The 121,990-nt window shown below is 41.4% G+C and overlaps 1 protein-coding gene across 1 annotated transcript; it reads right to left on the bottom strand.

Moving 5' to 3' along the window:
* Positions 1–1,176: 1,176 nt before the first annotated feature.
* On the bottom strand, positions 1,177–86,859 carry LOC140737431 (calcium-activated chloride channel regulator 1-like). The gene is made up of 14 exons (XM_073063918.1): positions 86,701–86,859; positions 86,089–86,232; positions 82,059–82,209; positions 81,364–81,472; positions 72,422–72,587; positions 67,267–67,488; positions 56,909–57,133; positions 56,654–56,831; positions 49,430–49,536; positions 43,189–43,410; positions 37,943–38,204; positions 33,269–33,436; positions 14,592–14,816; positions 1,177–1,466 (listed from the first exon to the last, which is right to left on the bottom strand). The coding sequence occupies exons 1-14, from the start codon at positions 86,857–86,859 to the stop codon at positions 1,177–1,179; spliced, it is 2,628 nt and encodes an 875-aa protein (XP_072920019.1).
* Positions 86,860–121,990: the final 35,131 nt, after the last annotated feature.

Genomic DNA, 121,990 nt, shown 5'->3' with positions numbered 1-121,990 from the left:
ATCCCTCTTCTGTGTACCCGAATTCCTCAATCCATGTCAACATACTTCCACCAATACTTGAAAGTTTCTCTACACCAGACTTTTATATAGCATAAAATAGTTATGAATAATCAGTTTATTCACACAAGGGAGACAACATTTTCAATGGAAATATTTTATTAGTGCATAGCAAAAGGAAATGCTACAGAATTAGTCCATTTTACATATTGTCCATTTCACATACATGGTTGAGCGAGCTGGGGTTTTTCAATGTGAGGTGACTTGATGAAGCTGTGTAAGATTACAGCCACTTATAGAGTAGAGAGCTAGCACTTTTTTGTCCCCCAGGGCAGAAAAGCTAATCCAAGATGGCATAATTTTAAAGTGATTGGTGGAACGTATCGGGAATATGTCAGAAGTACTTTTTTTTACATAGAGAGTGTGTGTGTGTGTGTGTGTGTGTGTGTGTGTGTGTGTGTGTGTGTGTGTGTGTGTGTGTGTGTGTGTGTGTGTGTGTGTGTGTGTGTGTGTGTGGCATGGTGATAGAGACAGATATACATTAGGGCAGGGGTTCCCAGCCTGGGGTCCACAGATCCCACAGTTAATGGTCAAGGTCCATGGCATTAAAAAAGTTGGAAACATTTAAGAGACTCTTATATGAATAAATGAAACATGGAGGGCTTTGCGGGAGAGGTGTGTTAGATTAATTTTGGAGTAGGTTAAAAGGTCGTCTCAGATTTCTAGCTGAATGGCCTGTACTGTGCTGTACTGTTCTATGCTCTACATTCTATATCTGTATTGCATACATGAATTTGCTCAGATTCAAAGAGCTGGGAACCTTGGCTTAAGCACCCTGAAGTATAACCAGTACAAATCAGTGTAAAGCCTGGAGAATTAACAAATAGTCACTGAGGGTGAACTTTGCACAGTATTCCCCCAATTGCTATAATCCTAGAATATCGATCATATATTGGAAAACTGAATTTGGATCATAATCTAATTTTCCCCCTTCTAACCCAGTCCCTAAAATGAAACCCAGTTAAATGCTCAGATCTAGGCAATTTTAATTGCAAGCAACTTCATCATTCCCTTTTTAAAATTCCTGTGTATTTTCAAGATTCACTTATTTCCTTTTCCTTAGTTGACGCCTAATGCAAAGAATGAGACCAGTAATTTTACCCAGAGCAAGTACAGATATTATTGGAATCCAGCCTTTCCATAATGAAGTTCCTCAGCCGAAAACACAAAGGAAGATACCGTGGCTATGTTTGACAGCTCAGAAGATTGATTGCTCTGGTCATATGCACGCACAGCAAAGTAGATCACTGCCCCATTTCCCATGTTTGGCTTCTCAAAGTAAACAGTTAGTGTTTCATTGGAGCCGTAAGGTTGCGGAATCATGATAGTCGTGTTAACTAGTTGAGCTTTGGTAAAATTATCTCGTAGTTGTAGCAGTTTGTCACTCATTCTCACTTCATAACGAGATGCTAAAAAAGAAGAAGATTGATTTTAATGTTATTTTATATACTCAGTGACTACTTTATCAGGTATGGGGTATTCTTCATCAGCTAATCTGTACTCTTCATACAGCAACAACTTAATCCATAAAGGTATGCAAACATGGTCAATATGTTCCATTGTTCAGACTAAACATCAGAATTGGGAGGAAATGTGATCAAAGTGACTTTGATCGTAGAATGATTGTTAGTGCTAGACAGAGTGGTTTGTGTATCTCAAATACTGTAATTTCCTGCGATCTTCACACACAACAATCCCTAGAGTTTACAGAAAAACAAAAATTACTTTAAGTGAGTGGTACCTTTATGATGAGAAAGGTCAGAGAAGAAGGCCAGACTAGCTCAAGCTGACAGGAAGGCAACGGTAACACAAATAACCATGTGTTACAACAGTGGTGAGCATCTTTGAACACACAGCATGTTGATCTTGAAATGGATGGGCGATAACAGCAGAAGACCACAAATATACACTCAGTGGCCATTTTATTAGGTCCAGGAAGTAGAGTGGTTGTGGAGAGGATGTTTCCTGTGGTGGGGGAGTCTAACATCAGAGGACACAGCCTCAGAATAGAGGGGCGTCCTTTTAGAATGGAGAAGAGGTAGAATTTCTTTAGTTAGTGAGTGGTGAATCTGTGGAATTCATCACCACAGGCAGTTGTGAAGGCCAAGTCATTGGGTATTTTTTAAAGGTAGTGGTTGATAGATTCTTGTTTAGTCAGGGCGTGAAGGGATACGGGGAGAAGGCAAGAAATTAGGGCTGAGGGGGAAAATGGATCAACCATGATGAAATGGCGGAATTGAGAAATAAACCTGGTCAAGTGTCAGCTCTCTCAGTGGGAGTGCACTTTATACATAATGATCACAATTCTGTCTCCTTTACCACAGCATTGGGAAGTGATAGGAACAGAAAAGTTAGGAAAGCGGTTAATTGGAGTAAGGGGAAATATGAGGCTATCAGGGAGGAACTTGGAAGCATAAATTGGAAACAGATTTCTCAGGGAAATGTACAGAAGCAATGTGACAAATGTTTAGGGGATATTTGTGTGAAGTTCTGCATAGGTATGTTCCAATGAGACAGGGAAGTTATGGTAGGGTACAGGAACCCTGGTGTACAAAGGCTGTTGTAAATCCAGTCATGAAGAAAAGAAGAGCTTATGAAAGGTTCAGAAAACCAGGTCATAGAACAATAGAAACATAGAAAAATAGGCCCTTCATCCCTGCATGTTGTGTCAACCCAAATAATCCTTAAAAAAACTACTAAGCCCACACTACCCAATAACCCTCCATTTTTCTTTCATCCATGTGCCTGTCCAAGAGGCTCTTAATTACCCCTAATGTTTTAGCCTCCACCACCATCCCTGGCAAGTCATTCCAGGCACTCACAATCCTCTGTGTAAAAAACTTACCCCTGATGTCTCCCCTAAACTTCCCTCCCTTAATTTTGTACAAATGCCTTCTGGTGTTTGCTATTGGTGCCCTGGGAAACAGGTACTGACTATCCACCCTATCTATGCCTCTCATAATCTTGTAGACCTCTATCAAGTCCCCTCTCATTTTTCTATGCTCCAAAGAGAAAAGACCCAGCTCTGCTAACCTTGCTTCATATAACTTGTTCTCCAAACCAGGCAACATCCTGGTAAATCTCCTCTGCACCCTCTCCATAGCTTCCACATCCTTCCTATAATGAGGTGACCAGAATTGAACACAAAACTCTAAGTGTGGTCTCACCAGAGATTTGTAGAGTTGCAACATGACCTCTCTACTCTTGAACTCAATCTCCCTGTTAATGAAGCCTAGCATCCCATAGGCCTTCTTAACTACCCTATCAACCTGTGCAGCGACCTTGAGGGATGTATGGATTTAAACCCCAAGGTCCTTTTGTTCATCCACACTCTTAAGTAACTGACCATTAATCCTGTACTCAGTCTTCTGGTTTGTCCTTCCAAAATGCATCACCTCACACTTGTCTAGATTGAACTCCATCTGCCATTTTTCTGCTCCACTCTGCAGCCTGTCTATATCCTCTTGTAACATTCGACAACCTACAGCTCCATCCACAACCCTCCAATCTTCATGTCATCTGCAAACTTACTCACCTATCCTTCCACCTCTGCATCCAGGTCATTTATAAAAATCACAAATAGCCCTGCAGCACACCACTAGTCACCGACCTCCAGGCAGAGTACTTTCTTTCCACAACTACCCTCTGCTTTCTTCCTTTAAGTCATGATAGGAATCTAGAAGATTATAAGGCTAGCAGGAAGGAGGTTAAGAACAAAATTAGGAGAATCAGAAGGGACCCTGAGAAGGCCTTGGTGGACAGGATTAAGGAAAATCCCAAGGCATTCTACAAACATGTGAAGAGCAAGAGGATAAGACGTGAGAGAATAGGACCAACCAGGTGTGACAGGGGAAAAGTGTGTATGGAACTGGAGGCGAGAGCAGGGGTACTTAATGAATACTTTGCTTCAGTAGGATAGGATAGGATAGGATAGGCATCCATCAGTCTCAAGAGACCATGGAGTTGTGCCTTTGAAAAATCTAATCACGTTGGTCTTCAGCGTCGATTGTGACTGAAGAGGACCAGCAGGGAGTGACAGTCCTTGCCGCATATAGCGCGAGTGTGATGAGTGTACTGTAGGTCCACCACTTGACGTTTCTGCTTTCTGCATATGCCCCTCTCCTCAGCCATCCACCTCAGCTTCTCTTCACCTCTTTTGAGACCTTGGTGGAGTACCTGCCTCCATCTGCCGTGATATCTGCTAGGTCTTCCCAACTATCCACGCTGATCTCCAGGTCTTTCAGGTCTCTCTTGCATACATCCTTGATGCGCAGATGGGGCCGTCCAGTTGGTCGATTGCCAGAGGCCAACTCTCCATAAAGGATGTCTTTTGGTATTCTTCCATCCTCCATCCTGTGGGCATGCCCCAGCCACCACAGTCTACGCTGTCTCAGAAGTGTCTGCATGCTAGGCAGCACGACTTGTTCAAGGACACTGTTGTTGGTAACTTTGTCCCTCCATGAGATCCGGAGGATGCATCTGAGACAGTGCAGGTGAAAGGTGTTCAGCCTCTTTTCTTGCTGAGCATACAGGGTCCACGTCTCACTTCCATAGAGGAGGGTGCTGAGAACACAAGCTCTGTAGACCTGCATCTTGGTGTGCTTGAACAGCATGCTGTTGTTCCATACTCTCTTGGTGAGTCTAGACAGAGTGATGGCAGCTTTCCCTATCCTTTTGTTGAGTTCAGGCTCCAGAGACGGTGTCTGTGATGGTCAATCCCAGGTAAGTGAACTCATGAACAACCTCAAGGGTGTAGTTGTTGATGCTGATTGCCGGAGGGTGAGTGACATTCTGTCCTAGGACATTTATTTTCTTCAGGCTTATTGTGAGACCAAAGGCCTTGCTTGCCTGAGAGAAGCGGTCCATCAGTCTTTGGAGCTCTTCGTCTGAGTGAGTTGCCACAGCAACATCATCCGCAAACAGCATGTCACGGATTAGGCCTTTTCGCACCTTCGACTTGACCTTGAGTCTTGCGAGATTGAACAGTTTCCCGTCGGATCTTGTGTGCAGGTAAACTCCCTCTGTTGAATTCCCAAAGGCTTGTTTCAGGAGTACTGCAAAAAAGTTCCCGAAGAGAGTTGGGGCAAGTACATATCCTTGCTTGACTCCGCTTTTGATGCTGAAGGCCTCTGAAGTTGATCCATCAAACTGGACTGTGCCTTTCATGTCATCATGAAAGGATTGAATCAGCTTTAGCAGCCTCAGGGGACAGCCAATTTTGTGGAGGACCGGGAAGAGCCCGCTTCTGCTGACCATGTCAAACGCCTTGGTGAGGTCGATGAAGGCGACGTACAAGGGCTTCTTCTACTCTCTGCACTTTTCCTGATGCTGTCTCCAGGAGAAGATAATGTCGGTGGTTGATCTTTCAGCACGGAACCCACACTGTGATTCTGTGTAGATCCTCTTGCTGACCTCTTGAAACCTTCCTAGGATGAAACAAGCAAACAGTTTTCCAGTGATGTTAAGGAGTGAAATGCCACGGTAATTATTCCAGTCACTTCATTCTCTCTTGTTTTTGTACAGAGTTACAATGTTAGCATCTCGCATATCCTGTGGAACCTCTCCTTCCTGCCAGCACTGACAAAGTAGTCCGTGAAGGGGTTCCAAAAGTGTGCCCCTGGCGCACTTGATGACTTCTGATGGTATGCCGTCCTGACCTGGGGCTTTACCCACAGCAAGATTGTTGGTAGCATTCCTGAGCTCATCCACTGTGTTCTTCATCCAGCTCCTCCATGGCTGCCAGTTGCTCGATGGCATCGAGGGCAGTGTCTGCCAATGTGTTCTCGCGGGCATACAGTTCAGAGTAATGTTCCACCCAGCGCTCCATCTGTTTGGCCTTGTCTGTGATGATGTCACCTAACTTGGATTTCAGAGGAGTTGTCTTGTGCTGTGTGGGACCGATTGCTTTTTTGATGCCTTCATACGTTCCTCTGAGGTGACCTAAACTGGCGTGTGTTTGGATCTTGCTGCACAGGCGGAGCCAGTAATCATTAGCACATCCCCTGGCTGTTCACTGAACTTCAGCTCTGGCTGCTTTCAGCGCTTGCTTGGCGGTCTCACAGGGGGAGCGCTTGTATTCCACGAAGGCAGCACATTTCTTTTCAACAACCGGGATCATCACATCGGAGGGCTCCACAAACCAGTCATTTGTTTTTCCAGCCTTTCTCCTGAAAACTGACAATGCTGTATCATGTATTGTTTCCCTTAGGTGATGCCATGTGGAGGTAATGTCTGCTCCAGTAGGTCTGCTGTGAAGAGACCTTGGTTTGGTGTTGGGAAAATGAATGAAAATGGACAGCAAACACGAGGAAATCTGCAGATGCTGGAAATTCAAACAACACACACAAAATGCTGGTGGAACACAGCAGGCCTCCCAGAACTCTGCACTTACCACAACCCTGTGCATCACCAACACCTTCTTCCAAACAAAACCACAGCACAGAGTCTCTTGGAGACACCCACGCTCCAAGCACTGGCACCAGCTCGACTTGGTGGTCTCCAGACGAGAAAACCTAAATAACGTCCTCTTGACAGAGTGCTGATTGTGATACAGACCATTTACTCGTGTGCTCCAAAATCAAGCTGAGACCCAAAAAGCTTCATCACTCTAACCCTCCTGGGAAGCCCCACATCGATGGCAGCAAGGCAGTGCATTCACAAAAGACTGAGTTGTTTCGTGACTCCCTTGAGAAGTCTCTTCACAGCAAACCTACTGCAGCAGACATTACCTCCAGGCATCACCTTTGCTTCAATATTCACTGTGGAAAAGGATCTTGGTGATTGTACAGATGACTTACAGCTAATTGAAATGCTTGAGAAGATAGACATTAAGAAAGAGGATGTGTTGGAGCTTCTGGAAAGTATCAAGTTGCATGAAACACTAGGACTGGACAGGATGTACCCCAGGTTACTGTGGGAGGTAGAGTCTCAGCAAGATCATTGCTGAGATTCTGACAATGATCTTTGAATCATCAATGGGGACGGGAGAGGTTCCGGAGCATTGGAGAGTTGCGGATGTTGTTCCCTTATTCAAGAAAGGGTGTAGAGATAGCCAAGAAAATTATAGACCAGTGAGTCTTACTTTGGTGGTTGGTAAGTTGATGGAGAATATCCTGAGAGGCAGAATTTATGAACATTTGGAGAGGCATAATATGATTAGGAATTGTCAGCATGGCTTTGTCAAAGACAGGTCGTGTCTTACGAGTCTGATTGAATTTTTTGAGGATGTGACTAAACACATTGATGAAGGTAGAGCAATAGATGTGGTGTATATGAATTTCAGCAAGACCTCTGACAAGATACCCCGTGCAAGGCTTATTGAGAAGGTAAGGAGGCATGAAATCCAAGGGGACATTGCTTTGTGGATCCGGAACCGGCTTGCTCACAGAAGGCAAAGAGTGGTTGTAGACGGGTCATATTCTACATGGAGGCTGGTGACCAGTGGCTCAGGGATCTGTTCTGGAACCCCTACTCTTGGTGATTTTTATAAATGACCTGGATGAGGAAGTGGAGGGATGGATTAGTAAATTTGCTGATGACACAAAGGTTGAGGGTGTTGTGGATAGTGTGGAGGGCTGTCAGAGTTTACAGTGGGACATCGATAGGATGCAAAACTGGGCTGAGAAGTGGATGATGGAGTTATGATAGGATCCTATGATAGGATGAATTCCTGACCTTACAATCTACCTCATTATGTCCTTGCACCACATTGTCTACCTTACCTACTGCCTGTTATGCTGCTGTTTAGGGCAGCAATGAAGGTCCTCCATCTCTATCTGTATAGATGGATTCCTCATTGTTGTTTCTATAACAATTATTTTTTGACCAGTCAGAACCCCCAAACCTGGAGGACTGGTGGGGCACTCTTAGTCTGGCCTCTACATTTTGACCTGTTTGGCATGGATGACCTTACCAAGAGCTAAAGCACAAGGCCCTGACTCCAGCCAACATAGTGTTCCGGGTCGCTGAGGAACACAAGCATCCAAACACTACGATAAGGTCTTGGAGGATATTAGCTATCTGCACAGCACTTTCTCTGTAGCTGTAACACTTCATTCTGCATTCTATTATTGTTTTCCCTTGTACTACTTTTCAGAATTAGAATCTGGTTTTTATCACTGGCGTAGTATGCTATAAAATTTGTTGCCTTGTGGCAGCAGTACAGGGCAATACATAAAATATACTACAATTATGATAAGAAATAGAGCATATATAAAATAATTCAATAACCTTTGCAAAAAAGAGAACAAAAATAGTGAGGTGGTGTTCATATGTTCATTGTCCATTCAGAAATCTGATGGCCAAGGGAAGGAAACTTTCCTAATGCACTGAGTGTGGATTTTCAGGTTCCTGTACTTCCACTCTGATAGCAGTATTGAGAAGAGGACATGTCCTGGATGGTGGGGGTCCTTAATACCAGTGGTACTTTTCTTGCTTGTGTTAAATCTGCCTCATTCACCTGTAAAGTTATCCACCTTAAGGATGGTACAGCAGCATAGTGGTTAGTGCAGTCGTAATTATCAATCAGGGTCCAAATCGCATTGCTGTCTGTAAGGAGTTCGTATGTTTTCCCCATGACTGCAAGGTCCTATTCTAGTTGTGCCAAATTCCTCCCACGACAGTTAAATGTGAGAACCCCAAAATCCCCCCCAAGTTCCCTCCTCCCATGCGTAAGCAGCAGCAAGCAATGATTCCCCTCCCCCACACCAGCAAAAAAAGGCACATCGGTACCATCACCAAGCCCAAGCGTGTGGTAACTGATAGCAAAGAACAGGCAAAGTTACCCCAAATGCTTTGCATTTCATCTGACATTCGACAAACCACAGGTTCTCTCTTTTCCTGGCAAGGGGGAGGGAGAGTTGTGGGCATGTTTCTGGTATGTTGTTGCCAAAAGCATGGCCAACAAAAAGCGACACTTGCTGGTTGTTCCCAGCGCAATTTTCTGCTGTGTGTTGGTTGTTGATACAAAATGACTCGTTTCACTGTACGTTTCCATGTTTCAATGTACATGTGACAAATAAAGCTGATCTCTTTAATGCTAACTCATTCAAGGCAGAGCTTGTGAGGGATAATGGTGCCTAACGGCGACTCCTTTGCTTGCATCTTTGGAAACAGCTCTATTTCCACCTTTAATATCTTTATTTTTCCCTTTCAGTGTGCTTATGAAGACCCTGACCTGGAGTTACATGCAGGCTTTGGTTCTTTGCAGGAATGAGACCCATTCTTGGGGTTCCGCATGCCAAGGGTTTGGCCTGAGAGTCTCGATCGTGTCATTGGGGTTCTGGAGACGGGTGGATCGAGGGTTGGTGTCATGGTAGGAGACTCGTGTGTCATTGGGGAGGTTGGAAAATCTTTCACTGTGGGTCCGAAGACCCGAGGTCTTTGCGATCTTCAGACACAGAGCTCGAGAAAAGCGATGAAACGGACTTAACATCGTAAACCAGCGGGTTCTTGTTATGTCTCCCGCTCACTGTGAAAATGGGGAACACCTCCCTCTGCCTTGCAAGGAAAAGAAAGAACCTGTGGTTTATTGAATGTCAGATGAAATGCGAAGCCTTTGGGGTAACTTTGCCTGTTCTTTGCTATCAGTTAGCACACACTTGGGCTTGGTGATGGTACCGATGTCCCTTTTTTTGCTGGTGTGGGGGGGGGGGGAATCATTGCTTGCTGCTGCTTACGCACGGGAGGAGGGAACTTGGGGAGGATTTTGGAGTTCTCACATTTAACTGTCGTTCATTCTGTGGAGCACTTCTCTGCTTCAATTGCTGTTTGTGAAGAAAAAGCATTTCAGGATGTATATAGTATACATTTCTCTGACATTAAACTTGACCTTTGAACCTTTTCTCTTTCCACAGAACCTACCTGTTATTAGCCCTCAATCATCAGGCTTTTGAACCAGATGGTGTAGCTTCACTCATCTTTACTTGCTCCATCTCCAAACTGTTTTCACAACCTATGGACTCACTTTTATTTATTACTATTGTTTCTTTTTTTTCTAAACGCATCTCAAATCTCAATCTGACCAACAACTCTAACCCCAATTGTAATCCCAGCATCAACCCTAACCCTAATCCTAATCCTATCCCCAGTCCCAATCCTAACCTCAATACCAACCCTAACCTGAAATTTAACCATAGATTCTGATCTACCAAAGCAAAGGATAGGTTCAAACTTTAAAGGGTCTGAGAGAGGAAATGAGGAAGATACTGCTTATCATAATAAGAGTGTCAGTAACTGAAAGCTCAAGTTTAAATTAATTGACAAAAGACTTAGTAATGTGCAGGGTTAGTATTCTGATGGGATGTGAAGAGGAAGAACTATAATGGGCACTTATAAACACAAGAAAATCTGCAGAGGGTGGAAATCCAAGCAACATATACAAAATGCTGGGGAAATTCAGCAGGCCAGGCAGCATCTATGGAAATAAATAAACGGTCGACGTTTCAGGCTGAGACCCTTCATCATGACTTCCTTTCGAGTCCTGATGAAGGGTCTTGGCCCGAAACGTTGACTCTTTACTTTTTTCAATGGACGCTGCCCGGCTTGCTGAGTTCCTCCAGCAATTTGTGCGTGCTGATTATAAGGGGAACTGCTGAGATCTGAAGAGAAGGTGGAAGCAAGTTCAGCAGCAGCTTTCAAAAAGATTGGGACTGCAGAGCGATGAGAAAGATCAGAAACCAATAGGATGAATGGATAGTCCTTGTACAATACAGACCGACAAGGCCCAGCTGATTTTATATGTAGATTCACAGATTCAATGATAAAATGGGAAAGAAAGAAAGAAAGAAGATCTCATTATCTAAATAGTTAGCAATAGTTTCCAATGAAAGGTCAGATAAAACTGGCCAAAAATTCAATTTTAGTGGAATGTGCATTATTAAACACAATAATGTAAATCTTTCTATCTCACAAACTTCTTTATTATGTACTCCATTACATCTTCTTTGATCATAAAATTTTAGACATAGAAGCAGAATTAGGCCATTCAGCCCATCAAATCTGCTCCACCATTCCATCATGACCGCTTTATTATCCCTTTCAGTTCCATTCTCCTGCCTTCTCCCTGTAACCTTTCATGCCCTGACTAATCAATAACCCATCAACCTCTGCTTTATGTCTACCCGGTGATTTGGGCTCCACAGCCATTTGTGGCAATGAATTCCAGAGATTCACCACCTTCAAGTTAAAATAAGGCATGATGAAGACTTAGCATCAAATAACACTTAACAATGCTTATGCAAATGCTTATGCTTTATAGCTGCAGAGAAATGTGTGTACGTGTGTGTGTGCACACGCATTTGAATGTGCCTGTGCATATGTACATGCGTGTGTGTGTGTGTGTGTGTGTGTGCGCGTGTGTGTGTGTGTGTGTGTGTCTGCCTGTTTGTCTGTGAGTGATACCTGTAACCAAACCTAATCAAGAATGCAACTCCTTTAACCTAAGCCAGCATTAAACTCAACATTGACTAAAAATTGACTTGAAAAACAGTTTCGTCATGGGAACTTGAAAAACAAACTGTGATCAGAACATTCTGTGAAAGGAGTCCTTTAGAATCAGAATCAGGTTTACGTTCACTGACATATATCTTGAAATTTGTTGTTTTGCAGCAGCAATGCGGTGAATGGGGCCTCCAGGGAGGGGTAGCAGCTCAGGTGAAGGGGCTTGTCATATCCAGTCCAGGGCAGCTCAGTCACCTTTGGGTCCCACTGGACAGTGGCCACAGCTCGGTACACTACTTCAACAGGTGGGCTATACCAGGTGAGGGTAGCCAGCAGTCTCATACACTGGTGAGATAGGAACATGCCTGTCCTAGCATGCAAAGTCAGCTCCAGCGGACTGGGTGGATGAGACCTACAGTGAGATCCAATGGCCAGGAAGGTGCTACTGTAACACTCCACGGAGCGTGAACGGCCTGACAAAGCACAGAAGACATCATGGTCATCCTCTGCAACTACGGAAGACCCCAGTTTGTGACACTTGTTTGTACCACTGGACCTGGACTTCTGAGGTCGAGCGAGTGGAACTGTCCAAGTAGAACAGTTTTTTCACTTTAAAAATTCTCCCACACAGGTTTCCTGTCATCATTGGACACAATGGCCACCTACCGCAGTGCAATGCAATAAAATTACTATGAGCTACAAGATAAAGAAATAGTGCAGAAGGCCAGGTTCATGGGTCAATGGACCATTTAGGTATCTGATTCATACATATTGCAGACAGTTTACTTACCTGCTCTCTCCTCCCATCTTCTGTGTTATGTCTGCCCAAACAATTTTCAAGTCAACAGATGCATTTAAATGATCACTAAGGTAAAAAGTTCTTTAGATGCTGATGTGCTCAGTGATCTTCTCAAAACAATAAAATGAAAAAAAGCATGAATTTCAGTAGGGAATATCAAAGAAGATGGGTTTGCCAGCATTTGGTTTTTGGATATTATTATTTAGAAAATGGAACTAGATTAGATGGATCTTGGCTGGCATGGAGGAGAAGGGCAGAATGGCCTATCTCCCTGTTGTACTGCTCTGTGACTATCACTCTATAAAAAGGAATGTTTCAGAGCAACTTACAAGGGAACTGCAGACAGAACTGTTCACCTTTACGGATAGGAGCTGGCTATCCATGCAAGTGATCACAGGGTGATCTGTAATCAGAATTGGAGTTCAAGAAATATACATGTGTCATAACTCCAGTAACTGTTTAGATCTGAAGCTTTGTAAGATTGTCAGAATGCAGACGTTGTGTCAGTGTGTAGTATTTTGTATCATACACTCAATGGGCAGAATGTACACACTCAGTGAGCACTTCATTAGGAACAGCTGTACTCCTGCTCATTAATGCAAACATCTAATCAGTCAATTGTGTGGCAGCAAGTCAATGCATAAAAGCATGCAGATAGAGTTAAGAAGTTCAGTTGTCATTCAGACCAAACATCAGAATGGGGAGGAAATGTGATCTAAGTGATTTTCACCGTGGAATGATTATTAGTGCCAGATGGATGATTTGAGCATCTCAGAAACTGCTGATCTCCAGGATTTTCATGCAAAGCAGCCTCTAGAATTTATACAGACTGCACATAATTCAAAAAGAATGAGTGGCAACTCTGTGAACAGAGATGTCTTGTTAATGAGTGAGGTCAGATGAAACGGGCCAGACTAGTTCAAGCTGACAGTAGGTTAAATAATCACACGACAATAGTGATGAGCAGAAGAGCATCTCTGAACACACAACACATTGAACCTCGATGTGGATGGGCTACAGCAACAGAAGACCATGGACATGCACTCTATGGCCACTTTATTAGGTACAGGAAGTAACTTAATAAAGTGGCCACTTCATGTTTAATTCTTTTGTAACTTCTTTCAATAGTTTATTTAATATGTATTGCTTTAAGGTCCGTTAAGATTGTATAGCTAGGAATGGTCATGGGAACAAACTCCTGCTGCCTATTAAATGCTCCCAGTGGTGAGTGCCTCAAATAGTCTCTGACAACCAAGTCCAGCTTCTGGCCTTCATGTGTGGCTTAGCTACCAAGCCCAGCGGGAGCATTTCTACTGACAGAAGGGGCAAAGGCAGGTTATTAGTGCCTTAAAACCAGGGAAATGGGGCTTGTCAGCCACGGTTGACAGCTCTGCTAGAAGAAGGAAAACTCTGATCTCAAACTTCCGCTGCTTTGCAGCAATACCCACTCATGGGGAAGGCTTTGGGAGTAAACACTGAGGGAAAAATCCAGAACTGGAATCTCTAAGGCAGTCCTACATTGAGCTCAATACTGACTGGCGACTCCTGCAATGCTTCTGGTACTAAACTGTATCTGCCGTTCCTTTGTGTTTATCAGGTACATGGAGAGGGGGAGTTTCTTTTTATAGGCATCTGTTAGTTTAGAGAGACCATGGATTTGTGCCTTGGTAAGTTTCCAGGGCGCAGGCCTGGGCAGGGTTGTATGGGAGACTGGCAGTTGCCCAAGCTGCAAGTCTCCCCTCTCCACGCTACCGATGTTGTCCAAGGGAAGGGCAAGGGCCGACACAGCTCTGCACTGGTTTCATCGCACAGCAATGTGTGGTTAAGTGCCTTGCTCAAGGACACAACACGCTGCCTTAGCTGAGGCTCGAACTAGCGGCCTTTAGATCACTAGACCATCGCCTAAACCACTTGGCCACACACCAACACAGACGGGGAGTTTGTAACATGGGTAACAGCTTGTTCTCCATATTGTACTGTCCAGACTTGTGTATCTAAACCACTAAGATGCAATATCCATGGCCAACTCTGACTGACGGAGGCCCTCAGTCATAGTGCTTTATATTGTAATATTCATGTATTAACAATGCTTTATATTATATTAGTTTTAATAACCTTCTAAAAATAACTCTGCATTGTCCCTTTGTGTCTTGACTTGATTTAATCCACCCAGATGTTTTAGGATCAAATCAGGTATACAATATGTGACAGCTATCTGCATGTCCATGCAGGTTGTCAAAATTCAAACCCAGAAAGCAAAATTATTTTTAAGTAACTTCAGCCTGGCCAGTGTTACCTGATCCACGGTCATAGTCTCCTCCTGGTGCCGTCCATTCCAGTTGAATGTTATTCTCAAGTAATGTTCCTTGAAGGTCTGTGATTTTACTTGGTGGGAAGTCAATAATGGGTGCGACGGGAAGCGAAATTGATCCTCCTGCTTGAACCCTGTTGAAGTCTCCTATTTCGCTATCATAAACTTCTTCAGAAATGTCAGGTTCTAATGAATTCATTTCAATATTTCCTAAATGGAGAAAAGGATATGCATATTTATTTCCTGACCTAGTGGGTTTAAATGCCTCACAACATTAAATTTCTAGCTGTTGAAATTTCAGAGGACCTGTCCTGGGCCCAGCGTGTAAGTGCAATTACGAAGAAAGCATGGCACCGCCTCTACTCCCTTAGCCGTTTGTGGAAATTCCACATGACAGCTAAAGTCTGACAAACTTTGTAGGGCAGAGTATATTGACTGGTGGCATCACAGTCTGGTATGGAAACACCAGTGCCCTTGAATGGAAAATCCTACAAAGAGTGGTGGATATGGCCCAGTCCATCATGGGTAAATCCCTCCCAACCATTGAGCTCTGTTACATGAAACTCTGTAACAGGAAAGCAGCATCCATCATCAGGGACCCCCACCAGCCAGGACATTAGAAATAGAATCAGAATCAGGTTTAATATCATTAGCATATGTCATGAAATTTGTTAACTTCGTGGCAGCAGTACAATGCAATACATGATACTACAGAAAGATTGTGAAATACAGTATATGTATATGTATATATATATATATATATATAAATAGTTAAATTAAATAGATAGTACCAAAACAGAAATAAAAAAAGTAGTGAGATAGTGTTCATGGGTTCAATGTCCATTCAGAATTGGAAGACAGAAAAGAAGCTGTTCATGAATTGTTGAGTGTGTACCTTTAGGCTTCTGTCCCTTCTTCCAGATGGTAGTAATGAGAAGAGGGCGTGTCCTGGGTGGTGGAGGTCCTTAATGGTGGACTTCACCATCTTCGTGATGGACATACTCTCTTCTCACAGCTGCCATCAGAAAGAATGTACACGAGCCTCAGGACTCACACTATCAGATTCAGGAACAGTTATAACCCATCAACCATCAGGCTGTTGAACCAAAGGGGATAACTTCACTCAACTTCACTTTCCCACCATTGAAATATTCTCACAATCAATGGCCATACACAACGACTCTTCATCTCATGTTCTTGATAATTATTTTTTATCAATTAATGTATTATTTTTGTATTTGCAGAGTTTTTTGTCTTCTGCACTCTGGTTGTACTCCCTAGTTAGGCAGTGTTTCATTGATTCTGTGATGGTTTTATTCTCTAGATTTATTGAGTATACCCACAAGAAAATGAATCTCAGGATTGTATATGGTGATGTATACTTAAATAATAAAATTTACTTTGAACTTTGATAATTAGAATCAGAATCAGATTTAATATCATTGACTTACATGTTGAGAAATGAGTTGTGTTGCAGCAGCATAACAATGCAAAGGTGTAAATTTACTATAAATAACAAAAATAAATGTGGAAACCATAGAAAGGGTGCAGAGGAGATTTACAAGGATGTTGCCTGGATTGGCGAGCATGCCTTATGAGAATAGGTTGAGTGAACTCAACCTTTTTACCTTGGAGCGACGGAGGATGAGAGATGACCTGATAGAGGTGTATAAGATGATGAGAGGCATTGATCACGTGATAGTCAGACCAGGGCTGGAATGGCTAGTATTAGAGGACACAGTTTTAAGGTGCCCTCTAGTACTCTAGAGGAGAAGTTAGGGGTAAGATTTTTTACGCAGAGAGTGGTATGTGTGTGGAATGGGCTGCCGGCGGCAGCGGTGGTTACGATAGGGTCTTTTAAGAGACTCATGGACAGGTACATGGAGATCAGAAAAACAGAGGGCTATGGGTAACCCTGTGTAATTTCTAAGGTAAGGACATGTTTGGCACAGCTTTGTGGGCCGAAGGGCCTGTATTGTGCTGTAGGTTTTCTATGTTTCTATGTTTCTAAAGTAAAAATGCATAGAAACGGAATAATGAGGTAGTGTTCATGGACAGTTCAGAGATCTTATGACAGAGGGAAAGAAGCTTTTCCTCAATCATTGAGTGTGTATCTTCATGCTCCTATGCCTCCTCCCAGATGGTAATAACACGAAGAGAGCTTGTTCTGAATCATGTGGGTCCTTAATGATGGATACCACATCTTGAGGCAGCACCTCTAGAAGATGTACTGGTTAGTGGGGAGCATATGCCTAAGACAGAGCCGGCTGAGTCTACAACCCTTTGTAACCTCTTGCAATCTCATACATCATGATGCACCATCAATAACTCACGCCGAGACTTAGGAAGTGAGATATCGGCTTTTATTGACTGAAGAACAACACTACATCCTGGGGAAAATGAGGGAGAGCAGCAGGCCACAGTCGCCTTTATACAGGGGTCTGTGGGAGGAGCCACAGGGGCAGTCAGCAGGGTCTTGGGAGGAGCCACAGGAGCAGTCAGACAGGTATATCTAGTTCACCACACATCAGCAATGCAATTTCCATCCAGACAACTGATTGAGTAATTCTCTGAGAAAGCAAGCCAGGTATTGAGACCACAGAATTTCCTGGAGGCCAAACATTTTAATTCCCATTCTGACATTTCATTCCATGGCTTCCTATTGTGCCAAATGAGGCCATGCTCAGGGTGGAATAGCAACACCTTGTATTCCATCTGGGTACCCTCCAATCAGATGGGATGAATATCAATTTCTCCTAATTAAAAAAATCCCCCCCTTCTTTTATTCCCCTCTCTGTAATTTTACCTCTTTTTACCTACTTAATGCTTTCCCCTGGGTCCCCTCATCCTTCTCTTTCCCCTATGGTCCCTTTACACTCCTATCAGATTCCTTCTTCTCCAACCCTTTAACTTTCTTACCCACCTGGGTTCACCTACCATCATCGAGGATATTTCCTTCCATTCCCCTGCCTTTTTATTCTGGTGCCTTTTCATTCCCAGAGAAAGGTCTTGGCCAAAAATGTTGGCTTTTTATTCATTTCTATAAATGTTGCTTGACTGCTGAATTCTTCCAGCATTTGGTGTGTGTTGCTCTGGATTCCAGCATCTGCAGATTTTCTCATGTTTATGAATGTAATTAATTTTTATTATGTGTAACTCTCCTAGAGCCTGTCATAGAGTTATAGAGAAGTACAGCACAGAAAAGGGTCCTTCGACGCAATTAGTCCATGCCGAAAACCATTTAAACTGGCTACTCCCATTACGAATGAAGGGAGCAAAGTCGCCCCCCCCCTTTTTGAGAATCGAAAAATCGCTATTATTTCGGGTCTGATACCCAGGAAATGAGAGAGATACACATCATGTCAGTAATGAGAGAGAGAGAGAGAGACGTAGGATCACAGCAAAGGCAGTTGTTATAGACAACACAGAATACACAACAAGGTGGAATGTCTCCGATTGACAAAGAGAGGGATTACTGCTATTGTCTCTTGAAGGAGGAATTGGGTATTGAGTACTGTACTATTCATTGAAACCCCTCAGGGGACAACCAGAGTGGTCTGGTTGAGGGATTGCTTCATCCCAACCTGATTGACATCTGAGACCCCGTGAGTGAGGATAAAAGTCGGGTCTGGGAAACACCCCTCAGACACACCAGGAGAAACGTACGAGACCGGTGGGGGGCTTGTGTGTGTGTCCATCCTTGCCTGGGTGGCGAGTCCTCCACGGAACGGTCTAGCTAAAGGACGGATACGGATCAAGATCGTAACAAGGAAAGTCGGCAAGTTTTTCTCTTTCTCTCTCTCTCTCCAACAATTGCAACACAGCGATCAACAACGGCTGCAGCCTATATGAACTGAAATGAACTTTAGATTTCCATCGGACAATTCATGATCCCCTAGACAACGATAGAGCTTATTTCTTGTTGATTATTATTATACCCGCACTTTTAGGTTTAGTATTGATGACATATATTATCTGTATATTTGCATTGATATTATTTTTGTGTATTTTTACTAATAAATACTGTTAAAAATAGTATCATCAGACTTCAACGGCTACTCCTATCTTTGCTGGTAAGACTCCCAGTTACGGGGTTCATAACACTCCCAACAACCTACACCTACACAGCCCTCCATACCCCTGCTATCCATGTACTTACCCAAACTTTTCTTAAACATTGAAATCGATGTCACCTGGGCCACTTGTGCTGGCAGCTCAGTCTACGCCCTCACAACCCTCTGAGAGAAGAGGTTTCCCCTCATGTTCCACTTAAACTTCTTACCTTCCATCCTAAAGCCATGACCTCTGATTGTAGTTCCATGCAACCTCAGTGGAAAAAGCTTGTTTGTATTTACCTTATCTATACCCCTCATAATTATGTGTACCTCCTCTCCTTTCAGCCTTCTGTGTTCTAAAGAATAAAGTCCTAAACTATTCAATCTCTCCTTATAACTCAGGTCCTCAAGACCCGGCAACATCCTTTTAAAATTTCTCTGCACTCCTTCAACCTTGTTTATATCTTTCCTGGAAGTAGTGACCAAAACTGGACTCAATACTCCAAATTAGGCCTCACTTAATCTTAAATGACTTCAACATCGCATCTCACCTCCTGTACTCAAAGCATTGGCCTTCATAAATCAATGTGCCAAAAGCATTCTTTATGACCCTATCTACCTGTGACCTGTATTCCCACATTCCTTTGTTCTACCACACTCCTCAGTACACTACAGTTCACTGTGCTGATCTACTCTGGATGGTCCTACCAAAGTGTAAAACCTTGCACGCGTCTGCAGTAAATTCCATCTGCCATTTTTCAGCCCATTTTCCCAGCTGGTGCAGATCTCTCTGCAACCCATGATACCCTTCCTCACTGACCACTGCTCCCCCTATCTTGATGTCATGCACAAATTTCCTGATCCAGTTAGCCACATTATCATCCAGATCATTGGTATAGATAACAAACAACAAAGGAACCAACACCAATCCCTGTGGCACACCGCTAGTCACAGAACTCCAGTTAGAGAGGCAACCCTCTACTACCACTCTCTGGCTTCTCCCACAAAGCCAATGTCTGAATGTCAAGCGACTGAATGTTCTTGACCAGCCTCCTATGCGGGACCTTGTCAAATGCTTTTCTAAAGTCCATGTGGACACATCCACTGCCTTGCATTCATCCACTTCCCTGGTAACTTCCTCAAAAAACTCTATAAGATTGGTTAGAAATGACCTACCATTCACAAAACCATGCAAACTATCCTCAATCAGTTCACTTTTATCCAAATACTTTTATATCCAGTCCTTTAGAATACCCCCAATAACTTTCCCACAACTGATGTTAGACTCACTGGCCTATAACTTCCTGGTTTATGTTTAGAGACTTTAGTAAACAGTGGAACAACATTGGCTATCCTCCAATCTACTGATTCCTCTCCTGTAACTAAGGATTTTTTAAATACCTCTGCTAGGGCCCCAGCAATTTCTGCACACCTCCTGTTGGTTCCAAGGGAACTCCTTGTTAGGCCCTGGGGATTTATCCATCCTGATTTGCCTCAGGGTAGCAAACACATCCTCCTCAGTAGTCTATGCAGGGTCCATGAAGTTGATGCCACTTTGCTTCACTGCTTTGGACTCTGTATCCATAGAGGAGATGGGAACCAAGATGATGGAGCTGAGGATGAACCAGCATGTTTACAGGTAGATGATGGATGTAACATGAATGTAGGGAAGGAGAATCCAATGATTAGGTACAAATGCAGACAAAGCAAAGAGTTAAATTGTACCACAGAGGGATATTTCAAGAGGGCGAAGAATGTGCATAGCATTTGGAATAAGGTGGACGGGACGAGCCAGTGGTGCAATTAGAGACTGGCTGGCATGACGTTGTGTGCATCACTGAGTCGTGGCTGATAAAGGGAATAGTTAGAAGATTAACATCAAAAGATAGACTTTGTATTGAAAGGACAGGCAGGAAGGCATAGATGTTGCTATGGCTCTGTTGGTAAGAGTCGGAATTACATCTTTAGAAAGAGGTGACAGAGGGTCAGAGAATGTTGCACCTTTTTAGGTGGAGTTAAGAAACTGCAAAGATCAAAAATTCATTATGGGAATCATATAGGCCTCCGATTAGTAGCCAAGGTGTAGGGTTAAGATTGCAAAGGGAGCTCGAAAAGGCATATAATAAGGGCGATGAAACAATTGTAATGGGTGTCTTCAATATGCAGGGGGATTGGGAAAATCCGGTTGGTGTTGGATCGCAAGAGAGGGATCCTGTCGAATACCTATGAGATAGCTTTTTAGAATGGCTTGTTCTTGAGCCTACTGGGAGAAAAGCTATCTTAGATTGGGTGTTGTGTAATTACCTGGATCTTATTAGGGAGCTTAAAATAAAGGAACCCTTAGGAGATAGTGATCGTAATATGATTGAATTCATACTGCAAATTGAGAGGGAGAACCACACATCAGATGTATCCATATTGCAATGGAATAAAATAAATTACAGAGGCATGAGGGAGGAGCTTGCCCAGGTGGATTGGAGGAGGATACTGGTGGGGATGACAGCAGAGCAGAGATGGCTGATGCTTCTGAGAATAGTTCACAAGGCTGCTGAAGTTTCTGGGAATAGTTCACAAAGCGCTGGATGTGTCCCACAGAAGAAGTTGTTCTCAAATGGCAGGGCTAGGCAACCAGGGCTGACAAGAGAAGTTTAAGACTGCATCAAAACCAAGGAAAGGGCATATAAGGTTGCAAAATTGAGTGGGAAGTTGGATGATTGGGAATCTTTTCAAACCTAACAAAAGACAACTAAAAAAGTTGTAAGAAGGGAAAAGATGAAATTTGAGGGCAAGCCAGCCAATAATATAAAACAGAGTACTAAAAGTATTTCTGTTACATAAAGAGTAAAAGGGAGCTGAGAGTTGATATTGGACTACTGGGAAATAGTGCTGTTAAGTAGTAACGGGGGACAAAGAAACGGCAGATGAACTTCATAGCTACTTTGCATCACTCTTCATTGTGGAAGACACAAGCACTGTGCCAGTGGTCTATGAGTGTCAGGGAGCAGGAGTGAGTGCCATTGCTATTAGAAAGGAAGAAATTCAAGGCAACCTCAAAGTCTTAATGTGGATAAGTCACTTGGACCAGGTGGACTACAGCCCAGAGTCCTGAGAGAGGTTGCCGAAGAGATAACAGATGCATTGGTCATGATCTTTTAAGCATCATTTGATTCTGGCATGGTTCCAGAGGAGTGGAAGATTGTAAATGTCACTCCACTCTTTAAGAAAGGAGAATGGCAAAAGAAAGGAAATTATAGGCCAGTTACACTAACCTCAGTGGCTAGGAAAGTGTTGGGATCTATTACTAAGGATGAGGTTTCGGGTACTTGGAGACTATTGATAAAATAAGTCAAAGTTAGCATGGGTTCTGTAAAGGGAAATCATGTCTGACAAATCTGTTAGAGTTCTTTGACGAAGTAACAAGCAGGGTGAACAAAGGAGAGGCAGTGGATGTTACTTACTTGGACTTCCAGAAGGCATTTGATAAGATGCCACGCATGAGTCTACTTAACAAGATAAAATGCTATGGGATTACAGGAAAGATATTGGCATGAATAGAGGAATGGCTGACAGACAGGAGGCAGCGAGTGGGAATAAAGAGGGCCTTTTCTGGTTGGCTGCCAGTAGGTAGTGCTGTTCTTCAGAGGTTGGTATTGGGACTGCTACTTTTCACATTGTTTGTCAGTGATTTGGATAATGGAACTGATAACTTTGTGGCAAAGTTTGCAAATGAGCTGCCAGTTGAAGTGGTAAATGCGGGCTCACTTTTAACATTTAAGAAAAACTTGGATAGGTATATGGATGAGAGGTGTATGGAGGGATATGGTCCAGGTTCAGGTCAGTGGGACTAGGCAGAAAAATGATTCAGCACAGCCAAGAAGGGCCAAAAGGCCTTTTTCTGTGCTGTAATGTTCTTTGGTTCTATGGTTCTATGATATGAAGATAGGTGGAGGGGTATGTAGTGCTGAGTGCAATGTGATTTTCATCAGTACTTAGACAATTTGGAAGAATGGGCAAAAAGAGGCAGTTGGAAAATGTATAATAATGCATTTTGGTAAAAGGAGCAATAGTACGAACTATTATCTAAATGGGGAGAAGGTTCAAATATTAAAGGTGCAGAGGAACTTATGTGTCCTCATGCAAGACTCCCATACGGTCTGTGGTAAAGAAGGCAAATACAATGTTGGCATTTATTTCAAGAGGAATAGTATATAAAAAACAAGGAGATAATGCTGAGGCTTTATAAGACACTGGTCAGTTTGCAATTGGAGTATTTTCAACCGTTTTGTGCTCCATATCTCAGAAAGGATATGTTGTCATTGGAGGGAGCACAGAGGAGGTTCATGAGGATGATTCCGAGAATGAAGGGGTTAACATTCAAGGAGAGTTTGGCAACTTTGTGCCTGTGCTCACTGGAATATAGAAAAATGCAGGGCAAGCGCATTGAAATCGACTGAATGTTGAAAGGACTAGATAAAGTAGATGTGGAGAGGATGTTTCCTATGGTGGAGGTGTCCAGAACTAGAGGGCGCAGCCTCAAATTTGATGGGTGACCTTTTAGGACAGAGGAAAGGAGGATTTTCTTTTAGTCAGAGAGTGGTGAATATGTGGAATGCTCTGCCACAGAAGGCAGTGGGGGCCAAGTCTGTAGGTATATTTAAGGCAGAAGTTGATGTTCTTGTATTACTTCAAGAACATCAAATGTATGCTTTAAATTCAACTAGTTGGCTTTGTTGCTGCATTATAGACTGTCAGTCATGGGAAAACTGAAGTCAGTCTTGGTTAACTGGACCCAATTGCAATTTCCCATAGTGCATTTCTGAGCAGTTTTAGTAGAACAGCGAATCTATTGTGTGGAGTTCTAGTCCCTACCTACCGGAAAGATATCCATAAAATTGAAAGTGTACCAAGAAAACTTGCAAGGATATTTCCAGGAATTGAGGACGTGACTTATAGGGAAAGGTTGAATAGGTCATGACTTTTTTTTTCCCTGGAGTGTAGGAGAATGAGGGGAGATTTGATAGAGATATATAAAGTTATGAGAGGTTTAGACAGGGTAAATGATAAGTGTGATAGGTGAAATATTTTAGGGGAACCAGAGGGGGAACTTCTTCACTCAGACGTTACTGTGAGTGTGGAACAAACTGCCATGGGAAGTGGTGGAGGCGGATTTGAATGCAACATTTAAGAGAAGTTTGGATAAGTACATGGATGGGAAGGTTATGGAGGGTTACAGTTCAGTGAAAGTCGATGGGACTTGGCGGAATAACAGTTTCCTCTTGCTGAGGAAATTTCTCCTTATCTCAGTGTGGTGAACTGCATATACCTGTCTGGACACGCCCCTCTGCTGACTGCTCCTGTGGCTCCTCCCACAGACCCCGGTATAAAGGCGGTTGGAGGCACTGCTCCCCCCCCCCCTCAGTCTCCAGGATGTTGTGTGGTGGTTTCTTGCAGCTCATAAAAGCCTATCGTTCGCCTCCCGTCTCCGAGAGTTATTGATGTTGCATCACTCAGTTATAAAGGGATGTCCCTTTAGTCTATAGAAGAAGCAATGGGACTAAAAGCCAGAGTCCTCATGGATTGATGACCAATACAAGGGAATGAAAGTGAAGATAGTGGATACACTAGTTATTACTTTATAAACTCTGGATAGTGTGATGTACAGCATGGTATGAATAAAGGAATGAGAGATAAACATAACAAGATAACACAATAACTGTGAGAACAACACACACAAAATGCTGGAGGAACTTAGCAATTCTGACGGCATCCATGGAGGGGAATAAACAGTTGATGGTTTGAGCCGAGACCCTTCATCAAGACTGGAGAAAATGTCACCTCCCAGTATGTGTACTTTCCCTCCACTCCACCATCTTATTCTAGCTTCTGTCTACTTATTTTCCTGTCTTGATGAAGCGTCTTGGCCGGAATCATTGACTGTTTATTTGCCTTTGTAGATGCTGCCTGACCTGCTGAGTTCCTCCAGCATTTTGTGTGCATTGCTCAAGATTTCCAGCATCTGCAGAATCTCTTGCATTTACAATAACTGAGAGAGACTGTAATTGATATACATGCTGGGCAAATGAAATTTGTTGTAAAAATGCTAAAGATGAATTTTTAGAATGTATATAAGACGGATTTCTAGAACAGTCAATTGAGTATCTGGGGGGTTTGAAAAGACCATAATCTATTTTAGTTAAGTCATAAGACCATAAGATATAGGAGAAGAACCATTTGGCCCATCGAGTCTAATTTACTATTTCATTATGGCCGATCCAATTTCCCTCTCAGTCCCAATCTCCTCCCTTCTCCCCATTTGCCTTGACTAGTCAAGAATCTATCAACCTCTGTCTTAAATATACTAAATGACTTTGCTTCCACAGACGCCTATGCCAATGAATTCTGTAGTTTCACCACTCTTTGGCTAAAGAAATTGCTCCTTATGTCCATTCTATTAGGAGGTCACTCTGTTCTGTGGCTGTGTCTTCTGGTCTTAGACTTCCCCCACCATAGGAAACATCCTCTCCACATCCTCTCTATCGAGGCATTTCAACATTTCAACATTTGTTCTATTACTGCGCAATGAGAAAGTATTAATTAATAATCCTATAGTCAGAAAAACATGAAAGAGTGCATGCACTATGATATAGAAGTTTAAAAGTTATATGATTCAGCCTGAATCACATTCTTGTGAACCTCCTCTGGACCGTCTTCAATGCCAGCACATCCTTTCTTAAATAAGGCACCCAAAACTGCTCACAATCTTCCAAGTGTGGTCTTAGATTAATACTCTAAGAGCTTCAGGCCAGCTGCCAGGCAGATAAACTCTTCCTCAACAATAATAGGACAAAAGAGATGATTACTGACTTCAAGAAAACTCGCACCACCTACTTCCCTTGTTATATCAGTGGCACAGCAGTGGAATCTATGAGCAGTTTCAAATTCCTCGTAGTGCACATCTCACACAACCTCTCATGGTCCCAGAACACAACCTATACAATCAGGAAAGTTCATCAACACATCTCCTTTCTGAGAAGGCTTAAGAGTGCTGGACTTTGAAAATCAACACAGAAGTACAGTAGAGAGCATCCCAAGATAAGACCATAATCCATAAGATATAGGAGCAGAATGAGGTCATTTGGCCCATTGAGTCTGCTCCACCAGTTCATTATGGGTGATCCTCTCAGCCCAATCTCCTGTCTACAATAGGGTCTTTTATGATTCTCTTGGAACTTAAGTACATGGCTTAGAAAAATAGAGGGCAATGGGTATCCCTAGGTCATTTCTAAAGTAAGCACATGTTCAGCACAGCATCGTGGGCAAAAAGGGTCTGTATTGTGCTGTAGGTTTTCTATGTTTCTCCCATATCTCTTCATGACCGGACCTATCAAGGATCCATCAAACTCCGCCTTAAATATACATAAAGACTTGGCCTTCACAGTTACCTGTGGCAATGAATTCAACAGACTCACTACTCCCTGGCTAAAGCAATTCCTCCTCATCTCCGTTCTAAAAGGACGCTCCACTATTCTGAGGCTGTGTCCTCTGGTCTTAGACAATCCCACCATAGGAAACATCCTCTCTACATCCACTCCATCAAGGCCTTTTACCATTTGATAGGTTTCAAGCAGGTCACCCCTTATTCTACTGAATTGCAGTTAATACAGGCCCAGAGCCATCAAACGCTCTTCATATGAAAAGCCATTCAATCCTGGAATCATTTTTGTGAACCTCCATTAATTCCTCTCCAGTTTCAGCACATCCTTTCTAAGATAAGGGTTTGAAAACTGCCTACAATACTCCAAGTGAGGCCTCACTAGTGCTTTATAGAGTCTCAACATTACATCCTTGTTTTTATATTCTAGTCCTCTTGAAATGGATGCTAGCATTGCATTTGAATTCCTTACCACTGATACAACCTGCAAGTTAACCTTTAGAGAATCCTGCAATTGGACTCCCAAGTCCCTTTGCACCTCTGATTTCTGAATTTGCTCCCCTATTAAAAAAAATAGTCTGTACCTTTATTTCTTCTACCAAAGTGTATGGTTATACACTTTCCTACACTCTAATCCATCTGCCCTGCTATGTATTGTTGATAATTAAGTCCACGGGACTCACTGCCTTTTAGTTCCACTGACCTCTGGTGCTATATTTGTAGTCATATTCTTCAGCTGTTCAATCGTACTAGAAACTTGGTTCTCTAATATTCCGATCAGGCTAAATATTTTATGAAATAATACAGATTAGAAACAGATATACTTTCCCTTGTGCACCAAACCATAGCTGGAGTGGTTTTCTATTGTGAATTACAGGAAATATTAAAGATAGTTATTATAGGCTTATTAAATTGCTAGAAAAGGCAGAAACCTGAAGACTTTTAATACTCCAGAATTGAGCAAAGGATGACAAAATAAATTAATAATGAAAGAGAAAACTGAAGTTATAATAGCATAAAAACTAAATAGGTTCTCTTGGTATGTAAAATGGAAAAGGCTAGTATGAGTTAATTGGGTTCCTGGAGATGCAAGAGGCTGTAAATGCTGGGATTCGGAACAAAACACAAGAAATTCAAGAAACCCAGGGGGTCTGGCAACATCTACCTCGGGAGATTGGTGGTCAACGTTTTGGGTTGAGATCCTTTATCTGGAGTGAATTGGATCCCTTCCAGGCAGAGAAATTTATAAAGAAAAAGCAATGAAGTTAAACAAAAATTTACTGCTTCTGTTTTCTCAGAAAGCATATTAAATTACCCAGAACTATGAGGAAAGCAAGAGTACACTGGGAATGAGGAAATGAATAAACAATAGAAAATTGATACTGGAGAAGATAATTAATCTCCAAGTTGAAAAATTCCAAGGATATGATGATATATATTTCAGAGTGGATTTTAGTGGGTGCTGTGCTTATCATCTTCCTAGATCCTACTGATTTTGAAATGGTTTCTGCTGATGAGAGGGTAGCAAATGTGATGGTGTAATTAAGATAGAAGAGGGGGAGAGAGCCAGATCTCAGAACTGGAGTTAATGCTGAAATCTATTATTTTAGGTTCTGGTATCAAGACACTTAGAAAATTGTAATGAAATTGAACAGAATTAACATGAATTAAAGGAAGACAAATCATTTTTGGATAACCTTTTGGAATTATTTGAGGATGTATCTGAGTGAGGGAGTGGGTCAGTTAGAGATTTTTGGAATTATGTAAGGGTTTCATTAAGGTCTTACACAGGAGACAGGTGACAAAGTGAGTGCACATGGAACTGAAAACAGAATACTAGCATGAACTGGGAGTTGATTAACAGACAAACAAAGAAAGAGTTGGACAAAGCAAGCTATTCTCAGGTTGGCTGACTCTGACTAGTGATAGGGTACAGGGTTTGGAGCTGGGGGCCTAGATACTCAAAACCTTATTGCAATGATAAAAATAAAAAGATTAGCTTTGTTTGTCACATGTACATTGAAACATACAGTACAGTAGGTCTACAGCAGATGCAATGTCATTGGTTCTTCACACAGCCTTGGATCACCTGGACAACACTTATACTTCTGTCAGGCCATTGTTTATTGACTACAGCTCAGGATTTAACACAATAATTCTTACAGTTATGATCAGAAAGCTTCAAAACCGCTGTCTCTAACTGGATTCTCGACTTCCTCATCGGAAGAGCACAACCTGTGTGGATCAGAAATAACATCTCCACCTTGCTGATTATCAACGCTGGTGCACCTCAGGGATGCGTGCTTAGCCTACTGCTTACTTTCTCTACATCCATGACTGTGTGGCTAAGCACAGCACAAATGCCATCTTTAAATTTGCTGACAACATAACTATTGTAGGCAGAATGTCTCATGGTGGCGAGAAAGTGTACAGGAGTGAGATACATCAGCTAGTTGAGTGGTTTCACAGCAACAAACTTGCACTCAACGTCAGTAAGACCAAAGAACAGATTGTGGACTTCAGAATGGGTAAGACAAGGTAAGACACACCATAGAGGAATGGTCCCTCGTAGAGGGATCAGAAGTGGAAAGAGTGAACAATTTCAAGTTTCTGTGTGTCAATATCTCTGAGGATCTATCCTGGGCCCAACTATTGATGCAGTTACAAAAAAGGCACAGCAGTGGCTATATTTCATTAGGAGTCTGAAGAGATTTGACATATCACCAAAGACACTCGCAAATTTCTACAAATGTACCGTGGAGAACTTTCTAGTTGGCTGCATCACCGTCTAGTATGAGGGGGCCATTGCACAGGATTGACAGGAGCTGCAGAAAGGTGTGAACTCAGTTATCTCCATATGGCCACCAGCCTCCATAGCATCCAGGTCATCTTCCAAGAGCGATGCCTCAAAAAAGTGGCAATATATCTTTAAGGACCCCCATCACCCAGATCATGCTACCATCAGGGTGGAGGTACAGGGGTACAGAAGCCTGAAGGCACATACTCAGTGATTCAGGAACAGTTTCTTCCCCTCTGCCATCTGATTTCTGAATGGATCTTGAACCCAGAAACACCACTACTTTTTTGCACTAATTATTTAATTTAACTATTTTATTTATACTTATACTTACTGCAATTCACAGTTTTTATTATTATATATTACAATGTACTGTTACTGCATAACAACAAATTCCACGATATTGCTGCTGATATTAAACCTGACTCTGATTCTAAAATATTTTATTTTCATGCCACGTCATGAAACAGATTGACATTCGGAAGGAAATGGTGATGAGAAGACTGATGGGACTGAAGGCTGACAAATCCCCAGGTCCAGATGGTCTGCACCCTAGGGTACTAAAGGAGGTGGCCCTGGAAATTGCGGATGCATTGGTAATCATTTTCCAATGTTCCTTAGATTCAGGATCAATCCCCGAGGATTGGAGAATGGCTAATGTTATCCCACTTTTTAAGAAAGGAGGGAGGGAGAAAACAGAGAACTATCGACCTGTCAGCCTGACATCGGTGGTGGGAAAGATGCTAGAGTCCATTATTAAGGATGAAATAGTGGCATATCTAGATAGCAGTGATAGGATTGGGCCAAGCCAGCACAGATTTACCAAGGGTAAATCATGCTTGACTAATCTGTTGGGGTTTTTCGAGGATGTAACCAGGAAGTTAGACGGGGGAGATCCAGTGGATGTAGTGTACCTCGATTTTCAGAAGGCATTTGATAAGGTCCCACATAGAAGGTTGGTGGGTAAAATCAAAGCTCAGGGCATCGGGGGAAAGCATTGACATGGATAGAAAACTGGTTGGCAGATAGAAAGCAAAGGGTAGCGGTGAATGGGTGTTTCTCGGAATGGCAGGTGGTGACTAGTGGGGTGCCACAGGGCTCGGTATTGGGACCACAGCTGTTTACCATTTACGTTAACGATTTGGATGAAGGCATAGAAAATAACATCAGCAAATTTGCTGATGATACTAAGCTGGGTGGCAGTGTGACATGTGATGAGGATGTTAGGAGAATTCAGGGTGACTTGGATAGGCTGGGTGAGTGGGCAGATACTTGGCAGATGGCGTTTAATGTGAATAAGTGTGAGGTTATCCACTTTGGGAGTAAGAACAGGAAGGCAGATTATTATCTGAACAGTGTAGAGTTAGGTAAGGGAGAAATACAAAGAGATCTCGGAGTCCTTGTTCATCAGTCACTGAAGGTGAATGAGCAAGTGCAGCAGGCAGTGAAGAAGGCTAATAGAATGTTGGCCTTTATTACAAAGGGAATTGAGTACAAGAGCAAGGAAATCCTCTTGCATTTGTACAGAGCCCTGGTGAGTCCACACCTGGAGTATTGTGTACAGTTTTGGTCTCCAGGGTTAAGGAAGGACATCCTGGCTGTAGAGGAAGTGCAGCGTAGATTCACGAGGTTAATTCCTGGGATGTCTGGACTGTCTTACGCAGAGAGGTTAGAGAGACTGGGCTTGTACACGCTGGAATTAAGGAGATTGAGAGGGGATCTGATTGAAACATATAAGATTATTAAGGGATTGGACAAGATAGAGGCAGGAAATATGTTCCAGATGCTGGGAGAGTCCAGTACCAGAGGGCATGGTTTGAGAATAAGGGGTAGGTCATTTAGGACAGAGTTAAGGAAAAACTTCTTCTCCCAGAGAGTTGTGGGGGTCTGGAATGCACTGCCTCAGAAGGTAGTGGAGGCCAATTCTCTGGATGCTTTCAAGAAGGAGCTAGATAGCTATCTTATGGATAGGGGAATCAAGGGATATGGGGACAAGGCAGGAACCGGGTATTGATAGTAATTGATCAGCCATGATCTCAAAATGGTGGTGCAGGCTCGAAAGGCCGAATGGTCTACTTCTGCACCTATTGTCTATTGTCTATTCTGGGGAGAATGTGGCGGGAATTGAAACTCGATCGCTAGTGCTGTAAAGCATCGTGCTAACCGCTATGCTACTGTGTTGCCCACGGCAACTGAGGTTGGCAAATGTCCTATTTCAGTGCTTGCTGATGACATAACTCACAGCAGAAAGGTGAGTGGTGATGAAGACTGAAAGAGGCTGAGGGGGATATAAACATGCTGAGTGATTGGGCAGCAACACCTCAAGTGGCGTATTGAGTGGAAAAATGTGAGTGGAAAAGCAGAACCTTTCTTAAATTGCTGGCAGATTAGGAAATATTGCTGTTCAAGTTAACCTAAGTACCCTAGTCACAAGACACAAAGCAATAACGTGCAGATGCAACTTTAATAAAACAATACAAACCAGGAATAGGCCCTTTAGCCCACAGTTGGGAAGGAAATTGATATATTGGCAAGAGATATTAATACAGTATTCAATTCCCACTATTGTCTGTAAGGAGTTTGTGCGTTTTCCCTGTGACTGCATGGGTTTAGAACAGCACATTTCAGGCCTTTCGGTCTACAATGTTGTGCCGACCCTCAAACACTGCCTCCCATTTAACCCACCACCTTAAATTCCTCCATATTTCCTCCAGGTGCTCCAGTATCTTCCCACATTTCAAAGATGTACAGGTTAGGATTGAATTGTGGTCATACTATGTTCGCGCCAGAACAATGGCAACCCTTGCAGACTCCCTCCAGCACAATCCTTAGACTGTGTTGGTCAATAACACTAAGGATGCATTTAAATGTATGTTTCAATGCACATGTGTCAAATAGAGCTGACCTTTAATCTTTTATTGTGATTATATTGGTCCTGATGATACTATTCCTGGAGCATTTTGTATAATTGCAGGGGGAAAAAATGTACTTACTTTTGGGGCTGAGCAGTGAAGATTCAGCAAAATCCCATGATTTCTGATCTACTGTGCAATCAGAGCCTGAGCAGGCTAGGCCATTATTCCCTCAGGTTTAGAAAAAAATCAGAGGGGACAACAAAGGAGATATAAAGTACTTTAAGAGACATTTAGATAAGCGCAAGAATCTGAAGAAAGTGGAGGAATATGGACATTGTGTGGGCAGCAGAGATTAATTTGGTTAGCTATTTGATTACTAATTGAATTGGTTTGACGTAACGTTGTGGGCCAAAAGGCCTGTTACTGTGCTGTACTGTTTTATGTTCCATGTTCCTCTGTCCTAGAATGAAGGATCAAGGTCTCCAAATAAAGTTTAAAGTCTTTAGGACCGAATTGTGTAGAAATTCTTTCACTCAAAGGGAGGTCACTTATTGGAGTTCTATTCTTGGGAAGTCAGTTATTGGTTGCATTTAAAACTGTAATCATTTACTTCAGTTTATTAAGGGTATCACATGATATGGTAATTGAGAAGAAAATGTTTTCTGAGGTGGAAGATCTTGTTGAATGGTGGAGCAGGCCCCATTTCTCCTAATTCTCCTCTTTCTTGGGTTCTTAGGTTTAAGAGCCTCCAAGAGGACCAAAACCTTGTTATGGCTTGAAGGCTTGCGTGCTTCAATAACCCAGAGAGCTGTATTGGCTGCTCTCATGGCTCTTAGTAGGGTCACTCATGCCAAAAAGGTCAAGGGGTAGAGGACAGACTAAGAGTGGTCCACTGGTCCTCCAGGTTTGAGGATTCAGCTCAGCCTTGACTAGTAAAACAGAACTCTTACAAAAGCAGCAATGAAGAATCCTTCTATGAGTGACAGTATTCCTGAGTCTCCACCTGGAACTTGTATGACTGACAGTCAAGAAAACTGAGCTTCTGACACAATGAAGGAAGTCCTGAACACCACCAGAGATGGAGGACCTTCATTGCTGCCTTAAACGTCAGGGGCATAACAGGCAGTAAGTGTAAGGTTCAATTGGAGTGAGACCTGCACCCACAACTCTCTGCCTCTGAAGTGAGAGTGTCATTGGTAATATCCTAAACAAACCCTTTACTTTGATGTTCACTTTCATTCCCCTGCATGATCACAACAGAAAAAAGACTTTGGTGCTCACATGTTCAACAAAATCATAGTTTTGATTGGCATTAGAAATACAAATCAGATGTTTCTATCAGTAAGATACATTGGAACAATTCTGACCCTTGGTCTCTGACCACTGTGCACATGCCAGCACCAATCCAGGCCTTGATATGAGCTGTAAGGACCAATAAAGCTGAACTCAATGATTCACCTTGACATCAAAATGTTCATTGTTACTATAATAATTCCACATTTCTATTTTATAATATGTATTACCATTTTCCGTGAATCCTGGTAGGCACTTGGCCTGTCCTCCTGTTCTGACTGTTAATTTTGTGGTACCTTCGAATCCCTGTACACGTACTTTAACCGCATATCTTCCAATTCCACTAAAGTCGAGGAAATACTTCGAGTAAATCCCGTCATTCCTGACGATATCAGCACCTAATGTCAAAATAAATGAATATAGACTACTGTCATAACATAAAGAAATGTGAATACAGAAAAATTAAATGACTGTGTACAACAGGTACAAAGGATATTAAAACTGCACTAAAAATAGCATTATGGAGGTGACTAACCTCATAACAATATGTCCAAACACTGAACTTCAAAACTTTCTTTGATTGTTGTGATGCATTGGCTTTGATGTCAATACAGCCACAAAGCAGTATGTAAGTTTGACATCAGTGTTGGGTAAATTAATGGAAAGTATTCTTAGAGATGGTATATATAATTATCTGGATAGATAGGGTCTGATTAGGAACAGTCAACATGGATTTGTGCGTGGAAGGTCATGTTTGACAAATCTTTTTCAATTTTTTGAAGACGTTACTAGGAAAGTTGATGAGGGTAAAGCAGTGGATATTGTCTATATGGACTTCAGTTAGGCCTTTGACAAGGTTCCACATGGAAGGTTAGTTAGGAAGGTTCAATCTTTAGCTGTTAATATTGAAGTAGTAAAATGGATTCAACAGTGGCTGGATGGGAGATGCCAGAAAGTAGTGGTGGATAACTGTTTGACAGGTTGGAGGCCGGTGACTAGTGGTGTGCCTCAGGGATCAGTACTAGGTCCAATGTTGTTTGTCATATACATTAATGATCTGGATGATGGGGTGGGTAAATTGGATTAGTAAGTATGTAGATGATATTAAGATAGGTGGCGTTGTGGATAATTAAGAAGGTGTGCAAAGCTTGCAGAGTGATTTAGGCCAGTTAGAAGAGTGGGCTGAAAGATGGCAGATGGAGTTTAATGCTGATAAGTGTGAGGTGCTACATTTTGGTAGGAATAATCCAAATAGGACATGCATGGTAAATGGTAGGGCATTGAGGAATGCAGTAGAACAGAGTGATCTAGGAATAATGGTGCATAGTTCCCTGAAGGTGGAATCTCATGTGGATAGGGTGATGAAGAAAGCTTTTGGTATGCTGACCTTTATAAATCAGAGCATTGAGTACAGGAGTTGGGATGTAATGCTAAAATTGTACAAGGCATTGGTAAGGCCAAATTTGAAGTATTGTGTACAGTTCTGGTCACCAAATTATAGGAAATTTGTCAGCAAAATAGAGAGAGTACAGAGGAGATTTACTGGAATGTTACCTGGGTTTCAGCACCTCAGTTACAGAGAAAGGTTGAACAAGTTAGGTCTTTATTCTTTGGAGCGTAGAAGGTTGAGGGGGGAATTGATAGAGGTATTTAAAATTATGAGGGGGGATAGACAGAGTTGACATTGATAGGCTTTTTCCATTGAGAGTAGAGGAGATTCAAACAAGAGGACATGAGTTGAGAGATAAGGGGCAAAATTTTAGGGGTTACATGAGAGGGAACTTTACTCAGAGAATGGTAGCTGTGTGGAACAAGCTTCCAGTAGAAGTGGTAGAGGCAGGTTCGATATTGTCATTTACATTAAAATTGGAAAGGTATGTGGACAGGAAAGGAATGTAGGGTTACGGGTTGAGTGTAGATCAGTGGAATTAGGTGAGAGTAAGCATTTAGAATGGACTAGAAGGGCCGAGATGGCCTGTTTCTGTGCTGTAATTGTTATATGTTTAATAATATTCTGGTAAGGTAACTTCTGCCCTACCACCACATCCATAAGGAAATGGTATAGAAAGATGAAAACATAAGACAATTTCACAAGTTGGAATCTAATTTAAACCAAACTACACCAATTATTTTTTGATCTGGAGCTGTTTTGCTTTTTAGCTGCACAGAGACTAAATCTCAGCTTTATTTCAAGGTCAAAATCAAGGTAAAATTTATTATTAAAGTACATATATGTCACCATATACTACCTTGAGATTCATTTTCTTACAGGCATTCACAGAAAAATAAAGAATTAGAATAGAATTTATGAAAAACTCTACATAAACAAAGACTGGCAAGCAACCAATAAGCACCAGAAGACAATTAGTGCAAAATTAAAAAAAAATAATACTTTGCACATGGATTGTAGAGTCCTTGAAAGTGAGTCCATAGGTTGAAGAATCAGTTCAAAGTTCTGGTGAATTTAGTTATCTATGCTGGTTCAGGAGACTGATGGTTATAGGGTAATAACTGTCCCTGAACCTGGGGGTATAGGAACTAATGCTCCTGTACCTCCCATCCAATAGCAGCAGTGAGAAGACAGCATGGCCTGCATGTTGGGGTGTTTGATAATGGATGCTACTTTCTTGTGGTAGTACTTCATGGAAGTATATTAAAGGTCAATGTAGACACGGTGCACACAGAGCATTCAGAGCAAGTGCAAGGCCTGGACTTGATGATGTATCATTGGAATTACTGTTGACTCAAGTCAGGAGATGAAGGGATGGTGGCCCTGGCAACGAGAGAAAGAAACATGCACCTGCCAACAAGAAGGTATGGATTGAGTTTGTGTCGAAGGAGAGCATCAGAAGCTCTGTGCTGTGAGATCTCTGAATTTACTGAACTGAGTTATATTTACAACTTTATCTTTTTGTACTGTGATGCCTTATAATCACCTAACCGAACAGAGTGTCCATGGCCGAATGCTGAAAAGCCTTGAGCAAAGCAATTCTTGAGATTGTGATTTTGAATTTACTGACTTTATCCCATGAGGAAGAAGAGATTAAAGATGTCACACGTACATAAAAGCATTGAAACATGCGCCATTTGCATCAACAATCAATGCAATCTGCAATTTTTAAAAGATGTTTTATTGAACTAGAATGTGGAAGAGCCCTTCCAGCCATTAGAGCCACATTGTCCAGCAATCCCCTGAATTTAATCCGAGCCTAATCACGGGATACTTTATATTGACCAAGTAACCTACCAACTAGTATATCTTTGGAATGGGGGAGAAAACCGGAGCACCTGGAGGATACCCATATGGTTACGGGGAGAAGGTACAATCTCTTTACAAACTGCAGTGGGAATTGAACAGCAACCTTACAGCTGGCACTGTACTAGCATTACAGTAACTACTGTTCTACACCTCCAATACACCTCCAAATTTAATGGTTTAATCTCACTAATTACATCTTGCGTCACATCACATCACATCATATCCTCCATCACATCACCTCTCATACACACCTAATTTTGATCAACACTCAACCTTCACTTTCCTGATGTGCATCCAGTTATCTGTCCAACATTGCCAGTGACCCTTTTCTTTATGCAATGTGACACATTAACCTTATCATCTCCTGACTGAATGGGGACCATACTATGGCCTGACATTGAGAAGGTCCAAGCATGGCGCTTGTAAAAACCACTGAGCAGATCACTGGGTTCTCCCTCTCTCCTACTCGTGACATTTACTGGCAATGTTGTATACAAAGGGCCCGAAGCATTGTTGAGGATCCCTCCTGACAATCTCTTTATCCCATTACTATCAGGAAGGAGGTACAGGAACATCAGGTCTAGGATTGCCAGACTGGGTAACAGCTTCTTCCCTTTGGCTGTGAGACTAGTGAATATCCTGCCACCACCAAACTGTTTTCTGTTTACTGTACAGTTTGCTGTTTACTGTTTATAAGTGTTGTGCTCTACATAAATTGTGAATTTATTTATTTTATTATTTATTAGTTTCATTTATGGTAATATTTTGTTTTATGTGCCATGTGTGAACCATGGTCCAGATAACGTTGATTTGTTTGGTTATACAATCAGATGACAATAAACTTAAACTTGGACTTGTTAAGATTGTGACTTTGCCATGGCTAAATCACAGTCATTCCTTTTGTCCTCATCTGTCCAGAAGTGTCACAAGACATGCATGAAAATAATTCTTCAATAGCTTTCTCCCCTCCAAGAGCACTGTGACAAGACGAATAGACCTACAGAAGAACTTACACATGTACCAAGGTGGGACTGTTCAAAAAGTTAGATTCTTGTCTGCTGAAACACAGGCCAGGAGGGAAAAGAAGTAAGCACCAGAATTCAAAGTCAGGTATTAATTGTGAAGGTGAAAAGCTTAAGAGAAACATGAGGGGGATCTTCTTCACTTAGAGGATGGTGAGAGTGTGGAACAAGTTGCCAACAGAAGTGGTAGGTGTGGGTTTGATTCCACCATTTAAGAGAAATTTGGAGAGGTATATGGATGGGAAGGGTATGGAGGGCTATGGTCCAGTGCAGGTCAATGGGATGAGATGGAATAACAGTTTCACACTGACTAGATGGGCCAAAGGACCTGTTTTTGTGCTTTAATGCTCTATAACGCAAGAAACAGGTAGAAATGGAGATCATTTAAAGGCAGTGAAGATGAACGCGGGATTCACAGTGACTTGGATCCAAAGATATAATGTAGTGATGGAAGGTTGTTGCACAGTTCTAACAGCTTTCAAATACAATGTGTTATTAATCCCATCATTATAATCAATCATATAGTTCTTTAGAAAGGAAGCTAACTTTTGAATTATCTGCAATATTGGAATGTGCAATAGAACTACACTTTTTTATTCACGGGGACATTTAATGAGTCCTACCTAAGCCATCATCCAAGAGCTTCAATGTAACTGGAGGGCCACTGGGACGTTCAACAATAGCTGTCACATTTGTATTCAGAACTGGCTGAAATCCATAACTAACTTCCACGTAGCAAATCATCGGGCTGTTGGGATCCTTCCTGCCGATGTGCCCATTAACTTTGATTGGTGGAGCTTGTGGATCTGCTGCTCGTGATGTTATGATGATTGTTATGACCTGTTTGGTTCCTGGGTTTTGAATGCTGTAGATCCAAGTTCCAATCTAGGAAACAAAGAGTTAGAAAAATATTATTCTTCCTCATTGATTTGTTTCATATAATCCAGCAGAGCCCATGTTGTTCTTCTGCCAGCTGAACTGATCTCAGCCAAGACTCCCAATGTTCACTCCAATTTCTTTCACGGCTACACGGATCTACCATTGCTCTGTGCAGGGAATATTTACATGATCTGAAAACTCTGGGGAGATTTTCTTTTTTTTGTAATATGCATACTATGGCTATTTAGAATGAAAATTGAAAAATCACATATCTTTGATTTTATTTATTAATTTAAGTATATAATGAAATACAGTACAAAAAAGAAAATCTTTAACATTTCGTAGGCTTTTAACTTAGATGGTATCTGTATTCAGCAGGTTGGTGGTTTATTAACAACAAGCTATCCACTTCCATTCTATGTTTATTATTACAATTTGTGACAGTGTTGCAACTTGAAACACTGATTATGTAAATATGTTGAATCTCTAAAATGTTTCAAAGTAAATATTGTGGTGTGTTTATCATTTAGAAAATTTAGAAAATAACACAACTAATTACATAGTTTCACAATTATATTAGCATAAACTCAAAATCATATTAACACTATAAGACCATAAGATGTAGGAGAAGAATTAGGCCATTTGGCCCATCGAGTTTGCTCCTCCATTTCATCATGGTGGTCTAATTTTCTTCTCACCCTCAGTTTCCTTGATTTTCTCCCCATATCCCTTCATGCCTTGACCTATCAAGAATCTATCAACCTCTGCCTTAAATATACGTAAAGACTTGGCCTCCTCAGCTGCCTGTGGCAAGGAGTTTCATAGATTCACCACTCTCTGGCTAAAGAAATTCCTTCTTAACTCCATTCTAAATAGACAACCCTCTATCTGAGGCTATTTCCTCTGGTCTTTGACTCTCCTACCTCAGGAAATATTCTCTCCACATCCATACCATCAAGGTTTTCACCATTCGATAGGTTTCAGTGAGGCCCCCCTCATTCTTCTGAATTGCAGCAAATACAGGCCCAGAACTATCAAATGGTCTCCATATGCTAAGCCATTCAATCCTGGAATCATTTTTGTGAACCTCCTTTGAACCCTCTCCAGTTTCAGAACATCCTTTCTAAGATAAGGGCCCAGAACTGCTCACAATACTCCAAGTGAGGCCTCACCAGTGCTTTATGTAGCAGAAAATTACAGCTGCGCATGAACAAAGGCTACGTGCGTGGGAACATTTCAGTCTCCGCTGGCCACACACCCACACAGCTTAGAGGGAACAGTACTCTTAAAATAGCCTCATTATTATTTGCTTGGCTTGGAATAGATAGCTTTGTTCCCAAGTTTGCAGGTAGTGTTGAGGAAACAGGTAGACTGCAGGTCAATATTAGGCAATTGGACAAGAGAGTGGCAAATGAAATAGAATTTTGCAAAATGCATGGTCATGCACTTTGGTAGAAGAAATAGATGTGCAGCGTATTTTCTAAATAGGGAACAAACTTAAAAATCTGAGATGCATAGGGACTTGGGAGTCCTTGTGCAGAAGGTTAACTTGCAGGTAGAATTGGTGATGAGGAAGGCAAATGCAATGTTAGCATTCATTTCAAGAGGTCTAGAATACAAGAGCAAAGATGTGATGCCGAGGCTTTATAAGACGCTGGTGAGGCCTCACCTTGAGTATTGTGAACATTTTGGGCTCCTCATCTTACAGAAGATGTGGTGGCATTGATGAGGGTTCAGAGGAGGTTTACAAGGATGATTCTGGGAATGAAAGGGTTATCATAGGGGGAACTTTTGATAGCTCTGGGTCTGTACTTGCTGGAATTTAAAAGGATGAGGGGGATCTCATTGAAACCTATCGAGTGTTGAAAGGTCTTGACATGGTAAAAGTGGAAAGAATATTTCCCATGGTGGGGGAGTCAGGAACAAGAGAGCACAGCGTCAGGATAGTGGGGCATCCACTTAAAACAGAGATGCGGAGAAACTTCTTTAGGCAGAGTGTGGTGAATTTGTGGAATTTATTACCACAAGTAGCTGTGGAGGCCAGGTTGTTTTTTGTATTTAAGGCAGAACTTGATAGGTTCTTGATTGGACATTGTATCAAAGGTTACAGGAAGAAGTCCTGAGAGTCGGGCTGAGGAGGGGAAGAAAGGATCAGCCATGATTGAATGGTGGAGCTGACTTGATGGACCAGATGGCCTAATTCTTTTCCTATGTCTTATGGTCTTAAATGAGAGCCCAAACTGTTGACAATACTCCAAGTGCAGTCTGACTAGTGTCTTATAAAGGATCAGCATTATGTCCTTGCTTTTATATTCTATTTGCCTTGAAATAAATGGCAACATTGCATTTGCCTTTTTTACCAGAGACTCAACTTGTAAATTAACCTTCTGCGAGTCTTGCACAAGGATGCACAAGTCCCTCTGCACCTCTGATGTTTGAATTTTCTCCCCATTTAGTCTGCACTATTGTTTCTTTTACCAAAATGCATTATCATGCATTTCCTAACACTCTATTCCATCTGTCTCTTCTTTGCCCATTCTTTCAATTTGTCCTGCTGCCATCTCATTGCTCCCTCAACACTACCTTCCCCATCACCTTTTTACGTATCATCCACAAACTTTGCCACAAAGACATTAATTCCATTATCCAAATCATTGACAAACAATGTGAAAAAGTGGTCCCAATAATGAACCTTGAGAACACCACTTGTCACTGGTAGCTAACCAGAAAAGGCCCCCTTTATTCCCACTCACTGCCTCCTGCCTGTCAGCCATTCCTCTATTCATGCCAATATCTTGGTCCAATATCAACTCTCCCCTCCCCTTTACTCTTTATATAACAAAAAAATTGGTATCCTCCCTTACATTATTGGCTAGATTGCCTTCATATTTCGTCTCTTCCTTTCTTATAGCTTTTTAGTTGCCTCTTGTTGGATGTTAAAAGCTTCCCAATCATCCAACTTTCCACTCACTTTTGCTAACTTATTGGCCCTTTCCTTGGTTTTCCTCCAATCCACCTGAGCAAGCTCCTCTCCCATGCCTCTATAATTCCCTTTATTCCATTGCAATATTGATACATGTGACTTGTGCTTCTTCCTCTCAAATTGCAGTCTGAATTCAATTATATTATGATCTTTGCCTCCTAAGGGTTCCTTTACATTCAGCTCCCGAATAAGATCTGGGTTAGTACACAACACTCAATCTTAGATAGACTTTCCCTGAGTAGGCTCAAGTACAAGCTGCTCTAAAAAGCCATCTCAAAGGCATTCAACAAGTTCCCTTTCTTGTGATTCAACACAAATCTGATTGTTCCAATCCCCTTGCATATTGAAATCCCCCATTACAATTGTGACATTACCCTTATTACATGCCTTCTCCAGCTTCCTTTGCAATCTCAACCTCACATCTTGGCTATTATTTGGAGGCCTATATATGATTCTCATGATGTGTTATTTTTTACCCTTGTTGTTTCTTAACTCCATCATAAAGATTCAGCATTCTCTGACCCTATGTCACCTGTTTCTAAAGATATAATCCCATCTCTTACCAACAGCCATACCACCACCTATGCTTTCCTGCCTGTCCTTTAGACTCAAAACATATGCCTTCCTAAGCTCCCAACTATGACCTTCTTTCAACCACAACTCAGTGATGCCCACAACGTTATACCAATAAATCTCTAGTTGTGACACAAGTTTGTCCACTTTATTCTGACTTCTAAGCACACTTAAATATAGTCCTGCATTCTCACCCTTTTAAATTTTGCCTCTGTAGTACAATTTAATTCTTTGTTCTGGATGCATTGTGTCCAATCTTTGGCTTGCTCTTCCTTACATTAATGTTACATCCATCAACTACATGTAAATCTGCTGGCTCATCCTCAGCTCTGTCATACTGGCTCCCATCCCCCTGCCATTTAGTTTAAACCACTCCCAACAGATAACTCTAGTAAACATGCCTTCAAGAATATTGGTTCCCCCCCCCACCACGAGATTCAAACGCAACCCGTCCCTTTGGTACAGATCCCACCTGCTTCAGAAGAAGTTCCAATCATCCAGAAATTGGAATCTAGTCCCTGCTCCCTGCTCCAATTCTTCAGCCATGCACTTATCCACCACCTCATTCTATTCCTATCTTCACTGTCATGTGGCACAGGAAGCAATCCCGAGATTACTATCCTTGCGGTCCTGCTCGTCAGCTTCCTTCCTAACTCTCTGTATTCTGTTTTCAGGACCTCCTCCCTTTTCCTACCTATGTTGTTGGTACCAATATGTACCATGACTTCTGGCTGCTCACTCTCCCTTCTCAGGATATTGTGGACACATTCAGAAACATCATGCACTCTGGCACCGGAGAGGCAACCTACTATCCACGTTCCCTTTTTGCGTCCACCGAATCGCCCATCTGTCCCCCTGACTATAGAGTCCACGATTACTGCTGACATTCACTTCAGTTCCCTACTCTTCTGAGCTAGAGGGCCAGACTAGCTGTTGCTTCCACCAGCTATGTCACCCCTCCCCCAAACAGTACTCAAAATGGAGTAACACACGCAAAATGCTGGAGAAACTCTGCAGGTTGGTAGCATCTACAGAGACGTTTTGGGTGGAGAGTCTGCTCTGTGAGTCTCACAGAAGATTCATCAGCCAGCTCATACTCCAGAGCTCTAGGCAGGGAGCAAAACATCCTCTGTCCCAGAGAGCATCTCACCCAAAACGCTGGAGGAACTCAGAAGCTCAGGCAGCTGCAATGGAACAGAGGAACATTGGCCAGGAGGTGCATTTCATATTTACTTCTTGGGATGTTGATGGCTGCTGTGGAAAATAGGGTCATATCTGAACTGAGAATGGATGAGAATGCATGTGGACAAATTAACCAGAGCAAACAGACAATCAAATAGAAAACAATCAAAAAGCAAAAGCAGAAATACACAACTGGTCAAACAGCACCCAGATGAATGCTTTAGCCATTATAGTACATATTTTGATCCGTACCTCTGCAGTGCCAATAATCTTAAGACGGGCTGATCTTGCAGACTGATCTATTTGGAAGTCAGAATTACTGTAAGTATTTCCGCTGGGGTCATGTACAAATATTATTGGATTATCTCTCTCCCAATTCACCACAAAAAAGGTGTCATTCCCAACTGTCTTATCAATGACAACTGTGCCATTCAACCAGCCGCTGGTCTCCAAGCTTTGTCCTGAGTTTTCAAGCTGAAACCAAACAAACAGAATTATTACTTTACTATAATAAAATCAGTAAGTGAAATTAATGGTATGTTCCCTAGCTAAGTTGCTGGATGAACTTTAGTTGTGGCTAAATAGCAGAATCTAAAAGGATAGAACATAGAACATTGAAGAGAACAGGGCAGGAACAGGCCATTCTGCCAACAGTGTTGTGCCAAACCAGTTAAAAAGCCATTTTTAAAAAACCCGAAAACTAATCCCTCCTACCTATATTATGTCCATATCCCTCCATCTTCCTTACATCCATGTGCTTAGCCAAACATCTCTTAAAAGCTTCTAATGTATTTGTCTTTACCACCATACCAGGCAGCACATTCCGGGCATTATCAACTCTCTGAGTAAAAAACTTACCACTCACATCCTCCTTCAGCCTAACGCCTCTCACCTTCAATGTATGCCCTCTGGTATTAGACATTTCAACCCTGGGAAACAGATATTCTTCGTCCACTCTAACTATGCCTCTCATAATCTTGTAAACCTCTATTAGATCTTCCTTCAGCCTCTACCACTCCAAAGAAAACAACCCAAATTTATCCAGCCTCTCGTGATAGCACATGCACTCTAAATGAGGCAGCATCCTGCTAAAACTCTTCTGCACCCTCTCCAAAACCTCAACATTGTTGCTGAAGTGGCGTGGCCAGAACTGTACGCAGTACTCCAGATCTGGCCTTACCAGAGTTTAATAAAGTTGCAACAAAACCTCCAGACTTTTCAACTCAATGCCTCGACTAGTAAAAGCAAGCATTCCAGAGGTCTACATAACCACCTTGTGGACCTGAGTAGCTACTTTCAAGAAGCTATAAACTTAGATCCCAAGATCTCTCTGCTCAACAACACTGTTTTGGACCTTGCCCTTAACAGTATACTGTCTCCTTACAATTGCGCTTCTGAGGCACAACACCTCACATTTATCTAGGTTAAACTCCATCTGCCATTTCTTTGTCCATATCGAACTGATCTATATCGCGCTCTTTGCCAGTCTTCTACCCTATCCACAACTCCACAAATCTTGGTATCATCCTGGCAATTGCTCACCTGGCTATTTACCTCAGGAATTGGACCTCAATCACCTTGTTTAGTTTCCAATCATTCCCAGGTTCCACTAACTACAACCACCTGCTTTCCATCAGCAAATGCAGTATAAAAACCCTGTGACCACAACAATGAGCTGTCAGTTGGTTGACTGACTCTGGTGTGAGTAACCTTGTTTCATGGTTCTTGGGACTGTCAGTTCTAAGTCTAGCATTGCTTCTGGATATTGACTCCATGCTTGCTATGTTAATAACACCTCCCGACTCTGCCTCCATGCCCGTGTTCTGCACTTGGGTTCCTCCACTACCACACTCGTGTAACATTACCTACCCATCTATATTTTCATCCAGGTCATTTATATACAATACAAATATCAGAGGTCCCAGTATAGATCCCAGTTGAACACCACTAATTACAGACCTCCAGCTCAAATAAGTCCCTTTGACAACTACCCTCTGTTTGCAACGCCCTAGCCAGTTCAGAATCTAAATAGCCAATTCTCAGCGGATCCCACATATCTTAATCTTCTTAATTAGCCTCCCATGAGAGACATTGTCAAACACCTTATTAAAATCCATTAATACAACATCCACTAGCCTACCCTCACAATTGCTCTCATCACCTTGTCAATGAATGCAATCAAGTTAGTAAGGAATGACCTGCCACACACAGAGCCTTGCTAACTCTTCCTAATTGGGCCATGGGTTTCCAAATGCTGATATATCCTATCCCTAAGAATTTTCATCAGCAATTTCCCGACACTAACGTGAAACTCATAGGTTAATAGTTCCCAGGATTTTCCCTTGTTCCCTTCTTAAATAGAAGTACAACATTAGCCACCCACCAGTCCTTGCCTGTGGCTAGAGAGGGCACAAAAATGTGGGTCAGGGGCTCAGCAATCTCACCTCTTGCCTCCTACAACAACCTGGGGTAAATCCTTAATATTCATTAGGAGACCCAACACTTCCTCCTTCTTGACCTCTAAACACCCTAACGTATTTATACACTCAGCACTAATGCCCATCCTCCATATCCTTTTCCTTGGTAAATACTGAAGCAAAGTACTCATTACGTACCTCAATCATAATGTCCATATCCAAGCAAATGTTCCCACTTCACACTTCACACCTTCTCCCTAGTTATCCTTTTACTCAATGTATGTATAGAATGCCTTGAGATTCACCTTAATCCTTCATGACCCCTCTTTGCATTCTTAATTCCCATCTTCAGTTCATTTCAGTCTCTTTATACTCTTCGCGCTTGGTTTGATCCTGACTTCAGAAGCTTTACACAATTTTTATTTTTCTTCTTGACTAAACTCATCACCTCTCTGGACATCGAAGGCTTTCTTATCTTTCCAGCCCCATCCTTCCTTCTAATAGGAGCCTTTCCTGTACTCTGTGCAATTGCTCTTTAAGCACCCTCCACATGGATGATGTGGTCTTGCCAGAGAAAAACTGTTCCCAATTAACTTAATTCCTACCTATTGCCCTGATAATTTTTCCTACTCCAACTTAAAACTCTCCCACAAGAGACCATGGTTATCTACAGCTATCTTGAAAGTTAAGGAGTTGTGGTTACTGTATCCTAACTGTTCACCCACTGAAAGGTCAGTCACCTGGCCTCGCTCATTATTCGACACCCGGTCTGGTGTGGTCCCTCCTCTCACTGGACCATCCACATATTGATTTAAGAAACCTTCCTGAATACAATTAACAAAATCACCCCCATCTAAACTCCTTACACTAAGAAGGTTCCAGTTTATATTATGGAAGCTGAAATCCCCCATGTCAACAACCCAGTTATTTTTACACATTTCCTTAATCTGATTACATATCTGTTCCTCAACATCCTATTGGGGGTCCGTAGTACAATCCCAGCATTGTGATTACACCCTTCCTATTCCTGAGTTCCACCCAAATAGACTTAATGTCTAACCCCTCCATTTCGTCTCCTCTGAGAGCAGCTGTGATATTGTCCCTGATTAGTAGTGCAACTCCACCCCCTCTTTTCCTCTTCCTCTATATTTTCTAAAACTTTGAAAACCTGGTATATTAATCACCCATTCCTGCCCTTTCAGCCATATTTCAGTAAAGGCTACAGCATCGTAGTTCCATGCACTGATCCATGCTCTAAGTTCATCACCCTTACCCATAATACTCCTAGCATTAAAATATACACACTTCAATCTATCTGACCCATTATACCTGTTATGTCAATTTTACTTTTCAGTACTTTTCCTGACGTCTACCTTTGGGTCCAATTCTTCCCTTACTGATCTGGGACTTTGGTTCCCAGCCCTCTGCAAAATCAGTTTAAACTCTCCCAAGTAGCACCCGCAAACCTTGCAGCCAGGATATTGGTTCCCATTGAGTTCAAGTGCACCCCGTCCCTCTTGTACAAGTTACCCCTTCCCCAGAAATTTCCCAATGACCCAGGAACTTGAAACCTTGTCCCCATCACCATCTCTGCGGCCACTCATTCAACTGTGCTGTCACCCCATTCCTATCTACACTAGCCCATGGTATAGGGGTAATCCAGAGATTACAACCTTGGAGTTCCTTATCTTCAGCTTCTTTATATACTCACTGTGTAGGACCCTTTCCCCTTTTCTGCCTGTGTCATTGGTGTCAATATGCACCATGACTGCTGGCTTTCCCCCCTCCCTGTTGACAATATCCTATAGCTGCTCCCTTACAGCATGGACCCTAGCACTCGGGAGGCAACACCCCAACCGGGTGTGTATTTTGCAGCCACAGAAGCTCCTTTCTGTCCCCCTTACTATTGAGTCCCCTACCACACTGCCTGGCTTTACCCTTCCCTGTCGAGCCTCAGAGCAGGGCACAGTGCCACCAGCCTGGCTGCTGCTGCCGTGATCTGATGGTTCACCCACCCCCCCAGCAGTACCCAAAGGGGTATACTTGTTGCCGAGGGGAATGGCCACAGGGGAACCCTGCACAGATGGATGGCATGGTATGGAATTAAACCATAAGACATTGGAGCAGAATTAGGCCATTTGGCCCATCAAGTCTTCACCTCCAATCTATTTTGGCTGATTTATTAGCCTTCTCTACCTCATTCTCTTGCTTTCTCCCCAAAACCTGATCTCTGTTCCGAAGCCGTGCTCTTTGGTTCTAGATCCCCCCATTATAGGAAACATCCTCTCCACATCCACTCTATCCAGGCCTTCCAATATTTAATAGATTTCAATAGGATCACAGCCCCCCATCACCATTCTTCTAAAGTCCAGCAAGAACAGGCTCAGAGCCATCAAACACTCGTAATATGTTAACCCTTTCATTCCTGAGATCATTCTCATGTAGCTCTTCTGGACCCTCTCCAATGCCAGTATATACTTTTCTAGATAAGGGGACCAAAATTCAAAGTTCAAAGTAAATGTTATTATCAAACTGCATATATGTCACCATATACAACCCTGAGAATATTTTCCTTGTGGGCATACTCAACAAATCTATAGAGTCGAAACTATAACAGAAGTAATGAATGACCACCCAACTAGGGTATTCAACCAGAGTGCAGAAGAGAACAAACTGTGCAAATGTGAAAAGAAGAAACAATAATAATAATAAATAATAATAATAAATAAATAAATAATAAGTATTAAGTACATGAGATGATGAGTCCTTGGTAATGGAAGCATTTGAATGATGGGGCAAGTGAAGTTGAATGAAATAATCTGCTTTGTTCAAGAGTCTGAGGGATAGTAAGTATTACTAAATCTGGTGGTGTGAGTGCTAACCTTCTTCCTGATGACAGCAGTGAGAAGAGAGCATGCCCTGGGTGGTGGGTGTCCCTGCTGACGGATGCTGCTTTCCTGAGACAGTCTTTCATGGAGACGTGCTCAGTGGTTGGGAGAGTTTTACCTGTGATGGACTAAGCAATGTCCACTACTTTTTGTACAATTTTACTTTCAAGGGCATTGGTGTTTCCATACCAGGCTGTGATGCAGCCAGACAATCTTTTCTCCACTTCAGTTCTATAGAAGTCTGTCAAAATTCTAGATGTCATATCGAATCTTCACAAACTCCTAAGGAAGTAGAGGCACTGCTGTGCTTTCTTTGTGATTGTGCTTACGTGCTGGGCCCAGGATACACAATAGTCCAAGTGCAGTCAGATTTCATGGAAGTAAATTATTGTGGAATTTGTAGCTGTCTAACATCTCCAGTCCAGGGTTGAATCCGGACCTCTTGTGTAGAGTTTGCAAACTCTCCCAATGATTACATATGTGCTCCTACTTCCCAAAGGTACATTGATAGATGTTTTTGCTACCTGATGATGGTGCCTCCATTGGTGGTAAGTCAATAATGAAACAGGGGAATCAATGGGCATGTGATGGAATAAATGTTAGGGCTAAAGAGGGAAAGGGAAATCGGATGGAGTCATACAGTCATACAAACATACAGGAGAGAAACAGGCCTTTCAACACATCTAGTCCATGCCATCCTTGTCCTATCTACCTGCACCCAGCCTATAGCCCTCCATACTTAGTTCCTCAAGTCCCAGCAACATCATTGTAATGATAGATGGGGTTGCTCTCATTTGCAAGGCCTCTTTCAGTGGTACAATAATATAATATCTAATTTTATTGATTGTGGTAATATGGAGGAATAAACTTCATAAGTACATGCAACACTCTTTAAACTATTATAGTTTTCGATACAGGTCCCCTTGTGTGCCACAATGAATTGCTACAAACCAGGGGAAGAGTGGCTTGGTTCATGGACGATGCTGCAGGAATGAGTCAAGAGTCTCGGGTTGAATAGATAGTTGGAAGACCACAGGAATAGCGAAGAGGTGAAATGGAAGTCGGAGACTCAAGCAGTGACTAAGATGGATGTCAGAAATCATGGAAGCATTTTGGCAATGTGGCCCCTTGGCATTAATATCTCCAATGCTACAGTTTAGGTTTGATCTTACTGAAAAATATTCAAACCTGGATGGACAGTTGGCTGCTGTCACCATCTCCTGACACTAATCCCGTGAAGGAATCAATTAATCCATTTACATCCACGTTATCAGATGCTGCAAACTGTAAGCCCCCTGCAGGACAAAAATGACAAATTTTACAAAAAGCTCAGCTATTATTTATGACACATACTAACTGAGAAAAAGTGGGTGGCATGGTATCATAGCATTTAGTGTAATGGTATTACAATGCCAGCATCCTGGTTCAAATCTCACCGTTGTCTGTAAGGAGTTTGTAAATTCACTCCTTGACCATGTGGGATTCCATAAGACCATAAGACATAGCAGTTGAATTAGGACATTTGGCCCATCGAGTCTGCTCCACCATTCAATCATGGCTGATCCTTTGTTCCCGTGTTCAGTCCTACTTCCCATAACCTTTGATGCTGTGTCCAATCAAGACGCTGTCAAACTCTGCCTTAGATACATCTAACAACATGGTCTCCACAGCTACCCATGGTAACAAATTCCACAAGTTCACCACCCTCTAGCTAAAGCAATTTCTCCGCATCTCTGTTTTAAATGGACGCACCTCTATCCTGGGGACAAGGTGCCCTTTTGTCCTAGACTCCTACATCATGGGAAACAACCTTTCCACATCTACTCTGTCTAGGCCTTACAACATTTGAAAGGTTTCAATTAGATCCTCCCCCTCATCCTTCTAAATTCCAGTGAGTACATGCCCAGAGCCATCAAGGTTCCTCGTATGATTACCTTTTCATTCCTGGAATCATCCTTGTGACCCTCCTCTGAACCCTCTCCAATGCCAGCACATCTTTTCTTAGATGAGGAGCCCAAAACTGTTCTCAATACTCAAGGTGAGTCCTCAGTAGTGCCTTATAAAGCCTCAGCATCACATCTCTGCTCTTTATTCTACACTTCTTGAAATGAATGCTAACATTGCATATGCCCTCTTCCACCACCAACACAAAGTGTAAGTTAATCTTTAGGGTGATCTGCACAAGGACTCCCAAGTCCCTTTGCACCTCAGATTTTTGGATTTTTCTCCCTGTTTAGAAAATAGTCTACCCATTTATTTCTACTACCAAAGTGAATGACCATGCATTTTCCAACATTGTATTTCATTTGCCACTTTCTTGCTCATTCTCCTAATCTGTCTAAGTCCTTCTGCAGCCTACCTGTTTCCTCAACACTACCTGCCCCTCCACCAATTTTTGTGTCATCTGCAAACATGGCAGCAAAGCCATCTATTCCATCATCTAAATCATTTATATATAGCACAGAATGAAGCAGCCCCAACACCGACCCCTGCAGAACACCACTAGTCACTGGCAGCCAACCAGAAAAGGATCCTTTGATTACCACTCACTGCCTCCTACCATCAGCTAATGTTCTAACCATGCCAGTAACTTTCTTGTCATACCATGGGCTCTTAACTTGGTAAGCAGTCTTATGTGTTGCACCTTGTCAAAGGCCTTCTACAGGTCCAAATATAAAACGTCCACTGCATTTGGAGAAGGAAGTCTGAGAATCGGAGTGGGAGTGCGGCAGGAGACATTTTGATTTTTTCTTCTTCTCATTGGAGTTAAGAGAGGCGGGACTGTGCAGGCATGTGATGTCTGGCAGTAAAGCGCGGAAGATTTAACAGGAACACAGCCTTATACAGCGGGCAGTGGAGTGAGTCAGGAGCAGAGTGAAGGCTTAAGGGCTTTGGCTCAACGGGCTTAGGCAGAAACGGGCGAGGCAATGTAGGTTTAGTTTTCAATTTTTCCTGTTATTTGAGGAAAGGTGGAAGTATGAATGTGAGGGAAGCTTGTTGTTCTCGGTGTCGGATGTGTGAGGTCCTGGAGTCTCCTAGCCTCCTGGATGTCCACATCTGTGCCAGGTGCACTGAGCTGCAGCTCCTAAGGGATCGTGTTAGGGAACTGGAGCTGCAGCTCGATGACCTTCGTCTGGTCAGGGAGAGTGAGGAGTTGATAGAGAGGAGTTACTGGCAGGTGGTCACACCGGGGCCACGGGAGGCAGACAAGTGGGTCACGGTTAGGAGGGGGAAGGGGAAGAGTCAGGTACTAAAGAGTACCCCAGTGGTTGTACCCCTTGACAATAAGTACTCCTGTTTGAGTACTGTTGGGGGGGGACAGCCTACCTGGGGGAAGCAACAGTGGCTGTGCCTGTGGCACAGAGGCTGGCCCTGTAGCTCAGAAGGGTAGGGAAAGGAAGAGGAAGGCAGTAGTAATAGGGGACTCGATAGTTAGGGGGTCAGATAGGCGATTCTGTGGATGTAGTTTGGAGACCCGGATGGTAGTTTGCCTCCCAGATGCCAGGGTCGGGGATGTTTCTGATCATGTCCAAGATATCCTGAAGTGGGAGGGTGAGGAGATAGAGGTCATGGTACATATAGGTACCAATGACATAGGTAGGAAAAGGGAAGAGGTTCTGAAAGGAGAATATAGGGAGTTGAGAAGAAGGACCTCTAAGGCAGTAATCTCAAGATTACTGCCTATGCCACATGACAGTGAGTGTAAGAATGGAATGAGATGGAGGATTAATGCGTGGCTGAGCGATTGGAGCAGGGGGCAGAGATTCAAGTTTCTGGATCATTGGGACCTCTTTTGGGGCAGGTGTGACCTGTACAAAAAGGACGGGTTGCACTTGAATCCTAGGGGGACCAATATCCTGGTGGAGAGATTTGTTAAGGCTACTGGGGAGACTTTAAACTAGAATGGTTGGGGGGTGGGAATCAAATTGAAGAGACTAGGAGAAAGGAGGTTAGTCCACAAATAGAGAAAGCTAGTAGACAGTGTGTGAGGGTGGATAGCCAGGTGACAGAGAAGGGAAGCGCTCAGACCGAAGATATAGGGGAGAAGGAAGAAAAAGATAATAAAGTTGTTTGCACCGTTAGGGATAAACAGAGAGTAAGAGGTGGAGAGTTTCTTAAATGCATCTATTTTAATGCTAGGAGCATTGTAAGAAAGGTGGATGAGCTTCGAGCATGGATTGATACCTGGAAATATGAGGTTGTAGCTATTAGTGAAACATGGTTGCAGGAGGGGTGTGATTGGCAACTAAATATTCCTGGATTTTGTTGCTTCAGGTATGATAGAATCAGAGGGGCAAGAGGGGGAAGTGTTGCATTGCTTGTCAGAGAAAATATTACATCGGTGCTTTGGCAGGATAGATTAGAGGGCTCGTCTAGGGAGACTATTTGGGTGGAATTGAGGAATGGGAAAGGTGAGGTAACACTTAAAGGGGTGTATTATAGACCACCTAATGGGGAGCGAGAATTGGATGAGCAAATTTGTAAGGAGATAGCAGATATTTGTAGTAAGCACAAGATTGTGATTGTGGGAGATTTTAATTATCCACACATAGACTGGGAAGCCCATTCTGTAAAAGGGCTTGATGGTTTGGAGTTTGTAAAATGTGTGCAGGATAGCTTTTTGCAGCAATACATAGAGTTACCAACTAGAGAAGGGGCAGTGTTGGATCTCCTGTTAGGGAATGAGTTAGGTCAAGTGACAGAGGTATGTGTTGGGGAGCACTTCCAGTCCAGTGATCACAATGCCATTAGTTTCAATATAATTATGGAGAAGGATAGGACTGGACCCAGGGTTGAAATTTTTGATTGGAGAAAGGCTAACTTTGAGGAGATGCAAAAGGATTTAGAAGGAATGGATTGGGACAATTTGTTTTATGGGAAGGATGTAATAGAGAAATGGAGGTCATTTAAAGGTGAAATTTTGAGGGTACAGAATCTTTATGTTCCTGTTAGGTTGAAAGGAAAGGTTAAAAGTTTGAGAGAGCCATGGTTTTCAAGGGATATTGGAAACTTGGTTCAGAAAAAGAGAGAGATCTACAATAAATATGGGCAGCATGGAGTGAATGAGGTGCTCGAGGAATATTAAGAATGTAAAAAGGAACTTAAGAAAGAAATTAGAAAAGCTAAAAGAAGATATGAGGTTGCTTTGGCAAGTAAGGTGAAAATAAATCCAAAGGGTTTCTACAGTTATATTAATAGCAAAAGGATAGTGAGAGATAAAATTGGTCCCTTAGAGAATTAGAGTGGACAGCTATGTATGGAGCCAAAAGAGATGGGGGAGATTTTGAACAATTTCTTTTCTTTGGTATTCACTAAAGAGAAGGATATTTAATTGTGTGAGGTAAGGGTAACAGTAGGGTAGTTATGGAAACTATGATGATTAAAGAAGAGGAAGTACTGGCTCTTTAAGAGAACATAAAAGTGGATAAGTCTCCGGCCCTGACAGGATATTCCCTAGGACCTTGAGGGAAGTTAGTGTAGAAATAGCAGGGGCTCTGACAGAAATATTTCAAATGTCATTAGAAACAAGGATGGTGCCAGAGGATTGGCATATTGCTAATGTGGTTCCATTGTTTAAAAAGGGTCCTAAGAGCAAACCTGGCATTTATCAGCCTGTAAGTTTGACGTCAGTGGTGGGTAAATTAATGGAAAGTATTCTTAGAGATGGTATATTTAATTATCTGGATAGACAGGGTCTGATTAGGAACAGTCAACATGGATTTGTGCATGGAAGGTCATGTTCAACAAATCTTATTGAATTTTTTGAAGAGGTTACTAGGAAAGTTGACGAGGGTAAAGCAGGTGGATGTTGTCTACATGGACTTCAGTAAGGCCTTTGACAAGGTTCCACATGGAAGGTTAGTTAGGAAGGTTCAGAGGGTGGAGGTGGATAACTGTTTGTGAGGTTGGAGGCCAGTGACTAGTGGTGTGCCTCAGGAATCTGTAATGAGTCCAATGTTGTTTGTCATATACATTAATGATCTGGATGATAGGGTGGTAAATTGGATTAGTAAGTATGCAGATGATATGAAGATAGGTGGTGTTGTGGATAATGAAGTAGGTTTTCAAAGCTTGCAGGGAGATTTAGACCATTTAGAAGAGTGGACTGAAAGATGGCAGATGGAGTTTAATGCTGATAAGTCTGAGGTGCTACATTTTGGTAGGACTAATCCAAATAGGACATACATGGTAAATGGTAGGGCATTGATGAATGCGGTAGAACAGAGTGATCTAGGAATAATGGTGCATAGTTCCCTGAAGGTGGAATGTCATGTGGATAGTGTGGTGAAGAAAGCTTTTGTTATGCTGGCCTTTATAAATCAGAGCATTGAGTTTAGGAGTTGGGATGTAATGTTAAAATTGTACAAGGCATTGGTGAGGTCAAATTTGGAGTATTGTGTACAGTTCTGTTCACAGAATTATAGGAAAGATGTCAACAAAATAGAGAGAGTACAGAGGAGATTTACTAGAATGTTACCTGGGTTTCAGCACCTGAGTTACAGAGAAAGGTTGAGCAAGTTAGGTCTTTATTCTTTGGAGCGTAGAAGGTTGAGGGGGGACTTGATAGAGGTATTTAAAATTATGAGGGGGATAGATAGAGTTGATGTGGATAGACTTTTTCCATTGAGAGTAGGGGAGATTCAAACAAGAGTTGAGAGTTAAGGGGCAAAAGTTTAGTGGTAAGACGAGGGGGAACTTCTTTACTCAGAGATTGTTAGCTGTGTGGAATGAGCTTCCAGTAGAAGTGGTAGAGGCAGGTTCGATTTTGTCATTTAAAAAAAATTTGGATAGATATATGGACAGGAAATGAATGGAGGGTTATGGGCTGAGTGCAGGTAGGTGGGACTAAATAAGAGTAAGCTTTCAGCATGAACTAGAAGGGCCAAGATGGCCTGTTTCTGTGCTGTAATTGTTATATGGTTATATGTTCAATCCCCTATATCTATCCTACTTGTAATCTCCTCAAAGAACTCCAACAGGTTCGACAGACATCCCCACTTTGTCCTGTCTTGTCCTGTTTCACCAAGTACTCCATAACTTCATACTTAACAATTGACTCCAACATCTCCCCAACCACTGAGGTCAGGCTAACTGGTCTTTTTTAAAGAATGGAGTGGTATTTACAATTTTCCTGACCTCTGGCACCATGCCTGTGCCCAACAATTTTTAATCATTGCTAATGCCTCCACAAACTCTATGCTACCCCTTTCAGAACCCTAGGGTGCAGATCATTTCGTCCAGGTAACCTATGTACCTTAGGTCTTTCAGCTTTTTGAGCACCTTCTCCCTTGAAATAATAATTGCACTCGCTTCTCTTCCCTCACACCCTTCAACATCTGGCACACTGATAGTGTCTTCCATAGTGAAGACTGATACAAAATACTCATTTAGTTCATCTGCCATCTCCTTGTCCCCTGTATTTTTTTCTCTGGCCTTATTTTCTGGTTGTCCTATATCTACTCTCATCTCTCTTTTATTTTTTGCATACTTGTAAATGTTTTTACTATCAACTTTGATATTGTTTACTAGCTTGCTTTCATATTTCATCCTCCTAATGACTCTTTTCTTTGCTTTCTTTAGGCTTTTAAAAGCTTCTCGATCCTCTATCTTTCCACTAACTTTTGCTCTGCTGTATGCCCTCTCTTTTGTTTGTACACTAGCTTTGACTTCCCTTGTCAACCACGATTTTACTATTTTGCCATTGAGTATTTCTTGGTTTTTGGAACACATCTATCCCGCATGTTCCTCATTTTTCCCAGAAATGTACACCATTGCTGCTCTGCTGACATACCTACCAGCAGCTCCTTCCAATTTAATTTGGCCAACTCCACTCAAACCACTGTAATTTCCTTGACTCTACTGAAATACTGTTACATTAGATTTTACTTTCTCTCTAAGCATTTCAAGTTGAGCTCAATCGTATTGTGATCACTGCTTCCTGAGAGTTCTTTTCCTTCAAGTTCCCTTGTGTCCTATGGTTCATTACGTAACACCCAATCCAGTATAGCTGATCCCCTAATAGTCTCCTCCCATAGTTCACTGATGTACAGGTTAGTTAATGGTCACTTGAGTGTATTTGGGTAGCACTGGCTTGTTGGGCTGAAAGGGTCTCTTATTGTGCTGCATCTCTAAAAATAAATAAATAAGTCCTAACCAGTAGGATTAAAATAGTTAAATCTTTCAGTTCTGACATGAAGAGATGGAAGGTGTTGTGTATAAAGTGGCTGCTGTTAGTCCTATCCACAGTCTTAACAGGACATCCTGGGCAGTGTGTTCCCAGAATCCAGGATTATGTTCATGAAACAGAAGACAGCTGTCCAGTGTCTTCTGCTACTCAGTGTTTGGTGGGTTCATATTCCCCATGCAGTATCTTCAGCTATTTCCTTTGACCAGGTATTTTAGTCCAGTTACCTGTCATGTTTGAGAGTTCTTCTAACTGTACAGCTGCAGATGGTCCTAGAGCAATGGTGTGGATTACAGCTCCACTTGCTTCCACTTCTGGGAAGCAGGTGCTTATTTGACCATCCTGTCCATCTGTCAGTAAAATAATTTCATCACCCTCTGTAGCACTGTCATCACCACGAAGTACCTGCAACAATCAGATGTCAACATGGAAAAAATGCAACACTTGAAATTAGTAGATTTGGCCACACATTCCAGGCTTACCTGAAATCCAGCCCTAACCCCAGCACAGACGCTCGTTCCCCCATCAGCTGATGTTGGTAACAGCTGTACAAGATGCTCCCTTATGGTATCATTATCAATCCTTTGTAACTCTGTTTTAATGTTTGCATCATGGTTAAAAGTGACAATTCCAACTAGTGATCCTGTTTCAGCAATCTGCAGTAGGAATATCTCAGCTGCTTGTCGGAGTCTGACAATGCGATTCTCCTGTATATCAGAAAAAGAAAATTCAATGTCCAGCAAAATCCTATTTATTTGACTTAATTAAACTTTATATATTGAGAAAGATTTTTTAAAAAAATAATATAAATTTATTTTAATCAAGCAGCCTGCTTTGCTGTGGATGGTGTTGAATATCTCCTTTACTGTTGCTCAATCCACAGACATTCATGTAAGTAAAAAAAATTCCAATTCACATACATGACATGTTACATGGTGGAGAGGATTTTAGGGAGTCAGGAGGTGAGACTTTTGGGTGACTCCCCAAAGTCCTCTCTACCACATAAGCATTAGAAAGCTGCATAACCACCACTGAGATTGCCACATCATCAAGGACATCTTCAAAATGAGATCATCAACACGAGAAATTCCGCAGATCCTGGAAATTCAGAGCAGCACACGCAAAATGCTGGAGGAACTCAGCAGGTTAGGCAGCATCTATAGAAATGAATAAACACTCGATTTTTGAGGCTAAGACCCTTCTTCAGAACTCAGTTGGCGATGCCTCAAGAAGGTGGCATCCATCATTAAGGACCCCACCATCCAGGACGTGCCCTCTTCATCAGAGAGGAGGTACAGGAGCTTGAATACTGACATTCACCATTTTAGGAACAGCTTCTTTCCACCATTAGAATTCTGAATGGTCCATGAACCATAAATACTACTGACCTTTTTGCTCTGTTCTTGCACTACTTTTCAATATTTTTCACTGTAATTTATAATAATTTTAATGGATTCTACTGAAATGCCACTGTAAAACAACAGATTTCATGCATGTGTCAGTGATAATAAATCTGATTCTGATTCTGAATACCCAGCCTTTGGGCTGTTCTTGTTGAAAGTCACACGAGAGGAAATTCAGCCCAAAATTATAACCTAATTAAGGAGGCGCCTTTTTAGCTGAAGACTGGTGAATTTGTGGAATGGTCTACCACAGAATGCGGTGGAGGCCAAATCTGTGTGTATATTCAAAGTGAAGGGGATAGATTTCTGACTGGTTGGGGCATCAAGGGATATGACGAGAGGGTAGGTGTATGGGGTTCAATGGGATCCGGGATCAGCCATGATGGAATGGCAGAGTGGACTCGATGGGTTGAATGGTCCAATTCTGTTCCTATCTCTTACATTACTTTACTTTGTTGTCACCAAACAATTGATACTAGAGCGTACAATCATCACAGCGATATTTGATTCTGCGCTTTGTGCTCCCTGAAGTACAATTCCAAGTAAACATAATAGAAAATTTAAATTATAAATCATAATTAGAAAATAGAAAAGGGCAAGTAAGGTAGTGCAAGTTTTGTAGTAAGGTAGTGCCTTTTTCAATCGAAGCCTGAGGCTGAGAGTGAGAGACTGAAGCATCACGGAGGGAAGGTCGGTTTTCTTTTCTTTGACTGATTGGGGAAAAGAGGGTCTACTGCGCAGGCGCGTGACATAGCGCTCCAAGGTTTAAAAGGGAGAGCGCCATATACAGCAGCCATCATTGGAGTGGACTGAGTCGGAGTGGGACGGCTTTGCCTCAATCAGGCTTCGGCGAGAAACAGGCAGAGGCGAGGGCAGGTTCCAGTAAGTTTCTGTTTTTCTACTTTTTTTTGTTCAGACTAGAGAATATGCCAGGCAGGATGTTGGAATGCTCCTTTTGCAGAATGTGGGAAGTTAGGGAGACCTCCGGTGTCCCTGACAACGATACCTGCAAGAAGTGCATCCAGCTGTAGCTCCTAATAAACTGCGTTAGAGAACTGGAACTGGAGCTGGATGACCTATGGATAATTCGGGAGACTGAGCAGTTTATAGATAGTAGCTTCCGGGAGATAGTTACACCTAAGGAACAGGGCACAGGTAATTGGGTTACCGTCAGGCGAGAGAAGGGGAAAGGGCAGGTAGTGCAGGGTTCCCCAGTGGCCATTCCCCTCCAGAACAGGTATACTGATTTGGATACTGTTGGGGGGATGGTTTACCTGGGACAAGCTGTGGTAGCCGGATCTCTGGCACTGAGTCTGGTTCTGCAGTGCAGAAGGGAGGGAGAAAGAAGAGGAGAGTGGTAGTGATAGGGGACTCTATAGTCAGGGGTACAGACAGGAGATTCTGTGGTCATGACAGAGACTCCCAGATGGTTTGTTGCCTCCCGGGTGCCAGGGTCAGGGATGTCTCTGATCGTGTGCTCAGCATTCTGAAGTGGGAGGCTGATCAGCCAGATGTCGTGGTACACATCGGTACCTCTGGCCTCTGGCTTCGATTGAAAAAGGCACTACCTTTCTACAAAGAGTCAGGAGGTTCTGAAGAGTGAGTACAGAGAGCTTGGTAGGAAGTTGAAAGACAGGACCTCGAGGGTGGTAATCTCCGGATTACTACCTGTGCCACGTGCCAGTGAGGGTAAGAGTAGGATGCTCTGGCAGGTGAACATGTGGCTGAGAAACTGGTGTAGGGAGCAGGGTTTCGGATTTCTAGACCATTGGGACCTCTTCTGGGGCAGGTGGGACCTGTACAACAGAGATGGGTTACACCTGAATTACAAGGGGACCAATATACTTGCAGGGAGGTTTGCTAGTGTTATTGGTGAGGGTTTAAACTAGATTTGCAGGGGGATGGGAACCAGAGTGCCAGAGTAGATAGTGGAACGGGGGTAAAAATAAGTGATGTTAGTAGTTCATGCAAAGTCATAAATAGCAAGGTTGTGTGTGGTGGTAGCAATCTTCTGAGGTGTGTATATTTCAATGCAAAGAATATTGTGGAATTATGACATCATAGCCATTACTGAAACTTGGCTACAGGAGGGGCAGGACTGGCAGCTCAATGTTCCAGGGTTCCAATGTTTCAGACGTGATAGAGGCAGAGGGATGAAGGGTGGGGGTGTGGCTTTGCTAGTCAGGGAAAATATTACAGTAGTGCTTCGGCAGCAAAGATTAGAGGGCTTGTCTACTGAGGCTATATGGGTGGAGCTGAGAAACAGGAAAGGTATGACCACATTAATAGGGTTGTAATATAGACCACCCAATAGTCAGTGAGAATTGGAGGAGCAAATTTGCAGAGAGATAACAGACAACTGCAGGAGACAGAAAGTTGTGATTGTAGGGGATTTTAATTTTCCACACATTGATTGGGACTCCCATACTGTTAAAGGTCTAGATGGGTTAGAGTTTGTGAAATGTGTTCAGGAAAGTTTTCTAAATCAGTACATAGAGGTACCAACTAGGGAGGATGCAATATTAGATCTCCTATTAGGAAATGAGTTAGGGCAGGTGACGGAAGTGTGTGTAGGGGAACACTTTGGTTCCAGTGATCATAACATCATTAGTTTCAACTTGATCATGGATAAAGATAGATCTGGTCATTGGGTTGAAGTTCTAAACTGGAAAAAGGCCAAATTTGAAGAAATGAGAAAGGATCTAAAAAGCGTAGATTGGGACAGGCAAGGATGTGATTGGTAAGTGAGAAGCCTTCAAAGGAAAAATTTTGAGAGGGCAGAGTTTGTATGTTCCTGTCAGGGTTAAAGACAAAATGAATAAGAATAAGGAACCTTGGTTCTCAAGGGATATTGGAACTCCGATAAAGAAGAAGAGAGAGATGTATAACATGTATAGGCAACAGGGAGGAAATAAGATGCTTGAGGAATATAAAAAGAGTAGGAAAATGCTCTTTTGGAAGAGGACAGTGAGGCTTTGAGAAGAAGTGCGGCGGCGGCCATTTTCAAATTGCTTCTCAGATCGGAGTTCTGAGAGGCGGAACTGCACAGGCGCGTGAAGGAGGCCTGGGAAGGAGGGAAGATATAAAAAGAACGCAGCCTTAAGCAGCGGGCAGCTTTGTTTGCGGGCAGCAGAGTGAGCCGGGAGCAGAGTGTAGGGCTTAGGCGGAAGAGGGCACAGTAGGCTTATCTTTTAGTTCTTGTTATTTTCAGTTATTCGGGAAGTATGAGTGTGAGGGCAGCTTCTTGTTCTCGGTGTCGGATGTGGGAGGTCCTGGAGTCTCCGAGCCTCCCGGACGTCCACATCTGCGCCAGGTATGTCGAACTGCAGCTCCTGAGGGACCGAGTTAGGGAACTGGAGCTGCAGCTTGATGACCTTCGCCTGGTCAGGGAGAGTGAGGAGGTGATAGAGAGGAGTTACAGGCAGGTGGTCACTCCGGGGCCATGGGAGGCAGATAGGTGGGTCACGGTCAGGAAGGGGAAGGGGCAGGTACTAGAGAGTACACCAGTGGCTGTACCCCTTGACAATAAGTACTCATGTTTGAGTACTGTTGGGGGGGACAGCCTACCTGGAGGAAGTGACAGTGGCCGGGCCTCCGGCACAGAGGACGGCCCTGTAGCTCAGTAGAGTAGGGATAGAAGAAAGAGGACCATAGTAATAGGGGACTCGATAGTCAGGGGTTCAGACAGGCGGTTCTGTGGAGGTGATCGGGAGTCCCGGATGGTAGTTTGCCTCCCTGGTGCCAGGGTCCGGGACGTTTCTGATTGCGTCCAAGATATCCTGAAGTGGGAGGGTGAGGAGCCAGAGGTCGTGGTACATGTAGGTACCAATGACATAGGTAGGAAAGGGGAAGAGGTCCTGAAACGAGAGTATAGGGAGTTAGGAAGGCAGTTAAGAAGAAGGACCGCAAAGGTAGTAATCTCGGGATTACTGCCTGTGCCATGTGACAGTGAGAGTAGGAATGGAATTAGGTGGAGGATGAATGCGTGGCTGAGGGATTGGAGCAGGGGGCAGGGATTCAAGTTTCTGGATCATTGGGACCTCTTCTGGGGCAGGCGTGACCTGTTCAAGAAGGACGGGTTACACTTGAAACCTGGAGGGACCAATTTCCTAGCAGGGAGGTTTGCTAGGGCTACAGGGCAGACTTTAAACTAGTAAGATGGGGGGGGGGGCGGAAATCAATTTGAGGAAACTATGGGAGAGGAGGTTGGTTCACCAGCAGAGCAAGTAAGTAGACAGTGTGTGAGGGAGGAAAGGCAGGTGATGGAGAAGGGATGCGCTCAGCCCGAAGATGTAGGGGAGAAGAAAGAAAAGGATAATAAATTTGAAAGCATTGCTAGGGATGAAAAGAGAGGAGGAGGTGGAGAGTATCTTAAATGTATCTATTTTAATGCTAGGAGCATTGTAAGAAAGGTGGATGAGCTTAAAGCGTGGATTGATACCTGGAATTGTGATGTTGTAGCTGTTAGTGAGATGTGGTTGCGGGAGGGGTGTGATTGGCAACTAAATATTCCTGGATTTAGTTGCTTCAGGTGTGATAGAGTAGGAGGGGCCAGAGGAGGAGGTGTTGCATTGCTTGTCCGAGAAAATCTTATGGCGGTGCTTTGGAAGGATAGATTAGAGAGCTCCTCTAAGGAGGCTATTTGGGTGGAATTGAGGAATGGGAAAGGTGTAGTAACACTGATAGGAGTGTATTATAGGCCACCTAATGGGGAGCGTGAGTTGGAAGAGCAAATGTGTAAGGAGATAGCAGATATTTGTAGTAAACACAAGGTGGTGATTGTGGGAGATATTAATTTTCCACACATAGATTGGGAAGCTCATGCTGTAAAAGGGCTGGATGGTTTAGAGTTTGTGAAATGTGTGCAGGATAGTTTTTTGCAACAATACATAGAAGTACCAACTAGAGATGGGGCAGTGTTGGATCTCCTGTTAGGGAATGCGATAGGTCATCTGACAGATGTATGTGTTGGGGAGCACTTCGGGTCCAGTGATCACAATAGCATTAGCTTCAATATAATTATGGAGAAGGACAGGACTGGACCTAGAGTTGAGATTTTTGATTGGAGAAAGGCTAACTTTGAGGAGATGCGCAGGGATTTAGAGAGAGTGGATTGGGTCAAGTTGTTTTATGGGAAGGATGTAATAGAGAAATGGAGGTCATTTAAGGGTGAAATTATGAGGGTACAGAATCTTTATGTTCCTGTTAGGTTGAAAGGAAGGTTAAAGGTTTGAAAGCGCCATGGTTTTCAAGGGATATTAGAAACTTGGTTCAAAAAAAGAGGGATGTCTACAATAGATATAGGCAGCATGGAGTAAAGGAATTGCTCGAGGAATATAAAGAATGTAAAAGGAATCTTAAGAAAGAGATTAGAAAAGCTAAGAGAAGTTACGAGTTTGGTTTGGCAAATAAGGTGGAAGTAAATCCGAAAGGCTTCTACAGTTATATTAAAAGCAAGAGGATAGTGAGGGATAAAATTGGAATCAGGGTGGTCAGCTATGTGTGGAGCCGAGGGAGATGGGAGAGATTTTGAACGATTTCTTCTCTTCGGTATTCACTAAGGAGAAGGATATTAATGGTGTAAGGTGTGGGAAACAAGTAAGGAAGTTATGGAACCTATGACAATTAAAGAGGTGGAAGTACTGGCGCTTTTAAGAAATTTAAAAGTGGATAAATCTCCGGGTCCTGACAGGATATTCCCCAGGACCTTGAGGGAAGTTTGTGTAGAGATAGCAGGAGCTCTGACGGAGATCTTTCAGATGTCATTAGAAACGGGGATTGTGCCGGAGGATTGGCGTATTGCTCATGTGGTTCCATTGTTTAAAAAGGGTTCTAGAAGTAAGCCTGGCAATTATAGACCTGTCAGTTTGACATCAGTGGTGGGTAAATTAATGGAAAGTATTCTTAGAGATAGTATTTATAATTATCTGGATAGACAGGATCTGATTAGGAGTAGCCAGCATGGATTTGTGCGTGGAAGGTCATGTTTGACAAACCTTATTGAATTTTTTGAAGTAGTTACGAGGAATGTTGACGAGGGTAAGGTAGTGGATGTAGTCTATATGGACTTCAGCAAGGCCTTTGACAAAGTTCCACATGGAAGGTTAGTTAAGAAGGTTCAGTCGTTAGGTATTAATGCTGGAGTAATAAAATGGATTCAACAGTGGCTAGGTGGGAGATGCCAGAGAGTAGTGGTGGATAATTGTTTATCGGGATGGAGGCCGGTGACTAGCGGGGTGCCTCAGGGATCTGTTTTGGGCCCAATGTTGTTTATAATATACATAAATGATCTGGATGATGGGGTGGTAAATTGGATTAGTAAGTATGCTGATGATACTAAGGTAGGAGGTGTTGTGGATAATGAGGTGGGTTTTCAAAGCTTGCAGGGAGATTTATGCCGGTTAGAAGAATGGGCTGAACGTTGGCAGATGGAGTTTAATGCTGAGAAGTGTGAGGTTCTACATTTTGGCAGGAATAATCCAAATAGAACATACAGGGTAAATGGTAGGGCATTGAGGAATGCAGTGGAACAGAGAGATCTAGGAATAACAGTGCATAGTTCCCTGAAGGTGGAGTCTCATGTAGATAGGGTGGTGAAGAAGGCTTTTGGAACGCTGGCCTTTATAAATCAGAGCATTGAGTACAGAAGTTGGGATGTAATGTTAAAATTGTACAAGGCATTGGTAAGGCCAAATTTGGAATATTGTGTACAGTTCTGGTCACCGAATTATAGGAAAGATATCAATAAATTAGAGAGAGTGCAGAGACGATTTACTAGGATGTTACCTGGGTTTCAGCACTTAAGTTACAGAGAAAGGTTGAACAAGTTAGGTCTCTATTCATTGGAGCGTAGAAGGTTGAGGGGGGATTTGATCGAGGTATTTAAAATTTTGAGAGGGATAGATAGAGTTGACGTGAATAGGCTGTTTCCATTGAGAGTAGGGGAGATTCAAATGAGAGGACATGATTTGAGAGTTAGGGGGCAAAAGTTTAAGGGAAACATGAGGGGGTATTTCTTTACTCAGAGAGTGATAGCTGTGTGGAATGAGCTTCCTGTAGAAGTAGTAGAGGCCAGTTCAGTTGTGTCATTTAAGGTAAAATTGGATAGGTATATGGACAGGAAAGGAGTGGAGGGTTATGGGCTGAGTGCGGGTAGGTGGGACTAGGTGAGATTAAGAGTTCGGCACGGACTAGGAGGGCCGGAATGGCCTGTTTCCATGCTGTGATTGTTATATGATTATATACTTAAGAAAGAAATCAGGAGGGCTAAAAGAAAACATGAGGTTGCTTTGGCAGTCAAGGTGAAGGATAATCCTAAGAGCTTCTACAGGTATGTTAAGAGCAAAAGGATAGTAAGGGTTAAAATTGGTCCTCTTGAAGATCAGAGTGGTCGGCTATGTATGGAACCAAAAGAAATGGGAAAGATATTAAATGGGTTTTTTGCATCTGTATTTACTAAGGAAACTGGAATGGAGTCTATGGAAACAAGGCAAACAAGTAGGGAGGTCATGGAACTTATACGGATTAAAGAGGAGGAGGTGCTTGCTGTCTTGAGGCAAATCAGAGTAGATAAATCCCCAGGACCTGACAGGGTATTCCCTTGGACCTTGAGGGAGACTAGTGTTGAAATTGCAGGGGCCCTGGCAGAAATATTTAAAATGTTGATATCCACAGGTCAGGTGCCGGAGGATTGGAGGATAGCTCATGTAATTCCGTTGTTTAAAAAAGGCTCAAAAAATAAGCCGGGAAATTATAGGCTGGTAAGTTTGACATCAGTAGTAAGTAAATTATTGGAAGGAATACTAAGAGATAGGATTTACAAGTATTTGCATAGACAGGGACTTATTAGAAACAATCAGCTTGGCTTTGTGTGCGGTAGGTCATGTTTAACCAATCTATTAGAGTTTTTGAGGAAGTTACCAGGAAAGTGGATGAAGGGAAGGCAGTGGATGTTGTATACATGGACTTCAGTAAGGCCTTTGACAAGGTCCCAGATGCGAGGTTAGTTAGGAAGATTCAGTCGCTAGGTATACATGGAGAGGTAGTAAATTGGATTAGACTTTGGCTCAATGGAAGAAGCCAGAGAGTGGAAGTGGAGGATTGCTACTCTGAGTGGAGGCCTGTGACTAGTGGTGCGCAACAGGGATCAGTGCTGGGTCCATTGTTATTTGTCATCTATATCAGTGATCTGGATGATAATGTGGCAAATTGGATCAGCAAATTTTCTGATGATACAAAGATTGGAGGTGTAGTGAACAGTGAGGAAGGTTTTCAAAGCTTGCAGAGGGATTTGGACCAGTTGGAGGAATGGGCAGAAAAATGGTAGATGGAGTTTAATGCGGACAAGTGTGGGGTATTGCACTTCGGAAGGTCAAACCAAGGTAGAACATACAAGGTAAATGGTAGGACACTGAGGAGTGCAGTAGAACAGAGGGATCTGCGAGTACAGATACGTAATTCCCTAAAAGTGTCATCACAAGTAGATAGGGTTGTAAAGAGAGCTTTTGGTACATTGGTTTTTATAAATCAAAGTATTGAGTATAAGAGTTGGAATGTAATGGTGAAGTTGTATAAGACATTGGTGAGACCGAATTTGGAGTATTGTGCGCAGTTTTGGTCACCTAATTACAGGAAGGATATTAATAAGATTGAAAGAGTGCAGAGAAGGTTTACAAGGATGTTGCCGGGACTTGAGAAACTGAGTTACAGAGAAAGGTTGAATAGGTTAGGACTTTATTCCCTGGAGTGTAGGAGAATGAGGGGTGATTTGATAGAGGTGTATAAAATTATGATGGGTATAGATAGAGTGAATGCAAGCAGACTTTTTCCACTGAGGCCAGAGGAGAAAAAAACTAGAGGTCATGGGTTAAGGGTGAAGGGGGAAAAGTTTAAAAGGAACATTAGGGCTGGCTTCTTCACCCAGAGAGTGGTGGGAGTGTGGAATGAGCTGCCAGATGAAATGGTGAATGCGGGCTCACTTTTGCCATTTAAGAAAAACTTGGACAGGTATGTGGATGAGAGGGGTTTGGAGGGATATGGCCCAGGTGCAGGTCAGTAGGACTAGGCAGAAAAATGGTTCAGCACAGCCAAGAAGGGCCAAAAGGCCTGTTTCTGTGCTGTAATGTTCTATGGTTCTATGGTTCAGGACCCATCCAGCAGTCTTATCAAGTTGGAAAGAAGCTGTTTCCAAATCTGGCCATACGAATCTTCAAGCTCCTGAACCTTCTTCCGGAGGGAAGAAGGACAAAAAGTATATTCAAAGTGAAGGGGATAGATTTCGTCTGGTTGGGGCATCAAGGGATATGATGAGAGGGTAGGTGTATGGGGTTGAATAGGATCCGGGATCAGCCATGATGGAATAGCAGAGTGGACTCGATGGGCTGAATGGTCCAATTCTGCTCCTATATCTTATGGTTTAATAACATAAAAGATCTTACCGATCCCATGCTTCCTGAGACATCAAGGACTAAACAAAGCACACGGTCCTTGGCCTGTAGAAGTGTGAATGTTGGCTGGACTGAACCATTGTGAGGTGACAAAATGTTTTTGAAATCTTCTGACTGGCTGATCACGTCCCAAGTGCTCTTGTAATTGCACATTTTGTTCTGCATGTTGGGTGCTTCAGGATTGTGGGTCTGAGAATCACAGAATTTATCTACCTGGATATTTGTGGAGACAAAACTAGGGTTAAAGAGGCAAGACATACAAAATTCTGGAGAAATTCAGCAGGTCAGTCAGCATCAATTTGAGGAACCAACATTCGACGTTTCCAGGTGAGACCCTCCATCAGGACTGGAAAGGAAGGCGGCTGAAGCCAGAATCAAAAGAGCTTTGATCGGTAACCAATCTGGACATCAGAAATTTTGAGAGGAGGGGATTTCACTCAGGTCCAGTGCCCCAGGATGAAAAGGAGCAGTGGATCGCTATCGCAAAATAGAGCTTTGACCAGTGACCAATCCGAACATGGGAAGTTTTAGAGGAGGGGTTTTCACTCAGGTCCACTGCCCAAGTAGAAAAGGGAGCAGTGGGTTGCTACAGCGAAATGGAGCTTTGACTATCAAACAATCCATGTTTGGGATTGATTAGTAAGAGCAAATTAAAGGAATGCAGGGGTAAGCATAGTGACCATCGTTGCAGCGGTCATGAATTGAGTGGACAGAGTCAGAGTGATGATCTTGATGCTTTAGCTCTTTGAGGCTTCTGCAAAGAGAGGCTTCAGTCAGAAAAAGCAAAGGAAAGAAAAACTCAAGTTTTTTCCTTCCCTTTTTTAAACTGTAGCTGCTCAGCTAGGACAGTAGAGATGCCAGCCGGGGTAGCGGAATGCTCCTCTGTGCCTTCCAATGTCCCTGATGACTACAACACAAGAAGTTGGAGCTGGAAACAGATGAGCTCTGGATCAGTCGGGAGGCTGCGGGGGTGATAGGTAGGTCATATAGAGAGGTAGTTACCCTCAAGGCGCAGGACACAGGAAACTGTCTGACGATCAGGAAGGGGAAAGGGGATAAACAGTCAGTGCACAGTACCCCGTGGTCATCCCCCTCAACAACATTGGAGACTGTTGGGTGGGGAGTTGACCTAACAGGTCTCTGGCACTGAGTCTGGCTCTGTGACTCAGAAGGGAAGGAGGAGAAGAGGCACGCCGTGGTGATAGGGGATATGTTAGGGGAATGGACGGGGGTTCTGTGGGTGAGAACAAGATTCTCAGATGATATATTGCCTCCCAGGTGCCAGGATCTGTACTATCTCAGATTTAGTCCTAGGCATTCATTAGTGGGTGATGAGAAGCAGAGGGGGAAGGGAGAACATCAGATAGAGGAAATCATCCCGGTTGCTGTTCTCTTCTCCAAAGGTGCTCCAATTTGAGTACTTTAGGGGGGTGGGGGATGATCTGAAGGATGCAACAACAGCTGTGCCTCTGGCACTGTTTCTGTTGCTGTGGCTCAGAAAGGTAGGGAACTGAAGAGGATGGCAACAGTAATAGGGGACTCTGTAGTTAGGGGGACAGATAGGCGATTTTGAAGATGTGAAAAAACAAACATGGATGGTAGATTGCCTCCATGGTGCCAGGGTCTACAATGTTCCTGATCATGTCTAGAATAGTCTGAAAAGGGAGAGAGAGAAACCAGAAGTCATGGTACATATTGGTACCAATGACATAGGTAGAAAAAGGGAGGAGGTCCTGAAAAAAGAGTACAGGGAGTTAGGAAGGAAGCTGAGAAGCAGGACATTAGGGGTAGCACTCTAGGGATTGCAGTCTCTGCCAAGCAGCAGTGATGATAGGAATAGAATGAGTTGGCAGATTAATGTGCGGCTGAAAAATTGAAGCAGGGAGCGAAGATTCAGATTTCTGGATAATTGGGACCACTTGTGGGGCAGGTGTGACCTGTACAAAAGAGATGGGTTGATCTTGAATCTGACGGAAACCAATATTCTTGTGGGCAGGTTTACTAGAGCTGTTGGGAGTGGTTTAAACTAATATGGCAGAGGGATGGGAACAAGTATCACAGAGCAGAAGATGAGCCAGCAGGTTTACAAATAGGTGGATTTTACATGTAAGGAATGAGCCAATGACTGAGTACAAATGCAGACAGAGAAAAGAGTTAAATTGTATCACAGGCAAAATTCAAAAGCATGAAGAATGGAGAACTGAAGGTGTTGTATTTAAATGCGTGCAGCATTCGGAATAAGGTGGATGAACTGATGGTGTAATTAGAAATTAGTCAGAATAACGTTGTGGGCATCACTGAGTCGTGGCTGAAAGAAGGCCATAGTTGGGCGCATAACATCAAAGAATATCCTTAGTATCGAAAGGACCAACAGAAAAGATTAGGCGGTGGTGTGGCTCTGATGAGATGGGCTGGTGGTGAGATGGGATTACATCTTTAGAAAGAGGTGACATAGGGTCAGAGAATACTGAATCTTTGTGGGTGGAGTTAAGAAACTGAAAGGGTATAAAGACCATTAGAAGAATCATATACAGGCTTCCAAATAGTAGCCAAGATGTGGCGTTCACATTCCAAAGGAAGCTGAAAATGACATCTAATAAGGGTAATGTCACAATTGTAATGGGGGACTTCAATATGCAAGGGGATTAGGAAAATCAGATTGGTGTTGGATCGCAAGTGAGGGAATTTGATGATTACCTATGAGATGGCTTTTTAGAGCAATTTGTGCTTGAGCCTACTCAGGAAAAGGCTATTTTAGCATGGGTGTTGTGTATTAACCCAGACTTATTAGGGAGCTCAATGTAAAGAAACCCTTAGGAGGCAGTGATTAAAATATGATTGAATTCATACTGCAGTTTGAGAGGGGGAAGCACAAGTCACATATATCAGTATTGCAATGGAATAAAGGGAATTACTGAGGCATGAGAAGGCAGATTGAAGGAGGATACTGGTGGGGATGTTGGCAGAACAGAGATGTCTGAAGATTCTGGGCATGGTTCACAAGGTGCAGGACAGATATGACCCACAAAAGAAGTTCTCAAATGGCAGGGGCAGGGAACCACGGCTGACAAGGGAAGTTAAGGACTCCATAAAATCCAAGAAAAGTGCATACAAGGTAGCAAAAGTGAATGGGAAGTTGGATGATTGGGAAGATTTTAAAATCCAACAAATGGCAACTAAAAAAGCTATAAGTAGGGAAAAGATGAAAAATGAGGGCAAACTAGCCAAAAATATAAAGCGGGAAATATAAAAGATTTTTCAGTTATATAAAGAGTAAAAGGAAGGTAAGAGTTTATATTGGACCACTGGAAAATTAAGCTGGTGAGGTAATATGTTCTGGTAAAATGTGTATTCTGTTTCGAATTTTAAGTGTTTGCCATATTTTTAAGATAATTTTTTTTGGTCTTTTAAAATGGCTTTCTGAAATATTTTTAAAAAAGTTTAAAATGGGCGATAATCTGTTTTAGTTGTTTTAGTTACGCACTTGTTTTTACTTTGTTTAGTCTGCTTGAGCCTGGTGTAAATTTAAAATATGGCAGTCCTCTACAGACTACCATATAGTAATGGGGGAAAAAGTGGCAGGTGAACTTAATAAATACGTTGCAACAGTCCTCACTTGAGTAGTTTTGGGCTCTTTGTCTTAGAAAGGCTGTGCTGAAACTGGAGAGGGTTCAAAGAGGGTTCACAAAAATGTTTCCAGGAAGAAATGGATTTATAGGACATACTCATTGGAGTATAGAAGAATGGGTGAGGGGTGGAATCTTGTGAAACCTATCAAACGTTGAAAAGACTTGAAAGAGAGGATGTGGAGAAGCTGTTCCTTGCAGTAGGGACTCTAGTCCCAGAGTCACAGCCTCAGCATAGAAGGATCTCCCTTTGGAGCAGAGATGAGGTGTTATTTCTTTAGCCAGATGATGGTGAATTTGAGGAAGTCGTTGCCAGAGACATCTGTACAGGCCAAGACAATGGATATATTTAAAGCGAAGGTTGACAGGTTTTTGATTAGTAACGGTGTCAGAGGTTATGGGGAGAAGGAAGGAGAATGAGTTTGAGAGGGATAATAAATCAGCCATGCTGGAATAATGGAACAGACTGAATGGGCTAAATGGGCTAATTCTGCTCCTTTGTCTTATGGAATATAGGTCACTCTGCCCCCAAGACTGTTGTGCCTTTCAGTTTGATGATGACTATGGGTCTCATCTACTCTTATCTTACAGGAGATATATCACAGTACAGGTCCTATGGACCTATGAACATATGTTGCCTAATTACACCCATATTGCCAATTAACCTAATAACCCGTATGTATTTGGAATGTAGGAGTTAATTGGAGCACCTGGAAGAAAACTGCACAGTGATGGGAAGAACATCTGAACCACTCACAGCCATGGCAGGAATTGAACCCAGGTCACAGGCCAGTAAGAGTGTTACTCCAACCACTACACTACCTTAACGCCCCATTGGAAGACCGCCATTGATCTGTATTCCCCAATTTTTCAAGGAAATGTCTACTTCGTCTTTCAATTCCCCCCCCCCCCCCATTATGTAGAACTATCCTCTCTATTTTAGGTTCTTCCACTTCCACATTCCCGCACCTGCCATGTTATGCCCTGTGATGAAATTGTGTGTTTCATTATAATCAGTTATTCTTCTACACTCTAAAGAATATCCTTTCAATCCAATTTCTTTAACTGCTCATGTCAGGACAAACATCTCATCTCAGGAAGTGGCTGAGTGAATCTCTGTCAAAGTGGCTACTATATCAGTGTAGGTTTTCTTAAATAAGGAGAGCAAAATTGTAAATGCCTGCAAGAAAATGAATCTCAAGGTATTACGCAGTACTTTGATAATATATTTTACTTTAACTTTGATCACCAAGTTCAGGAAGAGTTATTACCCTTCAACTATCAGGCTTCTGAACCAGCATGGACAACTTCACTCACCTAACACTGAACTGATTCCAGAACCTATGGAAAGGTGCTCTCTTTTTGCGTGGGCCTTTGAGGCTCAATTTCTCTCATCTCAGCAGGTCTGTTCCATCCCCTCCCACAATGTAAATTGCCTAGTGTGTACCATGGCTATCATGACTTGGTAAAAACATTTAATCCTCCTTCACTGATATTGTTCTAGCTTTGTGTATACTTACATTTGATAATCCCTGTAAGTACATTATTGAAGATGATGACATCTGATTCTTCTTCGGGAAAAATCTACATTTCTTGTCTGGTAAGCCTGTGCTTTGATCCATGGTACATGGTAAACAGGAACCGCCGTTGCACTCGGCCATTTTTCCTCGTATGCTGCGTGAACATCTGAAAGTCAAACATAATTATAAAAGTGTACTTGTGTTTACTTCTGTACATTGAAAATTTTGTCAGAAAGGACAAGGAGTGGCCAGTTTATGAGAATTGTCATTTCCAGTCTGTTCTTCCTTTGCTACATGTTGCTGTTACCTCCTAGTCTACATTCACTCCACTCTGGTAATATGATCATCTTTGTATTAGTGCCAAATGATAGGGGGACATAGAGGGACATACTCATTGGAGTACAGAAGAATGGGGGAGGGGGTGGAATTTTGTGAAACCTATCAAATATTGAGGAGCCTAGAGAGAGTGGATGTGGAGAAGCTAGGACCAGAGGACACAGCCTCAGACTAGAAGGATATCCCTTTGGAGCAGAGATGAGGTGTTATTTCTTTAGCCAGATGATGGTAAATCTGAGGAAGTTGTTGCCAGAGACATCTGTATAGGCTAAGACAATGGATATATTTAAAGCAAAGGTTGACAAGTTCTTGATTAGTAAGGGTGTAAGAGGTTATGGGTGGAAGGCAGGAGAATGAGGTAGAGAGGGATAATAAATCAGCCATGCTGGAATGATGGAGCAGGCTCAATGGGCTAAATGGTCTAATTCTGCTCCTTTGTCTTGTGGAATGTAGGCCACTCTGCCCTGCAAGACTGTTGTGCCTTTCAGTTTGATGATGGCTATGGGTCTCATCTCCTCTTATCTTAGAGGAGATATAGCATGGTACAGGTCCTATGGACCCATGAACCCATGTTGCCCAATTACACCCATATAGCCAATTAAACTACTAACCTGTATGTCTTTGGAATGTAGAAGGAAATTGGAACACCCAGAAGAAAACTGCACAGTGATGGGGAGAACATCTGAACTCCTCACAGCCGTGGCGGGAATTGAACCCAGGTCACAGACCAGTAAGAGTGTTACTCCAACCACTACACTACCATAACGCCTCTGTGGACGATCTCTATTGTTCACTATTCCCAAATTTTTCAAAAAAATATCTACTTCCTCTTTAAATCTACTCCCCCCCCCCCCCCACTGTGTAAAACTATTCTCTCTATTTCAGGTTCTTCCACTTCCACATTCCCGCACCTGCCATGTTATGCCCTGTGTTGACCTTGTGTGTTTCATTATAATCAGTTATTTTTCTAAACTCCAAAGTATATCCTGTCAATCCAATTTCTTTAACTGCTCATGGCAAGACAAGCAGCTCATCTCAGGAAGTGGCTGAGTGAATCTCTGTCAAAGTGTCCACTATATCAGTGTAGCTTTTCTTAAAACAGGAGAGCAAAATTGTAAATGCTTGCAAGAAAATGAATCTCAAGGTATTATACAGTGTTTTGATAACAAATTTAATTTAACTTTAACTTTGTCCACCAATTTCAGGAACAGTTATTATCCTTCAACTATCAGGATTCTGAACCAGCATGGACAACTTCACTCATCTAACACTGAACTGATTCCACAACCTATGAACACTCTTTGAAGGACTCTACAACTCATGTTTTCAGTACTAATTATTCATTTTAGGATTAGGCAGTGGTGTGGCTCTGATGAGATAGGATTACATATTTAGAAAGATGTGACATAGGGTCAGAGAATACTGGATCTTTGTGGGTGGAGATAAGAAACTCCAAGGGTATAAAGACAATTATAGGAATCATATACAGGCTTCCAAATAGTAGCCAAGATGTGGTTTGAGTTGCAAAAGAAGCTGAAAATGAAATAAGGATAACGTCACAATTGTAATGGGGGACTGCAATATGCGAGGGGATTGGGAAAATTGGATTGTTGTTGGATCGCAGGTGATAGAATTTGTTGATTATGTATGAGATGTCTTTTTAGAGCAACTTGTGCTTCAGCCAACTCAGGGAAAGGCTATCTTAGCATGGGTGTTGTGTTTTAATCCATACCTTATTAGGGAGCTCAATGTAAGAAACAACCTTAGGAGGCAGTGATCATAACATTATTGAATTCATACTGCAATTTGAAAGGGAGAAGCACAAGTCACATATATCAGTATCACAATGGAATAAAGGGAATTACTGAGGCATGAGAAGGCAGATTGAAGGAGGATACCAGTGGGGATGATGGCAGAACAGAGATGTCTGAGGTTTCTGGGCATAGTTCACAAGGTGCAGGACTGATATGACACACAAAAAATATTCTCAAATGGCAGGGGTGTGGAACCGTGGCTGACAAGGGAAGTTGAGGACTCCATAAAATCCAAGGAAAGTGCATATAAGGTAGTGTGACGAGATCTGAAGGACTATTCTAAAATGGACTGTTTCATTAGATGAGAGAGAGAGGGACTGAACAGCTTGTGTACTAATTCAGCAGCAGGGATGAGAGAGAGAGAGTCGGTGAGTTGCCTTGGAAACAGAAAGGCGGAGCTAAATGATGGACAGCTGGTGTTCTGCACTTGAAGATATATGCAAGGTCAGTTGAATTTTTAATGAGACACACAAGACAAACACCAGAGACACACAAGAGACACACGACTCCAGGGGCAAGGAGGACACTGGTGAGCTTTGTGTACCCACGACAAGGGTGGGGTTTTTGCTCAGAGTGTGGACAAAGTGGTGACCAGTGGGGAGCTATCGGTGTGTTTAACCCTGGTCTGGGGTTGATAACTCCACCACAGAAGATGGCATCCCCTTTTTGTGGTAACAGTCTGTGACCATAAGCTTCGGGAGCAGGACGACGACATGGAGGATCGGCATTGGCATCGGCATTGGAAGACAAACCAATGCTCTATCTCTCTCTCTCTCCAACTCTACTCAAACCAAATTCCAGAACTGAACTGGTTACTTACCATACTACCATAAGACTGTATCACCTAATCACCTGTGCTGGAAAAGCTTGGGAGCCTTACTTACTCACCTATAAATATGCATATACTTTGCTAACCTGTTTACCGTATCTTGTTTTACATTACTTTATTCATGTAGTTACTAATAAAATAGAGTTTATAATGTAAGACTCAGACTCCAGGTTTGTCCGTTTCTGCTGTTCCTTTTAACCCGTTATGGGGTACGTATTCAATTGGGGGCTCGACCGGGATATGAACAATTTGAGCGCTTGTCCTGGAGATGAACAAAAATTGCTGGGAGCCATTCTAAAATTTGTTGGGGGCTTGATGAAGTAGTTGCTTTGATGGGGAAATACCCTTTCGATTTGTGTGAGTGGATTATCAGGAGAAATGGAGTTTGAGGTTCGTAAGTTTGTGGCAGAACCAACCCTGGAGGCATTGGATGATGCTAAGAGGGATGTACTGTTGGAAATTGCTCATAAGTTAAAAGTTAAGGTGACCACTCGCATGAAGAAGGCTCAGATACAGTTGTTAATAGCACAGCATTATGTAGCCGAGGGGATATTTGAAGAAGAGGTGTTGAAAGTTTTTGCTGAAGGTAAAGTACTTACTGAGGCTGAGGTTCAGCTTCAGTTAGAAAAACTGAAGTATGAGTATGAGTTGAAATTAAAACAGCTGGAGGCCGAAGAGGCAGAAAAACAGAGACAGTTCGAGAGGGGGATGTGGCAGCGGCAGGATCAGTCGTCAGGTAGGGGTATGGAGCTGGTGGTACCATTTAATATCAGCCAAGAAATTAAGTCAGTACCACCATTTGATGAAGCTGAAGTTGGCCGATATTTTCTACACTTCGAAAAGGTGGCCAAGACTCGGAAATGGCTGAGGGATGAGTGGGCTATCATGTTACAAAGTGTGTTGAAGGGGAAGGTCTCAGCAGGTGTTTTCTGCCCTGACCCTTAAACAGTCAAGGAATTATGAAAGTGAACAGTGAAAGATGCAGTGCTTAAAGTCCATGAGTTGGTTCTGGAGGCGTATAGACAAAAGGTCAGAGATTTAAGTAAGTCCGGGAGCCAAACTTATGTGGAGCTTGCCCATGAAAAACAGGTGTACTTCAATCACTTTTATACCTCGGAAGGGGTAACTGAAGGTTTGGACAGCTTGAAAGAGCTGGTTGAGATTGAAGAATTTAAGAAGTGTGTTCCCAATGATGTAAGAGCATACCAAGATGACAAGGATGCCACTACCTTGCAGTTGTCTGCTAGGTTAGCAGATGAGGTTGTTTTAATCCACAAGGTTGAGTTTACTCCAAATGGGAGTTTCCTTTGTCCCTACTCAGAGAGCAATGGTCAGATCAGAACGTGAGTAGGAGTGTGCTTAGTTATGTTTTAGAATTCAGAGACATCCTTAACAAGGCTTGTGACCTTGCAAAGCAGAATTTACAGCACTCTCAGATAAACACGAAACATGTTGGGGAAAAGGTCTTGAAGCTGTTCCCTCTCCTTACCAACCCCCTTCAAGCGAGATTTAGTAGACCATATGAAATAATTAAGAAAATTGATTCTTTGAATTATGTTATTAGGACTCCTGACTGGAGAAAGGCTACCCAGCTCGTCCATGTAAATATGATCAAGGGTTATCAAGACCCGAACCTGCACCTGTGAGTACTATTATGACAATGGATGAGATAGTGGTGTTTGTTACTGGGATACCAGCACTCCCTGTAGTTTCCAAAAGACTCAGAAATTCTGATGTTTTGAAAAATCTTGATGGAAAGACTCAACATTTGCAGTCCAGGCTGCGTAAACAACTGAAGAGCTTAATTGACAAGTATAAAGATTTATTCCCTGACATTTCAAGACCATGCATGGCTGCGGTGCATGACGGAATTGTAGATGAAGTTGATCCCATTAAGCAGCACCCTTACAGAATGAACCAAGACAAAAATAAAATGGTTGAACAAGAAACTGAATACATGCTGATATAATTAGGCCATCCACTTCAGACTGGGTGTCACTGTGCGTGATTGTTCCTACATCAGATGGGAGTATGAGATTCTGTACTGATTACAGGAAAGTCAATGCAGTAACTAAGACAGATACTTATCCCATCCCAAGAGTGAATGACTGTATTGACAGAGTGGTTAAGGTTAAATACCTTACAAAGATTGACCTGTTGAAAGGTTACTGGTGTGTTCCTTTAACAGAAAGGGCTAAAGAAATATCAGCATTTGTGACACCATCTGGATTGTATGAGTACAACGTTTTACCCTTTGGGATGAAAAATGCCCCAGAGACATTCCAAAGGATGATGAATTCAGTTATTCAAGGTTTAGAAAATACAGGGGCTTATACTGATGACTTGGTTGTATGGAATGACACCTGGGAAGAGCATATCTCAGCAGTAGAGAAACTGTTTGAAAGGCTGTCCAAGGCAAATCCCACTGTAAACCTTGCTACAAGTGAATTTGGCCATGCCACTGTCATGTATCTTGGCTATGTAGTAGGCCAGGGCCAACTGGCACCCATGCAGGCCAAGGTTCAGGCTATTGCTGAGGTTCCCATTTTGACGGGCAAGAAAGTGTTGCGGAGGTTTTTGGGAAAGGTTGGGTATTACCATAAGTTTTGTAAGAACTTCATAGATATCGCTTTCCCCCTAGCAAAACTCCAAGAGAAGAGCGAAAGATTTGTGTGGACCGACCTTTTAATATGCATCAGAAGAATTACTCCACTGTTGAAAAAGAGCTGCTAGCACTCATTTTAGCATTGCAGCATTTCGAAGTCTACATATGTCCTGCGCAGAAACCACTTGTGGTTTACACGGACTATAATCTATTAGTGGGTAAAATGAAGGATAAGAATAGAAGGTTACTTAACTGGAGTCTGATCTTGCAAGTGTATGACATGAAAATAAAGCATGTGAAAGGTACTGACAATGTTATAGCATATTGTTTGTCTAGGTGCTAAGTTTAAGTTTATAATGCTTTGCTATGTTAGCTGATTGTACAATGTACTGTGTATGTTAATCAAAATAGCTTCTTTGTTTTGTTAAGAGTAGGAATGCTTCTTTGTATGATAAGTGCTTTCTTTCACAGTTGTTTAGCTTTAGACTTGCTGATATTGGGATTGTGTTCATTTGTTAACCAATGGGGGAATGTTATTTTGTCTTGTGGGGCTGGGAGCTTGGGGGTTTTCACAGTCTTTTCAGGGAGTCGGGAGGAAGACGTTGAGGAAGGTGGACGTGCGCTGCACTGCTCAGTCGACCACCAGGGTGGTCCCAGGTGCAAGGACGTGGAGGTTGGAGGAAAGTGACGAGGGGTTGAATGGTTCGATGGTTCAGCTCCAACGATGTGCACTAAACTGACTGAACATTGATAAGTTGGCGCCTTTTACTTTATTTTCTTTTCCTTCATATATACTGTATTGCATAGTACTCTTTTAGTTTTAGTAAAATCTTTAAAATGTATTCCATAATGGTATCTGGTGTGAGTTCGATATTGTGTGCGTGCATGTGACATAAACTTGATTCTCACAGCACCTGTGTGTACGGGTTGGTGAGTGGCTGGATCTCCTTTTCCCATAGACATATATCAGCCCGTTGGGTAAATGTTACATGATAATTACACATGTATTGCTTTAAGCTGTATAATTGTTAGTTAAGACAAACATTTTGCTGCTTCATCAAAATTGTTCTTAAAAAGAGGGAGGTGTGATGAGATCTGAAGGACTATTCCAAAGTGGACTGTTCCTTTAAATGAGAGAGAGAGGGAGCGAACGGCTTGTGTGGTAGTTCAGCAGCAGGATGAGAGATAAAGTCTGTGAGTTGCCTTGGAAACTGAAAGGCGGAGATATATGATGGACAGCTCATGTTCAGCACTTGGAAATATATGCAAGGTCAGTTGACTTTTTAATCGGACACACAAGACACACACCAGAGACACACAAGAGACACATGACTCCAGAGGCAAGGAGGACACTGGTGAGCTTGCTGAGTCCACGACAAGGGTGGGGTTTTTGCTCACAGTGTGGACAAAGGGGTGCCCAGTGGGGAGCTATTGGTGTGTTTAACCCTGGTCTGGCGTTGAAAACTCACTACAGAAGACGGCATCCCCTTTTTGTCATCACAGTCGGTGACTGTAATCTTCGGGAGCAGGAGGACGACGTGGAGGATCAGCATCGGCATCGGCATTGGAAGACAAACCAATGCTCTATCTCTCTCTCTCTCCAACTCTACTCAAACCAAATTCCAGAACTGAACTGATTACTTACCATACCGCTATAAGACTGTATCGCCTAATCACCTGAGCTGGAAAAGCTTGGGAACCTTATTTACTCACCTATATATAAGGAGCCTAGTTGGAAGGTGATAAATGAAGCCAGGTGGGTGGGAAAGGTCAAGGGCTGGAGAAGAAGGAATCTGACAAGAGAGGAGAGTGGACCATGGCAGAAAGGGAAGGAGATGGGAAACTAGGAAGAGGTGATATGTCGGTGAGAAGAGATAAGAGGTCAAAGTGGTGAATAAAGGAAGGAGGGGTAGGAGGGAACTTTCTTTACCAGAAGGAGACATTGATATTTAGTCAATCAGGTTGGAGGCTACCCAGACTGAATATAAGGTGTGGCCCCTCCACTGAGAAGGTAGCCTCATCCTGGCATAAGAGGAGGCCATGGACCATCATGCCGGAATGCAAACGGGAATTGGTGTCAAAACAGGGGCGCTGGGAGCAGACCCAAATGCAAGACACAGACACTGAAGTACTAGGAACAGGACTGGACTAGAGTTATGGATGGGACAGGACACAGACTAGGAGCTGGGACAGGAACACTGACTTGGGCTAGGACTTTGGCTAGGAAAGTGGGACCAGGACATGGAACTGGGAACTAGGATCCTGGGCTTGGACTCCGAGCCAGAGACTGGACAAGGACCCAGAATCTAGTTCTTGAATTGAGTTTGGACCCAGAACTAGGTGAGGACATGATGTGGCTATAGAACTGGACATGGCTTGTGTACTTCAAGGCTTGGCTACAGGACTAGATGAGGCTTGGGTTCTTTGAGGCTTGGCTGCAGGACTAGGCATGGAACTCCTGCACATGATGAGGCACATGGACACGAAAAGAACCCAAAGCCTTGACTCAATCTTGGGACACCTGAACACGGAGCCTTGGTCTTGAGAGAACAGGAACACAGAGCCTTGGTCTTGAGAGAACAGGAACACAGAGCCTTGGTCTTGAGAGAAACAGGAACACAGAGCTGGGAACCCTCCTTAGGAACAGGACTTGGGGCCAGGGCTCTACACAGAGTCAGGACTCCTTCTTGTACACAGAACACAGAGAGACGGTTCCCAACACAAGGTTGCGGCAAACAGCCAGACCTGCCTAGCGAAGGCATGGACATGGAGACGGTTCTCAACACAAAGTAGCGGCAAACGTCTGGACCTACCTAGCGAAAGCGTGGACACAGGCAGTTCCAAACAATGATAGACAGTTCCTTATCTAGACACAGCAAGGCTCCGGTCTTTCTCCGGTGGTAGAACTTGACAGCAATACAGGCGAGGAGGCAGGCGAGGTTGCAGACAAAGGCTTCAGGGGAGGGGGGAAGAGGCGAGTACTAATACAGCATGTGCTTTGAGAATCTAAATCAGAATCAGGTTTAATATCCCTGAGATATGTTGTGAACTTTGTTGTTTTGCAGTAGTGGTAAAATACTATGTACACGATATATTATACTGTATATTTTCCTATATACACTGTACTGTTGATCCAAAATAAACTTGATTCTCATATTCCTTCTAATATTCTCATCACAACATGCCCTATTTTCATGTCATCAGCAAAATGGGATATTTTATACTGACCCTATACTCTAAAATAAATAATAGACAGTTGCAATAGAAATGCAAACTATTTCTATTTCCGTTCAGCTATGATAGACTTGATTAGAGATCCCAAAACCCAAAGGAAGTCATGCAATTAGATTTGTCATACCTTGTTGCTTCTATGTTGCCTTTCTCCGACCAGTAAAATGGAACCATATCATTATATTCATTGAACACGCCCCAGCGAAGATGGGCCCACTCGTGGACAAATACTCTACCTGTTAAAATAATTTTATTTTTAAATAGTGAATTCAATATTTTCACATTCTTAGTGGTACGAGAGCATCTGAGCAGCTAGGTCAGTTATCTGATCAACACATAGAAGCAAAAAGAAATGTACTATAAACATTAGGTTGTTAAATCATGCACAAGGGTGGTTAATGAAATATTAAGCTTTTTTTATTAATACAGAATAAAAATCTATTAATTTGTATTATTTACACATCTTGCTTATCATTGCACCTTAAAGGGTCATGTGCAATATATCCAAGTTTTTTTTCTTTCTCTCTTTCTCTCACTCTCTCCATCTCTCTCTCTCTCTCTCTCCCTCTCTCCATCTCTCTCTCTCTCTCTCTCTCTCTCTCTCTCTCTCTCTCTCTCTCTCTCTCTCTCTCTCTCTCTCTCTCCTCTCTCTCTCTCTCGCTCTCTCTCTCTGTCTCTCTCTCACTCTCTGAGCAATCATGTTGTTGTCTGACATGTTGAAGTGTCAGAGGAGTTAATAGCCTTCAATAGTTCTGATGTCCCTTAAGCAGTCAAAACCAAAACATATTAAAAAGCAGTGCAAACGTATTTAAAGCAATTTACCTTTCGGGCAATAAACTGAGGTCATTTCATCATTTAGTAAGAAGCTTGGGCTGAAGTGAATGTACCGTCCCTTCTCACCACATCCACCATATTTCAGGGTGTATGGGGCATCTCCATGTTTAAGATAGGGTTCAGCAATGATCACATTGGCCTATGAAAGAAATTGCAGTTTTCAACATGAACGTCCCTGCCCAAGGCACAAAAGGACGACTTTCTATAGCAGAAAGATTAATACACTGTCTGAAATTACATTACAAAAAAGCCTAAAAATCCAGTTTTAGTCGTGCTCCTCTTCCCCTCATCAGTGCTTGGCTCTGATCCCCCACTTTCCCTTATTCCAAGTGTTGCCACACCCCACTCTCTCAAAGTTCCTGGATCCTCTGCCACGCTGGCCTCAAGTACACGGCTCCCCATTGACCTTGTGTGCCAGATTCTCTCCTACAGGTATATTGCCTAATGCCCTTTGCTGTTCAATTCATCATGCCTCCAGAGTCTGTCCCCATGCTGTCCATTGCCAAATGTCCTCATCCATCTCTTAGAGCTCTAAATGAAAGAGCCAACTCCATTTTAATATTCCTGGACCTTGCTTCCATGGTTCTGTGGCAGAATAAAGTGATAAACTCCTTCCATTGCTCCCAGGCACAAGGTATCCCAGTACAATTGGAAATGAGACTACTTCCTTGGCAACCTTGGGCAGCAATATAGATAGATCTTTGAAACCTGCACAAACACCGCCTCACAATATCTCCCAAAGGTGTTGGGATTCAAGACATCTCCCAATGACAAGACTATTTACAGGGCTGCAGTCACATACACCCCTCCCACCATCTCAAGCATCAAACTCCCCCCCACAACCTACCCATGGCAACCTCTCACTGTTTCTCCATTGTTAAGTCCTGTACATCCTCCATCAAAGGTTATTGATATTTATACCTATTGTTCCATCCCCCAGTGCTACCAAGTTGTGGGCCACCCATAGCAAGCCTGTCAGCTTCTTGAATAGTCTCCTAATATCATTAAAGACTCAGTATAGTTCCAAAATACCTCAGTCCATTTATTTGTGCTTTCAAGCTCATGTACACCAGGCTTTTAGACAGGTAGAGGATCCCATAATCATCAAAAGAGATGAAAATAAATAAAACTTCAGATGCTGGAATCTGAAACACAAACAGAAGTGCTGGAAGAACTTAGCCAGTCAGGCAGCACCTACAGAAAAAGAGAAAGCTGTCAAAGGTTTGGGCCCTTCCCTGTCTGCTTGACTGGCAGAGTTCTTTAAGCATCTTTGTTTATGCTTCAAACCCAATTAGTTACTGATGCCCTCCATTGGTCGGGGTCAACCACAGATGTTGCATCCCAGCTATCTACATGATACACAAACCTGGGCAGTACAATATGGAGAGCAATCTATTGCCCATTTAGCAAGCTCCTGCGCTCCATGCATCTGATGAATCCAAAGTAATGGCAGAGACTGATACAGTTTGTCACCAGCAAGAGCGCAGGAGTTGCCAGTCAGTATTGAACTCACTGCCTTAGGGACTCCAGCTCTGGATTTTTCTCCTGGGGTTTACTCCCAAAGGTTTAATTCCCCGTGAATGTATATAGCCATAAGGCAGCAGAGGTTTGAGATCAGAGTTTTTCCTCTCCTAGCTGAGCTGCCAACCACGGATGACGAGCCCCTTCTGCCCAAATTGACTGGTTTTTAAGTTGTCAGTAACCTGCCTTTACCCCTTCTCCTGTGAGTAGAAATAGTCCTGCCAGGCTTAGTAGCTCAGCCAAATGTGAAGGTCAGGAGCTGGACATGGTTGTCAAAGGCAATTTGAGATGCATGCCATTGGGAATATTTAATAGGTGGTGGGAGCTTATTCCCACTAGCCCCCCGCCCCCAGCTATAACAACCTTCAGAATCCAATGAGTTACTACTGTATGCAAAAGTCAATAGAGTCAAAGAATCATAGGGTTACAGAGAATAAGAACTGTCCATTTGGCTCAACTCACCCATGCTATATAACCATATAACAATTACAGCACGGAAACAGGCCATCTCGACCCTTCTAGTACATGCTGAACGCTTACTGTCACCTAGTTCCACCTACCTGCACTCAGCCCATAACCCTCCATTCCTTTCCTGTCCATAAACCTATCCAATTTTACTTTAAGTGACAAAATTGAACCTGCCTCTACTACTTCTACTGGAAGCTCATTCCACACAGCTACCACTCTCTGAGTAAAGAAGTTCTCCCTCGTGTTACCCCTAAACTTTTGCCTTTTAACTCTCAACTCTTGTTTGAATCTCCCCTACTCTCAATGGAAAAAGTCTATCAATGTCAACTCTATCTATCCCTCTCATAATTTTAAGTATCTCTTTCAAGTCCCCCCTCAACCTTCTACGCTCCAAAGAATAAAGACCTAACTTGTTCAACCTTTCTCTGTAACTTAGGTGCTGAAACCCAGGTAACATTCTAGTAAATCTCCTCTGAACTCTCTCTAATTTGTTGACATCTTTCCTATAATTCGGTGACCAGAACTGCACATAATACTCCAAATTTGACCTCACCAATGCCTTGTACAATTTTAACATTACATCCCAACTCCTATACTCAGTGCTCTGATTTATAAAGGCCAGAATAACAAAAGCTTTCTTCACCACCCTATCCACATGAGATTCCACCTTCAGGGAACTATGCACCATTAGTCCTAGATCACTCTGTTCCACTGCATTCCTCAATGCCCTACCATTTACCATGTATCTCCTATTTTGATTAGTCCTACCAAAATGTAGCACCTCACACTTATCAGCATTAAACTCCATCTGCCATCTTTCAGCCCACTCTTCTAATTGGCTTAAATCTCTCTGCAAGCTTTAAAAACCTACTTCATTATCCACAATGCCACCTAACCAAGGATTACCACTACTGACTATCAGGAGTATGTATATTCTCCTCATTGCCACATGGGATTCTCCTCTGGATGCTCCAGATTCTTTCCACATTATGTATGGTTTGTGTTAGGGTTAGTAAGTTGAGGGTATGCAGTGCTGGCACCGGAAATGTGACAACACATGTGGGCTCGGACTGCATTGATCGTTAACACAAACAACATATTTCACTGCATGTTTCAATGTGCAGGTGACAAATAAATCTAATCTAATCTTTAGTAGCTGCCTCCCTGAGCTCATCACATTTGGCCTATTTCCCTCTACCAGGGGTTCCCAACCTTTTTTATGCCACACAGCCTTACCATTAACTGAGGGGTTTGTGGACCACAGATTGGAACCCCTGCAAAACATTTCCTATCCAGGTACCCACCCAAATGTCTGTTAAATGTTGAAATTGTAAACACCTCTATCACTTCCTCTGGCAACTCGTTCCAAATACCCACCTCCCTCTTTGTGGAAAGGTTGACCCTCAAGTCTCTCTTTGTTTCCTCCCTTCTCAACTTAAATTTATGCCTTCCATTTTTAGACCTCTCAGTGCTGGAGATGTCAGTGGTAAGTTTATTGTGGTGTGTGCATGGAATGGGCTGCAGGCAGCAAGGGTGGAGGCAGAAACAATAGGGTCTTTTAAGAGACTCCTGGATGGCTACATGGAGCTTAGAAAAATTGAGGTCTATGGGTAAAGCCTAGGTAGTTTTAAGGTAAGGACATGTTCGGCACAGCTTTGTGGGCTGAGGGGCCTGTATTGTGCTGTATGTTTTCTATGTTTCTATGTTTCTATTACTTGCAAAGCCCCAGCAAAGACTCTAGCAAACTCCAATTAATATACGTGTTTCTTGCCAAGAATAAGTTCCACTTTTATTGTGAGTGGGGCATTTCCATGGCTCTATGAGGGAGACTATTAAATGAATGAGAGATTGTAACTGTAAGAATATCTTTAGAAGTTGCTGTCCTGCCAGGTCTACCCTTACAGTTACTTTGCTGCACTTCTGGAAGTTTGGCACAAAATTCTCACATGTGAATAGGGGTTCTGGGGAGAAGCTCCAGTTGTGGAAAGTCACTCAGAGCAGTTTAAGTCTTGTACCCCTCTGTTCCTACCTTCTCGTATGATTGAGTAGTTGGTCTTTGAAACATATTTGGATTTGGTGGCCAGGTAGCAGGCAGCAGGATTTTTACATCCGAGAAGTAAAGTTGATGTTCTGTAGCTTCGTACATGTAGGACGAGGCTTCAATCATCATTTTCTGCGAAGTAAACATGGGATTTTTATTATTATTTCTGTCTTTGCACTACTTTTTTAACTATCTATATATATTTACTGTAATTCACAGTTTTTTCCTGTTATTGCATTGTACTGCTGCCACAAAGTCAACAAATTTCACAATATTCTGATTCAGATTTCAGTAAAGAGGAGAGGGGGAAAGAATATAAAAACAAGAGATTCTGCAGATTCTGGAAATCCAGAGCAACACACCCATAGTCCTAGAGGAACTCAATAAGTCAGGCAGCATCTGTGGAGAGGAATAAAGAGTTGATGCTTTGGGCTGAGACCCTTCAGTTGGACTGGAAAGTAAGACAGAAGAAGACAGAATTAAGAAGGTAAGAATATAAATATCCTTTAACTTTCACCAAATTCTAAACTCCAAGCAGTAAAATGCAATGCAAATAACATACAATGAACAAAACAATACAAATTTCAGGCACCATCTCACCTGAATGTTTTCAATAAGCTTTGGATTATACTGGATACTAGGATTAATAGCAATGACAATATTTCTATATCCATTATTGACCACTTTTACTCTGGAGCAGTTTAGAAAGCAAACGTTCAGGAGACAACAGAACACTAAGCCTAGGATTCTGTTAAGCATCTTCTCAGCTTCAGTTAAAGCTTTTTCTGCTAGAGAAAACCTGCTTTAGTTGAAGAAGTAGGTTGGACAGTGACACCCACATCCTGAGAGTGTACTAAAAAGGATAGGAGGAGGGTTGCACTGGTGTACAATACAAATCGGGGAACTGGCTGAGAAATGCCAGCCTATTCAAATTATCTTTTAATTTGATTTCCCCTTTCACGACTGGTGCATCACTGGCAGAGACAAACATTTATAGCCCATCCCTAATTGACCTTGGGAAGCTTAAACTGAAAAAGAGTTGCTCCAGATACAGAACTAATGGAATCGATAGAATTTTCAGAAAGCTGTAATGTGATTTAGGTCAGTCTGAAACTGTGTTTCAATTTGTCCCCAATTGTTGTCCATCTTCTAAGATCCTTTCTGTCCCAGGATGAGGTCTTTGGAGCTTCTGTTGGCATTCCATTGGGTTTATGTGGTATGGGATTGCTAGCCCCATGCCCAAACCTCCTCCTGTTGCCCCTGGGCCGGGACTGTCCATGGTGGAGTTCAAACAGATAAACTGGATGGTAATCCTGACATCAGCGGTAGTCAAAAAACTGGAATGTCTTATTAAGGATGTGGTAAAAAGAAAGGCAGTTAGAAAATAATTATAAAGGTAATTCAGAGTCAACTAGGATTTCTGAATGGGAACCATGTTTAACAAATATTTAAGAGTTTAATTTGGATGTTTTAATTTGAAGGATAAAGGGGAATTTATCAATGTGTATGGTGTATTTTGACAGAAAAGATTAACAAAGGTATATCTTCAATATGGAATCATAGTGTAACCCAGTACAGAACAGGCCCTTCTGCCCATTTCGTCCATGCCAACCTGCCCTTCTGTCTAGTCCCATCTGCCTGAACCCACACTATATCCATCCAGACTCCTCCTATCAGTGTACCTATCCCATCTTCTCTTCAATGTTACAACTGGACATGTATCTACCACTACCACTGGCAGGGCGTTTCACACTCGCACCACCCTCTGAGTAAAGAAGTTTCCTCTTACCCTCCCCTTAAATATTTCATCTTTTGCCCTAAACCTAGTACTGCTAGTTCTAGTCTCACTCAATTCAAGGGGGGAATCCTGCATGCCTTCACCCTCTCTATACTCCACATAATTCTCCCTTCTATACTCCTGCTAAGTTATCTCCCCTCATTTTCTTGCACTCCAAGGAATAATGTCCCAACTTATTCAACCTTTCCCAATAACTCAGATTCTCAAGCCCCAGAAACATCCTTGTAAATTTTGGAGTCATAGAGTCATAGAAAAGTACAGCAAGGTACAGGCCCTCCAGCCTATCCAGTCCATGCCAAATCATTTAAACTGTATATTCCCTTTGACATGCATTGGGACCATAGCTCTTCACACCCCTACCATTCATGTGCCTATCCAAACTTCACTTAAACATTGAAATTGAGCTTGCATGAACCACTTGTGGTGGCAGCTCATCCCACACTCGCAGGACCCGACCCTCTGAGTGAAGAAGTTTCTCCTTGTGTTCCCCTTAAACTATTCAACTTTCAGCCTTAACCCATGTCCTCTGGTTGTAGTCCCACATAACCTCAGTGAAAGAGCCTGCTTATATTTACTCTATCTATACCCCTCATTATTTTGTATACGTCTCTCAAATCTCTTCTCAATCTTCTGTGTTCCAAGGAATAAAGTCCTAACCTATTCAATCTTTCCTTATAACTCAGTCCTCCAGACCTGGTAACATTCTTGTAAATCTTCTTATTGAACTGATAATGTTCCAACAATCTGTTCAATTCAGCCTCATATGCTGAAATGGACTCTGCTTCCTTTTGATTTATTTCTGAGACCTAAAGCATATTGCAACCAACAATGTTATCAGATCAAAATGTTCCTGCATTACTTTCACGATATCAGCAAAGCACATTTCAGCTGCTTTGGTTGAAACAGTCAAACTTCTAAGCAAACTGTATGCCTTTAAATCAAATGCACTCAGCAGAATTGGCACCCACTTCTGTGGCACCCATTTGTTTTAAAATACTGAAAAATCTTCTCAATATACAATATCCAATTATCTGTTGTGATCAGATATGTCAATCTTTCCAATGTAGCCGAATATTTCTACTCTTTTTTGTGATTATTATCACCCGGTACTCACTGTTTATGAACCTGTGAATTCTTCTGTTTTCTGCCTTTTTGTTTCTGTCCTTTCCCAAAGAAGCATGTGCTGTGCTGGTTTTTTACTCGACCATTTCTTGTTGCCTTTTTTTTTCAACTGGAATATCTCGTTGTACTTCAACAGCAAGGGAGATGCCTCAGGTTCATTTAAAACTTTCTCATCATCTCTCCTATATATTGTAGCTACAAAACATCAAACTAACTGGAATGGAAAGCACGAAGGGTCTGGAATGAACGTCTAACTTCGTTTTCACTTTAACTGAGGTGCTGTAATGACATTTGATGTTCATATACTTTGAAAATATAACCATTATTGAATTATATAGACAACAAAGAATGCTTGATTAAACAATTTATTTACAATATTACTGATATATTAAATACACAACAGATAGTAGACCTGAATACATACTAGATGACTGATGTAAGTGTGAAGGTTGCAGATACTTGGGGCATTGGTGCCTGTTCTGGGGAAGGTGAGGCCTGTTCACTTGTAACTCAGCAGGGCTAGAGCCAACATAAACTGTGCAGTGTTGGTAATGTTGGTTCAGATGGTTCATATTTTTTTCACTGGTATGCTGTTCTGTTCTGTGTATGTTGCTTGTTTGGGTTACTGTTGAAGTTAAGAGATGGGAGAATTGTATCCCATTCAATTAGGATGGCTCCCTACGCGACTCCCTTGTCCATTCGTCCCCGCCATCCCTTCCCACCGATCTCCCTCCTGGCACTTATCCTTGTAAGCGGAACAAGTGCTACACCTGCCCTTACACTTCCTCCCTCACCACCATTCAGGGCCCCAGACAGTCCTTCCAGGTGAAGTGACACTTCACCTGTGAGTCGGCTGGTGTGGTATACTGCATGGGGTGCTCCCAGTATATAATGGCCTTTTATATATTGGTGAGACCCGACGCAGACTGGGAGACCGTATCTGTCCACCAGAGAAAGCAGGATCTCCCAGTGGCCACACATTTTAAATCCACGTCCCATTCCATTCTGATATGTCTATCAATGGCCTCCTCTACTGTCAAGATTAAGCCACACTCAGGTTGGAGGAACAACACCTTATATACTGGCTGTGTAGCCTCCAACCTGATGGCATGAACATTGACTTCTCTAACTTCTGTTAATGCCCCTCCTCCCCTTCTTACCCCATCCCTGATATATTTAGTTTTTTTCCCCCTCCTTTTTTTGTTTTTTTTCTCTCTCTTTCTGCCCATCACTCTGCCTGTTCTCCATCTTCCTCTGGTGCTCCCCTCCCCCTTTCTTTCTCCCTAGGCCTCCTATCCCATGATCCTTTCCCTTCTCCAGCTCTGTATCCCTTTTTCCAATCGCCTTTCCGGCTCTCAGCTTCACCCCACCCCCTCCGGTCTTCTCCTATCATTTCGCATTTCCCCCCCCCACTTTCAAATCTCTTACTATCTTTCCTTTCAGTTAGTCCTGACGAAGGGTCTCAGCCCGAAATGTCAACAGTGCTTCTCCTTACAGATGCTGCCTGGCCTGCTGTGTTCCACCAGCATTTTGTGTGTGTGGCTAGATTTAGGGGAGGTTTCTCTGGTGAAGGACACTAAGGTTGGGCTTGGAGCTTTGTTGGGGGAGAAGAGAGAAGTTGCTGGAGAGAAGAGATCGTAAGAGTGAACCCAGAGTGGAGCCGTGATTCGATGAATCCTGGGGAAATCAAAAGAGGATCAGCAAAGGGGAAGCCATGAGCCCCAACTTTTGCACATTAGATTGTTTCATTAAACAGTGTCCTTTTTCTTTTTCTTTTGTTTTTCTGTTCTTAACCCTTTAGTCAAATTAAGAATTGTAAAGCAGATAAATACTTTGTGGAGATTTTGTGATATATATGATTATATGATGTACCGTAGATTCCGGATTTTAAGCCGCTACTTTTTTCCCACATTTTGAACAGCTTTGAACACTGCGGCCTTTACTACGGTGCGGCTAATGCATGGTTTTTTTTCATGCCGCCAAAAACATTTTGCCTCGTAACAGTAGACCAATAAAATTGATGAGTAGTTCACAGAGGTCCAATGAAATTGTACGATAAATCAAGCGCACTTTCACAATTAAATTATTGTAAATCAGTCATTTGTACTCACCCTCATCAACATGGAAAACACTCGAAGAAAAGCATTGTGCTGCCTTTATGGCAGTTATTTAGTTTATAATATTTTCGCTTAGTAATTCATTTGTTAGTATGTTTTCTGTACTACAGCCCGGAATGCTAGACGTCACATCCGGTTTCATCGCGTCTTGTGGGAAATACCGGTTTGCGATAAACGGGAAGGTGGGGGCATTACGCGAGCTCATTAGACCCGAGCCAAAACGCTGCTTTTAAGTTAAAGGCGATCAATAACTTTTCCTGGTAGGCTGCAGTATATATATTTTTACCAGTCGCTAGGAGATATTGGAATGTATACGCAACGTAATGTGTGTGTTACCGATACGTATGTATATTTAAAAGTAGCCGTATTACAGGCACGGTTCGAAAAAAAGCATTTGCAATATGTATTTGTTTGTTACCATATGGATTTAATTAAAAGTTAAAAAATCCTCACGTGTAATATCTTTCTGTGTAAATATCTCATATTACAACGTGGGACACCTGCGGCCTAAAATCCGGTGCGGCCTGTACAAGTACAAAATTGATTTTCTTTCTAAAATTAGAGCCAGCGGCTTTTAATCAGGTGCGCTCTGTAGTGCGAAATCTACGGTATATTTACAATGTCTGAAATACATCTTATGGAAATGTTTGTTTGATGAACTTCAATAAAAAAAAATTACAAAAGAATTGTAAAGCTAAATCTTTTAATTGGATGAGGTATACTGTCTGTTATTTCGTGGTCCTTACTTGTAACAGGGTAATAAATCTCTCAGCATCCACACAAATGGGGGATTTGGGGGGCTTGCACTATAATCTCCCACGTTTGGCAGGGCCTGAGGGTGTCTTCCCTAGACTTACGCAGCCAACGGAACCAGACTGTCACTGAGGTATCTCTGGGGAATGTTTTCATTTATAGGTCAGAGTGGGGCAGAGCTGAGCAAGGATTCAGGATAGAGAAAGAAAATGAAATTGTAAATTTGGACTCAGAAAATTAGAGGACGAGTTTGAAGAAAAGGCGGACAGAAGTTAGTTAATTTCCTTTGCAAAATCTCCTTGCAAAATTTGGTTCCTGCCCTATTGGACTTAACTCGTACTGCAGGATAGCAACAAGATCATATTTTTTTTAACCTTTCTAAACCTACTCCTGTCACACAAAATATTATTCCCTTTTCTTAGACAGGTCTAGTTCCTTTTTATAAAATAGACCCCACTCTCTATTGTCCACCTGCACCACACTTTCTCTGTAACTGTTGTTTTATCTTGTACATTCTCAAAGCACTGTTATAATTTTTATTTATTTAGAGATACAGTGTGGAACAGGTCCTTCTAGTTCTTCAAGCTGTGCCACCAGCAACCCACCAATTTAACCCTAACCTAATCATAGGACAATGACCAATTGCCCACTAGCTGGTACGTCTTTGGACTGTAAGAGGAAACCTGAGCACTCGGAGGAGAACTCCTTACAGAGCACATCGGGATTGAAATCTGAGCTTCGACGTCCTGAGCTGTAATAGTGTCGTGTTAGCACCTCCGTTACCGTGGCGCCTATGAAATGATCTGCCTGAACTGTATCCAAGGCAAGATTTCAATGTTCATCAGTATATGTGACAATAATAAACCAATTTACCAATATTCCAATTTACCTTATCTTGAGAATGAATCTTGGTTCTATATAGATCTTAAAACATAGAATATTACAGCACAGTACAGGCCCTTCAGCCCATGATGTTGCGATGATCAATTAATCTACTCTAAGATCAATCTAACCCTTTCCTCCTACACAGCCTTCCATTTTTCTTTCATCCATATGCCTATCTAAGAGTCTCCTAAATGGATACACCTGAGCAGGTCTAGATGAGGATCATTGGTGACCCAAGTGCAACGCACCGACTTAGTATCCAGTGAGATGAAGGAGAATGTCAGACAGGAAGCACTCCACAGAGCTGAAGATCTCTCTGCACTTGAGTCACCTCAGCACCAATCAACAGACCAAGTGCATTTCCCTTCAGCTACCCCAATCAATTTGTCAAGGAAAAACAGGATCAAATGGCCTAGATCGTCAGACAACGTCGCCTGGATGCAGTTCAATGATGATCTAGATGGCATCCTGGAAGTTGCCTTAGCAGGCCCAGTACACAGAGAAATCGACCCACTCTCAGCCATAGTGTACAATCTAGCTAAGGAACGATTTGGCCTAATGGAGTGGAGAAGTCAGCCGAGTTACCACAGCAACCAAATAGGAGGGAAAGGGAAGTTCGACGCTTGAGAGGTGAATTAAAGACACTCAACAAGAGGTTTAAAACCAGCTCACTGGCTGAAAAAGAAGGTATCAAGGACTTAACCAGCATGCTGTGGGAACAGCTGTTCAAACCCCGGAGGGCGGAACATCTTTGACAGCAAAGAAGGAAGAAAGAGAAAAGGCGAGCGCTGTTTATGAGAGATCCATTCAGCTTCACCAGGGCTCTTCTCGGTCAACAAAAATCTGGTATATTATCCAGCTGGAAGCCAGAGGTAGAGGAGTTCTTGTGGGAGGCACACAGCAACCCATGAAGGAGTCAGGAACTAGGAACCAATCGAGCTGTGCGTTGACTGGAAAAACCATCAATTGAGCTGAATGTGAAGGAGCCTACCTGGCAGGAAATACAGGACATCATCCAAAAAGCTAAAGCATCAGTTGCCCCAGGCCCAAGCGTCATATATTATAAGGTGTATAAGGAATGCCCAAAACTTCTTCAGAGGCTGTGGAAGGTCATGAGAAAGATCTGGGACAAAGATACTATTCCATCAAGTTGGAAATTGGCAGAGGGATGCTTTATTCCAAAGGAAGAGGATTCTTCCACAATTGCCCAGTTTAGGACAATTTCTCTCCTGGATGTGGAATGTAAGATTTTCTTTTCTGTGCTTGCAAGGAGGCTGACTTCTTATGTGACGCATCCATCCAGAAAGGCGGCATTCCAGGTTTTTCAGGTGTCTGGATGATTAGCCATTTGATCCGTGAGGCCAAGCAGAAAGAAGGTGACCTAACAGTTGTCTACTTAGACCTCGTGAACGCCTACGGGTCTATTCCTCATGACCTCATCCTAGAAGGACTTGACCACTACTACATCCCAGTGGCTATTCGAGACATGGTCACCAGCTACCTAGGAGGATTCAAACTCAGATTTACATCAGCCCATTTCACAACTAGCTGGCAGAACCTTCAGAAGGGGATTCCAACAGGGTGCACCATCTCCCCCACCCTATTTGTTATGGGAATGAACCTCCTAATTTCAGCAGCAGAAGATGTAACCCATGGCCCGACGCTGGAGTCGGGCATTGCCCACCCGGCTGTACGAGGGTTCATGGACAATATCAATATAACAACTGTGTCACATGTCCAAGCAAGATGGGTATTGGAAACTCTGGACAATGTAGCCACTTGGGCGAGGATGTCCTTCAAGGCCAAGAAGTCTGGGTGTATGGTGATCAGAAAGGGCAAAGTAACTAGCAAGTTTAGCCTCCAAGTTCAGGGTGAGGTCATCCCTTCCATCGAAGATAACACAATAAAATGCTTGGGGAAGTGGTTTAATGTGTCACTGACAGTTGGGGCCAATGTCATCAATGCTGTGAAACAGACAGATGAATGGCTGAAGAAGATCAACAAATCTAGACTTCCCGGTAAATTCCAATACAGCATTCTCAACAGGCTTCTCTGGCTCTTCACACTTTACAAGTTCCCCATGACTGACATAGAGGGCATCGAGAGGAAAACCATCAAGCACCTGCGGAAGTGGTTAGGAGTTCCCCCAAGCTTCTCTTCAGTGGGCCTCTATATTCAATCCAGGCAGCTGCAGCTGTCATCTGTTGTGGAGGAATTCAAGGTGGCTAAATGTAGAGCCTTATTAAGCTTGAGAGATTCCAATGATGACCAGGTAAAGCAAGCAGGCGTTACAACCAGATCTGGGCGCAAGTGGGCAGCCAAAGCAGCAGTAGAGCAGGCAGCGTGTTCTCTGAAGCTGCGAGATATCACCGGCAACCCCTGCGTCAAGCGGCAAGGCCTCAGCACAGTTCACTTCCAGCAGTGGGAAAGCGCAAGCATAAGGAACAGGTGTGACATCGTACAGGCAGAAGTATGGATCTGTAAGGAAGAGAAGAGGATGTCAAAGGCAGTGGAACAAGTGTCCCAGGGTGCCTGAACAAAATGGGATCTGCCCAAATACAAGATCTCATGGGCAGAGTTATGGAGACTGGAAACCTTCCATATCTCCTTCCTCTTGCGATCTGAGTATGACACTCTTCCTTCGCCATTACATCTGTACACATGGGGGATCAGAGAGGACCCGAGCTGTAAGCTCTGTGATCAAAAGGGGATACTGCCTCACATACTGTCCAGGTGTAAAACAGCTCTAATTCAAGGACGGTATAGGTGGCGCCATGTTAAGGTGCTATTGGCTCTTGCTGACACACTAGAGTGAAAGAGATGCAAGAAGAAGACAGCTGGCACAGATTTGAGGAAGGCCATCACGTCCATCAAAGAGGGAGCTCGGCCTATTGTAACCAAACAACCAAAGCCAAATCTGCTACTAACATCCAGGTCCTCGGAGTTGAGGGTCGATGTGGGAAGGAGGCTGCAGTTCCCGGAGGTGGTGCACACAACCCTCCATCTGGACATTGTATTGTGGTCAACTGAAGATGGGAAAATAATTTTGGTTGATCTGACGGTGCCATCTGTGGGAGGAGGGATGGGAAGTGGCCCACGAGAGAAAGGACTTGAAGTACCAGGCCTTAGTGCAGGAGTGCAAAGACAAGGGATGGCAGGCATTGTTGTTCGCTGTGGAGATTGAATGCAGAGGTTCCCCAGCCAAATCAGCATGGCGGTTGTGGTCAGCTCTGGGCCTGGACGAAAGGAGCAAAAAACAAGCAGCTCGTAGGATGGGGGAAGAGGCAGAATGTGCCTCTTGTTGGATTTGGAGTAGGCGAGAGGAGGGAAGCTGGAAGCCAGGAGCAGATGGGCAGTGATTTGGCCACCACTGCCAGCTCACCAACTGGAGAGTGTCGTGGTTAAGGGGCAAAATACTTTATGAAGGTTGGGAACCACCTGATGACATCTGCTCCTCGCTGAAGGCAACAGTTACCTCATAAGGTATCTGGAGAATGCATCTTAACAGGTGTACGTAACAAGATTGAGTATATTTTGGTTGGAAGAATAAAAAAGACTTCTGTGGTATAATTTCAATGACTTATTTATGCAAGACACAAGTTAAAATCAATTGCAAAACATTTTAACAACCTTTTTGGATCACTCACATTACTCTGAAAATACAACTCTACTCTTCATGTTATGAGTCAACCTTACAATCCCAACATAAGTTCCATGTCAGGTTCACACAAGGTGGAACTATTACCAAGGCAATTCTACTTCTGGAACGTTGTAGGATAATATTGACTCCAGCATTCTTGGGATTCCTGTTACTGGGACAACTTGATTTTAAAATGGCAGTGTTGACCTGGGAAGTGGGCAGGTTAGGACAGCTTCTTCCCTTTCTCCTCAGTCTCCTTCACCATCCCTTGTCCTGTAACTAGATCCCTTGATGTATTGCTTGTCTATCTATAATGCCTATCTCCCAGGTCCACAAGTGCTGGTACTGATTTCCCAACCTCCTCCACAACAATAATCTCCCTGCATTTATTTCATCACAATATTCAATGGTTTGGTATCACCCATCCTTGGTCAAAGGCCAAATCCTACCTTCAAAAACAGGAAAAAGCCAGTGATGATGCACAATAGTTCTTAATGACCAGAATTTTGTAAGTTAAGTCAACAACAAAATGATAACACTGCAATTTTTAAATGTTATTAATTAATAGCTGAAAACTTTCTTACAATGATAACAACAACCTGCATTAATATAGCAGTTTTAAAAGGGCAGAACACATTTTGCAGAACTGTATGTCAGAAGAATCCAAGATGAGTCAAAGTGGTTGGATCCAATGTATCCTAGCAGATAGATAAACAGAAATGTTTATGAAGTATGGAGTTTGTGAATCTTCCTTGTGACTCTATAGGTTTCAGGGAGAGCAGGCGGACTAGAAGAGCTGCAGACATTTGTGCGAATTATCCATGTGTATCACTTGACTTCAAGTGAAATAGCGGACAGAATTCAATTGAATGGATTAAAATTTGCCAATTCCACTGACGGATTATTCCTGAACTTCATACCCTGGCTTTGAAATTCTTTTAAACTTTCCTAGCATTTCCACTATCCTCCCATGGAAGCTCTGAGAGATTAGTGGAACCACCAATCAGATGAAAAGCTTTGTGGTATCTCTTTCCATTTCCAGCACTTCCATTCTATTCCTTTGTGCATAGTTGGTTGTGATAACCAATCCTACAGAGTTTTACGAGGATGTCACCAGGAGGATGGATGAAAGCAAGGGTGTGAATGTTATCTACATAGAATTTAGCATCTCATTTGACAAGGTGCCGGCATGGGAGGCTAGTCAGGAAAGTTCGGTCACTCGGTATTCAGGATGAGGTAGCAAACTAGATTACACATTGGCTTTGTGGGAGAAGCTGAAGAGTGGAGTAGAGATTTGCCTCTCTGACTGGAGGCCTATGACTAGTGGTGTGCCACAGGGACTGGTGCTAGGTACTTTGGCGTTAGTCATCCATATCAATGATCTGGATTATAATGTGGTTAACTAGAGCAACAAATTTGCAGATGATTCCAAGATTAAGGGTGCAGTGGACAGTGAGGAAAGATATCATGGTTTGCAGAGAGATCTGCATCAACTTGAAAAATGGGCTGAAAAATGGCAGACGGAGTTTATTGCAGTCAAGTGTGAGGAGTTGCACTTCAGTAGCTCTAACTAGGGTAGGGCTTACACAGTGAACTGTAGGACACTGAGGAGTGTGGTAGAACAAACGGATCTGGGAATACAGGTATATAGTTCATTGAAAATGGTGTCACAGGTAGATAATGTCACAAGGAAAGCTTTTGGCACATTGGCCTTCATAAATCAATGCATTGAGTACAGAAGATGAGATGGTATTTTGAAGTTGTATAAGATGGTAAGGCCAAATCTGGAATATAGTGTGCAGTTTTGGTCACCTACCTAAATGAAAGATGGAAACAGGTTTGAAAGAGTACAGAGAAAATTTACAAGGATGTTGCCGAGTCTGAAGGACCTGAGTTATAAGGAAAGATTGAATATTCTTTAGAGGGTAGAAGATTGAGAGGAGATTTGATAGAGGTATACAAAATTATGAGGGGTGTAGATAAGGTAAATGCAAGCAGGCTTTTTCCACTGAGGTTGGATGGGACTCCAATTAGAAGTCATGAATTAAGGGTGAAAGGTGAAAAGTTTGAGGGGAACATGATAGAAAAATTCTTCACTCAGAGGTTAATGAGAGTGTGTAATGAGCTGCCAGCACGTTGCTCCATGTGAGCTTGATTTCAAAGTTTAAGGGGAAGTTTGGATAGGTACATAGTTAGTAGGCAAATGGAGGGCTGTGGTCCTGGTGCAGGTTGTTGGAAGTAGGCAGTTTAAATGTTTTTTGGCATGCATTAGATGGTCTGAAACACCTGTTTGTGTGCTGTACTTCTTTATGACTCTATGATACACATTCTAGTGAAAGGGCAGGCAGGTAGGCAGAGGGGGAAGGTTGTCTCTGTTTGTAAAGAATGAAATCAAAGCCTTGGAAAGAAGATCAAAAAATGTAGAATCCTTGTGGGTAGAGTTAAGAAGCTGCAAAGATAAAAATACCATGATGGGAGTTATATACAAACCTTAGAACAGTAGCCAAGATATGGGCTACAAATTACAATGGGAGATAGAAAATGCAAGTCAAAACACTAATGTTACAATAGTCATGAGGGATTTCAACATGCATGTATATTGGGAAATTGAAGTTGGTGTTGGATGCCTAAGAGATCACTTTTTAGATCAGCTTGTGGTTGGGCCCACAAGGGGAAATACTATTCTGGATTGGGTGCTATGTAATGAATCAGAATTGATTAGACAGATTGAGCTAAAAGGAACCCTTAGGAGGCAGTCATCATAAGATAATAATCACCCTATAATAATATTCACCCTACAATTTGAGAGGGAAAGACAATATTACAGTTGAGTAAATGGGATTATAGAGGCTTGAGAGGGACGCTGGCCAAAGATGATTGGAAAGAGACACTAGCAAAGATGACAGCAGAATAGCATTGGCTGGAGTTTCTGGAAGAAATTTGGAAGATGCAGGTTGGGTATATCCCAAAGACGAAGGATTCTGAAGACAGGATGATGCAAATACAGCTGACAAGGGACCTCAAAAACACAATAAAAGCAAAAGAGAGGACTTTAGGAAGACTAAGTCTGCACTGCTCCCAGTCACTATTGATGGTGAGGATGTGGATGTGGTGAGGACCTACGAGTATCTAGAGGTGCACCTGGATAACAGACTTCAGTGAAGCATCAACAAAGAGGCAGTGTACAAAAAGGGCCAGAGTTGCCTCTACTTCCTGGAAGATAATTCAAGAGTGTCGGGGGCAGAGGTGAGTGCAATTGCTATTATTAGGAAGGAGGTGCTTGGGAAGCTGAAAGGGCTGAAGTTAGATAAGTCACCTGCATCAGTTGGACTAAACCCCAGGGTTCTGAAACAGGTGGATGGGGAGATTGTGGAGGGTTAGTAATGATCTTTCAGGTATCACTGGATTGTGGTATAGTTCTGGAGAACTGGAAAATTGCAAAGGACATTCCACTCTTCAAGTAGGGAGGGAGGCAGAAGAAAGGAAATTATAGGCCAGTTAACCTAACCTCAGTGGTTAGGAAGATACTGGAGTCACTTGTTAAAGATGAGGTCTTGGGGTACTTGGAGGCACATGATAAAATAGGCTTAACAAACTTTGCCTGACAAATTTATTGGAATTCTTTAAGGAAGTAGCAAGCAGGATAGACAAATGAAAGTCAGTGGATGTTGTTTACATTTATGTTCAGAGGGCCTTAACAAAGTGCTGCACAAGAGGCTGCTTAACAAGATAAGAGCTGATGAAATTACATGAATGATTCCAACATGGATACAAACAAGAGTAAAATCTGCAGATGCTAGAAATCCAAGCAACACTCACAAACTGCTGGAGGAACTCAGCAGGCCAGGCAGCATCTATGCAAAGAGTACAATCGACATGTCCGGCCAAGACACTACAGCACAACCATGGATGTTGCCTGGTAACATGGATAGAAGTTTGGATGGTTGGATGACAGGTGTTACTCCACTCTTAAAGAATGGAGGAAGGCAAAAAAAAAAAAGAAATTATAGAGCAAACACGAGGAAATCTGCAGATGCTGGAAATTCAAACAACACACACAAAATGCTGGTGGAACACAGCAGGCCAGGCAGCATCTATAAGGAGAAGCACTGTCAATGTTTCGGGCTGAGACCCTTTAGATTAACCTCAGTTGTTGGGAAAGTTTTGGAGTCTATTGCTAAGGATGAAGTTTTGGGGTACTTGGAGACTAATGATAAAAAAGTCAATGTCTGCAAATGGAAATCATGTTAGAGTTCTTCGAGGTTGTAACCAGCAGGGTGGACAAAGGAAATGTAGTGGATATCATTTACTTTGATTTTCAGAAGACATTTGATAAGGTTCCACACATGAAGCTGCTAAAAAAGATAAAATTGTACTGGAAAGATACTAGCATGGACAGGAAATTGGCGGATAGGCAGAAGTCAGCGAGTGGGAATTAAGAAGACCTTTTCTGATTGGCTGCTAGTGACTAGTGGTGTTCCTCAGGGGTCAGTATTAGGACCTCTACTTTTCACATGGTTTATCAATGATCTGGATAATGGATTGATTGCTTTGTGGCAAATATGATGATATGTGGACAGGCAGGTAGTGTTGAGGAAACAGGGAGGACACCAAAAGGACTTAGACAGATTACAGGAATGGGTAAAGAAGTGGCAGGAAGTGTACCATCTTGCATGTTGGCAGAAGGAACAAAACCATAAACTATTTTCTAAATGGGTAGAAAATTTTAAAAAATCCAACGTCATGAAGGACTTGGGAGTTCTTGTGCAGGATTGTCTAAAGGTTAAACTCCAGGTTGAGTCGATGGTGAGGAAAGCAAATGCAATATTTCCATTAATTTCAAGAGAATTAGGCAAGGATGTAATGCTGAGGTTTTATAAGGCACTGGTGAAGTCTCACTTGTAGTATTGTGAGCAGTTTTGGTCCCCTTATCTAAGAAGGGATATGCTGACATTGGAGGGGATTCAGAAAAGGTTGACAAGAATGAGTCCTGGAATGAAAGGGTTATCTTATGAGGAGCATTTAATGGTTCTGGGCTTGTACTTGAATTTAGAAGAATAAGGGGGTATCTCATTGAAACCTGTCAAATGTAGAAAGGCTTGGAGAGAGTCAATTTGGACAGGATGTTTCTGGTACTTTGGGAGTCTAGGACTGGAGTGCACTGGCTCAATTTAGCGGGATGTCCATTTAGAATCAAGATGAGGAGGCATTTCTTCAGCCAGCATTCGGTGAATCTATGGAATTTGTTACCATAGGCAGCTGTGAATGCCAGCATCTATCGCGGACGTTGATGGGTTCTTCATTAGTCGGGTCTGAAAGGTTATTGGGAAAAGGGAGGAGAAAGGGGTACAGAGGGAAAGTAGATCAGAAATGATGAAATGACGGAGAAGACTCAATGGGCCAATTGACCTAATTCTGCTCCTATTTGGTATTGATTTTGTGAGAGAAGCCAGGGAGTGGTAGAAGATCGTTGCCTCTCTGACTGGAGGCCTGTGACTAGAGGTGTGTTGCGGGGATCAGTGCTGGGTCTGTCCATTATTGTAAGTCATCTTAAAAACGGTCTGAATGATAATGTGGTAGACTGGATCAGCAAATTTACAGGTGACCACCGAAATTGGGGTGTAGCAGCCATCAAGTAATTCTATCATGGCTTGCAGCAGGATCTGGACCAACTGGAAAAATTGTCTGAAAAAGGCAGGTGGAATATAATGCAGACAAGTGTGAGATTCTGCATTTTGGAAGGACCAACCAGGTTAGGTCGTACATAATGAACTGTAAGGCAATGAATAGTGTGGTAGAACAAAGGGATCTGGGAATTTAGATCCATATTTCACTGAATGTCACAGGTAGATAGGGTCCTTGAGAAAGCTTTCATCACATTATCCTTTATAAATCCAAGTATCGTACAGGAGATGGGATGATATGTTGAAGTTGTATAAGACATTGGTGAGGCCTAATTTGGAGTATTGTGTGTAGTTTTGGTCACCTATCTACAGGAAAGATGAAAACAAGATTGAAAGAGTACAGAGAACATTTACAAGGATGTTGCTGGGTCTGGGGAACCTGAGTTATACGGTGTTTCCTACCCAGTAATGGGTTAAAAAGAACCAGCAGAAATGGACACATCTGGAGTCAGGAAACACCCCATCCTTAAGATAATATTCTACTGACTCTCACTGAACCTCCTCTTCTGTGAGAGCTGCCTCCTTTAATGCAGCAATTTTAGAACCTCAACTTTGTACTACTATAAATTCATCCCTGCACAAGGACAAGCCTTTCTCATCCTCCTTACTACCTAAACCCTAATGTAAAATGGAAGGTAGGAAAGTATCTGAAAATTTTCATAAGTTGAACCCCTGTCTTTGCTAACTGCGTTAGCAGCCTTTTTAGACATTCTTCGGGTCACTGCGCATGTGAGGTTCACATCAGTATCTGTGCGTGGGTGGTCAGCCACAAGCTTGCTTGTTAGCTGTGCTGCTGGAAAAACTTCAATCTGGTTAGGTGCCAACCTAATGTTTACCAAACAAAGTACCATCACTATGCTTATGAAGACCAAGTTTACATTATGAAAATGTCCAAACAATCCATCTATTCTGTTCTTACTAATTTTAGCTCGTCTCTTCTCTATAGTAACCCAGTCAGGTGGTCTCTCAAAACCGAAACAATCCTTTCTCTTCACAATGCAATCGTGAAATACAGCTCCATAACCTTGCAGTTGATAACTTCCATGATTTAACAAGCTGGCACATACTTCTACAGGCCATTGTCCTGCAAGCGAGGTCAAAGTTCGCAAAACAAGGCCAAACTTCACAAGTTCTTTATTTAAAAATCCAGAAACAGCACCTCTCTCAATATTTCCAATAAAATGCACATCACCAGCTTTCAACTCATCACCAACTTTTAGAACACTCTAACACAAGTGACTGAGAATCCTCAATTTCCACTGGCACCAAGGTTATCCCTTTATTCACTGAACCAAGACCATCTGACACAAAAAGACTGCATTCCTTTTCAACCGAGTTAGACACCTCAGACCTTAACTGAGTTTTAACACAAGGTTCAACACCCTGGAAATTCACAGGTGCTTCATCAACCTGAACACAGGCAATCAGGACAGCTGCCTCTTCTAGGCTTTCAATATCAGTCCCAGTTTCAAATTCTAGGTTCCCCTGATCCTCCCAGCAACTCTCCAGGAAACTCCCATCCAGACTAAACTCAACTTTGTTGGTTAAAAGAACTTCGTCTGCTAACCTAGCAGACTCCCGCAAGGCAGTGGCATCTTTTTCATCTCAGTGTGCCCTTACATAATCAGAAACACACTTCTTAAATTCTTCAATCACAACCAGCTCTTTCAAGCTGTCCAAACCCTCAGTTACCCCTTCCGAGTTATACAAGCGATTGAAGTACATAAATTTCTTCCTCTTGTACTGTCTCTGTCTGCGTTGGAAGTTCCAGGTGTCAGGGGTCATGAAGTGTGTGACTCTACCATAGCTAGAGAGATGGATTGCGTGAAACTGAAAAGTCTGAATGTAACTAAGTCACATGAACCAGGTGGTGTACACCTCAGACTTCTGAAAGACGTAGCTGAAAAGATTATGGATGGATTAATAAAGATCTTTCAAGAATCACTAGATTCTGGACTGGTTCTAGAAGACTGGAGAATTGCAAATGGTTTATTGAAATCAGGTGCTTTGAGCATAGGGTGATAACAGAGCAGTTTTCAGGTCTTTCTTTCTTTTCAAATCTTTTTATTATTATTATTATTCAAAAAAGCACAAGTACATTGCAGTAACAACACTTACAATGCCTCATAAAAAGGAAATTGTCTTAAGGATTGAAAATTTTGTGAATAAAAAAAACCCACTAAGCAAGAAAAGTGAGGAAAAAAAAGAAACCCATTGGAGGTACAACCCCGGAGCCATGCGTCATACAAAAAGCTTCTAAAAATAAACATCAAACCGCCAACAAGAAAAAAAGATATATATATTTTAAAAAATTACATTTAGATTGTAGAGGAAATCTATCATTTAACTGAAATGATAATAATGAGCAAATGAGCCCCATCTCTTCTCAAAATCAAATAAAGCTTCAAAGGTTCAACTTCTAATTTTCTCCAAGCTAAGACACAGCATCACTTGAGAGAACCATTGTGACAAAGTAGGAGCTGATATATCCTTCCATTTCAACAAGATGGCCCTCCTAGGTATCAATGTAACAAATGCAATAACATGTTGGTCAGACACAGAAATACCATGGATATTTTGAGGAATTATTCCAAAAAGCACAGTCAATTCATTAGGTTGTAAATTGATTCTGAGTGTTTTAGAAATTGTCGAAAAGACTGACTTCCAAAACTGTTTTAATATGGAACATGACCAGAACATATGTGTCAGTGTAGCTATTTCAGTTTTACATCTATCACAATACTTATCAACATTGGGAAATATTTTAAAAAGTCTCTCCTTCGTCAAATGGTAACAATGTACAATTTTAAATTGAATCCGTGAATGACTAGTACAGATCGAAAAAGAGTTAACCAGCTTCAGAATCCATGTCCGTTCCTCCCATATAAAAGTCAAATTGAGTTCCTTCTCCCAATCCTGTTTAATCCTAAGTAAAGGACACTTATCCCATTGTAATAATAAATTATAAATTCTTCCAATAGAACCTTTCAAAGAGGGGTTTATATTCATAATGGTATCTAACAAGTCAGTCTCCAATATGTAATAAAAATTACTTAAATATTTTTGTAAAAAATGTCTGACTTGAAGATATTGCAAAAAGTGTGAATATGAGAGAGAATACTTATCGACTAATTGTTCAAAAGACATCAATCCACCTTCTTTAAATAAATCCAAAAAAGAATTAATATCTTTATTTTTCCAAAGTAAAAAAATTAGATCACTCCAAGAAGGTTTAAAAAAGTAATTATGATAAATTATACTACAAAGTTTAAATTTTTGAAGATTAAAAAAATTGCGGAACCGGATCTAAATTTGTAAAGAGTGCTTAACCACAGGATATAGGTTTAAATTAGCAACTTTAGCTAATTTTATAGGTAGAGCAACTCCTAATAATGAAGTTAAATAAAACTGTTTCACATCTGTCAGTTCCAGGTCTACCCAAATTGGCCGATCATTCCTATCACCCCAATATTACCAAACGGACATATACCACAAATTAACATCCCAATAATACATTCTTAGATTAGGCAAAGCGAGACCTCTGTCCTTTTTCAACTTTTGCAAATGACATTTACCATTTCTTGGTCTTTTATTATCCCAATTAAAAGATAGAATAATTGAATCAATTTGATCAAAAAACTTCTTAGTCAAAAAAAAACAGGAATATTCTGAAATAAATATAAACATTTTGGTAAAATCATCATTTTAACTACATGAATACGACCAACAAGTGAAAATGTAAGTGGGCTCCATCTACTAAAGGAATACTTCATAGAGTCCACTAAAGGAGGAAAATTGGCTTTATAAAGATCCTTATATTTTTTAGTAATTATATCACCTAAATATCTAAAAGAATCCATAACTTTAAAAGGAATATTATCATATATAGAGACAGATTCATTTAAAGGAAGTAATTCATTTTTACTAAAATTTATTTTATAGCCTGAGAAGTCTCCAAATTTGTCAAATAATTTTAGCAAAGCAGGAATAGATTCTTCAGGCTTAGATATATATACCAATAAATCATCAGCATAAAGAGAGATCTCATGCATGGTCTCATTCACAAAAAATCTATGAATATTTTTGGCTTCACGAAGAGCAATAGCAAGGAGTTCTAATATTAAGTTAACTAACAAAGGACCTAATGGACAATCTTGTCTTGTCCCCCGTGATAGCTGAAAAAAAGGAGACCTACAGTTATTAGTGACAACAGTAGCAATAGGAGCTTTATATATCATTTTAATCCAATTATTAAAATTGATACCAAAACCAAATTTTTCTAAAACATTAAATAAATATTCCCATTCTACTTGATCAAGTGCTTTTTCAGCATCCAAAGATATAATGTATTGTGGAGTTTTAGAAGAAGGTGAATATATAATGTTAAATAATCTCTGAACATTTGAGAAAGAATAATGACACTTTATAAAGTCTCTTTGATCTTTAAAAATAATTTTACCCAAAAGACTCTCCAACTGATTGGCCATTATTTTTGAGAGAATCTTAGCATCAACATTCAATAATGAACTAGGTCTGTATGAGGCACAATCAGTAGGATCTTTATCCTTTCTGAGAATTAAAGAACTAGAAGCTTCATAAAAAGTAGAGGGTAAATCACTTTTCACAAAAGATTCTTTAAACATCTCCAACATATATGGAGAAAGCAATTTTCCAAATTTTTTATAAAATTCTACAGGATAACCATCAAGTCCCGGGGCCTTACCAGATTGCATTGAGAAAATAGCTTTATGAATTTCAGATTTAGTAATTTGGGTATCAAGAGTTTTTTGATCCTCAGCAGAAATTTTATGAAAAGCAATCTTCCGTAAAAGAGCCTTCATTTCAGAAGAGTCTACTAGACATTGAGATTTATAAAGTTCAGTATAAAAATTTTGAAAAATTTTATTAATTTCTTCATAATCCCGAGCCAGGGTACCATCTTTTCTACAATTTTTCAAAATTTGTCTCTTGGCTCCAACTGATTTTAATTGAGATGCAAGTAGTTTAGTCTTTTTATTTCCTAACATATAAAATTGACTCTAACTTAAGTAGATAACCTTCAATTGGATGAATTAATAATAGGTTATATTGTGATTGAAGTTCCACCCTTTTTTAAATAAGTCAATATTAGGGGAAGTTGCATAGATATTATCTAAATCTTTAATTTGTTTTGAAATTTTATCTAATTCTGCTTTAGTCTGTTTTTTAAATTTAGTTGAATAAGAAATAATCTAACCACATAAAAATGCTTTGAATGTATCCCTGATAATTAATTTAGACATATCTCCTATATTATTAAAAAGAAAAAAGTCTTTTATCTGGCTTTTGATAAAACTGATAAAGTCAGAGTTTTGCAATAAAGTCTGAGACATGCGCCATAGTGGACGGCCAAAAATGACATCGTCAAATTCAAAGGACAAACTCAAAGGCACATGATCAGATATAGCAATAGCATCATATTCACAGTTTTTAACATTAGGCAAAAGATGGGGATCAAGTATAATATAATCAATCCTCGAATATTTTTTATAAACGTGAAAAAAGAGAATATTCTCTGTTATCAGGGTGTAAATGCCTCCATAATTTGATCAACCCAACATCGGTCAAAAAGGAGCTAATAACTGATGTAGAATGATTTGGAAGTCGTTGATTAGTTGAGCTCTTATCAATCATAGCATTTAAACAACAGTTAAAATCCCCACCCATTATCAACATATACTCATTTAAATCTGGCAGTAAAGCAAATATTTTTTTTTAAAAAAGAATGATCATCTAAATTAGGACCATACAAATTAACCAAAATAACCTCTGTATTACAAATCACTCCTTTAACAATTAAAAATCTACCATTAGAATCTGATTCAATATCCTCTTGAGTAAATATATTAGATTTAATAAAGATAGACACACCCTTAGTTTTGCTCTGAGAAGTAGCATGTTGTATTCCATTCCACCAGTGAAAAAATCTATTTTGATCTCCCGCCTTGATATGCATCTCCTGAGCAAAAATTTTATCAGTTGGAATCAAGTAATAATTTTAAAAGTCTTTTTTTGTTTAATAGGATGATTCCAACCACGTACATTCCAGCTTATTACATTAATTCATTTAATTGCCATACTATAATTTTATTCCAATTTACTTTATATATGCGCAGGACACATACCAATATGGGATTATCAAAGATGGCGGTGATGAAGAATACAGCCACATAGAAAACATGCATGCTCCGGAACCACCCAATGGGGAAAAACTCCTAACTCTAAACCCACCTACCCTCCCAAAAGCCCGAAAAAAAGGCAAGCGAACTAAGATAGATGCAAAGCCATGGGCCGCTCTGTCGGTCTCGTCTCTCCCCCTCCCCCCCACCCAGCCAGTACACAAAAAAATAAAATGTCCTTGCGAGAAAGACAGTAACGTCTTGACAAAGGAGAGTATTTACATTCCATCATGTATTAAACAGAAAAAGAACCAAGATAATATAATCTCTTAGAGAGAAAAACCAGTGCCATCTTAAGTTTAGCTTTAAATCCCTAAGAAAACTTTAAATTTGGTTATAGGGAGCTATAATAAAACAGATAAAAAAAGTTAATAGTATACTTAACGGAACTAAATTTATGAAAATATTAATTAGTAATATCATAGTAACTAAACCCTCCCAGATAGATTTATAAAAAGAAACCCTATTGGTAGGGAAAAAAAACTACCAGTTAGTAATTTAAGAAACAACAAAAAAAATCAAACCAAATATTAGATAAAAGGAACAAAACCTTTTATCCTCTTTTCTCAGTCAAATATGTAATTAACCAATTAAACAGTCAAACTTGAACCATAAATCTTCTTTCCAAAAAAAAAATCCAATAGGATGTAGTGATGAGCAGGTTTTCTTATCTTCTTTTATTAATCTGTCAATGAAATATCCAAATAGCCTTCATATATCTTCTTTTCAAAATGTGAGTCATATACAGATAATCAAACAGCTTTTCAGATAGTTCATTCAGGAGTAACGTCAGTGGCGGTGACAGGAATAGCCTGGACAAAATCCAGCGTGACTTTTGTGTCAAAGAAAGTACATGGGGAAGAATTAGGAGGAAAAACTTTCATTCTTGTCGGGTAACTCTAAGAGGGAAATAGTTTCTTATCATATGCGTGTTTCATTACCAAAGCAAATCTTGCTCTTTGTTCCATTACATCTTTTGGATAATCTTTATAAAAATGGAGCTCAGACTCATTGAATCTGAAAACTCTCTGTTTTCTTGCCTGTCGCATTATTTGATCTTTAATTTTAAAGTGATGAAAACAAACAAAAATAAATCTTTTTCTGGTTGAATCTTTAAATTTCGAAGAGGACAGCCTGTACACTCTTTCAATAGCAGATGGCTGTGATAAAATAGTCGGAAATAGATCATGAAAGAGCTTACCAAAGTAAACCGTTTTCAGTGTCCATTTTCAGCTCCTTCTTGCAAACCAACGATTCATATGTTGCTTCAGCGAGACTTAGTTTCCAAATCAATAATCTTATTACGTTACTTTTCCAAACAGGTTGTAGTTTCAGACAGTGTTAGCTTAGTTGACTTCAATTCCTCTTCATGTTTAGTAACTTGAGTTTCCACATTTTTAAGTTTCCCAGAATTAACTTCATTTCATTATTATTCTTTTCCAGTTGATCTTTAATTGCTTTATTCTGGTCTTGAATTGATTTCAGTGTCCGAACGATATCTTCAGCCCATGATGGCATTTCATCAGATCTTTCCTTTTCCATTACCTTCGTCAGTAGGTTCATGCGGATTCTTCCCACTTCTCGTAGACATAGACGTATTTCTCCCTTCAAGAATCAGCAATTAAAATTTTTAAATTCAAAATTTAAGCTGGGGGGAGGCAGAGAAAACTAACAGCAGCACAGAATTAGTGCTACTCCATCGACAGACAGATGCGGTCTCCCCACAAGCAAGTCAACAATATAAGCCCCGTGTATTCTCCAAACCCTGAATTTGTCATCCTTTGGAAAGTCCCTGGAGCATTTTTCACCCCAAAGGGTAAATCATTGTACTCATACAATCCAGAGGGTGTCACAAATGCAGATATTTCTTTAGCCCTTTCTGGTAAAGGGACACACCAGTAATCTTTCAACAGGTCAATTTTTGTGAGGTATTTAGCCTTCCACACTCTGTCAATAAATACAGTCATCCACTCTTGGAATGGGCTAAGCATCTGTCTTAGTTACTGCATTAACATTCCTGTAATCAGTACAGAATCTCAAAACCCTATCCAACATAGGGACAATCATTCATGGTGATGCCCAGTCTGAAATGGATGGCCTAATTATGCTGGTTGCTAGAATTTATTCAATTTCCTGTACAAACATTTTCTTTTTGTCACGGTTCATTCTGTAAGGTTGCTGCTTAATGAGATCAACTTCATCTACAATTTCGTCTTCCACTGCATCCGTACACAGTCTTAGAATGCCTGGGAATAAATAATTATAATTGTTAATTAAGCTCTTCAGTTATTTTTCAGGTATCCCAGCACCAGACACCACAATCTCCTGTGTTCTCATAACACTACTTACAGGTGTAAGTTCAGGATCATGATAACGCTTGATCACATTTATGTGGATCAGCTTGGTAGCCTTCTGCCATTGATCAGGAGTTCTAATTACATAACTCAAAGAATCAATGTTCTTAATTATTTCATATGGTCCACTAAATCTCGCTTGAAGGGGGTTGGTAAGGAGGGAGAACAGCACCAAGATCCTTTCTCCAACATGTTTCATGTTTATCTGAGAGTCCTGTCAATTCTGCTTTGCAAGGTTACAAGCCTAGTTAAGTCTGACTCTAAATTCCAAAATATAACTAAGCATGTTCCTACGCACATTCTGATCTGACCATTACTCGCTGAGTAGGGTGAAAGGTGACACAATGTGCTTAGCTCTCTTTAACTCGTTAACTGTCCCCTGGAATGTTTTCAAAGTAAAGTTACTAGCCTGGTCAGATTGGATTTCTTTAGGTAAACGTACCAGTATGTAACAGATTTATAAGAGAATTTACCACTGTCTTGCAAAAGCTGATAACATCCTTTCTTAAATTAGGCCCATAGAATTCCTTCATAATCCTGTTTACTGTCCTTCTCACTCCAAAGTGTCCACCTAAAGGCATACTATGAGCAATGTTTAAAATCTCAGCCCTGTAAACTTACACAACTTGATGTTCAATAGCCCAATCCTCACATGCAGGCACAGTAGGTGATCTCCGCTTCTTCAGTAACACCCCATCCTTAAGATAATATCCTAATGATTCTCTCTGAACCTCCTCTTCAGTGAGAGCTGCGTCCTTTAATGCAGCAATTTCAGAATCTCGACTTTGTTCTACTATAAATCCATCCCTGCACAAGCACAAACCTTTCTCATCCTCCTTACCACTTAAATCCTGATGTAACATGGAAAGTAGAAAAGTCTCTGAAAATTCTCATAAGTTGAACCCTTGTCTTTGCTAACTGCATCAGCAGACATTTTAGACATTCTTCGGGTCACTGCGCATGTGAGGTTCACATCAGTATCTGTGCGTGGGTGGTCAGCCACAAGCTTGCTTGTTATCTGTGCTGCTGGAAAAACTTCAGCCTGGATAGGTGCCATCCTAATGTTTACCAAACATAGTACCATCACTAAGATAATGAAGACCAAGTTTACATTATGAAAATTTCCAAACAATCCATCTATTCTGTTCTTACTAACTTTAGCTCATCTCTTCTCTATAGTAACCCAGTCAGGTGGTCACTCAAAACCAAAACAAACCTTTCTCTTCACATTGCAATCGTAAAATTCAGCTCCATAAACTTGCAGTTGTTTACTTCCATGATTTAATAAGCTGGCACATACTTCTATGGGCCATTGTCCTGCAAGCGGCGTCAAAGATTGCGAAACCAGGCCAAACTTCACAAGTTCTTTATTTAAAAATCCAGAAACAGCACCTCTCTCAATATTTCCAATAATATTCACATCACCAGCTTTCAACTCATCACCAACTTTTAGAACACTATCTAACACAAGTGACTGACAATCTTCAATTTCCACTGACACCAAGGTTATCCCTTTATTCACTGAACCAAGTCCATCTGACACAAAAAGACTGCATTCCTTTTCACCCGAGTCAAACACCTCAGACCTTAACTGAGATTCAACACAAGGTTCAACACCCTGGAAATTCACAGGTGCTTCATCAACCTGAACACAGGCAATCAGGACAGCTGCCTCTTCTAGGCTTTCAATATCAGCCCCAGTTTCAAATTCTAGGTTCCCCTGATCCTCCCAGCAACTCTCCGGGAAACTCCCATCCGGACTAAACTCAACTTTGTTGGTTAAAGGAACCTCATCTGCAAACCTAGCAGACTCCTGCAAGGCAGTGACATCTTTTTCATCTCGGTGTGCCCTTACATCATCAGAAAGACACTTCTTAAATTTTTCAATCACAACCAGCTCTTTCAAGCTGTCCAAACCCTCAGTTACGCTTTCCAAGTTATACAAGTGATTGAAGTACATAAATTTCTTCCTCTCAAACTCTGTCTGCGTTGGAAGTTCCAGGTGTCAGGGGTCATGAAGTATGTGACGCTATGATAGCTAGAGAGATGGATCTTGAGAAACTGGGAAGTCTGAAGGTAACTAAGCCACCTGAACCAGGGGTGCACACCTCAGACTTCTGAAAGATGTAGCTAAAGAGAGTATGGAGGGATTAATAATGATCTTTCAAGAATCACTAGATTCTGGACTGGTTCTAGAAGACTGGTCCATTGCAAATAGTTTATTGAAATCAGGTGCTTTCAGCACAGGGTGATAACACAGAATGGTTTTCATTTGGACAAAAACCTCTTGGCAAAGGTCAGTCCACACAAATCTTTCACCCTTCTCTAGGAGTTTCGTTAGGAGGAGAGCGATGCTTGCGAAGTCTTACAATACTTACAGTAATACCCAACCAGTCCCAAATTCCTCCATAACGCTTTCTTGCCCGTCGGAACGGGAACCTCAGCAATAGCCTGAACCTTGGCCTGCACAGGAGCCAGTTGGCCCTGGCCTACTACGTAGCCAAGATATGTGACAGTGGTGTGGCCAAATTCACTTTTAGCAAGATTTACAGTGAGATTTGCCTTGGCCAGCCTTTCAAACAGTTTCTCTACTACTGAGATATGCTCCTCCCAGGTGTCATTCCATACAAGCAAGTCAACAACATAAGCCCCTGTATTCTCTAAACCCTGAATCACTGAATTCACCATCCTTTGCAACGTCCCTGAAGCATTTTTCATCCCAAAGGGTAAATCATTGTACTCATACAATCCAGATAGTGTACAAAATGCAGATATTTCTTTAGCCCTTTCTGTTAAAGGGACACACCAGTAACCTTTCAACAGGGCAATCTTTGTAAGGTATTTAGCCTTCCCCACTCTGTCAATGCAGTCATCCACTCTTGGAATGGGCTAAGCATCTGTCTTAGTTAATGCATTAACTTTCCTGTAATCAGTACAGAATCTCAGACCCCCATCCGATGTAGGGACAATCATGCACGGTGACACCGAGTCTGAAGTGGTTGGCCTAATTACACCGGCTGTTAGCATGTATTCAATTTTTTGTGCAACCATTTTCTCTTTCTCTCGGTTCATTCTGTAAGAGTGCTGCTTAATGGGATCAACTTCATCTACAATTACGTCATGCACCGCAGCTGTGCACGGTCTTAGAATGTCAGGGAATAAATCTTTATACTTGCTAATTAAGCTCTTCCGTTGGTTTTCAGGTCTCCCAGTATCAGACATCACAATCTCCTGCTTTGTCATAACACTACTTACAGGTGCAAGTTCAGGGTCATGATAACGCTTGATCACATTTACGTGGATCAGCTTGGTAGCCTTCCGCCATTGATCAGGAGTTCTAATAACATAACTCAAAGAATCAATTTTCTTAATTATTTCATATGGTCCACTAAATCTCGCTTGAAGGGGGTTGGTAAGGAGGGGGAAGAGCACCGTGACCCTTTCTCCAACATGTTTCATGTTTATCAGAGAGTGCTGTCAATTCTGCTTTGCAAGGTCACAAGCCTTGTTAAGTCAGTCTCTGAATATCAAAATAATACTAAGCACACCCCTACTCACATTCTGATCTGATCGTTGCTCTCTGAGTAGGGTGAAAGGTGACACAATGTGCTTAGCTCTCTTTAACTCTTAACTCTTTAACTATCCCCTGGAATGTTTTCAAAGTAAAGTTACTAGCCTGGTCAGATTGGATTTCTTTAGGTAGACCTACCAGAGTGGAACAGATTTATAAGGGCTTTTACCACCATATTGCAAAAGTTCATAACATCCTTTCTTAAATTAAGCCCATAGAATTCCTTCATAATCCTGTTTACTGTCCTTCTCACTCCAAAGTGTCCACCTAAAGGCATAAATGAGCCATGTTTAAAATCTCAGCCCTGTAAACTTACACAACTTGATGTTCAATAGCCCAATCCTCGCATGCAGGCACAGTAGGTGATCTCCGCTTCTTCAGTAACACCCCATCCTTAAGATAATATCCTAATGATTCTCTCTGAACCTCCTCTTCAGTGAGAGCTGCGTCCTTTAATGCAGCAATTTCAGAATCTCGACTTTGTTCTACTATAAATCCATCCCTGCACAAGCACAAACCTTTCTCATCCTCCTTACCACTTAAATCCTGATGTAACATGGAAAGTAGAAAAGTCTCTGAAAATTCTCATAAGTTGAACCCTTGTCTTTGCTAACTGCATCAGCAGACATTTTAGACATTCTTCGGGTCACTGCGCATGTGAGGTTCACATCAGTATCTGTGCGTGGGTGGTCAGCCACAAGCTTGCTTGTTATCTGTGCTGCTGGAAAAACTTCAGCCTGGATAGGTGCCATCCTAATGTTTACCAAACATAGTACCATCACTAAGATAATGAAGACCAAGTTTACATTATGAAAATTTCCAAACAATCCATCTATTCTGTTCTTACTAACTTTAGCTCATCTCTTCTCTATAGTAACCCAGTCAGGTGGTCTCTCAAAACCAAAACAATCCTTCCTCTTCACATTGCAATCGTGAAATACAACTCCATAACCTTGCAGTTGTTTACTTCCATGATTTAACAAGCTGGCACGTACTTCTACAGGCCAATGTCCTGCAAGTGGTGTCAAAGGTCACAAAACCATGCCAAACTTCACAAGTTCTTTATTTAAAAATCCAGAAACAGCACCTCTCTCAATATTTCCAATAATATTCACATCACCAGCTTTCAACTCATCACCAACTTTTAGAACACTGTCTAACACAAGTGACTGAGAATCTTCAATTTCCACTGGCACCAAGGTTATCCCTTTATTCACTGAACCAAGTCCATCTGACAGAAAAAAACTGCATTCCTTTTCAACCGAGTCAGACACCTCAGACCTTAACTGAGTTTCAACACAAGGTTCAACACCCTGGAAATTCACACTTGCTTCAACAGCCTGTGCCCAGGCAATCGGGACAGTTGCCTCTTCTAGGCTTTCAATACCAGCCCCAGCTTCAAAATTCCAGGTTCCCATGATCCTCCCAGCTACTCCCTGGGAAACTCTCATCCAGATTAAACTCAACCCTGTGGGTTAAAACAATCTTGTCTGCTAACCTAGCTGACTCCCGCAAAGTAGTGGCACCTTTTCATCTCGTTATTCCCTTACATCATCAAATTTGCTGATCCAATTTACCACATTATTATCCAGATCATTGATATAGATGACAACTAACAATGGACCCAGTACTGATCCCTGTAGCACAACAATAGTCACAGGCTTCCCCTCAGAGAAGCAATCCTCCACTACCTCTCTCTGGCTTCTCCCATTAAGCCAATGTCTAATCCAATTTACTACATCACCATGTATACCTAGCGACTGAATCTTCCTAACTAACCTCCCATGCGGGACCTTGTCAAAGGCCTTACTGAAGTCCATGTAGACAACGTCCACTGCCTTCCCTTCATCCACTTTCCTGGTAACCTCCTTGAAAAACTACCATGCACAAAGCCATGTTGACTCTCCCTAATAAGTCCCTGTCTATCTAAATACTTGCAGATCCTATCTCTTAGTACTCCTTCTAATAATTTACCTACTATGTCAAACTTACCGGCCTATAATTTCCCGGATTACTTTTAGAGCCTTTTTTAAACAATGGAACAACATGAGCTATCGTCTAATCCCCCGGCACCTCACCCATAGATACTGACATTTTAAATATATCTGCCAGGGCCCCTGCAATTTCAACACTAGTCTCCTTCAAGGTCCGAGGGAATACCCTGTCAGGTCCTTGGGATTTATCTACTCTGATTTGCCTCAAAATAGCAAGCACCTCCTCCTCTTCAATCTGTTTAGGTTCCATGACCTCACTACTTGTTTGCCTTATTTCAATGCCATGCCAGTTTCCTTAGTAAATACAGATGCAAAAAAAAAATTAAGATCTCCCCCATTTCTTCTGGTTCCATACATAGCCGACCACTCTGATCTTCAAGTCCATAAACTTTAAAAACTTCAAAAACACCTTCAAAACTGTTGCCTCAAGAATGTGGCTTCCATCCTGAAAGGCCCTCACCATCTGGGACATGCCCTCTTCTCATTATTATTATTAGAGAAGTGGTAAAGGAGCCTGAAGACTGACACTCAATATTTTAGGAACATTTTCTTGCCCTCTGCCATCAGATTTCTGAATGGTCCCTGAATACATGAACACTACTTCCTTATTCCTCTTTTACACTACTAATTTATTATTTTTATTGCTCCTTATTGTGATTTATAATCCTAAAAACAACAAATTTCAGGATTGATGTCAGTAATAATAAATCTGACTCTGATTCCAATTCTGATATCACCAATATAAATTCATCAATGCAGACAATTTAGTGAATTTCACCGACTTTCCATGCCCAGGTAATAAACACGGCTGTATTACTTTCTTTTTTTGTTTCAATTGTGTTTTATTGTAAAAATGTCTACAATTTCTGTCTAGCTTATGCCAGTCCTGTGAATTCTGTGCATATAATGCTCTGTGCCTGTAATATATTGCAAGTACATTTTCAATTGCATTTGTGCATACATGTGCAGATTAGAGTTTATATGTTCCTGCCAGAATAAAATGAAAGGCTAACCAATTTAGGAAATCTTGGTTTTTGAGAAATATTGACCATGGCTAAGAAGATGAAGGTGCATATCAGGGATAGACAGGTAGGAACAAGTGAGCTACTTGAGCAGTATAAGAAATGTAAGAGAACACCTAAAAGGGAAATTAGGAGGGCTATAGGAAGGCATGAGGTTTCTCTTTACTGGCAAAGTGAAGAATCTTAGGGTTTGTACAGGTATATTAATTTTCATTTTTAGGATCTTTTTATTGATATATAATCTTCAACAGCTATAAAATGATACAAAACTTCAACAGATTAATATGTATACAATTAATAAAGCTGAAGAAAAAACTGATCTTAAAATGTAAAAATGGAAAAAAAATTATATAGGAAAAAGAAGGAAAAAAAAGAACCCCATCTAACTAGGAAAAAACCTCCACTAACTACAAAAAGAAACAATTAGGAATCAACCCCCCCCCCCCACCGGAGCAATACATTTGACCATCATCTAAATATATTTAAAAAATCATCAACCACCATTTCACATTTATATTAAAAAAATTGGAAGGATGCCATATAACTTAATTCAAATTAAATGATAATATTTGGCAAAAGAACCCCATCTTCTCTCAAAATCAAATCGAGGATCAAAAGTTCTACTTCTAATTTTTTCCAAATTAAGACATAACATCACCTGAGAAAACCATTCAATTAATGTAGGGGAAGAAATATCTTTCCATTTTAATAAGATAGCCCTTCTTGCCAGCGGTGTAACAAATGTGAATACATGTTGGTCTGAAAATGAGATACCCTGAATATGATGCGGAACTATTCCAAATAGAACAGTCTATTAGATTGTAAATTAATTTTCACAGCTTTAGAGATTGTAGGAAATAAAGATTTCCAGAACAATTTTAATGCAGAACATGACCACATATGTGACAAAGTAGCTACTTCAGTTTTACATCTATCGCAGTTTTACATCTACTAGGAAATACTTTAGATAGTCTCTCCTTTGTTAAGTAATAACGGTGTACAATTTTAAATTGAATTAAACATTGGTTGGCACATACAGAAGAAGAATTTATGTTTTTCAAAACACGAAGTCAATCTTCATTAACAAAGGTCATATTAAGTTCTCTCTCCCAATCTTGTTTAATCTCTAGTGATAGGTTCTCTTTTTGTAACAAAAATAAATTATAAATTCTGCTAAAGGAACCTTTCACTAAGGGATTCAATTTCAAAATGGTATCCAACAAATCAGATTCTTGTAAATATGGAAACTTAGGTAAATATTGTTGTAAAAAATGTCTAACCTGAAAATATTGCAAAAAATGTGTATGGGCGAGAGAATATTTGTTAATTAACTCCTCAAAAGTCATCAATCGACCATCACAAAATGAATCTGTAAAATAATTAATTCCTTTATTTTTCCATAGAAGAAAAATGGGGTCAGTTGTTGGTTTAAATGAAAAGTTTCAATATAAAAAACTAGATAACTTAAATTGTTTAAAATTTAAAAAATTATGAAACTGAACCCAAATCCATAGGGATTGTTTAATAACCGGGTAAAGATTTAAATATGGAATTTTAGAGAGTTGTAAAGGTAATGGAGCTCCTAAAATTGAAGTTAAATGAAATTGTTTAACAGCTTTTAATTCCAAATCAACCCATAATGGTTTTTGGTTCTTATCAAGACCAATATAAGCAAAAACATAATTGTCTGATATTCACAGCCCAATAATACAGTCTTAAATTAGGAAGTGCAAGTCCACCATCTTTTTTAGGTTTTTGTAAATGATACTTATTAATTCTTGGTCTCTTATTGTTCCAAATAAAAGAAGAAATAAGAGAGTCAATTTGATTGAAAAATTTTTAGTTAAAAAGATAGGTATATTTTGGAAAATGTATAAAAATCTAAGTAAAATCATCATTTTCACAGCATGAATATAACCTATTAAAGAAAGAGTAAGTGGATTCCATCTAGAAAATAGTTGTTTCATGGAGTCCATTAAAGGAACTATATTTGCTTTATAGAGATCTGTATATTTTTTAATAATTATAATACCTAAATATCTAAATGTTTTAACAATTCTAAAAGGAATGTCATTGTATATACATTTAATGTCAGGGACATTTAATGGAAACAAGTCTCTTTTATTCAAGTTAAGTTTATATCTTGAAAATTTACCAAAATCTTTAAGTGTTTCCAAAAGATTAGGAATTGATTCCTCAAGATTTGAAATAAAAACCAAAAGATCATCTGTGTAAAGAGAAATCTTATGTATGGTTCCATTCATAGAGATATGATGAATATTTTTAGCTTCACGTAATGTTATAGCTAAAGGTTCCAATACAAGATTAAATAATAAAGGACTTAATGGACATCCTTGTCTAGTGCCACGAGAAAGTGAGAAAAAAGACCTGCAATTATTAGTAATAACCGTGGCAATAGGATTCTTATAAATCATTTGAATCCATTTATTAAAATTATTATCAAAACCAAATTTTTCTAATACTTTAAACAAATATGGCCACTCAACTCTATCAAATGCCTTTTCTGCATCGAGAGAGATAACACATTGAGGTTGTTTAGATGATGAAGAATATATAATATTCATCAATCTCTGAACATTACAAAAAGAATAACGGCCTTTAATAAAGCCTGTTTGATCCATAGAAATGATTTTAGTTAAAATATTTTCCAAGCGATTAGCCATTATTTTAGAGAGAATTTTTGCATCCACATTTAATAGCAAAATTGGTCTATATGATGAGCATTCAACAGGATCTTTATCTTATTGAAGAATTAAGGAAATTAGATGCTTCATAAAAAGAAGATAAATTACCCTTCTCAAAGGACTCATGAGATATTTCCAAAAGATGCGGAGAAAGTAACCTTTCAAATTTTTTGTAAAATCCCACTGAATAACCATTAAGTCCAGGAGCATTACCTGATTGCAGTGATAAAATAGCTTTCTGAATTTCATGCTCGGTAATTGGAGCATCAAGCATCTGTTGATCTTCAAGAGAAATTTGTGGAAAATTAATCTTATGTAGAAAAGCCTTCATTTTAGAGGAATCTGCAGGAAATTGAGATCTATAAAGATCAGAATAAAAATCTTGAAAAGTATTATTAATGACCTCATAATTACTTAAAATATCTCCATTATTTTTACAAATCTTCAAGATTTGTCTTTAAGCTCTAGCTGCTCTTAATTGAGAAGCTAAGAGTTTATTATTTTTATCCCCAAAGATATAAAATTGACTTTTCAATTTAAAGAAATATCCTTCAATAGGATATGTTAGTAATAAATTATACTGTGATTGTAATTCTACTCTTCTTTTAAATGAAACAACATTTGGAGAGATTGCATTGATGTTATCTAATTCTTTAATTTGTTTAGAGATTTTATTTTATTCCAATCTTGTTTGTTTCTTCAGTTTAGCTACATACGAAATAATTTGACCGCATAGAGAAGCTTTTAATGTATCCCAAATTACTAACTTAGAGACGTTTCCCATATTATTAAAGAGAAAAAACTCTTATCTGAGCTTCGATAAACTCAAGAAATTCTGAACTTTGTACTAAATGTTCTGGAAATCGCCAAAATGATCTGGTAGAAACAACATCTTTCAGTTCAAATATTAAGTTTAAAGGAGCATGATCAGAAATAGCAATCGCATCATACATTTCTGAACATTGAATAAAAGTTGAGGGTCAACTATGAAATAGTCGATTCTCGAATATATATTATGAACGTGTGAAAAAAAGCAGTATTCTCTATCACTAGGGTGCTTATGCCTCCAGATCTCAATTAAACCATAATCAATTAAAAAGGAATTAATAAGTGATGCAGGACAATTAGGAAGTAGATATTTGGATGATGACTTATCCATTAAAGGATTTAGACAAGTATTAAGATCACCACACATTAATAACATATTTTCATTTAAATCAGGTAATAGAGAAAAAAAGTTTAAAAAATGAAGGATCATCAACATTTGGTCCATAAATATTAGCCAAAACCATTTTCCTATTACAAATTATTCCTTTAACAATCAAAAATCTACCATTAATATCAGCTATAATATCCTGCTGATATAAAGGAATATTGGAATCAATAAAAATAGAAACACCTCTAGTTTTACTCTGGGAATTTGCGTGAAACTGAGGACCCTGCCAAAATTTTAAAAATCGATTTTTATCACATAACCTGATATATGTCTCTTGAGCAAAGATTATATCAGGCTGGAATCGATTAATAACTTTAAATGTTTTCTTACGCTTAATAGGATGATTCCAACCGTGAGTATTTCAAGTTAAAACATTTAGCTGTTTAGACATCATCATGGAACCTTGTATCTAAAAAGAGTAGTTAGATGCATGTCAGGATAGGATAGTTGAAAATAGCACAGATGAACAACAATAAAAATAATTGGTGTATGCTCCGTGATTCCATAATGGGGAAAAAAAAGAAAAAACATCCCACCCAAACTACAAAGCCCAGAAACAAGTCAATATCAATCGACGCAAGCCCCAAGAAATGCATAGATGCAGTACAGATACAAACTCCGCCTACCTAAGTAAAAAAAAGAAAAAAAAAACATCTCTGTCTCCCTCTACCGAACATAAATCTCATTACAGTCGTCATGTATCTCAATATAATTAACTTGGAAGGAAAGTGTTTTTCTTGTAAAACTAAACGACTTTCAATTGAAAGTCATAACATTAGATAAGGAACGAAAAACACATCCAAAACAATTC

Source organism: Hemitrygon akajei, chromosome 12, assembly GCF_048418815.1.
Source record: "Hemitrygon akajei chromosome 12, sHemAka1.3, whole genome shotgun sequence".
In the NCBI taxonomy this organism is placed as follows: Eukaryota; Metazoa; Chordata; class Chondrichthyes; order Myliobatiformes; family Dasyatidae; genus Hemitrygon; species Hemitrygon akajei.
The sequence above is the reverse complement of the archived record's forward strand: the minus strand, read 5'-3'. Positions and strand labels throughout refer to the sequence as shown.

Bases quoted from the DNA above. Each gene is read 5' to 3' on its own strand.
- LOC140737431 (XM_073063918.1), bottom strand. From the start codon at position 86,859: ATGCTTAACAGAATCCTAGGCTTAGTGTTCTGTTGTCTCCTGAACGTT. The intron at 82,210-86,088 runs GTAGGAACAGAG...TTTCTTTCATAG, and splicing joins CTACTCAATCATACGAGAAG to GCCAATGTGATCATTGCTGA. The intron at 72,588-81,363 runs GTATGACAAATC...TTTGACTTTCAG, and splicing joins GGCAACATAGAAGCAACAAG to ATGTTCACGCAGCATACGAG.